At 39.9% G+C, this 144,179-nt stretch overlaps 4 protein-coding genes across 6 annotated transcripts; 3 read left to right on the plus strand and 1 right to left on the minus strand.

The window, feature by feature from the left end:
- The first annotated feature begins 24,347 nt into the window (after positions 1-24,347).
- LOC115576739 (glycoprotein Xg-like) lies at positions 24,348-48,218 on the plus strand. Its single transcript, XM_030409297.1, has 9 exons — positions 24,348-24,501; positions 26,154-26,186; positions 27,123-27,179; positions 28,714-28,746; positions 47,017-47,073; positions 47,436-47,474; positions 47,641-47,679; positions 47,812-47,954; positions 48,109-48,218. Exons 1-8 carry the CDS (start codon positions 24,444-24,446, stop codon positions 47,928-47,930), a joined length of 435 nt encoding a protein of 144 aa, XP_030265157.1. The 5' UTR covers positions 24,348-24,443; the 3' UTR covers positions 47,931-47,954; positions 48,109-48,218.
- Positions 48,219-51,540: 3,322 nt separating this feature from the next.
- cd99 (CD99 molecule) lies at positions 51,541-84,389 on the plus strand. Of its 2 annotated transcripts, XM_030409922.1 has the most exons (13): positions 51,544-51,772; positions 55,831-55,863; positions 60,017-60,073; positions 60,726-60,764; positions 61,128-61,184; positions 61,297-61,329; positions 64,712-64,765; positions 65,051-65,146; positions 65,967-65,996; positions 68,327-68,347; positions 74,849-74,965; positions 75,097-75,150; positions 81,686-84,389. In XM_030409922.1, exons 1-13 carry the CDS (start codon positions 51,712-51,714, stop codon positions 81,712-81,714), a joined length of 681 nt encoding a protein of 226 aa, XP_030265782.1. In that variant the 5' UTR covers positions 51,544-51,711; the 3' UTR covers positions 81,715-84,389. The 2 variants fall into 2 exon arrangements, with proteins under 2 accessions (XP_030265783.1, XP_030265782.1); XM_030409923.1 differs by lacking the exons at positions 74,849-74,965; positions 75,097-75,150; positions 81,686-84,389 and adding an exon at positions 68,787-70,490 and having other exon boundaries at positions 51,541-51,772.
- A 1,188-nt stretch (positions 84,390-85,577) lies between these two features.
- On the plus strand, positions 85,578-103,524 carry gyg2 (glycogenin 2). The gene is made up of 9 exons (XM_030410400.1): positions 85,578-85,817; positions 86,960-87,098; positions 87,190-87,364; positions 91,302-91,464; positions 93,010-93,136; positions 94,744-94,921; positions 96,517-96,627; positions 101,006-101,128; positions 103,243-103,524. Exons 1-9 carry the CDS (start codon positions 85,811-85,813, stop codon positions 103,366-103,368), a joined length of 1,149 nt encoding a protein of 382 aa, XP_030266260.1. The 5' UTR covers positions 85,578-85,810; the 3' UTR covers positions 103,369-103,524.
- A 9,979-nt stretch (positions 103,525-113,503) lies between these two features.
- mxra5a (matrix-remodelling associated 5a) lies at positions 113,504-131,183 on the minus strand. Of its 2 annotated transcripts, none has more exons than XM_030410399.1 (8): positions 130,804-131,183; positions 129,303-129,525; positions 128,971-129,100; positions 127,212-127,602; positions 122,992-127,041; positions 119,182-120,100; positions 118,764-119,090; positions 113,504-117,563 (listed from the first exon to the last, which is right to left on the minus strand). In XM_030410399.1, exons 2-8 carry the CDS (start codon positions 129,485-129,487, stop codon positions 115,973-115,975), a joined length of 7,593 nt encoding a protein of 2,530 aa, XP_030266259.1. In that variant the 5' UTR covers positions 129,488-129,525; positions 130,804-131,183; the 3' UTR covers positions 113,504-115,972. The 2 variants fall into 2 exon arrangements, with proteins under 2 accessions (XP_030266259.1, XP_030266258.1); XM_030410398.1 differs by having other exon boundaries at positions 129,303-129,540; positions 130,804-131,150.
- Positions 131,184-144,179: the final 12,996 nt, after the last annotated feature.

Genomic DNA, 144,179 nt, shown 5'->3' on the forward strand with positions numbered 1-144,179 from the left:
GCCAGGCAGGACCCCAGATGCAGACTGAGCAAAGACGCCGCTGAGATGATCCAGCACCTAACAGCGGGTGTTGAAAACTGGGAGAGCGGCTCCAGCAGATTCCTGGAACAATCTCTGTCCAGAGGGGTGCAGTCCTAGGAACAGCTAAGATACTGCCCAGAACACAACTGTTGTGCAACACACACAGGTGGTACATGACAAGTGATGGCAGGCTGATACGAGTCAGTCACACCACTAATCCGAGGCCTCTGGTAGGACCCGAGCTTGGATAAGGGAGGAAGAACACAAGAAAGCAGAGGATATATACATGAAAATGCAATAACCAAATTTACATTTTCATTTTCATATTCTTGTGTGGGCCGTTCTGTGGCATCTGAAAATGGAAAAACTGTCATTATCGAAGACTTAACCTGCTCTAAAGTGGACAATGTTCCAATGAAATAAGTTAAACAGCCCAAACCTTTCCCACCCCGACACTTGCCCCCAATTAGAATGAAAATGTAATTTTCCCCAAAAAAATTTCAAACTAAAAATACATTTTATCCTCAAAGGCTTCGTTGTAAACACAATTTAGACAAGTGCTCAATAACAGCAAGGTTTATTAGTATATTTTCATTCTCTAATTGTAATAAAAAAAACAACAACTTTCATCTATGCTGTGTTCCAACTTCATTTACTCTGACCCAGTGACACATATACTTATACTTACACATCTGAACAAATCTTTCAAGTGTACCCATTATGATGACACCTTGATTTTTCAAATAGACCTTGTAATTGCAGACATTACACTCATTATCAAGCAGAGGCACAAAATAGTGGCTAGTTCTTAACAGGTTTAAGAAATAAATATGAATGTTAAAATAAAGCAGTGAAGTAAAATACAGTAAAATACTGAAAAGAAGATAATAATTAATGCAAACATAAACTGCACAGTTGTTATTATTGCAACACACACAGGTGGTACATGACAAGTGATGGCAGACTGATACGAGTCAGTCATGCCACTAATCCCTCTGTGGTCTTCTCTGTGTTTACTGTTCATTCTCAACTAATCTGTTCTTGTCACGTTCGTTAAAAACATTTTTCGCAATACACCTTTTGTAATGTGGCTTTCTCAGATTGCCACACCCAGTGTGGTCTTTAAATGGTAGGAGTCAGGACTGCAGATTCACGGGACAGCTGCTTCTTAAGTTCCTGCAACACAACACGAGCTGGTCCTACAACGAGGAGAGTCAACATGAAGTTTGATTTGACTGTCGCTTTGCTTCTTCTTGTCACTGGAACAGTGACAGTAAAAGGTAAGATGACTGGTGGACAACAGGCTTTATCATCAAATGCTAACTGTTATCATTGCTGTTATCATTACATGGTTAATGTATCAACGTACCTTTTGTAAGGTGATGTCTAGCAGACTTAGAGGCTTTACACAATTAATGAACAACAGTATTATATCTGTTTTTGTTAGTTGATGTAGAAAAAGTGTTGCTCTGACACGGGGACTGATTTCTCACATCAGAACAGCTGACTCGACAACATGGGGTCAAAAATTTCAAGTTTTAAAGAATGTAAATCTTCCCTTAAAAGTCAAGTCAAGTTTAGTAGTGATTCTGAAGCAGTTGAGCGACTGTCCACAAGAAGAGCTGCCCAGTTGTCAGTGAATGGTAGGCAAGTAAATGCCATGCACTCTCAGAGCTTCTTGTGCTTATAAGTACAAAAGTTTAATCTCAAGGTGATCTATTTAGCCATTGTTGATGACGTTTTAATCATTCTACATGAGAACAAGATTAGATAGGAACAAGAGGAGATGAGATCCAATCAGATAGGAGGTATTCTTCATGCATATGTTCTGCTCAGTTTATTATGAAAAGAATTCCAAGAATGAGGCTTGAGGTTCTGTTAATTCTTGTATTTCTTTATGTTTATAAATAATAGGTCAGACTATCCATCAATACTTTTTAAAATTTGTATTTTTTTTTATCTCTGGCTCTCAGCTACAAGCCTGTTAGTTCTTTCTTAATAGGCCAACCTATAAAAACAGCTCAAACAGCACAGAACACAATTTATATAATTTATTTTTTCAACTGTTGCAGCTAATGACAACCAGATGTTTAATGGTATTCCTTGTCTTCCTTTTGCAGGATCTGATGCCCTAGGTGACCATGGTGAGTGACACTAATATTGCTGTTCAAAGCCTTAGACAGAAGCCGCAGCAACATGTCCTGCTTGATAAACGGGCTATTTTGTGAAACTGACATCTGACCACACCAGGTGTCTGCATTAATGCCCCAGCATTGCACCGTTCCTGCTGCCACCCAGCATGTAAACCTGTGATGTGAATAATCAAAACAGCACCTTTCAATAGTGACCCACACACCCAACATTTGATTTGTAGATACCAGTAATGTCTAGCTTCATGTTCAAAGAGAAACACAGTTTGAGATGGGACACTGCTGTTTTTTGACATTTATTTATATCCAAACTACGGTAAACATCTTTATAGACCCTTTGCTTGGGCTGTGATTACTTGAGTCATTATTTAAGGCAGAAGTGTTTAATTTTTATTTTAACTTTAAATGTTGGGACATTGGGGGTAAAATTAGTTCTGGGCCCCGAAAAAACACTCGACAATGAGAATGAAATGGCTCTTAGTACCACACTGGATCCAGCACCAGCTTTTCTGTATGTCAGACAGTTTGTGTTCATATGATAAAGTATACATTTCTCAAAGGTCTCTTAGTTTAGAGGATTGAAACTGCCAAAATCAAAAATAAATAAATGACTCAATTAAAAAAAAATAGAATGCTATTAAATGCACCAAGAATTAAGTAAATAAGTCAAGGCGACATGTATCGAGTTATGATTTAAATTTTTTTATGTTTATGTGTTTTTTATTCATTATACATGTTTTATTTTTTTAATTTATAATTCAGTTGATTTATTTATGCATTTATTCCTGTCTTCTTTTCCTTTTGCAAAGTAATTCATAAAAAATAAAATGATAATAAATAGAATGGAACAATAATAATGGAATCAATAAACAGGTATTATTTTCAGTGTATTTAATGGCTAAATTACCAATTATTGAGCCTTTTTTATTCATTTTGTCAGTTTCAGTCCTTCTTATTTGCAGAAATGGCGTACTAGCCTTTTCATTTCTGATTAACTGATGACACACCCGTTAACATTGAAATGGCATCTTTGGCTCCGCAGCCTTCTTGTCTGTAACGCTGAAGCCAAAGTTGTTTCAGGCTTTTTTCTTTCTGTTATTCCAACCGTTCTTGGTGATGTTTCTGTAATCACAGATCCAATTAAAGAAGAAGCTGTTGATCGACTTAAGCGTGGTGAGTGTGAAGGTTTATTGGATGCATCTTCTGAATTGTAACAAAAGAGAGTTTCACAGCGAATGTTGAGGCAATTTCTTGTCCCATAAGGCAAACACACAAAAAGCATTCAGACACATTGAGGCTTCTTACTAGTAGGATAAATAATGTCTTTGACTATTGGCTGCAAAACATTTTATAATGGCTGTGTTTGTGAAATAGTCTAATGTGTTTGAATTGGATACACACCATGATTTTCCAACAGCAGCAACAGAGCCCTCTGTTGCCCCCGGCTTAGTGGTTAAAACTCAACTTTTGAGTTTCACAACATCATGGAACTTAATGCTGTGTGTTGTAACTGAAGAAGGGAGTGGTTCTTAAGATGGGTGTTAACATTGTTTTGAAATATTTGTATATTTCTCAAACAGGCTTTTTGGATACTTTTCGCAGCAAAGGTAAGTAGCTTCAGGAGACATTGACATTTAGAAGAATTTTCATGACTGTTTATCCTGGATAACTTTAAGATTGGGTCAGGGTTGACTTTGCCCCAGTTACACTAAGATAGGTTAAAATAATTAGTCACTATTGTTCTTGTGGAAAAAATCTATGGCCCAGAACTCTCTGGACCCACAGGATAAGATTTTGTATGTACCCTTATCGGGCCTAACCGGGTATACGGTTAGGCCCGATAAGGTGTGGATGAGGGCATAGTGCCGTCTGATCTATGACTTTATACCTCTCATGGTCTTTGCAAACTTAACATTTCGAAGCTGCTGTAGATATATTTACAAAATGGATCTCTGACAAACCAAGGTTGTTATTTATGTAAACTTATAGGATTCATAGGATCTGTTGTAGCAGACTGTCTCCCAAGTTCCTGAGATTAGAGTTCATAACCTGAAACTAGAGATGGTTCGGGAAGAATGACTTGACAATGTACTGTGCACACAAATGTGCTGTTATTTTGCTCCTCCATGGCCTACTTCAACTTTAGACATCAGTGCCTCTGAGTCTTCTTCATCTCTCTTGAATGGTCAAGCGAGCTGAGATTCCACAAAGGTTGTCACTGTTACAAAGTTCAGTTTAAGATAATATAAAACCTCAGCTAGGTGAATAACAATACATGTACTTAGCAAGATTTTTAATATAAAATATCATTATAAAAAGGGATGTAATATTGAAAAAGCTATTAATGTGATGTTTTGTAAAGGCTTTCTATTTATTCTATCTATTTATTTATATTTCATTCTTCTTTTGTATTCTGTGTTTTTAGATGGCTCTAAGGGGTTCAATCTGGAAGATGCACTTGCAGGTAAATCTCATTCATTGATGCTGTTTGGAATGACTCTGAAAGTAAAGGCTTAACTGATCTGGACTTTATACAGCTAATCTTAATAATCCATGCCAGTGTTGATTAAAATCAAAGCTATATTAACCTATTTTGATATTTTGCCCCTAGCGTGCAGCAGAAAACACTGTAAACATAACAATGACATATATATCACGTGACCAGTTTTTGTTCATTTTTGATTTGAATCTGAATAATCCAGATGTTTTTAGTACCATTTTGTCTACAAAATAGTTTTCTCTTTATTCATTTTAGGAGAAATATGCAACTGTAACTGCAATCAACAATACTATAAAGTTTCTGAGGTGCACAATACATCAATGATTCTCCCATTTCCCCCCTAAAGATATATGAAACATATCTGCATTAAAATGTCTCAAAACAGCAGGACCACTGTTATATATTTTGTTTAGTTGTTCACTTACATAACAAAGTGCATACAATTTGCTCAATGTAACGGTATGCTTAGCTCAGACAGGCCTGAGTGATACTACTGTGCTCTAACTTCTTAGTGAGAGTCAGAGAATGAGGAAGGATTTCGACCAGTGAGACTAAATGTAACATGAATAAAACTTTAACATACCATGTCCATGAAAATTTGTGCCTGAGTCCCATCAGAGAGATCTTTATTATTGAATTGTCACAAACCGCCAAATTACTTACTTAACTGTACATTAGCTGAAGGCCAGCGAGCAGTTGCATGCACCGATGGGGTGTGTGTGTGTGTGTGTATGAATTCAGATCAACCACTCACGTAACTTGTTTTTATATCCGTAAAGTCTGATGTGACTCTGGGTGTTTATTCATTCAGAGGGTCTGGCTCTGCATCCAATCCTCTCCTCCAGACCTGGCTGGCTATTTTTTATAATTTCAACATTTGCATACAAGAACACATATCACCTATTGGGTCCTGCATAACCTCCTGATATCACCGGGTCCTGGTATTACAGAAACACGCTGTTTGAATGGTGTAATAATAATTACTCCATTAGGACAATCATCTGTCAATCACTGTGTGTATCTGGATGCAGATTGAAATTCTTTTCTGATAAAACCATAAATCCAGATGATAATATATTCTTGGCAGAGGTATGTGCTTTTTAAGTGACCCCTATGTCAATATTGAACATGTTGTGTTCGATGTTGTTCCCACAGAAAAACCCACTGATAGCCCCACTGGAGGAGGCGGTGAGTCCACAAACCTCACCTCAAACATGTTTATTGTTTCTGATTTGAAATGACGCTACTTCAGTTTTACTTGGGGCAGTATTGAAGATGAAGAAGAAGAAGAAGAAGAAGAAGAATCTTTATTTCGTCAATTATATTTTACATGCAACATGCAAACACACTTGAAATTAGTCCTCTGCATTTAACCCATCACTAGCTGCACATTGTCCTCTCTTCTATGTCTGAATGAATGTCATTTTCTTTAACTCTCCCTCAGCTTGCTCAAAAGATCTGGACCAAAAGCTGAACAGAGTCATTGAGAATCAAGAGAAGCTGCTGAAGCTGCTGGAGCAGCAGCGCCCTCGCAGCTCATCTCGCTTTTGGCCCACACGCTGAGTGTGGACATACAGGAAGACATCTGTGAGTAGAAAATAATTTTCCACATGTTTTTGTCTCATCTTGAACAAATAAATAATAATAATGATTTTAGCAGATCACTCCATCATAGAAGCAGATTTCCTTTCATCTGTACTCTCTGCTCACTTTTACTGACTGAACCTTGCTTTTGTTTTAGACCTGCAGAGGACGAGTCCGATGATGACACCTTCCTTAATATGCCTGGATGTCTTATTCCTTTTTTTCCTGTTCAATAAACGTTTATAAAAATTACATTTATATACTCATCATAAATTCGTTTTGGTTACCCTAATGTGCTGTAATTGAAATGCAGGAATTGTGATACATAAGGAGACACACATGGAATTCTCTCAGAAACAGGGTGATGATGACTGGTGGGGGATTCTCTTTTTGAAGATTCTTTATTAAACTTCAATAAATCAAAATATAACCATTAACTGTAAACATTTGTGTACATTCATGTGCATAGAAATGAATAGGAAACCATATTATTTGGTTTGGACAAAAGCGGTTACAAACCGAGGGAATGAGCCCCCCTGGTAGGGTGCAGAGTGATTGCAGGTGGGAACATGCATACCGAGACAACATGTGAACCTAAAGCTGAAAGGAACATTTAACCTGACAAGCACAGATAACATTGTTATTGCACGGAATCACAGTTATAGCTCAGTGGAGCCATTGTTAATGCTGTTAGTTCCACTGGTGCTTTTCCTGCTGAGACATCTGATGCATTTATGAATATCAAAGAAACAAAAGTGGTCTGCCCTGCTGAAAAAAAACAGCATAGATCAGCACGATTTCCATGCTGGTCTATGCTGGCATATGCTGGTTAGCACTGGTTTGTTGCTGGTTTAGCTGGTGGACCAGCATGATGAAGCTGGTCCACCAGCAAGGTCCCATTAATTATGATGGCCTACTAGCATGGTCTTGCTGGTGATTTTGCTGATGAATGGGTGACTAGCATGTTGGTGACCAGCATCCCATGCTGGTAATTGGATGCTGGACACCAACATCCAATTACCAGCATCCCATGCTGGTGCTGGTATGCTGGTCACCAGCTTCCCATGCACCAGCATGTGCCTGAGTCCTGTTCAATCAGCATCTTGATTTGCCACACCTGTCAGCTGGATGGCTTATCTAAGCTGGGGAACAATGGACTGTTTGGGGGGGGGGGGGGGGGGAGAAGAAGGATAGAAGGGGGAGAAGGGGGAAGAAGAAAAAGAAGGAAAAAAGGAAAAATTGAGAGATGTGAAATAAACTGATAGTGATTAGTGTCTCTGCTGCCCACCACAAGTTATTGTACACTGTTTTCTCTCCATTATTTTGAGAAATATGACCAAAAATGACACTTAACTGGAGTATGGCAGGAAGTTGTGCACCCATAGGTCGCCGGTTCGATTCCCGACTGGAACATGTTGTTACCCAAAATTGCCAAGTGTTATAAATCTATCAAATATCATTTAATAGGTGATACAAATTGGATAGAGGCTTCTTGTGAATGTCAACCAGCTAAATAGCGGTTGACTGTGTTGTTTAGTGCTCAAATGTTATTACCAGTGAAATAATAATAAACTTTATATAGCAATGTAAGAAACATCTGTGAAAATCACCACAGAAAAAAGGGAAAGATAATTCTGTAGAAATATAGCAATTTTATTACAAATTTCACACCTTAATTCTCTCTCTCATATACACAAACATGCACCTTAAACTATAACACATACTAATAAACTATTAGAACAAGACTAAAATATAACACAACATTTATTTTCTTATAAAACTATTACATTATGTACAATGAGACAAAGAATGTCCCAAATCTATTTTTTTTCTGCCCTTTTTCTCCGCATCTCCTCCATCCATTGCTCCACTGGCAGGGTGTTTTTTTGGGGACAGTATACGTGCCCATAATACGGTCGGTGACCAGTGTCTGTGTTGCGGGGCTGCTGGCACGACTGCATTTATTTTGAACCACTGCCCGGGTGTAAGTCCTGCGGACAGGTGGTGGGGAAGACAGTGGGCCAGAAGGAGCGATCTGTTGGACTCCAGGTGTTTGTGCTGTGGTGCTAGGTGTAGGTGCCGGCTGAGGGAACAACTGCCTCTGAGTTGCAGACTTCCTCCTGACCACTGCCTGTCCTGCTGTACTTTGGGGCAAGTGGTACTGATGCTGGGGTCCAGGGTGTGGGGGTGCAGCTGTGGGGCGCATCTGTACAGGTGGGAGAGGAGCAGGAGCAACTGGAATAGCGGCAGGCAAGTTGACCCCTTGAAGAACAATACTGCTGTCCTGCCTCTTCAGTCTCCTGTTGTGCTTGGATCATGGCAGGTGCCCCAGAGGGACCAGCGGTTTGAGTTGACAGAGTATTTGGAAGGACGGTGATGTAGGGAGGGGCAGCAGCCGTGCTGGGGGCAGTTGATGAGCCAGAGGATGTGGTTTTGTGCTGATACAATATCTGTTAAATGTAATAAAATAAACATCAAAATAATACGATGACAAGCAAAACAATAAGACCAATGACACTTTTACTTTGGTTGTGAGGGTGGTGGGGAGAGGAGGGACAGAGGATGAGCTGGTGGCTGATGACTTTTGGGTCAGCAAATTGAAAGCCTGAAACAATTAATACAGTTGAAATAACAATTCACACTACATCACAGGTAAAACAGATGATATGTCACATAAAAAAAAACACTTACCAGCTGCTGTTGAGGTGCCATGACGTTGGTGGGTGGCGACAGGAAAGGACCAGCAGTTGCAGCAGGTGCTGCAGGACCAGCAGAGGCCTTCAGAGAGGTGTGAGGAATGTGGGCTGAGCTGGTGGTGACAGATGAGGGGTCAGAGGACAGGTCCAGAACTTCAACTGTTGGGTCAAAGCCAGTGTCTTCAAAGCCCTCATCTTCCAGCTCTTCCTCAGTACCGACGTCCTCCAGCATCTGATCAGTTGCCTCTAAGTCAGGATGTACATCCTGTAAGGCCTTTCCTGTCTGACGGAATAGGTAATCTATACCTATTAGCTCCCCTGGGACAGACAAGACAATAACAGAAAGAAAAAATTGGCTTCCAGAAAATTCATAAAAAAAGATTATTCTATTTAATGACATAACAAATAGCTTCATCGTAATGGAAAGCTGCAACAAACCAGTGTAAACAGTGGGTGGCTGAAAAGAAGGGACCAGCTTTCTTCCAAGCACCTTGACACTGTGTGTGTTCACGCAGTGAACAAGGTCTCCTGAGTAGCTGAGCAGGGAGGGAGGCTTGACTGCCAAGGATGCAGCTTCACGGTCCTGGTTCCATCTGTTGAGTCCTTCCAGGACGTACAGCTGGAAATTCAAGCTGTTGGCACTCGTTCCTTAAGGTAGTACAAATGTGAGCACAACTGCATGTTAATTTGTTGTGTTTGGTCATTTGAAAACAATAATTGTGACACTGTTGTATCCAAGATATCATCTCCTCTATCCCACTCAAAAATGCAGCTTGACAGTTTGGCCATGAAAATGGGGTACAGAGGATGGGCATCCTTTGTACATCCAGCTGCCAGTCGCCGCATGAAGTGATTGATGTCAAGCTTGACAGTCAGGTCTGGCCACCCACCAAATCTCTTTTGCAGTTTTGTTGGTTCACTGCCCTCCCGACAACAGTCACAGTCTACATAGAGTAGCTGAGGAGGAGCCACACCAGCATCACTGTATCTACGGATGAGGTCAGTCGCCATGGTGTCCACAGCCCTGCCCTCCTGAGCAGTCAGGACACTCATGAGGATCTGACCCCTCTCGTTGCTCACGGATGTCAGCCACAAGGCGGTCCCCTTGGCAATGCCTGACAGCTTCTTGGTGATCTGTAATGAAAGTGCTAGTGAAATAGTACTATGTTTTATTTCTAAATTGAATGTACTGCTAATTCCTTTTAGACTTCTTTTGTTTATAATGTGGTAATTTATGGTGTTAACAATAAAAAAAATATTTACCTTCTTTGTAGAGTCCATTTAAAGGACACTGCCAAAAATGCATGTTATGCTGGCTTTGATGTGGTCCAGCCTGCTCAGAATGTCTCTTCCGTAAACCGCCAGCATCCACCTGTGTGAAGGGATGTCTACTGGCTCAGGTGGTTCCTGGAACTTGACAGGAAGCAGGCTTGGTCGGGCTGCAAAGTCAGAGCATGCCCCAAGGTAACGGCAGAGACGCTTAAGCCACTCTTTGCTGTGGTTTTCCCTCAGCTGTCTGACCAAGCGGGTGGGACTGTTACCGAGGGCCCTCTCCCTCAGGAAGCAAATCACCCGCACATCACACGCGTATCTGTATTAAACAAAGGGAAAGAGACAGAAAGAGACGGATATTAAAACCAGCTCATCTGTTCTGTGTTCAATGACAAACATCTGTGATCTATGCTAAATTATCTCAGTATGCTCACTTTCGAGTCAGGATCAGTCTGAACTCCAGCCTGTGAGCCAGATCCAGCTGGTCCAAGATCGTCTTGCTGGTGGAAAGGTAGGTTGTTTTGCAACCAACTGAACTGCACCAGAGAGTCTCAGTTATCATCAGGTAGTACCTGTCAACATCCAGAACGAGACGGGCTCTCTTGTGGGCTCCATAGCTTGTGAGCTGTTTACCACACACAGGGCAGGTCAGCCTGACCTTCCATAGGTGGTATGGCATCCATACGAGAAGGCGGTGTGTAAAAAAACGCTCTGGATTGGGGGCCTGATGATAAATGAGAGCTGGGTCTGGTGGATCATACCACAGCTTGAGGTCAGTGCGCAGCCGATGGTTCTTCCAGAGAGCTGCTGAGATCCACTTCTGATCTTGAGCCGGTATTGTCTTGATCAGCTTTGCAGGCAGCCAGCCAGGCTCTGACCCTGGAGCAGTCTGAGCTACAGGTACAGGCTGGGCTGAAGGACCAGCCACAGATGGAGCAGCAGAGGAGACACCAGCAGAGGCAGATACAGATGCAGATGCAGAGGTCACAGGGGCGAGAGGAGCAGAGGAGGTACCAGAGGGGATACAGGAGGAGGCGGCAGATGACACTTCCTAATTTATCATTTTAAAAAAAAGTATATATATAGACATGATTACAAGCCACTCATGAAGAATGTTTGTTTTGAGTGTAGTAAAATGTCAGTGTGAAGAAAAACAACTTAATTTAGTTTTCTTACAGCTCTGGCAGCGGCCAGTGGAATGGAGGAAGTTGAAGGCACAGGAGAGGGAGGAAGTGAAAGAGGAGAGACAGTCTGAATGAACATCCTGCGGGAAGGAGAAGGCGTCCTTCTTGCCATTGCACTTGTGACAGTGCTGGATGGCTGAGATGTTCCACTGAGGGGCTGAGAGAAAAAGAGCACAGTTTGCAACGCATGATAAAACAATCTATCAAACACGCACATACTACCTGCTGCCAGATGAAGGCTAAGGGATGGCTACTGAAGAAGTCTATACATTGGGACTGTGTTTTTCAGTCCTGTTCCTGGTCCCCCTGTCCTGCATGTTGCAGATGTTTCTCTGCTCCAACACACTGGATTCAGATGATCAGCTCATCATCAAGCTCTGCCGAAACCTGACAACGACCTCTTCATCTAAATCAGTTGGAGCAGATAAACACCTACAACATGCAGGGCAGAGGCACAGGAAGAGAGATAGAAATCCGGTGACCTCACATACAGCTGTGTTTCCCCTGACTTCAACATGAGCAGAGGTCAGATTAAATTAAAACACCTGTTGGGGGTGGAGGGCTTCTAGGTGTCCCAGTAAACCAGCATGCAAATACAACAGGAACACAGATGAAATGCAGTGATGAAGAGGCAATAAAAAAAGAAAGAGAAGGGGAGGTTTGAGGACGTGGTTTTATGAGCTCTGCCTAGAACGAACATTTATTTAATATTTTTCCTCTCCTTCTCGTCCTTTTCGGTGTGAATGTGTCTCTAAAGTACCAAATCCCTCATAGTAGTCATGTGTTGTTGTTGTTTTTTTTTTTTTTTACTCAAAGCTGCCCAAAATGCCTAGATCTCAAAAGCCCAGAAGCCTTAGACTCGCCTGATGTGTATCCGGCTGCGGAAGCGGGGTCAGGGTCAGATGCCGACGCAATCATGGCTGCCATAAAGCAAACAAAGCAGTGTGTGCTAACGAAGATCGACTCGTCTGTGGCGGCGGCTGCAGGTGAACTGCACAAGAAAATAGACAACCTGGCGAGTGATTTAAGGACAGAAATCCTGAGTGTATGCGCAGAGTTTACAAAAGTAATTGAAGAAGTGCACAAAGAAAACGCCACATTTGCAACATGCATTGGTGATCTCGAGGAGGAAGACAATAGCCACGCTAACATAGTTATAGGGATGTCCCGATCCGATCTGTAGGATCGGGATTGGGCTGATCTGGGCATTTTTCCGCTGACAGGAATCGGCAATTTTGAACGTGGACCCAAGCCCGATTTTTTAATGCTTTTTTTATACGTTAGTGCACAATTTGTGGCAGAACGCAGGCGAACGCGTAGCGTTACTCTGGCAAGCCTGTGGATAAAATGTCTGCGGTGTGGAAATAACTTAAATTAGAAAGCGAAAGCAGTCCAACGGCAACATGTAGCCTAACATCTGTAATACAACCGTTCCGCGGAGCTGCATTTAATACTACTCAGTTGATACAGCATATACAAAACAAACACTCAAAGGATAGGTGTTCAATCAAGAGTACAGGCGAGGACACCGAAGCAGCGGATACTTTAAAAAGTTAAGAGAAATATCGTCAGCGACATGTCCACAAATAATACAGAGAGGGTCATCAAATTAACTGCTCTGGATAACCAGCTCATCTCCGTGGTAGAGGATCAGGGTTTTCTTCGTCACCTGGAGTTTTTGAATCCCCGGTATGCCCTACCATCTCTGCATTACATTTGCAGACTGTATGCGCACTAGTTTGGTGGGTCTCATACAGCAGAGCATGTAAAACAGGCAATTGAGGAGATGCTGAACGCGTTTGAAATAGACAAGCAACGTGGCCACGTCATTTTATGTGAGAACATAAAGTACATGAAATAAGCAAAGGATGATATGGAGGTACCAAGCGTGAGCTGCGTCTCACACACACTTCAGCTGGCTGTACACGAGTGTCTGCTGTCACAGTGCAGCGTCAAACACTCACCTGCTAACACAAGGAAGGTGGAGGCCAATGTTGTAATAGCATATGCAGAATAAGAAAGAGCCATATGAAAGTATAGACTTTGTTTCAACAAAATAAAAAAACCTATTAAGGAACAACTTGGATGCAGGTACTTTTTTTCTTAATGCAGCTGTATTATCTAGGGAAAATATTAGTTAAGGCTAAGTATCGGATCGGGACCCGGTATTGACAGATACTAAATATTAAAGGACTCGGATCGGGATCAAGGTAAAAAAAACCTGATCAGGACATCCTTAGTTATAGCACTTGATGGAACTTAAAACAGTGTTTACAATTTTAACAGTTTTGATTGGGTAGTAAACTGCTGATACACTTTATTTCTGTCTTTACCTTCAGTTCAAAATCATTGCAAGAAATCAGTCATTGTATTACTGATGCAGACTCCCTGTCAGGGGGGGCCACAGGGGGGTCTGGACTTAGAGTTAGGGACTGGCCCCTGTGGCTCCCCCCCCCCCCAGAACCGCCCCTGGCTCCGAGGCCAATAATCGTCAAATTCCACTACTTTCAAGAGAAAGTGGATGTTCTTCGAAAGGCCATGGGTGCAGGTCCCATCACCCACAACCCAGAGAGCAGCCTTCACCGAGGTGAGAGGATTACTTCGCCGGTGCACAGCAGTGAAATACGGTCTCCTATATCCAGCCACACTGAAGATCACGGCCCCAGCTGGCAAGCAGGTATCTTTCTAAGACCTGAACAAGGTGAAGCACTACATCGAGACTAATATGCGCCCAAGGGAGATGGAGGGAGAGTGACAGTTAATACACAGGGCCAGAACAGGTACCATACGTGCTGAGTGTTCATTTTACAGTGGTTTGTGCTGACTTTCACTTTGACTGGTAAACGTTACCACATGGTAGTTGGATGCACTTTATGTTTGGACTATGGACATGGCTGAGTGACGCTCTAAGGCATCTAAGGAACATAATGTGGAAAAAAAAGGTGGGGTTTATATAGACACTTTAGCATTGCCTGGAGAATATCTTTCATAAAACTGTTAATACTTTTCTTTGTTTTCCTTTTTCTCTACCACATTAGTATACGTGTTTTAGTTAAATCTCAATGTGACACTATAACCCTGACAGTACTTTTTTATTATTATTTAGGCTAAAGTTTTTGGTTTAATCAGTCCCCTGATTATCATTATTACCAGTGTTGGGGAGTAACGAATTACATGTAACGACGTTACGTAATTTAATTACAAAATGTACGTAATTGTAATCCGTTACATTACTGGGAGAAAATATGTAATTAAATTACAGTTGCTTTTGGAAATTTCAATGATTACAACTGAAGTTACATTTGAAAAATCGCCGCAAAAGCTCGGATTTATCAAACAGTTTTTCGCCTGGATTCATGTTTGTTTTTAGTTTTTTTCATATCAACATACTCCTGCCAAAACTGACGCTTGTGATTGGCTCTGTCTGGTCATGTGCCATTCGACTCAACCGACAAATCGTATGGCGGCAGTCAGACTCAGCAGCAACAGTGTCGGCGGCGCAAAAGATGGCCCTGGGCTGGAAATACAAAAAACACTTCATACAGACAGAAGCCAGGCTTCCCTGTATTACAAAGGTGGCTCTCTTTTAGCCCGGCTAGATCACCATGGTAACTTATGCTTAGCTCATAACCTGGTCCCGACCAGGTTCTGTTCAGAGTTTAATCATAAAATCGGCTATAAAAGCGCCGCTGTTTCACTATTTAACTCATTTACAGCTGACGTCACCTTTGAAAGTCCAGTGGAGCTGGATCAGAACATTTGTACGGAGGGAGAGATCGCGCTGATCCGCTGCTGTTTACTTTCTCTCTGAGCGTCTCCGCCTACAGATGTTCAGCAGAGGGGATACGCTGCTCAGCTGTTGATCCGATTCGTGTCAGGAGGTCATTTATAGGCTATAGCCTATTTACTTTTATATACAGTCAGTCACCACTGAAATAAGTTGTGTGCTCGCAGCAGGACAGATAATTTAACTTAATGTGGCCATGAATACATTAATTGTTTCGCCGGTTATGTGTTGCCCAAACGCAAATCTTGAGTAGTCTACTCTGTTTTCTCACATTTAAAAACATGAGATTTGCTTGTAGCTACAGCACCTAAAAAACCCACTGTAACCTATTTTCATACGCACACCCAGCCTCGCTTTCAATAAAACACACACTGGCATTTTATAATTGCGATCAGTGAAATATATGAAAACAATATAAAACACAGTTTAAAACAACAGTTGTTGTTGTTGCTCTAAAGCTTCACATTTAAAAGCAGCTCAATCTAGAGCTGTCAGAAATTAAAATCAGCCTCCTCTTGTCATATTTGCAGCAACACTGTAGCTTCAGGCTGTGATCAGGCTTTTTTATATCGCTCATACTCTCTCCATTAAAACAACCTGCTCCTCTTGGCTGAAATCAGCCCGTTGTCGCTCCATTTAGTGAGGAAGTGAGCCTCCTTCACAGTACAGGCCTAAGGTCAGACTCATAATATATGGTTAAACCTTTGAACTGAAAGGTTTATCACACTATAGGTCTTAAAATGTGAAAATGGTTAGCAGTTGAGAGATTTCATTCAAAATTAAGAAAAGTAATCATAATGTAATCAAATGTAATTAGTTACATTACTTTGAGAAAGTAATTGAAATAGTTACACTACTATTACATTTTCAACAGGGTAACTTGTAATTGTAACCAACTACATTTCCAAAGTAATCTTCCCAACACTGATTATTACAGCTGATTTCATTTGATTGTACTCTTTTCTTGTGGTGATATCTTCCAACAGTAAGTGTTAAGAGATGTATCAGCCTGTGACCAAGTAAGTGCCAGCACACATGCAGCAATGATAGTATTGAGAGGAAAGCCCTATTACATTTTGTTCTGTCTTTGAAAAGTTCATGTAAGGGTTCAAGTGAGTGTCCGTCTGTTTGTTTTTGTCAGTTCTCTTTTGGGTTTATTTGTGGTTTATGGTTTGACTCAAACATGCACAGAAGTTCTCAGATATAGCCAGCATGCAGGACCAGTTTATTGCAAGTTGTTAGATTATGATTCCTGGTGATGTAAAAAATTAAGGAGCAATTTCGTTCATTAGCTGGAACGTCAAAGGGTTGAATAATTTGGTTAAACGGAGCAAAAATATTTAGTCACCCGAAATCATTCAAACCTGATGTAATATTGCTACAGGAGACACATTTAAATATTAATTCCCAAAAAAGACTAAGTTGTAAGTGGATTGAACAAATATATCATTCACGTTTTAACCATAAAGCCAGGGGAACAGCAATTCTAATTAGGAGGGGGATCCCATTTGAACACTCTGAAGTGATATCAGATACTATCGGCAGATATATTGTAGAAGTGGGCATGCTATTTAATACACCATTAATATTGGCTAACATTTATGGACCAAATTCGGACGATGCACAATTCTTTCTTAATTTTTTTTCAACTTTCCCAGACCTTAATTCCTACAAACTGATATTAGGCGGGGATTTTAACTGTGTCCTCCATGCCCAGCTAGACAGGTCAAAGCTAAGGTCAAACAACACACTCTCGTCAGCTGCAGTAGCTATTAACTCCCTTTTTCGCTCTTACGGCCTATCAGACCCCTGGTGGATAAAAAATCCAACTATAAAGCAATTCTCCCTTTTTTCCCCGTTCTTCATAGCTACTCCAGGATTGATTATTTTATTGTCGATAACCAGCTACTACCTTTAATTTCCAGCAGTAAATATATCACAGTATAGTGCTATCAGATCACAGTCCAGTGCAAATGGATCTTTTTTTTCCAGCCAATGTAGCGCCCCAACGACCTTGGCATCTAGACCCCCAATTACTTTTATGTGAACATTTTAGAACATTTCTCAATAATCAGATTGACTTCTTTTTAAAAATTAGTGACACTCAGGATGTGTCATGGGGAGTCTTGTGGGAGTCTATGAAAAACTACATTAGGGGGCAAGTTATCTCCTATGTGGCACATAGGAACAAGGAGCGTTCCAAACTACTTAAAGAGCTGGCTGGTAAAATTGCAGATATTGACAGACGCTATGCTCTTTCACCTACACCTGATCTTTATAAGGACAAACTACTGTTGCAAACTGAATTCAATACACTTATCACATGGAAAAAAATATTCTTAAATCCAGACGGGGATGTTATGAGCATGGAGATCAAGTGGGGAGGCTACTTGCGCCTCAACTTCAACAGCAGTCAGCTGAACAAATGATCCCAGGAATTGATACAGGTGCTGACTCTATATCACGCAGCCCCCGAGTCATTAACGACCAGTTTAAACAATATTATTCTACTCTATATCAATCAGAGGTAGATATTAATTCGTCGGAGATCTACTCATTTTTCGATTCTGTGGATATCCCAAGACTTTCTCCAGATGCTCAGTCATTGTCGCTTGAGAAAATAGTAAATGCCATCAAGTCGTCTCAAACAGGAAGGATGCCAGGCCTGGACGGATTCCCCATAGAGTTCTATACGGAATTCTCTGCAAAACTCGCACCTGTCCTAAAATGTTTGTGATGAATCATTGGCTAATGGAAAATTACCGCAAACACTTACCCAGGCCACAATTTCAGTTCTACTAAAAAAAGATAAGGATCCTGTACAGTGTAGCTCATACAGGCCAATAAGTCTTCTGTGCTGTGACTAAAATTCTAACGAAAGCCCTTGCACAGCAGTTAGACCCTATTATTCCCACCATTATTAATGAGGACCAAACGAGGACCCGGACGGCAATAATTTTTGAATGTGAGAAGGTTATTTAATGTGTTATTTTCCCCCCATTCAGCAGTACAACCTGAAGTCATTCTAGGCCTTGACGCTGAAAAGGCATTTGATAGAACTGAGTGGGCCTACCTTTTCGCAGCCTTAGAAAGGTTTGGAATGAGGCCCATTTTCTGTAGGTGGATCAAAGTTCTATATTCAACACCTATGGCGGCGGTCAGGACTAATGGCCTGATTTCAGAATACTTTCCGCTTCACAGAGCTACAAGACAGGGTTGCTGTCTGTTGCCATTTTTGTTCGACATTGCAATTGAACCACTCGCAATTGCTATTAGATCGGATGGCAGGATTAAGAGTATATTCAGGGGTGAAACAAACCATAAAACTCTGCTTTATGATGATGATCTGCTTTTGCAAATATCAGACCCAATTGAGAGCATGCCCTGCCTTCTCCACCTGCTGCAAAAAATCAGTAGTATATCTGGGTATAAAGTTAATTTATCCAAATCTTTATTATTTCCATTGAATGATCTGGCAAGACAGATCACTTATGAAAATTTGCCTTTTAAAATTGAAAATGACAAATTTACTTATCTGGGAATAGAAATTGCAGGTTCAATTAAGGCTATTTTTCAATACAATTACAGGTCTATTTTAGACCGTGTCAAAATGGATTTGGATGGATGGTCAAAACTTCCACTCTCTCTGGCAGGGCGGATAAATGCAGTGAAGATAACTGTAATGCCCAGGTTTCTTTATTTATTTCAAATGATTCCCATTTTTCTCCCAAAGTCTTATTTTGCCCAGCTGGATGGCTTTATCTCCTCGTTCATATGGAATAAAAAACCTGCACGTCCAAAGAAGGCAAGCCTGGAGAGAGTTAAATCTGATGGCGGTCTGGGTTTACCTTATTTCTTATTTTACTATTAGGCAGCTTATATTGTTAAATTGACATATTGGATCACCATCTTCGCGGCTAAGGAGGGTCCGGTCTGGGCTGATATGGAACTGAGAGCTTCACTCCTAGTTTCCCCGATTTCAATCTTGACTGCCTCTCTCCCGCTAAATATCAAAGCACCTGAACTGAACTCTAATTTGGTGGTCCAAAATTCGATTAAGATCTGGGGCCAGTTCAGAAAATATTTTAATTTGACAAATATATGTAGTTTCTTTCCAATAATGTGAAATCATCTCTTTGCACCATCTCTAATAGATCAGGCATTTGCAGTTTGACATAAAAGGGGCTTGGTCTACTTTCAAGATCTCTTCGCCAAAGATGGCTTTGCATCATTTAAATTTCTATGTGAAGATCATAACTTACCAAAGTCCCATTACTTCAGATATCTTCCGGTTCAGAGTTTTGCCTCTAAATACTTCCCAGGTTATTCATCTCTGCCGCCTAAAGTCTTACTGTATTCAGTTTTTAATGTAAATCCACTTAATAAAGGAGCAATTGTATGCATTCATTCTGAATAGCTGTCCTCATGCATGGGACAAAATCAAGGCGGCATGGGAGGGAGAAGCTGGAGAGGTTATACCAGAGGAGACTTGGAAAAATACCATACAGTGTATACACACATCGTCTCTCTGTATAAGACAAGGCTTGATTCAATTAAAGTTTGTTCACAGATTGCATTATTCCAATGACAGATTGTCTAAATGATACCCTAATATAGCACCAAACTGCCCTCGATGTCAATATTCTCCTGTTTCTTTGGGACACATGTTTTGGTCATGTCCATCTTTGTATGGTTTTTGGTCTTCCATTTTCCAATCACTCTCAGCGATACCTTGCAAAACATTGCAACCTGATCCTTTGATAGCTATCTTCGATGTAGTTAGGGATGAGCTATGCTTGTCCCGCCCGTTAAAGAGGTGATGTTGGGATTAGCTTTAGAAAAAATGAGGTATACAGTACGCGGCTTGGAGGATAAATATGACAAAAACATGGTCACAGTTCATAACTCATATTAGGAGCTTGTCTGTGATTGTTTCTTATGCCAGTGGTCCAGAGTGTGGTGTTGTGAACATAATGGTCAAGACAGATTGTTTTGGGTCTTTGTTGTTGGTCTGTGTCTGTGTCAGTTATTGTATTTGTGTGGGGATGCCACCTGGATGTGGGGTGGGGGTGCACAACTTTAATAAGAAATGTTTAACCAATGGTGTCAATGTTTTTGATATTGAAAAATGATAAATAAAGTTGTAAAAAAAGGAGAAGGATGGCACTCCCATTTGGCTTTATAATAGCACCACACATATGTTAAGGGCAAGATGCACTTCTTCAGCAAGTACAGAACCTTTCCACAGCAGACAGTTGACCTGTCAAACCAGCTGAAGAAGCAAGGGTGTGACTACTTATGTTGCTGAAGGCTCAAGCATCCCAGTAGTTTGAGTTACATCATACCACTGAACTTGGTGTACTCTTTATGGAGGTGGTCATCAAACCAGGTTTCCCCACATCCTCTCACTTTAAAATTCTCTCATAGAGCTTTAGTATGCGAGTCAAAAGGTTCCACAGAATCACAAAGACATCTGATCCTTAACAGCTGACTGCTGGTTGACTTCTGTGTCATGCTGGTGAATGATAACTGCTGAACTGAGGAAAGTATTTCTACCAGTGTCCTTTTTTTAATATACCTCAGTACGTAGACAGGTTACCTCTTTTTCTCTTTAAAAAATGCAATTCAATTCTTGCATTTACAAAAACATGGAATATCTACATCTGATAATGCAGCACGTTGATCTGTTATGATTACACCCTTATTACTGTGAGGACATCTGGTGGACTGATGGAGGCAGGATGACAGACAGGAAATTAGAAACAGGGCGAGGAAAACAAAGAATGTAAGGACACAAAGCCGAGAGGGAATACTGCTTTGATTTACTCTTATGATCCCGATGAAATGGACAATATATCTTTAAAATGAGTACAGTGGAGGACTGATCTGTTGATTGGTATTGTTGGCATGGTTATCTGCTTTGGTTTATTTACAGGGTTCACTGTACGGTTAGGGTTCACCATTGAACTCCGCACCCTTAAGACTACTGGTCGCCGCCTGGAGAGGCTCTATAAAAGATCTGGCCTCACTGTCCACCATGAAGCCTACAAAGACCACGTTAGGGCGTATAAAGACGCTCTCTCCAAGGCTAAAACAAACTAACTACTACACCACTCTCATTGGAGACCAGCAAAATAACCCTAGAATGTTATTCTCCACTATTAACCGGCTCCTTAGCCCTCTCGATGTCCCCCAGCTTTCTGGTGCCCCTGACCTCTGTTTCAAGTTCCTGGACTTCTTCCAGGAAAAGGTGGCTACCATTCACCAGCAATTCCTGGCATCTGCCACCACCCTACCACATACACTTCTGACACAGATAGCTGATCCTCCCACTGTACGCCTGCCCCAGTGCCAGTGGCAGTTCTAGACCAGTTTTAATAAGGGGGCCAGGTTGGGGCCGGCTTTTTTGTTAGGGGCCACATACAACCCGGAAAAAATGATAAATCCCTCATTCAGACAAAACAGTGTTTACAATTTCAGCAATTTTGATTGGGTAGTAAACTGCTGAGACACTTTATTTCTGATTTTCCCTTCAAAACAAAATCATTGCAAGAAATCTGTCATTGTATTATTGATGCAGACTCCCTGTCAGGGGGGCCACAGGGGGGTCCAGACTCAGAGTTACGGGGGCACTGGCCCCTGTTGGCCCCCCCTAGAACTGCCCCTGCCCAGTGCTCTTTCTCCTCCTTCTCTACTGTGGACTCTATTTCTGTAGCTAAATTGGTCTCCCAGGCATTGTGCAGCCTCCACCTGCACCTCCACCTCTCCCCATGCCAACAACTCTGGTGAAGTCTTCACTGCCTGCCCTATGCCCCTCATAATGGAAATTATCAACTAATCCCTAAAATCTGGCATTGTACCGTCCACCTTCAAAACAGCTTCAGTTACCCCCATCCTCAAGAAGCCAGGTCTGGACCCAGATGACTTACACAACTACCGGCCAATCTCCAACCTTCCTTTCCTTAGCAAAATCCTGGAAAGAGCAGTTGCCGCCCAACTCCAGCAGCACATATCCAACCATGAGCTCTATGAACCCCTTCAGTCTGGCTTCAGGGCACGCCATAGCACAGAAACTGCCCTCATCAAGATCACCAATGACCTCCTCATTTCTGCAGATTCTGGCCACATCAGTATTCTGATCCTCCAGGACTTCTCTGCAGCCTTCAACACAATCTCCCACACCATTCTCCTTACATGCCTATCTGACTACCTTGGTCTCACCGGTACAGCACTCTCCTGGTTCCAGTCCTATTTAACAAACAGGAAACAGTCTGTCACCATTGGAGACTCCAGTTCCACCCCAGCTCCAGTCAACCAGGGCGTGCCTCAAGGCTCTGTGCTCGGACCCCTCCTCTTCACTATCTACATGCTTCCCCTTGGTCAGATAATTCGCAAACATGGTCTCAACTTCCATTCTTATGCTGATGATACTCAATTATATCTCTGCACCAAACCATCCACCCAGCTACCCCCACAGTCACTCGTCAACTGCCTACATAATTTAAAACTCTGGATGACATCAAATCTACTCAAATATAACACCAATAAAACAGAGCTCATGGTTGTGGCCTCCAAGGCGCTGCTCCAGAAGGTTGGAGATCTTCTCCTGGACGTGGACGGCTGCACTATCTCCCCATCCATGGAAGTCCACAACCTGGGTGTCATCCTTGATTTCACACTATCTTTCCAATCACACATAAAATCCATTACAAAATCAGCTCAAAAACATCTCCAGACTCCGGCCCTCTCTCTCTGAACCTGTGGCTGAGACCCTCATCCATGCCTTCATCACCTCCTGCCTGGACTACTGCAATGGAGTCCTGTCTGGGCTCCCTTCCAAAACCCTGGATAGACTCCAGTATGTGCAGAACTCTGCTGCCAGGGTCCTCACCCGCACCAAGCCCTGGCAACACATCACCCCCACTATCATCCGCCTTCACTGGCTCCCAGTTCAATCACGCATCACCTACAAAATTCTCCTCCTGACCTATAAATCTCTCCATTCCCTCGCCCCCCGATATCTGTCTGACCTCCTCCAGCCCTACACCCAGTCCCGGACGCTGCGCTCATCAGGCACACACCAGCTCTCCATCCCTCACACCAAATTACAAACCTTTGGTGACAGAGCCTTCTGTGTGACAGCCCCCACTCTCTGAAACACTCTCCCAGCTGAAATCCGCAAACAGACTTCTCTGGAGACTTTCAAAAGAGACTTAAAAACCCATCTTTTTAATAAGGCCTATCAGCTCTAGATCCAGCCAAATCAATGAACTTTTCTATTTTTATCTTTTATGTATTTTTGTTTATCCATTTATTCTTTGTTTTGTTTGTTCCATTTTGTTATAAGTGTCCTTGGGTACCCTGAAAGGCGCTATAAAAATTAAATGTATTATTATTATTATTATTATTATTATTATTGTTAAATAGCATTTTCAGGCTGTTCAATATGAGTATTTATCACTGAAGACATATGACCTTCCAGAGGATCTTCATCAATTTTGGTCATTACATAGTTCTTCCTCTCCCTCTTACCTTGGGCCAAACTCCATTTAGTTTAGTGCTGTATCCTTTCACACGCAGTTAGTTAAATATCTTGAAATTCTAAAAAGATCAGCTCACTGTTTTCAGTTTAATTGTTTATTATGTGCATTAATATGTCATTAAATCATGTTATTATACCGTAAATATACCTCACACATACATTGAGTTGACATGTGATAATATCTTTTCTACAGAACATGCCTTTAGCGGCACTGCAGCACTTCATGTTTTTTTTTCTTCTCAAGGGAACCCACTACACTAAAACATTTAACTAGATCTCACTGTGAAACTTACGAAATTGCTCTGAAATTGAACTGTATCCAGAAGAGAAAGACCTGGTGGTGAATTCGGCTACAACAAGTATCACGTTATGTGAACAATATTGCAACTTCACTATCATTTTTCTCATATAAAGCCTATGGACAAAAAGAAAAACACATGAGAATGGGACTTAAAGTACATTTTAAGTGCAGGTCATGTATGTTTGCACATGGTAGAGTAAATAATACAAACCAGGTTGGGCTCAACATTCTTCTCCAGGCCTATCCCACCCCCTCTGACAGGCTGCCAGACCCAGTCTGCTGCTGATTGGCAATGTTGACTCACAGTAAACTGTAAGGGGACATCAGCTGGGGTTTGCTGTGCTGACTGCACCACAGAGCTGTGCCCGACAGCTACACAAGGTTTTCAACAAGTTAATAAGTCACTATGAAGTTCGGTTTGTGGATTATCTTTCTTATTCTTCTTACTGGAACATTAACACAAGGTAAGCTCCTTTCGGGAAACTAGCCACGACTGGTGGTGCTATTTTGTTGAGAATAAAACATTTTATTTGACCATATTCACAAATTCTGATTCTTAGTTTTTCAGCAAGATCTTTTTTCTCAGCATTTGGAACACCATCTGGAACACAGTAGGAATGCTGAAAACCACAAGAGAGAAGTATTTTTAGTCTGAGGAATGGAAAAAAGGAAGTACAACATCAGATTAAAATGAAATCACTTGGCCCAGACAGTCGATAGCCTATAGCCAGAAGATGAAACCTTAAAATTTAACTTCCAATCAGTGTTGATTGCTCTCTGTCCCCTCACCTCCCAACCAGCACGATCATCTCCCCGTCCTCCCTGGCTGTCTGAATCTCTGCAAACCAAATGATTGGTGCTACAAGCAGCAGAGAGAAAATAGAAAAAAATCACTTCACCTTGATGACCTTGTCCAGCACCACCACCTCGTCTCTGACTTAGCCTCAACTGTATCAGTAGCCAAATCTGCCTTCTACCATTTCCAATGTCTGGCAGACAAAAAAATCTGTTTTAAAATGGAAAAACAAAAACTCATACAATGTCTCTATACAGCTCATCCAGCACAATCCAAATCTCAAGAAGACCCCAGATCTGAAATTGATTAGAAAATATGTCACCAAGAAATGTTTTATGGACTATGAAACATCACCCGACTATCCAGTTTATTTTTGGGGGGGAAAGTTACCTTTAAAAATGCTCCTGTTATTTTGTACATCCATGTTGTTGGAAAATACATTATGAATTATTCTTGTGATGCTGTAAATGGGGATTTTCCCTTAGATTATAACAAAAATCTATAATCATAGCATCCCTAGTACACAGAAGACAGACAGAATTAGAATCTAGCTGCTGAAGGAAGTGGACATTGTAGCAGCTAAAGAGTCACACATTTCCCTTTAGGGGATGATGGAGACCAACAAAACAGCTAAAAGGTGAGTGAACATTGAGCTAACATTCATCAGGCTGCTACAACAACAGCTCCAAATTAACACTTATGTTGCTCAGAGTATGTTGGATGTGTTAACAAGCACCGTTTTGCCAACACGTCAGCTAGAACAACTTTATGAGGTGATATGTCAATGTTGTGATCACCATTTCACCATTTTCTGACATTCTGTTGTCCAAAAAACTATAAACTGGATAAATGGAGAAATCAGCAGTTCAATTGACAATGAAAATAATGGTTTGTTGCAGCTCAAGATGAAGCTCTTCTGCTGGGTCTATTTCACAATATCAGCCACTGTAACACTGCCTCCTGGGCAGAAAGTCACGTTCTTTTCTGTGGGGAAACAACACACTAGTTTCAGAGGTGACTCATGCCTCAAAGCTGCTCGGTGTATCAGTCAGCACTGTCATGGCAACCAGGAAATACTCTTTATGACTCCCCAAAACACCCAAAATCAGAACACATGGGCTTCTTCTATGGAGGAAAACAGAATACTACTGTAGTGACTAGTGACTGTAGAGTCATAGTTACTGAGCTATAGCTGTTCAAAATGATCTATAGCTGGTTTAATGTAGAAAACACCTGATATTCACAGTCATGTTGTCTCAAGTTAAACTGTTACAGACAGTGTTGATTTGTAATGGTGTTCATTTTGTCTTCCTCATACAGATTTTGACCTGTCTGATGCTTTGGATGACTTAGGTAAGTGACTGTCAGTGACGGAGGAGCATGATGATGGTTCATTAATTTATGGTAAATTGTACAAAAAATGCTAGTTGTTTTTAGAAATTTTGATGCAGAATTCTTACTTACTTTATTCAACGTCAGCTGAAATGTAATCATCAAAACCATCCAGCTTTCCCAACAATCAGCAACCCTAGCCCTGTGAGAAAATGTTGTAGGTGTTGTGGAGTCTTCTGAGAGAAGAGTGGGTGGAGCGCAGGTACCAAGAGGTTTAAAGGCTGGAGGAGGAGTTTACTTCTTAAACTGTCAGGGTTAAAAAGTAGAATTTTGGTTGTACACACTGTTTGTACCTCTCAGTCTGAACAAATTCTTTTCACCTGATAAACTTGGCCAGTCGCCCAACCCTATAGAGAATCCACTCAGCATAAGCATCGCACCATAAGGAAGTATTGGAACAAGCAGGTACAAGGTGTATCTGATTCAGCGACACATAGCTTTTTAAGCACTTGAAAGTGAGAAGTGTGGAAGTTCAGTCTTAACTTTGGAAACAGTCAATAAAAATCATCTAAATCCACTCACTAGCTTTGTTCCCGAGCCTTCATTCACATGTCACAGGCCTTTTCAGGGACTGTTTATTTTCTCAGAAGGAGATAGCTCTGTTGTATTTGAGTATGGACAGCCCATTCAATACAGTGCAAATAGATGGGTGGTTGAGGTGGTTTGGTAGGTCCTAACCATGACTTTCCCCCAGGAGTCTGGGGTTGGCGTCCTTGGTTTGACCAAGTTACAACACGGATTAGTTTTGCTAGATGCTGCTATTATTTGCTGAGAAAGAAGATTTTTTTTTCTTTTGGTCAAACTACTTCAGGTGAAATCTAAGACGGCATTGATGCTGGATATAAATGTTAACTTGCTGTCAGATAGTAATTGTGCTTCATTGTCTTTGTTCATTAGTCCCACCAATACCTGCAAAACCCAAAGAGCAGCCCAAGCCCCCAAAGCAGCCTGATGGTTTGTATCCTTTTACCTGTTACAGAATAACATATAATATTACAAAGACAGGTTTTCTAGGAAGCATTTAATCCTGATTTTTATAACAGTATACGTTCTGCAGTAACCTAAAATACAGCTGTGGTCTGTACATATGCAAGGATAAAAGTTGTATCAACATATCAGGCTGGGGTATCAAGGGTATAGTCATTTCACCTGTTTTCATCATGGTCTTGTTTCAAGGCCTCACATCTAAATGTAACTCAGATCTGGTAACTGCTGTCTGCCCATGCAACACTGTATAAAACCTTTACCAGTCATAAGCCCTATTCGTAAGGGACTAGTATTACCTGGAGACCTCCAGTAATTTGTAATAATTGCGGAGGTAGTCTGTGATTTTAATCCCGTGCAAATCTGCAATGTCCATAATTTGTAAATTAAAAATTCCACCGCAAATTACCTACCATATTTCGCCAAACACAGAGGTCAGGTGATAATATTAGTCCCATGCAAATCGCCATCTCTGTGATTTGGGGTTGTTTTTTGATTTTTCTTAAGGTTTTTTGTGTTTTAAGTGCCTTCTTTCTGCCTTTTCCCGGTCGAGAATTATGGAGGCTGCATTGGCAATTATAAATGAAAGTTTTGACAGCATTTTGGGTGCAAATTCAGGAGGCTCATCAGAAGAACGAAATCTTGAAAGATGATTAGATGGATTACATGCATGGCAGCATGTGGTAATGAACATTTTTCTATCTTTCAATAGGCTCACCAGTTATTATTATATTAAAAATATCCATATCTATCAGTTGTGCTGCTCCAACGAGGACTCAGGTGTGATCGATCCGGGGGATAATGTCAGTAAATTTGAGTTAAAACACAGACTTCGCTTATCCTGTGCGAATGTGCCACACAAAACACAGACGTGGTGGGGTAATTTCTAAATCACTTGAGGTCCTCAGGTAATACTAGTTCTGTGCGAATAGGGTTATACTGTTCATTGCAGTGCTGCTTAGAGCTAGATGCTAATGTCAGAATGTTTACATACTCGAGAATGATAATATGGATGACTATAAATGCCCAAATCAAAAATTAATAAAGGAATAAACAAATAATAATGAAAATAATGGTTTGTTGCAGCCCAAGAAGAAGCTCTTCTGGTGGCTGTATTTCACAATATCAGCCACTGTAACACTGCCTTCTGGGCAGAAAGTTACGTTCCTTTCTGTGGGGAAACGACACACTAGTTTCAGAGGTGACTCATGCCTCAAAGCTGCTCGGTGTATCAGTCAGCACTGTCATGGCAACCAGGAAATACTCTTTATGACTCCCCAAAACACCCAAACACAGAACACATGGGCTTCTTCCATGGAGGAAAACACAGAATACTACTGTAGTGACTAGTGATTGTAGAGTCATAGGTACTGAGCTATAGCTGTTCAAAATTATCTATAGCTGTTTAATGTAGAAACAAAATGATATTCAGTGTCATGTTGTCTCAAGTTAAACTGTTACAGTGTTGACTTGTAAGGGTGTTCATTTTGTCTTCCTCATACAGATTTTGACCTGTCTGATATTTTTGATGATTTAGGTAAGTGACTGTCATGGATAGAGCAGCATGATGATTCTTCATTAATGTATGGTCCACATATCTTTTTATTTCTCATTATACACTGTTGAGTGTTGGGAATCAGGGTTCGTTGATATGTTGGATTATTTCCTATTGGCCACTGTCTGCCAAACAACCAGTGACTGACAATATATCTGTGCCAGTGTGTGTGTCCACCAAAGTTAACTGGTTTTAGTCTAATATATAAACAATATAAACTCACATAATGTCAAGAGAGGAGAGATTATTATACAGGATTTCTGCATTAAAATTGGGTACTTGGATTTTCCCAAATATTTCCATGGTGGTCCAATGAGAGAAATCCACAAGTTCACTCAAGGTAAGCGAGCGTTTCATTAGGTGAGGAAGGAAATTGGTGAGTTAGACTAAACTAAACTAATGTGAATCAAACTTGAAAAGTTTGCCTTGTCTGCAGACATTTGTGACTGAATCACACCAGACAGTTTTTCATCAGCTATGGTGGCTGTCAAGTGTTGTGCTCACTACCAGTGAAGCAAACTAGTGTTACTGCTAGGCGAATCAAAACTGCTATTGTTTATTCACCCCAAAAAGCTAGATCACTACATTACTCATAAACTAGAGAGCAATGGCACGCACTTTGGCAGTTTTTGAATTCAGGTGAACCTCTGACTCAACTCATCACTCAGCAGAGACACTGCTTCTCTCTCTTCTTTTCCCTCTCTCCTCTCTGTAATGTTACATCCACAAAGTAAAGTACACCTTCCCTGCAGCTCCAATCAGCTGTCCACATTAATGGTAATTTAATTCAAATCCCCTTAAATTTGGTCTTGTTCACCGAATTTCCTTATCCTGGAGTGACAGATGACCAAATGTAGCACACCATTGATTGAGCTTGATCAAACATATGGATTTATCTTGTTTGAACACTATTGGGAACATTTGGGATAATGTAAGTAAGCAACTCAATAAATTGTGCAAAAATGCTAGTTGTTTTCGAAATTTTGAAGCAGAATTCTTCTTACTTTATTGAAAGTCAACAGAAATGAAATCATCAAAACCATCCAGCTGTCCCAAAAATCTGCAACTCTGGTTTAATTGAAGTAAACCTTTTTTTTTTATATTCTTTTTATCGCCAAGTGCACATTGGATAGAATACATGTCTCTCACAAAGCAATCATAGTTTTATATGTTTTTTCTGAAATTCAAAAAAGAAAAAATGTAAAATGCAAGAAAACCCAACCCCCTCCCCCCCCCAAAAAAACCAAACAATAATACAGCAGCATCATCAAACATAAATAGATTGGATTTGACAATATGGTGTCTGCCTGCATTTTTATATCTAAGTTTCTCCATACATAGGGTCTCACTGAGCTCCCTCATCCACATTTCAATTGAAGGTACATTATCTGACTTCCAGTGTCTTAGGATAAGTCTTTTAGCCAAAATGGCACCAAAACATAGAGACTGTTGTACAGACTTTGTATTGTTAGACTACTGAGTCGAGTCACCCGCTGATCCCAGAATGGCCACCAAGGGGCAGGGTTCACACAACCTTTTAAATGCCTTTGAGTAAAAATCTAATATTGAAGACCAGAATGAGTGAAGACTGGGACACGTCCAAAGTTGATGAGTAAGTGTTCCAACCTGATTCTTGCATTTGTTACACAATGCTGATACATTAGGATACATTTTGTTAACTTTTAGCTTTGAGTAATGTAATCTATGTATGATTTTGAACTGAATTAGTTTATGCCTAGCATTTATTGAGCAACGATGAATATTCCTGTTATATTCAGGGTACTCAGGGTGTTTGGGGGTCCAGTATATTAAATATAAATATTAAATAATTTCCCAGTCTGGGATCATTAAAGTAATTCTATTCAAAAGACACATTTCCCAGTATTCTACAGAAAGGGGGACTCCCAGCTCAGACTCCCACTCGGACCTTTGTTTTTCTGTACTCGTTTCTATCTGACTGAAGAGTGTCTGATATAGGCTTGATACTGCTCCTTTTTTCCCTGGCATAATTTTAAATATCCTTTCAAGTGCAGGGTGTTGTGGAATTTCTAACAGCATTGATACATGGTGCATTACAAAATTTCTGACCTGCAGATAACGGAAAAAATGCGAGACTGGCAGGTTATGCTTAGCTTTCAGTTGTTCAAATGACATCAGGTGCCCTCCCTGGTACAGATCGCTGAGGGACCCCACTCCCCCTCCCTCCAAGGAACAAACACTGGGTCTCCAGCAGAAGGCTTAAAAGCATGGTTGTTACAGATTGGCGTATCACTGTACATATTTGGGGCCAGGGGCGTCGCTAGGAGTGCAAAACATCCGGGGCTTTAGCCCTGCGCAGTGATGCCTCAGTTACCCTGAAAAAGTAATCTGATTACTGATTACTGATTACTCCTTAAAACTCACTTGAAGCTTGATAGTACTTTGTCGCCAGCACAGAGTGAACAACACACATTAATATTCTCATCTTTAGCTGAGAGGAACTCAAAATAATGACTATATTTCCAGCTAGAAAACGCGCATCTCTCTCCTCCCTCCATTGTTGTCGTGTTTGTGTTGCTGCGTGGTGTTACACGTGAGTTGAGCTCGTGCTGAAATGTGACTTGTTGCAAACGTGACATCACTCCCCGAGACAAGAAGAAAGCAAAAATATACATTTTTACTAAGGAAAAAACAATGATATGTAACTTTAATCTGGTTACTGGTTTGGAAATATTAACTTGTTAGATTACTCGTTTCTGAAAAAAGGTCAGATACCAGCATCACTGCCCGCAGATAGAGTCTTTTTTAAATTTCGAAAATTTGGAAAATCTAGCTGTTTAAAGATGCAATTTCAACATAGTTTAAGAGGGAAAGGAAGGGGTCCTCATCGTCATATTTTAATCACTAATAAAGCTAATTTTCCCTCACTAGGCCTACTGAGTAATGTTTACATTTAAGATATTATAGCCAAGACCTGCGCTGTGTGCATAAGCTATTAGAGCAGGTAGAACATTCCCTATTATAATTTCTTGGCTTCATTGTCTATCTGCATCAGGCCTACAGGAGGCTTTGTAGGGTATTAAGAGACAAACATCGTCATTTAACATCGTCAATAAACCCAAAAACGTACTTCAAATCTGCAGCATTTAAACCACAAATGTAGCCTAATACATTTTCCACAAGAGCCGCTGCCTACTACAAACGTAACAAACGATTTCCCACACATGTAATAACTGTTACATTTGCAGGAATTTCTTCGTGGGGACGTGAAAATCTTTATTGTAATAACTTCCCACAAATTTATTAATACAATGAATAATAGTCGGGGTGGTTGTTGTTTGTTTGTTTACCAATACACCTACTAATACTACTGACCGTGGGTGCAAAATCCAGCTGCTGACTCTCCGCTGTCACACAACGGATCCCCCGTGACCAAAGTGTCAGTTGGACTTCAGACGAGCCGGAATACAACACTACTAGAACTGCCGTAAGCGGTCATTTGGACCGCTAGATTTAAACTCTATAATCTGTCAGGTAAATACCCAACTGAGTGATGAATGCATTCATTGTGTCATGATATTTTTTTTTAAAACTAAATAACGAATTAACACCAAAGTGTACATTTTAATAAGTTTAATTATAATTAAACTTAGTTCTTTCGTTTTTTTAAATGTAGGCCTATATTTATCAATATTCATCGCACATAGTAAACCGTAATTATTGTAGGCCTATATTTACACACGATTTTAATAGAGAAAGCTCAGAACAAGAAAATTAGCCTAACTATTAAAAGTAACTTCTTTGATTATAAAACATTTTATTTTAACACTTAATAATATATAATATAATAATAATAATAATCGAAAAAGCTGAAAACGAGCTGATCTAAAACAAAGACAAACAAAGAGTCGTTGTGATCACTGGTCACAGTCTGCAGATTACCTCCGCTCTCCTCACAGTTCCACACGGGCTTGTGGCATTTCAAGTGTCCGTCGTTTGGCTCCGTTTGCAGTTCTTTTGGACCGGCACTGCCTCGGTGTCTGTGTCAGCGAAGATGGCCAGTGGCGGTCTTCTATAACATCCTCGACCTGACTGAGATCAATGCCCGCATCTTATTCAAGGAAAGGAGGAAAGTCCTGCAGCAGCTGGCAGAGGAGCTGAGGGCAGAATACATGGAGGGGAAAGAGGCCGCGGCAGGCGGCACAAGGTGGGCAGCAGCGAAGCATACGCAGCAACAGCAGACACGGAGACGGAGACAGTGCTGGTCCAAAAGAGCTGCAAACGGAACCAAACGTCGGACACGTGTGTGGTATCTGTGAGGAGATCGGAGGTAATCTGTGACCAGTGATCGCAACGGCTCTTTTTTTGTTTTACATCAGCTCGTTTTCAGCTTTTTCGATTATCATTATTTTATTATATATTATTAAGTGTTAAAATGTTTCATAATCAAATAAGTTACTTTTAATTGTTAATTTTCTTCTGAGTTTTCTCTATTAAAATCGTGTGTAAATATGCAATAATTACGGTTTACTATGTGCGATGACATGAATGTTGATAATTGTAGGCTATAATTAAACTTATTAAAATGTACACTTTGGTGTTATTTCGTTATGGTTTTTTTTTTTTTAATATCATGACACAATGAATGCATTCATCACTCAGTTGTGTATTTACATGAGAGAATAGGATTTAAATCCAGCGGTCCAAATGACCGCTTACGGCCGTATGTTGAATTCCGGCTCCTCTGAAGTCCAACTGGCACTTTGGTCCAATCAGAAACATTATTTGTCCGGATCTAACTCTAGGGTTGTGGAAAGCGCATCGTTATACCCTAACCAAGATATCGATCATTAAGATTAATTGGATCAGATCTGACTGGAATGAACCCGCCACAGTGGTAAACTGATTGAGTTCACCCGCCAGCACACAAACTCACCCGCATTTGGCTGGTGGCGGGTTTAATTTCCATGACTGTTATAAACGCTGCAGTGGTAAACTGTAGGCTAATAGACGGCTCTGGTAATATCAGTGACGCATAGAGGGGGAAAGAATAACACTGATGTTGAATTTGCAACAAATTATTCAGACTCTGGTGACAATGTCGCATTTGAGGCTGCTGGCCGTTCGATATGCAGCCACGTAAAAACCTTTCACCATTAGACAATTATATCAGATTTTTTTTTTTTTTCAAAGCACAGAGATCCGGGGCTATTCCCAAAACATCCGGGGCTATAGCCCCGAATGCCCAGGTCTAACGACGCGCCTGTTTGGGGCCTTCAAATGTGATGTAATTTGATTCCAAATTTTTATTGAGTTGTGTATCATAAAGTTACCTTTGTACAGTGTAGAGCTGTTTTCGACTAAGGATTTTCATAATCGAATCAGATTCGTCAGATTTTGCGGTAGTCGACTGATCGCCCTCCCGTTGTCGTGTGGAAGGCGAATCTGCATACTTTCCAAGACGATGACGCCATCGCCCCACCCCTCGACCTCTTGCCTCTGACCTCTGAACCCCGCGACGTCTCATAACAACAACAACAATGGCGGACTACATGCTCGTGTTCGTGCCGCAGAAGATATTGAGCTTTCTTGCATCTTAATTGCCTTGAGTTGAGTGTAAGTCGCAGCAGCAGTTCGCCCGTGTGGACGGGGCCTTAGTAGCCATTGTGAGCCAATAAATCCGTAAATGCTAACGGTCCTGGGGCCTGTTTCAGGAAGCAAGTTTAACAAACTCTGAGCCTAACCCTGAAATCTGAGTTGTCTTACCCTGTGAAGTGAAACTCTGAGTTTTCAGTTCCAGAACAGCTGATCTGAGTTAGGTAAGTCGACTCTGAGTGTTAACTCTGAGTTGAGCTTGTACCTGACAGCTAGTAAAAAGCCATCATCAATTGAGCTACGATACAGTGATTCACAGGAAGCAGACATTTTCTGGGAAAAAAAAAGTAACACAGCTGCGGCCGTAATACAAATCACTGACAGAGTTTTAGATGCGGTCGTCTTTTCATTTTGGATTTAACATCACTCTCTTTTATATTAGCCTTTGAGGAAGTGGTTGAATGTTGTTAAATGTTTTGTTTTATTTTATTTTAGGCTGTTTTATTTTATTTAAATCAGCTGAAAATGGCATATAGAAACAGTCTCACGATGGCTCCTCACTTTAGTTTTATTTCACATATCAAAGAAATGAGAAGTTTATTCAGTGGATATTTTAACTTGTAGTAGCTTTTACCACCAACAGATAATTTTTAACACACATCTGTGTCCTAACATCCTGCTGAGTAGATGAACATGAAGTGGTGCTCACCTCCACCTCCACCACGTGCGACAGAGACAGAGGAGCTGGTCCTGAGTCAGGTCGCTGGGTGACCAGAGGCTGAGGGCGTCACTCACCCCCAGGACCCAACATTAGAGGCAGACACACACTTACTGTCTACAGATTGAACTAGAAGTCATTTAATCTTATACTCAATACGGCAGCAAACTAGAAACACAGACTTTGAAATTACGTAGGCTATACTGATGGTTACTTTTGTAGTTATCTGTGGGAAATAAAGAAAGCTAAATTAAATGTGAGTTATTTCTCTTTTTCTGGCTGCTGGAAGGTGATTGATTAACCTGCGAAGTGATTTAAAAAAAAAGAAAAAAACGAAGAGGATTGTTCAAATCTGAGAGCACGTCAGCGATGACGTGTAGCCTGATATTCGCTGTGCAGCCGGAGAATATAAATGATGGACTGATGAGAAGCGGTCTGCTGTTCGGTTCAGTCCTCGTCAGGGAGTGACAGCTCATCTAAATGAATCTAAATTCTCATCCTGGTGTAAAATTATGTGAATTATTTCTGTTTCAACATGATCGGACTGAGAAGGAAAGGACAGCCGCTGTCAGACAGCTCCGTCAGACTCAGGGTTTCTTCAGGTGAACCTGCCAGTGAGCAGGTTATGTTCACAGAGTCAGTTACCGCAGTAACAGACCCAGAGTTTAACTTACCTCTCTATCTCGAACTGAAAACTCAGAGTTTCTCTCATCTCAGGGTTAACAAACTCAGAGTTTTCACAAAACCCGCTTTCTGAAATGGGCCCCTGGTTTTTCCAACCAAACCTCGAGTTTCTCTCTCTCTTTCAGCCACACACGGTATTTGATTTGATTTCCTCATTCATTCAGTCAGCAGGCGAGTTTTGGCGTAGTATGGTTCTGCCGTCTGTTATTTGAGAAAATCATTGCAAAAATCAGTCAGTAGGCCTACATTAGAAATTATATTAGGTGGCGACTATTTTCACTACCATGGCATGTCCTTTTGATAATGATCCCGTGGATGAAGGTGCAGCATTACTGCGCAGAGAATTAAATATTCGTCGGGAGATGATTATCAGACGCGCATAGATGTTCTTGCATTTCCAGACAATTCTCTTTTTGAGCGGTACCGTTTCACGTCACAGTCCATCATTTACATACACAACCTGATCCGTCCTTACATTTCCAACATTACCAACCGAAGTCATGCTCTCACATCCCAGCAGATATTGGCTGTGTCCAAATTCAGGGGCAGCATCCTTCAAGGACCCGTCCTTCGCCGCCAGCAAAGGTAGGGTCCCTCAGAGAAACCTGCAGGCCTCGTCAGCCTGCTGTGAAATTGGACGGTCTACCCTTCGCAGCATTTCCTGGTGGCGTCACCAGATGTTCCCGCCCCGACCCGCACCTCACTATTTCTGGTGAGGTAAGGTCCGCGAAAGTGACAAGAAGAGTAAAGTTTGACTGTCAGATCTGTTCGAGCTTCTGGGATTTCCTGATTTCCTTTTTAATCCTTCTGCTTGTGGAGGAAGAGGAGAAGCGGCTCTGGTTTATCTCCAGCAGAGAGGACCGTGGAGAGGTAAACCTGTTATTGAACCCACAGTAATGTTATCAATATAATCATCATTAGCTAACTAACAGTTTGGGGTCATTAACATACCGATACATTACGTTAATGCTGACATATAAACTGCTGATCGCCACATATGGTTTTATTATGATTTTAAAGGCATTATATTTAAAATGTTTGGTAGATAGTTTAGTTTGCTGTAATTTATTATGATTATTATTATTATAATTAGAGTATGAAATTATAATTCTTGCCTCTTTCTTAAAACATTCTTAATGACATGGCAGCCGTCGATGGAGTCAGAACTGCAGACCCAGTTGATGGACGATGTGGTGGACAGAGGAGACTGGACCCCCAAACACCCTGAGTACCGACCCAGATGATGTCCCACTGACACCATCCAGCCCAACAGCACTGCAGGGACTCCTGCTCAGCCTGTTACTGTCCATCATCTCTAACTGTTTTAGATAGATAGATAGATAGATAGATAGATAGATAGATAGATAGATAGATAGATAGATAGATAGAATTACTTTAATGATCCCAGACTGGGAAATTATTTTGTTACAGCAGTAGTCGGTCCGCAAATAAAACACTTAAAACACATAAATAGAATCCAATATATACATAGTGTATATATACAGTGCAAAGTGTGCTATAAACAATAAACAATAATAATAAATACAACAAAACAAAATATGCAAAATATACTATAACAATAATAATATATACAACAAAACAAAATATGCAAAATATACTATAACAATAATAATATATACAACAAAACAGTAGAGAGACCAGAGTTCTCTGTCAGGCAGAGGTGAGAGAGTTATTGTATAAAGTGATGGCTTGTGGCAGGAAAGATTTCCTGTATCTATTGCTACGACAGCGAAGCTGAAGCAGCCTTCCGGAGAAGGTGCTCCGCTGTCTGACCAGTGTGAGTTGGAGAGGGTGGAGAGGATTATCCATGATGGATAACAGTTTTTTCAGTGTCCTCCTCTCCACCACAGCCTCCAGAGTGTCCTGTTTGCAGCCAATCACAGAGCCAGCCTTCCTGATCAGTTTGTTGAGTCTGTTGGTGTCGCTGGCTCCGATGCTGCTTCCCCAACAAACCACAGCAAAGAAAAGTACACTGGCCACCACAGACTGATAAAAGATCTCCAACATCTTGCTGCACACGTTGAAGGATCTCAGCTTCCTCAGGAAGTTGTTGTTTATTAGTTATTGTTTTAAATAATAATTGTTTTTGTTAATAGTTAATAATAATCTGTAAATAGTTATTTATGCTGTAATTTTGCAAATAGTTGTACATGTTAAGACCTTAATAATAAAAGAAAACATTTAATCCCTTGTTGTCCCTGAAAAGTAGCACTTGATGCTGTTTGCCGTTATAAATTGCACTTAAGCTGTAAATACTGAATGGAATAGACAACGTGTAACAATAGAACAATATTTTATTTCATAAATTATATAAAATGAACAATTATGAACAAATAGTTTAAAAATTACTCATAAATTAACTAAATAACAGAAATAATGTCAGGATTGTTGTCTGGAGCAGAGAAGAGCCTCTCCATCCTCTCTGCAGCCTCCTGTCCTCCTTCATCCTTGAAGCAAGAGAAAAGGTAAACATCAGATCGCATTAACACTAGGGGTGGTTAATCGGCCCAATTTCCCGATTCGATTCGATTCCGATTATTGAAGTCTCGATTCGATTACAAATCGATTTTCGATTATTAACGATTATCGATTCGATTTTCAATTATTAACGATTATTGATCTTCCATTTAACATCAGTCAGCTGCTGAATTATTTTACTTATCTTTTGAGTAACACCTCACAGCACCTTCAATATTGTATAGTGTAACTGTAATATCAAAATTATTATTTTTTAATTTGTGTTAAATGTAGTCTTTCACTGTTAAAAGAAAGCTGCCAAGCTCAGCAGCCGGACTCATGTTAGAAGCATTGTCGGTGACGAGAACCAGGGTGTGTTTCTCTATTCCCCACTCGTCTGCCACTGCTTTGAGAAACTCACACATATTTGCGCTTGTGTGGCTATCATCCATAGCTTTCGCCTGAAGTACGTAGGACATTAGCTTCCATTAACTGCTGACATAATGAGCTGTAACGGTCACATATGAGACTGTAGCTCTGGATGTCCAGGCATCACACGTTATTGCTACCCTGTGAGCAGAGTTGAGGGACTCTTGCACGGAAAGGTTTGTCCCCTTGTAAAGATTTGGAATCGATTTAAGTGTGAAAAAGCTCCGGGATGGAATAACATATCTTGGCTCCAGACTGTGGACCATGTAGCGGAAGCCAGTAAGAGGAGTACTCCAGTTTGTATTACTATTTTAAATTTATTTATTTATTTATTTATTTATTTATTTTAAATCGATTTTTGGAAATTTAATAATCGAATCATAATCGTCCATATCATAATCGCGATTAATCAATAATCGACTTTTTTCACCACCCCTAATTAACACAGGGATGCAAAGATTTAAAAAAAGTGACATCAGGACTGACAAATCGTCTATTTATTATTTATTATTATATATTATTGCCTTACTCCCATCCAGTTGGCAGAATTTTTCGCCCTGTGACAAATGTTGTTCTGACCTCGGACAGCGATGAAGCTTCTCTGTTTGCTCCCTAAAACACGATGAAATGTAAAAGATGTTTTGTGTTATGTTAACAGACAAAAGAGATCTAATACAGCAAAAAATATATAATCATCATAAGGATAATCATAAACATAGCTCTTTATTCCAACGTCTAACTAGACTTTACAGGGATCACAGCCTGATCTTAATCTGTTCATCTTAGTCCATTTATTTACATAAAGTAAATCGAGTCTATAACATCTCCACAGTCACAATACGATATAAGATATAAGTCAACCTCTGAACGTCTAATGTTTGACAGTAAAGGGCATTAAGCTGAGCATCACCAACGTATTTTAACTGATATTTTGAGGTTTTAAGGTCCCTTGAAGTTTAACATATCTGGCGTTTGACGCTCAAATGACTAAAAACTGAGTATAGACCCAATACTTACATTTAAATGCGAGATCTGCGCGACTTGAGGTCGCCATTATTTATTCATTTATTTCTTCTCTTTAGGCGCGCAATGAATCTTGGACAATTTGTAGCCGCGAAGGATAGTAGCGGTGTGTCCTCCAGGAACAGGCAAAAGAAGGAGGCATTTGTGGGGAGCATTTGGAGCACACTTTGAATTTGGACAGGTTTCGTGCGGCTTAGTGACGTAATTACACTTCAAATACGCACTCCGAAGGATGGTGCCCCTGAATGTGGACACAGCCATTGTGTGTGGCGCTGCGTTTTTTTGCAAATGGGAGTTTTTTATACAACGTCGGAGATGCAGAGCACTTGAGCAAGGCAACTGTATGCAGAGCGGTCAGAAAAGTGTGCCTCGCCCTGAAACAGCTACTACCCATCTTTATCATTTTCAGCTCCTCTGCCTCCGTTAGAGGTGGCGGTGCTGGGCCACCACCCGTTTTACGGGCATCTGCTTTCTTTCTGTTGGCTGAGTAGAAGTCTGTGTTAGTTTAAAAAGGCTTAATTATTTAACAGAACATGATATAGATGAGAAGACATTTATGTGTGTGAAAACAGCATTATATTGGGGATAAAACAACTGTACTGTCAAACAGCCACTTAATATTTACTTTACAATGTAAAACATGATCAAAATGAGGTACCCCCATGAGATTATGCCGAGGTAGATAGATAGATAGATAGATAGATAGATAGATAGATAGATACTTTATTTATCCCGAGGGAAATTCAAGTGTCCGGTAGCATACGAAATACAAAACATACATTAGACATACATTAAGTATACATTAAACTAAAATTAAAAACCCTAACCTTAAGAATAGAATTAAAAATAGAATAAAAGATAAAATATAAAGTATTATATACATATATAATATGTAAAGTGAATATAAAAAGCTGCAGCCAAGTGCGCTTCTCCCCCGCGGGATTGCACCTAAATTAAATAAATTAATAGGCTACCACTCAAGTTTCCCCCTGTAATATTATTGTGATTGCAAAGGACTACATTTAAACTTACGCATTGACCCGAGCAACAATGTTCTCCCACGCCGTCTCCCTCTCTTTTGCTGCTGCAGCGGTGTTACACTTCCTTCTAAAAACGTGCTCAAACTCACCGTATGAGCGCATTAATATTTCCAATTTCAGTGGGGTGAAAAACGTAGCCCTCCTCTTCCCCGTTGCCATGGTGACTCGTCGAATCGGGGCTCCATTGATGCTGTCTTTTTATACTTGTGGTGCACGCGCTTAACTCCAGGTGAAACTACTCCGAGTTAGGGCTGGGCGATATGGCCTAAAAATGTAATCTCCGATTTTTTCACACTAAACTCGATTTACGATTTTAATCTATTTTTTTTTTCTTTTCTCAAGAACAAACTTCAAATTACAAAGAAATTATTAAAAGCATTGCTTTTATTTTAATGCTATGATTTACAACAAATTTGCCCTGCCATTGTAAACAGTGCAGCTTGTAACTCACATGCATCCATTTGAAAAGACTGTGTCCCTTTTTGATAAAATGCTTTTGTAAACATAAATTTAACATGTCAGATTGCTTGCTATTATAAAAACAGGTAAGTTTCCATATTGGTATTGATAAAGTGTTAATATAACTTTAATGAAATCCTTTATTTTGCAAAAGGTGCCTTTGTTTACAAAAAAGTATTTCATATCCTTGAAGATATGTAATCTAAATTAAACATCTGCATGCATTGCATAGGAAACATGACATGTTGGTAGATTTTACTAATTTTTGGCCAGTAAGACGAGCCTGTCTGCTTCCTCTGGCTTAAGACATCATGCCCCGTTGTGGCTTCGTAACACCAGTCTGGGGTCGAACATTTTCAGCATGTGGATGAACCTCTGGCGTTTCCACTGTAAATACAGCAGCATGTCTTTAGCGATATGCAACGTGACTGAATCTGTAACAGCTGTCCACCGGGCCGCTTTCTTCTCATACGGGACACAATGATTAAATGATTCCGCTAATGTTGGCTGCTTTATAGCAGCTACATGTGGGCTGCAGCAATCTGTACATCTTGTAGTGAACAACAAGTGTCACACTGTGATCCAGGCGTCTATTTGAGATGCTGAAATAAATGGTTCAGTCCGCTGCCTTTAGTTGCAACAGCTTTGTACAAACTTTGCAGCGGACGGTGGTTTGTTCGAGGTCTGACGCCACAAAACCAAGCTACTAACGAGACAGTGCCTTGTTAGGAACGAACTCTTTGCTGGCTGCATGTTGTGTTTGTTTATCTGTGGAAAGTCGATGCGGGAAGGAGGGCGGAGCCGACTATGAACTACGGGAGCCCACAAGGAGCAGCGGTGGAGCAAGTTAAATAAAAAAATCTATTTTCATTTTTAAAAATCGTCCTAAACCAAAAACTCGAATTAATCGGTTTTGCCGATTTTTCGCCCAGCCCTACTCAGAGTTGATCAAACTAACTCAAATCAGCTGTTCTGGAACCGAAAACTCAGAGTTTCCTATCTCAGAGTAGATCAACTCAGAGTTCAGGGTTAGACTCAGAGTTTGCTGAACCTGCTTTGTGAAACGGACCCCTGGTCCCGACCAGGTTAGGTTCATAGAGTATGTTACCATGGTAACTGACTGAGAGCTTAAGTTACCTCTCTCTGTGAAACAGGCTAGAGTTACCCCTCTTTCTCTAGTTTGAGTTACCTCCCTTTGTGAAATGGAAAACTCAGAGTTTCCCTCATTTCAGGGTTAACAGACTCAGAGTTTTCACTAAACCTGCTTTGTGAAACGGACCCCAGAAAGCCAGAATATTAAGATGTGCTGCCCAATAAAAACATTTGAAGTCTGGTAAGCCGAAGCCTCCCTCTTGTTTTAATTTACAGAGGTGTTTTTTGTTTATACGTGCCACTTTATTTTGCCAAAGAAAAGGGATCACTACTGAGTCCAATTTCCTGAAGTATGCTCGTGGAATTCAGGATGGTATTGATTGGAAAATATATAAAAAGCGTGGGAGAACTACCATTTTAATGGCATTTATTCTCCCGACAAGTGATAGCGGAAGGGTCTTCCAGAATTCAATATTCTTCTTCAGTTGGTTCATTTTTAAATTCCAATTTTCCTCAAGTAGCAGGCCAGGTTTCCTGGTGACATACACCCCTAGATACATGAACTTGTCCTTGGCGATTTTAAAGGGAACAGAATTCAGCATGGTACTGTTATGATTTAAATGTACTGGCATTAATTCGCTTTTATCCCAATTTATTTGAAAGCCTGAAAGGGAGCCAAAGTGGTTGAATACCTCCATGATTGATGGAATGGACTCTTTTGGGTTAGACACATACAATAATATGTCATCCGCGTAGAGCAACAGATGGTGTTCTTGCCCTTTAATAGAGACAGGTGATATCTTGGGGTGCTGGCGTATTTTTGTAGCTAGCGTTTCTACAACCAAATTGAAAAGGTAGGGGGAGCTAGGATCTCCTTGTCTAGTTCCACGAAGTAGTGGGAATTCAGAGGAGACATCTTGGTTTGTAATAACACTTGCAGTTGGATAAGCATACAAAATCCGTATCCAATCTATAAATACCTTTCCAAAACCAAATGCGTTTAAGGTCTCATACATGTACGGCCACTCGACCTGGTCAAAGGCCTTTGAGCATCAACTGATATTACAACTGTTTCTGTATTATGTTTAGTATAAAGTATGTTGAATAAACGTCTTAACTTAAAATAAATATGCCTATTAGGAATAAAACCTGTTTGGTCAGGATGCACGATTGTATGAATATGTGATTTTAAGCGGTTCGCCAGAATTTTGCTGATCAGTTTTGTTTCGTTTGGAATCAGTGACACTGGTCTATACGATGAGGCTTCCAGTTCGTCCCTGCCCTTCTTCAAAATGAATGATATGTTTGCTCTATAAAGTGTTTGAGGTAATCTACCCTTTGCCGCAGCGTACTGAAACATACACAGTAGGAGCGGGGCTAATTCCTTGTAGAAACACTTATAAAATTCTATGGTGAACCTGTCTGGCCCAGGTGTTTTGTTATTTGGAGATTCTTTAATTGCTTGTATAATCTCTTCAATAGAGATCTTCTTATCAAGCAGAGCTACTGCTTCAGGGCTAAGTTGAGGCAGGTTTAGTTGGGAAAGAAATGATTTAATTCTGTCAGTATCATGATTACCATTTGACTTTTATAATTTTGAGTAGAATTCCATAAAATGCGTGTTTATTTCTTTAGGGTCTGTGAGAATAGTTCCTGAACCTGATCTTATTCTGTGTATAGCCTGCGAGGCTCGAATGTGCCTCAATTGGCGTGCAAGTAATTTCTGCGGTTTGTCACCTATCTCGAATTGCATCTGTCTGATTTTACTTAACTGCTTATTGACCTGAGAGGATAAGATTGTATTATATTCTTGCCTCAGGGAAATTATTGAATTCAGTGTGTTGGGGTCTGATGAGACGCGGTATGAATTTTCTAAATCAGTAATGGACTCGTTCAGTTCTACTAATCTTTTTTCTGACTGTTTTTTCCTATTTGCCATATAAGAGATTATGCTGCCTCTGAGCACTGCTTTAATGGCCTCCCATAGTGTCGAGTCATCGACATCTCCTGTGTCATTTGGAGCTATAATTTCTGGCAACCTTTCTGACATAAATTTCAAGAAGCTTTTATCTTTTAAGATGGTGTTATCAAATCTCCAGGTGTGAGCGCTTCTACGATGTTTAAATCTGATATCAAGGGATACTGGAGCATGGTCACTTATCAAAATATTATGGTAATGCGAGGTAACAACATTGGGGATCAGTTTTGAGTCTAACAACATTAAGTCAATCCTTGAGTACGAATTATGTACTGGAGAAAAAAAAAGAGTAGGCTCTAGTAGCGGGGTTGTGCAGTCTCCAAATATCCACAAGATTTAGGCTGTGCATTATGTTTTTTAGCACCTCACTAGATTTACTACTTACTGGTGCCTTCTGTGACTGTTTGTCTGAGAGGCATCAATTACACAGTTGAAGTCGCCCTCCATTATAATGTTTGTATCACCCACATCTGGAATCCTACTCAAAACTGTTTGAAAAAATGATGGGTCATCAAAGTTTGGACCGTAAATATTTATCAAGGTAACTGGAATACCATTGAGTGTTCCTGATACAATTGAAAATCTACCATTGGGATCTTCGATTGTGTAACTGTGTTCAAATGATATGTTTTTCTTAATAATAATGGCTACTCCTCTGGCTCTAGCCCCAAAGTTTGATTGAAATACCTCTGATCCCAAACCCATGCGTAGTTTTTGTTTGGCTGTATTTTTAATGGTTGTCTCCTGTAGATAAATGACATCTGCTTTTAGGCTTTTCAAATGTGCCAGTATTTTCCCTCTCTTGACTGGATGATTCAAGCCTCTGACGTTCCAGCTGACAATTCTTGCAACATCACCATTATTTGAAGACATATTGATAATACCTATTTATATGATAAGCATCGATTACACCCAAGTGTGCTGTGAAAGTTCCGCCATTGTAGTACCAGAACATCTGAGATGCTGCATTAAAACATGAACAAAGATAGAACCAAACTTTACCGAACAATGTAGTGTCCTCCGGGGCCCTCTGTCTCTTCTTCCCTCCCCTCTGAGAACGAACATCTCCTACATCTAACCTGCTAGGCTCATAACCGTCCATAATAACCTGTGCACGTAACCGCCCCCTCCTTACCGCGAGAATGTAAACAAACTGTCCATGTGCGTCGGGACACCGTAGTTGGAGACAGACGTGGTCTTGTAGGGATTCAGCTGTTCCCTGTGCCTTTAGCTGGGGCGTCTGTCTGCCGCGGAATTTTGTTGTCGTCTAGGAACCTCTCAGCATCCTTCGGATTGGTGAATAAGCGTCTGTCTGAGCCGACTGACACCACAAGCGTCGCGGGGTATCTGAAGCCGCATCTCAGCTCCGCCGCTCTGCATCTGGCTCTGATGCTGTCGAATCGCTGCCGTTGCAGCATTACCGCTGGACCCAGGTCCGGAAAAAATGTATAGGCGTGCGCCCTCATATTGTAGGGGAAACTTCTGTGAAGAGAGTTTCAGGATGTGCTCCTTGACTGGATCATGGTGCTTCCGTGCGTTGATTTGGCGAGGAGGGCCATCGGCTGCAGCTGCCCTGCCGCGGATCCTGTGCGCGCGGTCAACTTTGACTGTTTGTTGCCAAAGTTTTCTTCTCCTAGTAGCTTCGGGATGAGTTTAGCAACAAAGTCTGTGGGGTTACCTTTTTCGGTTCCCTCTTTGACTCCAATAATGCGAATGTTTTGCCTCCTGGAGCGTGAGACCAAGTCATCCAGTCTCTCACTGAGTGATTGGGCTGTGTATTTCCATCTTGCACATCGGTCTTCCAAGGCTTTGATTCGGGTCTCGTGCTCGTTCAGTCCGCTTTCATTAGAAGTCACTCTCTCCTCGATATCTGCCATTGTTTAAAAAATTAGATTTTTGGATGTACACACTGTTTGTACCTCTCAGTCTGAACATGTTCTTTTCACTTGATAAACTTGGCCAGTCGCCCAATCCCCTCAGCATAAGCATCGCACTGTAAGGAAGTATTGGAACAAACAGATACGAGGTGATTAAGTGACACATAGCTTTGAAGCACCTGCAGTGGCGGTTCTAGACCAGTTTTAATAGAGGGGCCAGGTTTTGGCCGGCTTTTTCTTAGGGGCCACATACAACCCAGAAAAAAAGATAAATCCCTCATTCAGACAAAACAGTGTTTACAATTTCAGCAATTTTGATTGGGTAGTAAACTGCTGAGACACTTTATTTCTGCTTTTCCCTTCAAAACAAAGTCATTGCAAGAAATCTGTCATTGTATTATTGATGCAGACTCGGGGGGGGGGGGGGCACATTTGGGTCCAGACTCGGAGTTACGGGGGCAATGGCATACAAAATCCGTATCAATCCGTATCCCCCCCCCAGAGGCGCCCCTGAGCACCTGAAAGGGAGAAGTGTGGAAGTTCAGTCTTAACTTTGGAAACAGTCAATAAATCATCTAAATCCACTCACTAGCAATGTTCCTGAGCCTTCATTCACGTCACAGGCCTTTTCAGGGACTGTTTTTTAGCTCTGTTGTATTTGAGTATGGACAGCCTGTTCAATACAGTGCAAATAAGGGGGTGGTTGAGGAGTCTGGGGTTGGCGTACTTGGTGTGACCAAGTCCACAACACTGATTAGTTTTGCTAGTTACTGCTATTATTTGCTGAGAAAGAGGATTTTTTTCTTTTGGTCAAACTACTTCAGGTGAAATCTAAGACGTACTGCTGAATATAAACCTGCTGTCAGATAGTAATTGTACTTTATTGTCTTTGTTCATTAGTCCCACCAACACCTGCAAAACCTAAAGAGCAGCCCAAGCCCCCAAAGCAGCCTGATGGTTTGTATCCTTTTACCTGTTACAGAAAAACATCTATTATTGCAAAGACAGGTTTTATGGAAGCATTTGATCCTGATTTTTATAACAGTATACATTCTGCAGTAACCTATAAGATAGCTGTGGTCTGTACATATGCAAGGATAAAAGTTGTACCAACATATCAGGATCTGGTATCAAGGGTATAGTCATTCACCTGCTTTCACCATTGTCTGGTGTCAAGGTCTCACATCTAAATGTAACTCAGATCTGGTAACTGCTGTCTGCCCATGCAACATTGTATACAAACTTTACCAGTCATACTGTTCACTGCAGTGCCCTTAGGGGTATCAGTTGGATACCGTTTGTGTATGTGTCTCTTGCAGGTGGCTTTGGACTGGACTTGGAGGATTTCTTCGGCCCAGGTAAAGCTGTTGCAGTGTGAAGTTTTGTTGATGCTTTCATGTTTTTAATTCTAGTCTTACAATTTAATCATAAATGTGCAAATATCATTTATGCTTTCTATTTTAATAAAAAATAAATGGAGAGCATAATGCTATGATATGCTATGACACGTTGTGTTCAATATAGTTCCCACAGAAAAACCCCCTGATAGCCCCACTGGAGGAGGTGAGTCCACACACCTCAACTCAAACATGTTTCTGTTTCTGATTTGAAATTATGCTACTTCAGTTTTACTATGACAGTGTTGTCATCTCTTCTATGAAGAAATTAATGTAATTTTCTTTAAATCTACCTCAGCTTGCCCGAAAGATCTGGACCAAAAGCTGAACAGAATCATTGAGAATCAAGAGAAGCTGCTGAAGCTGCTGGAGCAGCAGCGCCCTCGCAGCTCATCTCGCTTTTGGCCCACACGCTGAGTGTGGACATACAGGAAGACATCTGTGAGTAGAAAATAATTTTGCACATGCTTTTGTCTCATTTTGAACAAATAAATAATAATAATGATTTTAGCAGATCACTCCATCATAGAAGCAGATTTCCTTTCATCTGTACTCTCTGCTCACTTTTACTGACTGAACCTTGCTTTTGTTTTAGACCTGCAGAGGACGAGTCACCAGGGTGATGATGACTGGTGGGGGATTCTCAGTTTGAAGATTCTTCATTAAACTTCAATAAATCAATAAAATATAATCATTAACTGTGAACATTTGTGTACATTCATGTGCGTTGAAATTAATAGGAAACCATATTATTTGGTTTAAACTAAAGCGGTTACAAACCGAGAGAATGAGCCCACTGGTAGGGTGCAGAGTGATTGCAGGAGCGAACACGCTTACTGAGACAATATGTGAACCTAAAGCTGAACGGAACATTTAACCTGCCAAGCACAGATAACATTGTAAATGCACAGAATCAAAGTCATAGCTCAGTGGAGCCATTGTTAATGCTGTTAGCTTCACTGGTGCTTTTCCTGCTGAGACATCTGATGCATTTATGAATATTAAAGAAACAAAAGTGGTCTGATGTTTGCAAAAATAATCAACATTCAACAAATGTTGTTTTTACAAAGCAAATTAACATCTAATGGACAGAGCTGACTTAGAAGAAAATCTGGTGATGCTCATCAAGTCCCAAATATGAAGAAACATCTTGTTTGGCATCAGTATGGAAGGAGAGCATTGTGTCTTTTGTGGCAAATTTCCCTCTGGTCGCCCTATCAGCTCTGTACCTATTAAGATGGAACAAACTGAGTCTGTCCCAACAGCTCCCAACAGCGTCGATATCTGCATTATATCAAGTACGTAGCACCAAAAAAGATCAAATAAGTAAACATAGGCATTAATTGATATATAAAATGTGACATAAAGTGAATAAGTGAATAAATTAATTTATTTAAAAAATGAATAAATAAATATAAAAAATTGTAAAACAAATTAAATAAACAGAGGGATAAATATGGGTTAGGGTTAAATACGGGAGCAAATTAAATGGAAAAATAAATTAATGTCTAATTTTATAAATGTATTACTGCCTAATACCAGTTTGACAGCAGCACATACAGCAGTGTTTCACCCGACTTCAACATGAGCAGAGGTCAGATCAAACTAAAACACCTATTGGGCTTGGAGGGCAATTAAAAAAGAAGCAGAAGGATGGCACTCCCATTTGGCTTTATGATAGCACCACACAGATGTTAAGGGCAAGATGCACTTCTTCAGCGAGTACAGAACCTTTCCACAGCAGACAATCGACCCGTCAAACCAGCAGAAGAAGCAAGGGTGTGACTACTAATGTTACTGAAGGCTCAAGTGTCCCAGTAGTTTGAGTTAAATCATCCCACTTTCCCCACATCCTCTCACTTTAAAATTATCTCATAGAGCTTTAGTATGCGAGTCAAAAGATTCATCAGAATCACAAAGACATCTGATCCTTAACAGCTGACTGCTGGTTGACTTCTGTGTCATGCTGGTGAATGATAACTGCTGAACTGAGGAAAGTATTTCTACCAGTGTCCTTTTTTTAATATACCTCAGTACGTAGACAGGTTACCTCTTTTTCTCTTTAAAAAATGCAATTCAATTCTTACATTTACAAAAACATGGAATATCTACATCTGATAATGCAGCACGTTGATCTGTTATGATTACACCCTTATTACTGTGAGGACATCTGGTGGACTGATGGAGGCAGGATGACAGACAGGAAATTAGAAACAGGGCGAGGAAAACAAAGAATGTAAGGACACAAAGCCGAGAGGGAATACTGCTTTGATTTACTCTTATGATCCCGATGAAATGGACAATATATCTTTAAAATGAGTACAGTGGAGGACTGATCTGTTGATTGGTATTGTTGGCATGGTTGTCTGCTTTGGTTTATTTACAGGGTTCACTGTAGATAGCATTTTCAGGCTGTTCAATATGAATATTTATCACTGAAGACATATGACCTTCCATACTCTCCAGAGGATCTTCATCAACTTTGGTCATTACATAGTTCTTCCTCTCCCTCTTACCTTGGGCCAAACTCCATTTAGTTTAGTGCTGTATCCTTTCACACGCAGTTACAGTTAAATATCTTGAATTCTAAAAATATCAGTAGTGTTTTCAGTTCAGTTGTTTATTACGTGCATTAATATGTCATTAAATCATGTTATTGTACAGTAAATATATCTCACACATACACTGAGTTCACATGTGATAATGTCTTTTCAACAGAACATGCCTTTAGTGGCACTGCAGCACTACACTAAAAATTAAACTAGATTTCACTATGAAACTTCCAATGTTTTACACTAAGTTTTCTGAAATTGAATTTTAATGCGCAAAGTAGGACTATACAATGAAATTACGTTGCATACATTTTTGGAACAGAAATGTGAATATTGATAAAGTCAGGGTCAAAAGGTATTTATAGAGACAATTTTGGATGCCTCGTTTTGGTGAACAAACTCCACTGTAAAAACCTTCAGAAATAGATAGGAATACCACTGGAAGGTTTGGTGTAAGTAAGTGCTGCTGAAGTGGAGCTATCTACATCAGAGTCTGAGGAAACTGCATTTAAATATGTATTGTAACATTCCATACTTCTTTACATAGAAGATAGTGTGAAAATTAAATAAAACATATCACCATTAAACTTGGTTACTTACATCAGGTCATTTTCTAAGGTATTTCATATTTGTATATTCAAATGAGCTATCTAATTTAGAATGCACTGCTGTGCATGTCCAGAACAGAAATCTAAACTGAAACAGACATACTTGTGTATTCTGGACAGTGACTTTCCAGTAGTCTGAAAGAAGATATGTTGTGGAAACAAAATAGGTCCAAATCAGCTATAAAGAACATTGATATGAGCCCATATTAAAAACAATAATTCAGGATGAAATGGAAGACCTACATACACTAGCACACAAGTTTCAGTAGATTCTTGGCTCATGCTGCCACCATGTGTCGCCTTTAAATCCAGCAACTCCTCCTGTTGACTTTCACATGACAAACCCAGTCTGTGGTTGAGGCTATGGCTTTTTGTGATGGCCTAATAAGTTGCTTTATGCATACAACTACTGATGCTGTTAATTCTTCCTAATGCAACTTTAAATTGTAGAAAGTATGATAAATGTATGAACCTTCAGCCAAATGTCATTCAAAACTGAGTCTACTTAAGGATTTCTTACCTCTCAACATGGACCAGTGCTATTGTAGGCTATCAACTGTATCTGTACCAGTAGAGAAAGACCTTGTGGTGAATTTGGCTACAACAAGTAGCATTTTATGGGAATAATATTGCAACTTTAGTATCATTTTTCTAATATAAAGCCTATGGACATTTAAAAAACAAACAAACATGAGAATGGGACACAAAAGTACATTTTAAGTGCAGGTCAGACTTTTCTCTATTTTTTTAAAAGAAAAAGCTGATATATTTTTGCACATGTGTGGTAGAAGAAATAATACAAACCAGGTTGGGCTCAACATTCTTCTCCAGGCACTGTCCCACCCCCTCTGACAGGCTGCCACACCCAGTCTGTTGCTCATTGGCAAAGTTGACTCACAGCAAACTGTAAGGAGACACCAGCTGGGGTTTGCTGTGCTGACTGCACCACAGAGCTGTGCCCGACAGCTACACACACAGACACAGAGAAAGTGGAGCAACAACTCCTAAAAACTTCACTCGGCAAGTTAAAAAGTCGCCATGAAGTTCTGTTTGTGGATCGTTTTATTTCTTTTTCTCCTTACTGGAACATTAACACAAGGTAAGCTCCTTTCGGTAATTCTAGGTTGTGTAGTGATTTCATTACGGTTATGGTATGTATTTACTAGGCCTGCCTTTTAAGGGGATGCAGGAAAGACTAATTTAAGGCTTGAAGTGTCAGCCAGAATAGTTATATAACCAAGGACATTTTGTATCAGCCTGAGAAAAGCTGCAAGTTTCTCTCTAGTAGCTGCAAATCAGTTGTTTTGAAGTCATTTTCCATCTGCCATCATGAGTTTGCTTCAGGTCTCTTTGGCTCTGTTCTTCACAGCCTGAAGACTCCATCAGAGGGCAGCAACTGTGGGAAAGGAAATATGTGTTGGGTTAATGACATATCTGTGACTGAAAAGTGTTTGCCTTACATATGATTAGATCGACCCTGCCCAGAGGGCCAAGCCTTGATTAAGGGCTGCTGTTATATCTAACAGATGCAGGCTGTGTGCTTCAATGTGTTGGGTGACCGGGGTCATATAAGGTTAACGATCATTTAAGATTCTGCTGTTGTTCTTTTGGAAATACTTAAAGGTAGAATATGGAATATGAGCTGAATACCGCCATCTAGTTTCTCAAGCTCGTAGTCGCGACAACAAAAAGGTAATTCCAGCGGTCGGGTTGCCAGGTTTGGACAGGGCAGGAGGATTGAGCCGCCTCCATTTCCTCCGTTTACTGGGTGTGGAGGTCGATGGGTCACGATCAGTATTCTCATATCTAAGATCAACGTGATATAATGAAAATAAGTATAGCAGAGGAGTTTGACCGACAGGTAACGTTAGCTAAGTTAGCAAGCGAGATAGTTTACCGTTCCAGGAGAAAGTTCGCCATTTCCGCGTGTGTTTTGATGCCGTGGAAATCCTTTACCTGAGTCCATCGAGCGTATGCTTCACCGATATTTACTCTGGTTTTTGCTCTTCTCCGGTCACTCAGCTGCTGGGACAGATAACGCACCGTTCGCTGGGGCTCTGAAGAGCTTGCAGACTCCGCCATTTTACCCAGTGTCAGCCTAGCTGTGCCGAGCTTTGCAGAGCATTGCAGAGGTTGCGAAATTGGCAACCCGCAATGCCGGCCGCTATTTGGCTGGTACGATGTAAACAGGAAGTCATTGTCGAACCCGTCAAAATTTCTTAAATTATTTATTTCAGACTAAATATAATTTTTCAAGGAAACGCATTACTTTTAATCTGCGCCCCTCTAAACGCCCCGTGGATGTATTATTTTTGAAAAAATATAGCTTTTAATAAACATATTACATATTCAGCCTTTAAATACACGGCTCAGTCTCTCAGTATTGATTAACTGAGAATAAGACTCAACATGTACTTTCTTTCTTCAGAATAACTCACCACATCTCTTAAAGAAATCCTGATGCTACAGGATACGAAGATATAGACCATGGTGTCTCTGATATGACCGTGTTGGTGCTGAAACATCATATCATATATAATCAATTTAGGTCCAGATGTGTCATTTCCACTTATGGAACAGTAAAGACGTCTGCTTGGGTTAGGGTTAGGGTTAAGGTTTTTTTGGTTAGGTTTCCAAAAAAAGATATGCTGTGTTAAAATAGACCCTTTCACAATGTTAACCACGTGCTAGAAAGGATCACTTCTTCCATGTGCGTTTTTTTCATCTCAAAGCTGTGACATTGGAAAAACCTGATTGGTCAGTTGCAATGATGTTCCTGACGGAATATTAATTCTGAGGGACAACATCAAACTCTTCCACATCAGGCATAGACAACAGCGTTCTTCCTATTTTGTGGCAAAAGCTTGAGGAAGGCCTTTGCAAATTGACAAAGTCTGTCCATCAAGAACTGGTTTCCCCATTTTGCTGTAGATGAACTCGGCTGATCTAAACCTCATCCACCATGTTTGAGATGACCTGAAACAAACATTAGGCAAGGCCAGCTTATTTATACTGCACCTTATGATTCAGTACACACAGGTTATTCAAAGTGTTTATAGACAAAGTTTTAGTTTTAAAAATGGCTACAGTCGGGACAAATCTTAGTTCCAAGGGTAACTGGTTCCAGTTGTGGGCAACATAATCGCTAAAAGCTTTATCACCATGATTGTTTTTTAAACCAGCTGCTGCAGATCTTAGAGACCTGCCCGGCTTGTGCTCCATTAACATATCTACATTACATATTTTGGGCCCAGAACACTGAGGGACTTGTCGATTAAAAGCACGGCCTTGAAATGAATTTTGGGTTTAACTGGAAGTTAAATTAGTTAGTGCAAAGATCAGAGAATTGGAGAAATGTGTTTTCTCTTCTTGCTGTTTGTTAATAATCCAGCAGCAGCATGCTTTGAGACTAAAATTCTAATTTTCAACATGTTTTTAAGATTGGCAGAAATAGGACAGGATGAACAACAGGATGAAATACACAGCTGTCCACATAACATTTGGCCAATGTGTGTAATTAAAAAAGAGAGAGGAGATTTAAAGACTGAAACAGCAGCAAACAAAAAAAAAATGTGCAGTCTAAAAATAAAAATGCACAATTCACATGAGACAATATACAAGCAGCAAATACTCAATGAAAACTCATCATCAAGTTTATTTTAAATAATTAATCTACAGAGAAATTTCATATTGTAGCATATACATTCTTCATTGTACACTCTGACCTACTTCCTGTGTAGGAGGATAAGAGCTGGCGGATGAAGCCACAGGCACGCAAATGAGAAGTAGATGGCATGCAAGTCTGGTTAGTTCGACTGGTGGTTTGTAGCTTAGCTAGGGCTGGTGGTGCTATTATGCTGAGATTCAAACATATTATTTGACCATATTCATAAATTCTGATTCTTAGTTTTTCAGTGAGAGCTTTTTTCTCAGCATTTGGAACACCACCTGGAACACAGTAGGCATGGTGAAAACCACAAGAGAGAAATATTTTTAGTCTGAGGAATGGAAAAAAGGAAGTATAACATTAGATAAAAATGACATCACTTGGCCCAGACAGTCGATAACCTATTGCCTGAAGATGGAACCTGAAGATTAAACCTCCTTTATCCAATCAGACAAAAACCTCAGTTCTGAAATGGAAAAACAACCAAAAACACATAAAATGGCTCCATACAGCTCATCCAGCACAATCCAAATCTCCAAATATTTTACCAAGAAATGTTTTATGGACTATGAAACATCGCCCGACTCTCCAGTTTCTTTTTTGGGGGGGAAGGTTACCTTTAAAAATGCTCCTGTTATTTTGTACATCCACGTTGCTGGGAAATACATGATTAATTATTCTTGTTAAACTGTAAATGGGGATTTTTCTATAATCATAGCATCCCTAGTACACAGAAGACAGACAGAATTAGAATCTAGCTGCTGAAGGAAGTGGACATTGTAGCAGCTAAAGACTCATACATTTCCCTTTAGGGGATGATGGAGACCAACAAAACAGCTAAAAGGTGAGTGAACGTTGAGCTAAAATTCATCAGGCTGCTACAACAACAGCTCAAAATTCACGCCAATGTTGCACAGAGTATGTTGGATGTGTGAATAAGCAATAAGTTATATGTCAATGTTGTGATCAACATTTTTCACCTTTGTCTTACATTTTTTTGTCTAAAAAACTGGATAAATTGAGAGATAGGCAGTTTAATTGACAATGAAAATAATGGTTTGTTGCAGCTCAAGATGAAGCTCTTCTGCTGGGTCTATTTCACAATATCAGCCACTGTAACACTGCCTCCTGGGCAGAAAGTCACGTTCTTTTCTGTGGGGAAACAACACACTAGTTTCAGAGGTGACTCATGCCTCAAAGCTGCTCGGTGTATCAGTCAGCACTGTCATGGCAACCAGGAAATACTCTTTATGACTCCCCAAAACACCCAAACACAGAACAGTTGGGCTTCCTTTATGGAGGAAAACACAGAATACTACTGTAGTGACTAGTGACTGTAGAGTCATAGGTACTGAGCTGTAGCTGTTCAAAATTATCTATAGCTGGTTTAATGTAGAAACAAAATGATATTCACAGTCATGTTGTCTCAAGTTAAACTGTTACAGACAGTGTTGATTTGTAATGATGTTCATTTTGTCTTCCTCATACAGATTTTGACCTGTCTGATGCTTTGGGTGATTTAGGTAAGTGACTGTCAGTGACGGAGCAGCATGATGATTCTTCATTAATGTATGGTCCACATATTTTTTTATTTCTCATTATACACTGTTGAGTGTTGGGAAACAGGGTTGGGTGATATGTTGGAATATTTCCTATTGGCCACTGTCTGCCAAACAACCAGTGACTGACAATATATCTGTGCCAGTGTGTGTGTCCACCAAAGTTAATTGGTTTTAGTCTAATATATAAACAATATAAACTCATAATATCAAGAGAGGAGAGATTATTATACAGGATTTCTGCATCAAAATTGGGTACTTAGATTTTCCCAAATATTTCCATGGTGGTCCAATGAGAGAAATTCACAAGTTCACTCAAGGTAAGCGAGCGTTTCATTAGGTGAGGAAGGAAATTGGTGAGTTAGACTAAACTAAACTAATGTGAATCAAACTTGAAAAGTTTGCCTTGTCTGCAGACATTTGTGACTGAATCACGCCAGACAGTTTTTCATCAGCTATGGTGGCTGTCAAGTGTTGTGCTCACTACCAGTGAAGCAAACTAGTGTTACTGCTAGGCGAATCAAAACTGCTATTGTTTATTCACCCCAAAAAGCTAGATCACTACATTACTCATAAACTAGAGAGTAATGGCACGTACTTAGGCAGTTTTTGAATTCAGGTGAACCTCTGACTCAACTCATCACTCAGCAGAGACACTGCTTCTCTCTCTTCTTTTCCCTCTCTCCTCTCTGTAATGTTACATCCACAAAGTAAAGTACACCTTCCCTGCAGCTCCAGTCAGCTGTCCACATTAATGGCAATTTTATTTAAATCCCCTTAAATGTGGTCTAGTTCACTGACTTCCTTATCCTGAAGTGACAGATGACCAAATGTAGCACACCATTGATTGAGCTTGATTGAACATATGGATTCCTCTTATTTGAACACTATTGGAAACATTTGGGATAATGTAAGTAAGCAACTCAATAAATTATACAAAGAATGCTAGTTGTTTTTAGAAATATTGATGCAAAATTCTTCTTACTTTATTTAAAGTTGACAGAAATGAAATCATCAAAACCATCCAGCTGTCCCAACAATCAGCAACTCTGGTTTAATTGAAGTAAACCTTTTATCCACTGAGTTAAATCTGAACATATTTTGTGGGTGTTGGAGTGTTTTGAGAAAAGACTGGGTGGAGCACAGGTTACAAGATGTTTAAAGGCTGGAGAAGGACTTTATTTCTTAAACTTTTAGGGTTAAAAAGTAGATTTTTGGCTGTACACACTGTGTGTGTGTGTGTGTGAGAGAGAGAGAGAGAGAGAGAGAGAGAGAGAGAGAGAGAGAGAGAGAGAGAAGCCGCTGCCTCATCAGAACTCCACCACGCACGTAGATGAGACGTGACAGTGGAGGGACTTGAACTTTTGTGAGTTATAAATCCATTAATAACTTCCTCGTGGGGGCTAACAAGTCGCCTTCCACTTATTCAACGTGCTTTGAGTCATATTTCAGAAGAGTGCCCATTTGTGCTTGTTAAGCTAACTGCTTGTTAATGAGAGTTAATAATCTGATCTGACAGCTGTCTGTGTCAGCTGTTTATCTTGCCACAAATCTTAAACTTCTTCCAGATATTGAGTTTACTGTGACTTTGCTGTTGTAAACATGCTGTTTCTTCTAACATCCACAGTAGTCACTTCTTGGTTTTGTCACATTTTGTATTTCTAGTTTGCACTTGCCCTCTGATAAATAGCCTAATAATAAGCCAGGGTTGTATTGCTTTTTAAGAATTGCAGCTGAATTGCATGTCTTCTAAACCTCAGTATTAGGCCTAAAAAAAAAAAAAAAAAAAAAAAGTTTGGGTCCTGTTGGTTGTCAGTTGAGGTCATGGGTAGGTAGGGAATTTATTTTATTTCATTTTTTTCTTTTATTTTTCCAGTGGCAGCGGGTGATAAAAAGCTGCTAGCTGCTATGCAAGCAACCATTGCTATGTTGTTACATAGTCATAAATATGGACGTGACATCTACACATGGAGATAATATCAACATTACGTCTGCACTGCTCGATCGTTGCTTTTTGTAAACAAAACAAAGCAACAAGAAAAAAGTGTTCGCTTCTGTGGCTATAGTGGGCTCTCAGCCGCTCCACCTTAGCCTAAAGGATTTTCCAGAAATAAACAGAGGTGAGTGGCTGCCTGCGGAAATATAAACTTTATACGGCTTTCCCACACTATTTGAGTTAAACGCGCACTGTGGTGTCTTGTTTATGAACCAACTCGCGTTTAATAGGTCTTGGAATGATTCTCAAAAAGTGGTTAAAACGATTGTCCCCATAGGTTAGCGTTGTAGCAAATCCGAAGCGCTCAGAGCCAGGGTAGATCTACGGCAGGGGTGTAGCAAGCTTTTTAAAAGTAGCCTACGGGGGATGGATGTGGTGGTGGTGTTTTTTAAAGAAAAAAAAAATGGGGGGGGGGGGGGGGGGGGGGGGTATGTAGCTGTTACTGTGATGATATATAACACTTAAATATTGAATCTGTGTCTATAATAACCACACCCTAACATGTAAATGTGACATCTGTCAGAAACAGAAATACTTTATTGATCATCAATGAGAAATTGCAGCGTTACAGCTGCTCCCATTCAAAGTCAAGAATATTCAGAAGAATAGTAATAATAATGATAATAATAATAATAATAATAATAATAATAATGATGATGATGATAATAAATTATATATATGGTGCATATTTATGATAGAAGCCTACTGCAACTTTACTTTTATTTTACCATTAAATGTTATTGTATACATTATTATATTTTATAATGTTCTGTCATGGAGTTTATCACTTCACTGCTAACAGAATAGAGAGCTGCTCACTGCCATAAGCAGCTTCTTATCTTGATCTGCAGACTTTGTAAATGTTTTGTCATGATTGTTATTATTAGTAGCCTACTTAAATTATCAAAAATCACAGTTACATGTCAGGATTTAGCTATACACAGATTCAATATTTAACTGTCATGTATCATCACAGTAACAGTGTTACATACATTGGCAGCTGTATTAAACACATAACAACATAATAACCGGTTTGGTGCCGAGTCCGACCTGTATACTGAACATATGAGGAGTAGTTAACGTTTATAATCTTCAGAGAACGTTACAGACGTTGTTTTTGTTTCCTATCTGTTTCCTGAATATATCCGTACGAGACGAGTGTGAATGTGTAAATGAGACATTAACTTATAGTACTTTGTAGTAGGAGCTTTATAAAGTTCACTCCATTGACTCTTATCAGTTCAAGGGCAGAGCTGCCTGCGACGTATCGCAGCCGCGGGCCAACCCGCTTAGTGAGGCGTCTTTGTCTATGTGGATCTGACTGTGCCGGTGTCTATGAACCTAGCTAGTTTCCGCCTCATCAACACGAGCTGAACAATAAATCTAACACAGAAAGAGAGGCGGGACTTAAGGCAGAACAGCCAATCATCAGCCGGTCAGACCCAAAGCGGTGTCATGTTTGAAGCAGCAGCAGGAGAGGGGAGGGGGAGAGGCAGCTGCAGCGAGAGCAGACACAGAGCGGTCCAGAGACACTGCGCGACTGTAGTGAGCAGAAAAACTGCAGAAAAAGTGTAGTTGTTGAACCGTCTCATAACCGTCTCAAGCTCATAAAATAATTTGGGTCGCACATAAATTGACAGGGTCGGTCGGAAACCGGAGCCAAACAAAATTTATTTTAGGCCTTATGATAATGTGAATAAAATCATGTTGACAATAATTTATTGACACAAAAGAAATTGCAATTGTCACTCACAGCTACACAGGATACACAGCTAATTAGTTCACTTTCTATAAGTACTTTGTTTATTAATTTTACATGAATTAATCTAGGCTACATATTATGTTATTAAGGCCTGAAAAGAAATTTGGGCACATACTGCCCTTTCTGACTTTGAGCCCCTGCCCCTCTATAATCATGTGCACGTCCCTGGTGTCCTTGGTGTGACCAAGTCACAGCACGGATGAGTTTTGCTAGTTACTGCTATTATTTGCTTAGAAAGAGGATTTTTTTTTTCTTTTGGTCAAACTACTTCAGGTGAAATTTAAGATGGCATTGATGCTGGATATAAATGTTACCTTGCTGTCAGATAGTCATTGTGCTTCATTGTCTTTCTTCTTTAGACAAACCAACACCTGCAAAACCCGAAGAGCAGCCCAAGCCCCCAAAGCAACCTGATGGTTTGTATCCTTTTGCCTGTTACAGAATAACATCTATTATTACAGACAGGCTTTCTTGGAAGCATTTAATCTTGATTTTAAGAACAGTATACTTTCTGCAATAACCTAAAATACAGCTGTGGTCTGTACATATGCAAGGATAAAAGTTGTATCAACATATCAGGATCTGGTATCAAGGGTATAGTCATTCACCTGCTTTCACCATTGGTTTGTTTCAAGGTCTCACATCTAAATATAACTAAGATCTGGTAACTGCTGTCTGCCCATGCAACATTGTATACAAACTTTACCAGTCATACTGTTCACTGAAGTGCTCTTAGAGCTAGATGCTTATGTCAAAATGCTTGCATACTCGAGAATGACAATATGGAGAACCATAAATGCCCAAATCAAAAATGAATTAAGGAATAGATAAATGACACGATAGATATCTAAATTAGATTTTGGCAGCATGCTAACATTCTCATGTAAACACATTTTATGCAATCCATGTTTAACATCTTAGTTCGCTACTCTATTCATGGAACATAAAGTAAAGCTAGGGGCTAAAGGAAATGTCATTGGTTTTGCAGGTATTTGTTCATTAACAAATTACTAGTAAAATAACGTAGGGGTATCAGTTGGATACAGTTTGTGTATGTGTCTCTTACAGGTGGTTTTGGACTGGACTTGGAGGATGCGTTCGGCCCAGGTAAAGCTGTTGCAGTGTGAAATTTTAATTGCTGATGCTTTCATGTTTTTAATGCTAGTGTTACAATTCATATATAAAAGTGCATACATCATTTATGCTTTCTATTTAAAAAAAACAAAATAAAAAAAATATGTAGCCATTTTAAGACCATTTTACAGAATGTATAATAACAACTGGAGACAGTTTTTTAACGAGCCCATGGAGCTGTTGTTAAATAAATGATAAATCTGCCAGAAAAGAAGAAATGAACCCGACAAAATTCTTGCTTCATGTGGACATTCTCTGGTGCCACACACCATATTGCATTGGCTGTCTTTTTGTATTTACCTAATCATGAATGCTGACCCTAACCTGTACCCACAGACCCCACGCCCAAACCCGACAAGCCTGCTGTGAAGCCTCCAAAGAGTAGAGGAGGAGGTTAGTCAGCTCTTTTAATGTTTTTCTTTTTTTTTTTTTTTTTCCATTACATATGCAGAGCCAAACCAACAATTAATATATCCCACTGATTCAACATATCTGTGTTTTCTAGGTGGCTTTGATTTGGAGGATGCGTTTGGCCCAGGTAAAACTGCTGGATAGTCTCTGACTGATGCTTTCAATTTTTTCATATTTAAAAGCTTGCTTATATTTACATAATGTTTGCCTATATCTCTCTCTATATAACATTTTGTCAGTTTTCATGCAAAAAGATTGTCTAAAAGTAGTGTATAGGTTATTTCAGTCAAAGAGCTATTTAAAAAAGACTAATGACATTAAAACCCTGGTCAAGATAGTTACTGTTACAACCAGGGCCTAGGGGAAACCCTGGCACAACATGAAAATGAGACTCCCCTCTTCCCACCCTCAAAGCACCACCAGCAGCAAATTGTTTTCAATGGTTTTATTCAAAAACATAGCTTGTACACAATCACACATGCTGGCAGTCTAGAACAACAGAGGAGAGCCTGCAGGAACTGGGAGGAGCCGGCCCTTAAACTCCTGGCTTCAAGGCAGCAACCAATCAGCTCCCTGGGACAACCTGCAATCACTCAGACACACCTGCAACCAATCTCTCTCTCACTCACACACACACACACACACACACACACACACACACGCTCTCTCTCAGGTAAAAGAGTTATTCAAGGAGAGACAGGTAATAGAAACATTTGACCTTTAGGGTCATAACACCTCCCTCCCTTAAACTGAACATTTCTCCTCCAAAGAAATGTTCAAGTAAGTAAGAGATGCAATAGGGTATTTGGCTACTGAAAGTCAATCACCCTCTTTCATGTTGAACCACACCCAGAGGAAAATTTTACTGCTCAAAGCTTGCTCCTTTATGGCTATGGAGCCATAAAGGAGCTCAATGAGAGCTCTCATTTCAGTCTCGCTGTAGTCTTTTTTGGTCTCAAACATTTCTCATTTGTTTCTCCTAAAATTCCTTAGGTGGAGCAATAGGTGAGACTTGAGACTTTACTGCTTAAACCTTGCTCCTTTCCAGCACTGAGGAGACATTCTGAAACTTCATTGAGAGCTTGATGAGATCTCATTTGAAACTTACAGGGAGCCCAAGTTGAGATTTTCTGCACCTGTTTCTCAGGAGAAACAATTGAGAAACAGGAGAAATCAGCCACAGCCTCACTTTGGTCTCACATAGATCTCATAGTTGTCTAGGAGAAATGAATGAGACACTACTGAGATCTCTTTTCCAATTTTCGTTTCCTCTGGGCATAGTCTACATAAAACAACACTCCTGCAGAGGACCAAAATAAAATCAGTGGGTGCTACTCCCAATAACAAAATGGCTACCCCCATGAAGAGAGAACACAAAACCAAATACACCAACTGTGGTAACACATACACCAAAAACAGCAACAGGTGACCAACACAGCCATGGAGTGCAACAGCCACCACACAAAAGGCGTCACCGTGTAGTCACCACTACACACATGTTGCCAGCTTACACCTAAGCTGCAACAAAAGTGAACTGCCACAACACCAAAATGGACACCTTGTGGTCTCCAACCACACGCTGCTGTAATGGAGAGTGTAAACAAAAAGAGTAAAAGCGACAAATAGATAACTTTGGCCAATATGCTATTGTAACATTTAACTTCCTAGGCTGTGCGTGCACACACACACACACACACACACACACACACACACACACACACACACACACACACACACACACTTTCACAGAAATGACAGCTAATCTTTTTAACTTACAGCTAAGACAAAGGAAACATGAGGCAAACTGTGTTGACGGTATGGGAAGCCTTACTGACCACGCAAGATCCACTGATCTGTACAGTGACTCCCTCTCAAGCACACACATGTAATTAATACACTAAAGCAGTAACACCTACATGACCACACCAAAAGTGGACTGCAACAACCACACACAAAAGGCGTCCCTCTGTAGTCACCACCACACGAGTACCGTTACCTCAACCAAAATCACAAAAAGTTACTGCACACAAGTATTAAAGTGAAACTTTCGCCAAAAAGCAACAGAGGCTTTATTTGTGATTGAATATCAGTCAAACCTTTGTGTAAAAACATAATTACGATGAAAGAGGCACTTTTAAGATTTACCGTAGTTTCGTTTTTTCGGGCAAGCTTATTTTCAATGGAGTGCTACGGGCACTTTTACGCTAGCATCAAAATACTATTTTTAAAACACTAAGAAGGCTCGAAACAACATGAAACTTGCTTGTAGGATCATCAGGATCTTAACCCATGAACATGAGCATTGAGAACATTGTTTGTGTACACAGAGTTTACTAAAAAGAAGGCTTTTGGACAACTCACGTTAGCATTAGCATCTCTGGTGTGCCACAGTCATTGCAGACAAAAAAGGTTGATCCCTGAGTGCGACCTAAGAAGAAGGCTTGAGCGGTCCACCATTACTCTCCTGCCTTGATGCTAGCGTAAAAGTGCCTGTAGCACCTCATTGAAAATTAGCTTGCCAAAACTATGGTAAATCTTAAAAGTGCCTCTTTCGTCGTAATTCTGCTTTTACACGAAGGTTTGACTCATATTCAATCACAAATAAAGCCTTGGTTGCTTTTTGGCCAGAGTTTCACTTTAATTAGAGCCACCCATCACAACATGACCAAAACAAAAAGCAGCCATCTCACACAAAACCACGTTGCTGTGTAAAGTATAAAAAATGAAGGGAAACCAAAACTGCAGAGACACCCGAACTTTACCTGCCTCTCAAAATAGCTAACTGACCAAGCTAGTCTTCAGTGGCTTACTGAGCTTGAGGCATCTTTAAACGCTGAACTCAATGCATCGCTAGAGACCAGGAACCTTGTCAATTGCAAAACACTGAGCCGTACCCTCACTCAGGATAACCACCAAAAATAAGAAAGGCAAAATAATAAAGTGGCAAATTATTGAAAATGCCCAGCTGCTATCTAGCCTGGGTGCTCAGTCAGAAACACAACATGCAGCAGCAATAAATTAAGAAAAGAGACCACTACACTTAACTAAAGGCCACTTACACAACACAAACTTAACCTTGTCTACCTCACCTCATGGACATTCAGATCCCGGATGAGCCCCCAATTGTTACATACAGTATTAATAGATAAATTTGTCATATTGTTGTATTATATTTGATAATTTCTTTCAAACCCTAAATATTGCAATCCAGTTCTGAATTAAGATACATTTTATTATTCCCATCACATCAGAGGTAAATGAGACTAACAGCTATATCCTATTATGAATAAAAGCTTACATTTAGTCCAGTGTGTTGTTGAACTGGTATCTCTGTCATGTTGGTGTGGCCTATCCAGCTTTTCTTTGAGTTCCCTATCACTCGAAAATGATACATTAACCTTCATGATTTGACTACATGCCAAAACTCTCTGGTGCCACACACCAGATAAGCATCTGCTTATTTTATGTGTTTATGCATTCATAAATGCTGACGCAATCTGTGCCCACAGACCCCACCCCCAAACCTGACCAGCCTGCTGTGAAGCCTCCAAGTAGTGGAGGAGGTGAGTCTACAAATGTTTCAGATTCAGTGTTTTAAAATAAATATGATTACCATGGATGAGGCTCGTGGTATTCTGTATTTTTCTTCCTGTCAACAAATCTTGCATGTAGAGCCAAACCAACAATGAATATAGTCTAATAATAAGTATTGTGTGTGTTAACACCTGATATATCTAATTTCTCAGTGAAATAGAGCTCCATTGTTTGTATCTGACACCGAGCACCAAACATAAACCAAATGTAATATACCGTTTGTCAACGGTTGTTTTTGGTTTAATTTCTTTAAGGTGGCGGAAGTTTTGATGACTCAGACTTGTTTGATATTGGCGGTGGTGGTGAATACAAGCCTGATCCAGGCCGTCCAGGTGGCAACCCATCAGGAGGTAAGATATCAGTACCATCCAAAACATTTCTCCATTTTGATTTGAGTTCTTCTGCCACAGCTCTTTTTAACTGCAGGCCCTCATGGTAAAATATACATTGTTGATTTACTACAGCGCCCCCACATCCCAAAATTACATGTCAGTGTACTGTTGATGCTTTGCAGTCCAACACAGTTCACACTTGAGTGCAATGGAAGAAGGAGAATTTTGATTACATGGTGATGATTTTATGATATAATGAATACATACAGACAAGTTAAATGATTATGTTTACATTGGATTTCATGGCTTTTCATAAAAAAAGGAGGCCTATTGTTCAGTTTTTCAAATTTCGACAATGTTGAAGATTTAAAAGCGTCTGTTTCCATTGTACGTTCCAACCCAAAGACACTGCCTGTTGTTTTGGACAGTCCTTATTTGTGTCTGTTGTTTAGTCAGAGCATGGAAGTAATTATTTGTTCTTCTACCAAAGAAAGAAAAATGAATGAAAACCCACTGACTTTCCAGCATAATTAAAGCCAAATGTTTGCTTTTCAGATCTGATTCTGCATGATCGTATGCATGAAGCAGCTACTACAGGAACCTGTTATTAACTGCAGCTTACTGCACACAGTCTCTGAGCTTGGATTTTTTTCTGGTGAATAAAACTTGTAGAAGAGGAAGCAAAGTTACTGCATTTTGTTGAGAGAGCCAATGCAACAGTTATATCCATAGTTTCACTCAATCACGCCCTCAGGAGTCTGCTGTAGGAAGTATGAACAGAAGTACAACGAAGTTTCTAACTTGAGCATTCTCATTTTATTTTTTTTTTTAAATCCAGGTGGAGGTGACCCTGGCTACGATCATAATGGTACATTTATTGTCATATATTCATTTCAACTGTATCATAAAAATGGTTGTCGATTTTAGTTAATGGTCATGAGGAGAACCACCAAACACTAATATAATGTATTCTGTGACTTAAAACAGTCAGTCTCCGCTGACTTTTTATCTAAATCATCAAATCAGAATATTGATTCATCCAGTAGTCTACCATCCTAACCTCATAACATTCCCCTCAACCCCAACCTTAGATGCATAACATGGTAAACATCATGAGCATGCTAGCATTAGCATTCAGACCAAAACTAGAAAGCTTTATGGACTATGAAGCAGTTACATGGCCAATGCCTTCAAACTCTTGAACAACAGGATGAGTCTATGAAAAACATCTCATTGTTCGGAAATGTAGGATCTGCTGCTTTTCGAGTTTGACTCAAACCAGGGTCTAAAGGACTGTCCACACTAAGAACAATCACTACTGATGAATGTTATTGTTTTGTAAACAGTGGTGTCGAGCACTCACTCCAGTTGTGTCAGCAGCTTAGGAAAATGGATATTGATGACATGTTGTACATTGCACGGAGAAACAGAACCGGGCAGAAACATAACTTTCTTGGAGGAGTTATAAAAACAAAGAATTGGTGAAAAGATGAGAGGAGTCAAGATAATCCAACACTTGTCACAAAAGTTGTCATCTTTAAAAGACTAATTAAAGTAATACTTTATTAGGGCTGTCAATATAACGCATTCAGTTGAATGAATGATGAATTAAAAACAAAAAAAATAACAATGCCCTTTGACACCCTTTGACCAGCAGCCTTGTAAACAAGATAGAGGTAGATGACTAAACACTGCTGAGCCATAGATTTATATAGAAGGACTGATAAACTGCTGAGCAAATTCTCTGCGTAGCTGCTTGCCCTCATGTGCACCTCCCTCAGAAATGCGACAGCATGTCACAGCGACCTGTGCTTAGTGACAGCACTAATAACTGGCATTGTGACCTGTAGTTTCCCCAACAAACACACTACACTCTTCAACTGTTGCAGTCCCTCCTGACTGGATGGCTCCTCTTGGATTATACTCCTCCTCTGGAGCCTCTTCTCACTGCAAGAGAGTCTCCATGCAGACACTCTGCCTGTCTGCCATCTCCAGCCCAGATACACAACTATGAGCTGTTTTAAGGGGAGAAAGTATGGCTGGCAATCCGCTCACCACTGCCAGCAACACAAACACACCAGTGCACATGTATAAATGCTCCTTTCGACATAGGTCACTTGCGTAGGTAACAGCGCCATGTCTGTGTAGAGCCTGCGTGCAACCACAAATTGGCCTTCATTATAACACCAAAAGCCAAGCTTGGTGGATAAAAGTCCCAGATTCCATTTTAGTCACATCTTAATTTTTTAAACATGAGATAAAATTATTTCCCAAAAATGATAAAACATTGTCAGAAAAGATCATAAAAATACCAAAACACACTGAAGTGGGGATTTAAAAAACACCCAGATTAAACTTTTTTTTTATCAAAGAATTTTTGTGCCATTTTTTGTTTTGGATAACTAGAAAAAAATACTAGCTCCTCTCAAAGAAGGTCTATTTATTCATTGATTCACTTATCTACCAAAATATATTTGTGTTGAAATATTTAAAATGTTTATGGCAGATATTGGTATGTGCAATTCATTTTGATTAATTAATCACAAAGCTTGTAATCCTTTAGATTTTATAACTATAACATATATAGACGACAGGAACTTAAAAAACGTTTTCAATACCCAATCAGGTAAAATGTTGTTTCTATTTTAATGATATGTTATATTAAGCATGTAATGAGTTGCAAAAATAACCAAGGCTGAGTTAGTTAAAAAAAAAAATATTATCACTTCTGAAACATTAATTTGTGAAAAATGTCCTCAAAGTCTTGCTAATTAATGACCCTGTAAATTCAAATGGATTCTGATTGGCTGTCAGCGTTTCTCTTATCCATCAGGTCTATCTTAAAGTGATCCCAAAGATATCGTTCACCACTGTCGTCGTTGTCATAGTTGTGGTGTGATCTTCGCCACCCAATGCAGTCAGAAGGGTTTTTGAAAAAGATCCATTTCAAGTCATTGTTGTTGTGTTTGTTTTAAATGTGTGGATGGATCTTGAAAGTCAGAATATCCAGGTATTTTTTAATCTGTCTCTTGTGAACCCTTCAACTTTATGGATGCGCAATAGACAATAGCTGGAGGGACCCTTCTAACATGTGTACGTGCAGGTATCTTCAGATTCGACCATTGACACACAGTTGAGTGTGTAAAGTATAAATCTCTTCCTGAACCGAGATTGATTTGTGTTCTGTGTTCCTGACAGGTGGAGCTGATCAGCCTCAAGGTAAATGCTTTCCCGATCTTGGTGTACTTCCTGTCTTTGTGTCTTTGCTCTGTCGGTATCAGTGTGGGTCTCATTATGTCTTCCTGCACAACTCTAAATTCCTTCCGATCTTGTTGGGTCTTTCCTGTTTTCCATCTTAGAGGAAGTTGTGTTCACTGCTTGTGTTTTGACATACCGCCTTGGCATATTGATTCATCGTTTTGTTTGTGGCTTTGAAAGCAGCGTATTACCTTGGTGTCAGACTCGATTGATATCTTCTTGGGGAAAAAAAAAAAAAAAACGTCAGTAAAACATCAGTTGCATTTAGTTTGGTTTCATTAGGCAAAATGTCGGATTGATTGACAGCCGGCGTCATTTTCATACTGGTACATTCTTCATGTTGGTCCCACTGGTCTGGATTCTTTGGCTTAAACCCTGCTACGATTGTGTGTCGTTGCAGATCCAGACCTTCTGTGGGGCCAAATCCTGAAGATGCTAAATGCTAACATGCCAGAGGAATTGTATATGTGGATTTCCAACTCAAAGCAAACAATAGAACAGTTGTTACAGAGGGTCTTGGATCTGCTGCATGCTATGCCATGAATCATCACTCCATAAGCTTTGATGACCTCTCAGGTCTGATGTTGTGTAGGTTTACAGATGTTTGGCTCAATGTCTGAGTGTGAGTCATGTTTTCCTGGATATGCCCAGATTCATATTCATTTGGATACTTTTTTTTATTGTTTCTTGCAGTTTTTTAAATTTACATTGAGGGTTATTTTTATTTTTATTTTTCAGTTTTGCAGTGCAGGTCTAAACTCTGTTAGTAACATACAGGATTCAGTTTGCTGGATGCATTTCTTGTGCACACCTGTGAACTCTGACTTATGAGCACTCACAGCTGCAGTTCTACTGCCATCATAATATGTTATGCAAACGTTTCTGCAAAACACCAGTACATCCACATTTGTACTTGTACCATATTGACATTTCTACAAAAACGCATCATCAAGTTCACATTACATGTTTCTGCCAAGCCAGTGACCGCAATTCAGACTGTGTGCCAACATTTTCTAGTGTGACACCAGTGGATAATTTTGAGAAACCTCAGGATATTTCCCAAGATGGGACCGCAAATACAGAGATAAATAAAAGAAAAAAATTCATCACATGAAAGGAATTAAAAGGAATTAAAAAGGAGATCTTCTCCTGACCCTAACCCTGAGTTATTTCTTAAGCTTCAACCTAACCAGACTGTAAGCACAGCATTGTCACAGCATAAAATAAAAAATACTGGTAATGCTTGCATCACTGAACCACCCAGACGGTTAAAACTAGCAGTGCTGCAAGAAATCTTATAGTGTAGCTTTAACTGTGTGATTCCAGACTAGGATTGGGTGTGTACATACATTCCTTTTTCTTTTACCCTCCACCCAGCTCTAACGCTCATCAAGTGCCATGAGTCATCATATACTTCTAGTTTACAGCATTAATATCGCAGTGGTTTGTGAACTCATGTTACCTTTCATTTCAACATGTGGAACAGGATGCACCACACACACAGATTCATGTTGTTTTTTTGATGCGTTGCACTGTTTTTTTATTTAGCATAAATGAAGCTCATATGACAGAAAATTAAGTGTGTGATCTGGTCAATAGAGCATGTGCTTGCATCTTTACAAAGCAAAGTCATGGTTTGTGAGTGTTTTTAAGTTGTCAGCACACCAAGCCAGGGTGTTCCATGGTTTCTGCCTGTGGCCTCAGAGTCACTTAACACCTTTTATCCTTGAGAGCCAGCAGCAGTCTGTACACATTTTTAACATACCTAACAATCACATAACTGTGCGGAGATATCCAACATATTGGTAGGCCGGTGCCTGGCAAAGATGTTTTCTGCACATTTACAATCCTTTCATTTTAGATGTGATCATTTGATCAGGTGAGGGTTTTCCTTTTGGCACTTTTAAGTTTCAGAGTGGTTCTTTGTGCACTTATTGGTAACTTGGTAATAGCAGGATATTTATTTTCAGTGGGCTGTTTGTTGTTAAATCTTTCTTTTCTTTGCTTCAAGTCTGTATGGAGTTTGTTACATTGCTGAATGCTTTGTAAGAAAGACATGAGATGTGTGATACATTCTGAATAAATGGAACCAGTGGAACGGTCAGCCCTCAGTTCATAATGCGATTGATTTATGATCCATGCAATGAGGATGGAGACCCAGCTGACCAAAGCAGGCATAATGGGAAACCGGCAAAGGTCCCCGTACCCTCATATTTATTTGAACGGATCTGACATTATGCACTGCAAACCCACCACAAACCCAAATTAATTAGTCTTAAACTTAACTTAAATGTTCACCCTGTCTTGTTAAATCTTTAAATCTTTAATCATATTAAATATTAAGTCACAGTCAAACTGAACACAAATAATAGTTATGGAATCAGTGTATCTCACTTTTTCCACTGAAAGCACATAAACATTCTTCAACCTGCTTAGAAATCCTGAAAAAAGACCATGGTCCTGATAACTTCAACTGATAGTGATCATTTTCATCCACATCTTCAGTAATTCAAGTTAGTGTTGCTGGCTTCCATGCCCAGCTGACTTGCGTTTGGTTCATGTGTTGACAGAATTACCAGAAAAAACAGATTTCTGAATAGGAAAATTCACATGAATGCCGTCTGAAGTCAGAACAACTGGGAAAGTCAGAGAAAATGTTGGTACATCGCTGACACGTTTTCAGCAGCACAGAGACAGACTGAGATCAGAAACATTTCATTTGTTCAATTTAAAACATTGAATGAGAGATTGAAGATACTGAAGAGGTTACGTTAGATATAGGCATTAACATGAACAAATATTATATATATATATATATATATATATATATGTATATATATGTATATACTCAGTGTTGGGAAGATTACTTTGGAAATGTAGTTGGTTACAATTACAAGTTACCCTGTTGAAAATGTAATAGTAGTGTAACTATTTCAATTACTTTCTCAAAGTAATGTAACTAATTACATTTGATTACATTAAGATTACTTTTCTTAATTTTGAATGAAATCTCTCAACTGCTAACCATTTTCACATTTTAAGACCTATAGTGTGATAAACCTTTCAGTTCAAAGGTTTAACCATATATTATGAGTCTGACATTAGCCTTTACTGCGAAGGAGGCTCACTTCCTCACTAAATGGAGCTACAACGGGCTGATTTCAGCCAATAGGAGCAGGTTGTTTTAATGGAGAGAGTATGAGCGATACAAAAAAGCCTGATCACAGCCTGAAGCAACAGTGTTGCTGCAAATATGACAAGAGGAGGCTGATTTTAATTTCTGACAGCTCTAGATTGAGCTGCTTTTAAATGTGAAGCTTTAGAGCAACAACAACAACTGTTGTTTTGAACTGTGTTTTATATTGTTTTCATATATTTCACTGATCGCAATTATAAAATGCCAGTGTGTGTTTTATTGAAAGCGAGGCTGGTGTGCGTATAAAAATAGGTTACAGTGGGTTTTTTAGGTGCTGTAGCTACAAGCAAATCTCATGTTTTTAAATGTGAGAAAACAGAGTAGACTACTCAAGATTTGCGTTTGGGCAACACATAACCGGCGAAACAATTAATGTATTCATGGCCACATTAAGTTAAATTATCTGTCCTGCTGCGAGCACACAACTTATTTCAGTGGTGACTGACTGTATATAAAAGTAAATTACAATTACGTACATTTTGTAATTAAATTACGTAACGTCGTTACATGTAATTCGTTACTCCCCAACACTGTATATACTGTATAGTGTGTGTAATAAATAAAACAACAACATTAACAATAACATTATATGGAGTATATATGATAATATGGAATATATACCATGATATAGACTATAATTTAACAGCATATAAGCACAATAATAACAACAGTAGCAATGAATGACAGTGTTGTTATAATAAATGTCAAATAAAATATTGTAATGGTTGTGTTACTTAAGCAATATCACTTCAGTGATATTTACGGACTTCAAAGCTCACCCTCTCCTGTAATACTGTGACCATACAGCTGTATTCATGTTATAGGGCAATCAGCTCTCAAAGAAAAAAATCCTTTTTCCTAGTGTGAACTCTCTTCCCCTGGAAGGACTGTCCGACCAATAACAATCAGTCCCATCAGTAGTTATGAAACTTAGTCCAGCAAACAGAGCGACCCTTAGTAACAACCTAGTAAACAGAGATGTTATCCAGTCCCTGTAGTCAATGCTGAGTCAGCCTTGAGCTGACGTTAATTCTCTCTAGAAGTTGTGGGATTTCCCAAACTGAGTAAACACCACACTTATAAACACAAAACTGCTTCACGAGCTCAATCTTGTTGTACCTAAGATACCTGCGGAAACAGGACAGATTTAGCTAGATTTCGCTCACATGTTATTTACTGTCATATGTTATGTCATAGAACAAAACCTGAAAATCTCTTATAAAAAACACAGACCTTACCGTAGTTAAGGCAACTGACCGAAAACCCTTTCAAAAAACACACTGAGGAGTTTCTGGCTTTAGGACTGGTAAATTTTTGTTGCAGTGTGTAACAATAAGCCAAGTACTTGTCTGGAGTTACTGTTGTGCACATAACATGATTCTTATATCCAGAGGACAATGACACACTCGTTTCTACACTCATATGCAGAAATTGTATAGAAAACCCCAACAGTTTCAAGGTGCATGAAACCTAAAAAAGAGTGAAAACAGCTGAGTGTTGAAAGGGTTAATATACGTGTGTGTATTTGTGTGTGTGTATATGTGTTTGTGTATCTGATCACAATGTCACAAACTACAGGCAGGATACGATTCAGCCCCTGGGGTTAATGTGGCACGGTTAAGGTGTCCTGTTTGCGTGTGGGTATAAGCTGCATCCACACGCTCAGCATTCCCCACAGTAAATCACGCTGTAGACTGGTATCCTTCTTCACTTTTCAGCTTGTTTTAATGCCCAGCCAGCGCCCTATTTTAGTACAGAGCACCATCACAAGACACACCTCCCCCTCATGACTCACTGTGGTTTAGGAGTCATGCCAGTTAGTTCATTATTCATGCTGCCTTGTGTCTTTTACAATGGGATCTCTTTGTGTGTGTGATGCCTCTGTGCCCCACCCTGCCCTGGAGCTTGGGTGTGTTCGGTTTTCAGCCCTAATCCATTTTCAAGGCTTTATTCTCTCTTTTATTCAAAACACGTGTTGTGTTGTGTTGTGTTGTGTTGTGTTGTGTTGTGTACGTTCTGTTTTTTACTTTATCACATTTGAACTGCAGCATTCCCTGAGAGTGGAAACTTTGTGTAAATACTTTCTAGCTGTCTTCAAAAGCTATTGACCGCCACCTTGTGGAAAACTGAGGCTATGGCAGCTCACATTAGGAAACAAGGTGTATGTTTATGAAACTTGCACAATTACACATAAAAATGCAATTAAGTTCACATTTAAGAGAGGAAAAGTCTTTCCTAAAAGTGAAATAAGAGAAGAACTTATAACATGATTAATCATAATTAATGTTTACCCTCACAGGAAATCAAACCAACCTGACTTCTGCCACCTTATTCTTTAAAATAATTTCTTACATTTGTCTGAACATTTTTTTTCTTGTGATAATCCCAAAACTAACATGAACAAAGCCCTCCAATATATTCACATGAAGAGGAATTGAATTTTGGAAGAATTGTTAAAATGTAAAAGAAACTAAAAGAAAAGCGGATAGGACATTCAGCTGATGGTAGAAGAGAAGAAGAGACAACATGACAATGAAGATGAATTCAAAGTGCACAGAAAATTCTCATTTTGTTGTTTGCACTTAGCTGCAATGATTAATCGATTAGTTGTCAACTAATTTGTTACACGATTTATCAGTTTGTGTGATTTCTCAAGGGAAAAAAGTAACTTCTGATTGTTCAGAACACAAACAGTATCACTGAAATGTCTGTCTTGAAGATGATACAGTATGTGTCGGCCTGTAGATGAGAGGAATGTACACTAAGTAGCCCTTTTCACTAAGACACACTGCATTATTGCCGCAGGGGCGGTTCGCCCAATTCGCCACCATTGTTTGTTCACACAGAGTGGAGCAACTCCGACGTAAAGCTGAACTGCTGTGTAATTCACACAGAAACAGTGATAATAACCGAGGGCTCAAAGGGTTAATAAAATCTTCATGTTGTTGTTTGTGGTAAGCTGCAAAGATTAATTGATTAGTTGTCAACCATTTTGAGAATTGATTGATTGGTTGGGTGAATTTTAAGAAAAATTAATTAAACTGTCTTTGGGTTGTGGACAAAAAACGACAACTGAGGACGTCATCATTAGCTGCAGCCTTAGTTTGCTTCATGTCTTGTCTGTGTTCTGTAGTTAAAAACTCAGCTGCAAATAGTTTGCAAAAACTACATTAATACTACATTTCGAATGCATCAGATAACTGTAAACTGAGATTATAAAAGCCCATTGTGCTGTAACAGTGTGTTCGGTCCTGTTTGTCCTACAGAAGCTGGATCAGGACAGATTGCAGGAATTGCCAGCGCCATAGGAGTGGCTCTGTTGGGTGCAGCGTCCAGTTACTTTGCTTATCAGAAGAAAAAGCTCTGCTTCAAGCTGCAGGGAGGTCAGTATGTTTATATAGTTCCATATTTTATTGACAATACCATTATAGACAATGAAATAGTGACACATAAAAGTAAGCATAATACTGTTATCAGAGCAGGTTTTGTCACTGATGAAATGTTCTTTATTTAGGCCAAGATCCAGAGATGGGTAAAAGAAATCATGGTAATCAGTCTGATCCTCAAGGTACGTTCCTTTGTTTATTCCAATGACCCAACACCCATTTAAGCATTTTATACTTAGAATGCAATCGCTTAACTAGTGTACAAGATGGTTGACAAATAACCATTCAAATAAAAGTCAAGCATGCAGTGTTAGGAAGGTTTTACTCCACCAGAAGCCACCACAGCAGCTTCAGTGCTCCTAATCAGAGATTCTAACGCCGTGGTTTTACATCTCGATTGATGTTCAGCATTGTTGAGATCTGGTCAGACCCATTTACTTTAATATGATTTACAAACAAAAACAAAACAAACAACAAAAACAGACAACAAAAGGCCAGTGATCTATATCTGAGAGTATTTACATCTCTTTATAAACTGAATTATGCACAAATAACTGGCGTGACTTCCGCTGCTTCCTATCACTTAACTGGAACAAAGTGATTGGTACAGCATTATTCGTTTCTGAACATCTTTTTTCATTTCATCTTTTAGCGACTTTTTCTCCATATCGTTTGAATACTACTACTATTATTGTCAGCCCACTTAGCTTCTAAACGTTTCTTACACCTTGCCAGCTGGAAGAATTGTTATATGTTATGTATGTAAAATCTTACTGGTGAGTGTTGTGAGTCACCTCGCTGTCAGATAAATGTAGTAATAGTCTTTACATATCCCAGAGATTAGCTTCATGTTATCATTTCACTGTATCTATGAGAAGACTTTGTTAAAAGATACTCTAGCAAAGTATCCACACCCAAATATGTGTGTAGCCTGATACCAAGTGGTCACATGCAGGTAGTGAACAGACTCTGGTCTTGGGTTCAGTTACTCTGGTTAATTTAGTTACAGACTCTTTGTATTAGTCAGCTGCAAATATGGTTTGACCCTGAAAAAATTCTAACAAAAGGTTTCTCAGTGGTTTACAGTAGTATCAGTTGTACTTAAAAACATACTAAAAGTTTACCAAAGTTTGACTCCAAGAAAGGCCCCATTTTCAAAATGGCGGCCGTCAGGTCCTTAAAATGAGCATTACTCCTTTGTATTCCTCCTAGACCAGGAACACTGGTGCCTGATACATGTTTTGGCCATGTAATAATCTAATTAGCATATTTGCATGATAGATAAGTGATTATAAGTACAATAATATATTAAAGCAATTGGTTACAAGCATATTGATGTGAAAAATAAGTAAAATTTCGAGAATAGATTTTTTCTTCATTCCAGTTAATTTTATCTCAAAAGTTACAAACTGCTTTTACCATGCAAGGATTCTTTCAGATCATTCTGCATTGAGTTTCGAAATAGAATTAGTAAAACTATGTCAAATCCCAAAACCTGGAGATCCTCAAAAGAGGATTTTACAACTTATATTAAGGCTCATTTAGAAACTATTTCTGAGGTGCACCAAAACAGTGCAACATTCCCATTAATAATATGGGACACACTGAAGGCTTATGAGTTAGAGGATGTGTTATTGCCTTTTCCTCATCTTTAAATAAGAAAACAACAAATGAGTTGAAATGCATTGAACAAGATATAGTTAATTTGGAGAGGCAACACTATTTAACCAAGGACCCTAATTTGCTAATGCAGATAGATTATCTTAAATTGAAATATTACTCCATTAATACATACGCTAGCGAAATGGCATTGAAGAAATCAAAGTTATCTTATTTAGAACAAGGGGAAATGGCAGGCAAATTACTAGCTAGATAGATAAAAAAGGAATCAGAAGATAGAACAATTGTTAAAATAAAAAAAAATGAGATGGGTCCATTACAGTGGACCATCTTCAAATTAATGGTGTCTTCAAATCATATTATACTGAACTGTATACCTCTACATCACAGTCTGAACCGGATGAGTGTAAATCCTTTTTGGATAATATTTTGCTACCTGTTTTAACACAAGTTGATAGACAAGGTTTAGATAAAGATATATCTTCAGAAGAACTCCTGTCTGCTATGGCAGTACTTCAAAAAAGCAAATCACCAGGTTTAGATGGCCTGCCAATTGAGTTCTATAGTCAATTTTCAAATGATGTATTGCCTCTTTTCTTGCTATGATCAATGCCTGTTTTAGGAGAGGCTGTCTCCCTCAGTCTTTATGTTTGGCATCTATAACCCTTCTCTTAAAGAAAAATAAAGATCCTCATTGTGCCTCTTATAGGCCAATTTCAGTTAATAATGTAGATCACAAAATCATTGCCAAGGTTCTAGCACTACGGCTTGAAAGGGTTTTACCTAGTATTATTCATCTACATCAAACTGGGTTTGTTCATGGTCGAACCTCTACTGACAATTTACGCAGGTATTTTGATATTCTTTGCCATACAAATGAATTAAATTCTCAAAATGTCATTCTCTCTGTCGATGCTGAAAAACCATTTGACAGAGTTGAATGGAAATATCTTATGTCTGTCCTTAGAAGGTTTAATTTTGGTCCTAAGTTTCGGCACTGGACATGAACTCTTTATAGTTCTCCTATAGCTGTTGTAAAGCCTAAAAGCCGTTTCACACCAAGTGCGAATTTCCGTGCGGATTTTTCACACCGAAATTTATAAATAATGATTTCATGGGTTATAATGGGAGCTTGCACACCGGGGAAGAACTTTCGTGCGGCAAAAAAAAATCCGGAACCACTTTGTCGTCTGCGGAATTCCGTCTGCGAAACTACACGCTTGACCAATGAAATCACTTGCTTTGTAGACGGGAAGTGACATCATACAACGCAAACGATTTATCTGATAAAATGAGTGAAAGTTTAATCATTCTGGTGTCCCAGCTAAAGCTTAGATCGGGCCCAAAAAATCAAGCCCGACCCGAGCCTGTGCACGTTGTGTCCGAGCCCGGCCGGGCCCATTAACTGTAATTATGAGCCCGAGCCCGATTTATTTTTTAATACGTGGGCTGTTATAAATGACGTTCTCAACTACAATTCCATGTTGTTTGAACCACAGAAATATGTTTAGAATTATCTTAATGAATAATGCAACAAGTGCCACACTTGATGCACTCGACACAGCCGACACATGTTGTCACTGCCCATGATTTGTTTAAAATGGTTCCACACCTCCGACTTACCTCCAAACTTGCTCAAAGTTAATTCTCCTGTTTTTATTTTTTTCTTTACATCTTCAAGCTCCATGTGCACTTAGTACACAATCAGTGATGCCGGTAACGCGTTACTCTAATCTTACCACTTTTTGCAGAAACGAATAATCTAACGCATTAATATTTCCAAACCAGTAATCAGATTAAAGTTACTTATTCAAGTCCCTGTGCGTTACTATCATTTTTGTCAGTTTCCTTAGTAAAAATATATATTTTCGCTTTCTTCTTGCGTCTCGGGGAGTGATGTCCCGTGTGCGACAAGTCACGTTTTCAGCATTAGGATAACTCACGTGTAACACCACGCGGCGACACAAACACACACAACAATGGAGGGAGGAGAGAGATGCACGTTTTCTAGCTTGAAATACAGTCTCATTATTTTGAGTTATTAAAAAAACAACAACACACAAATGCTTGATCAAGGACCCAGCCAATTACTATTGTTATTAGCCGGCTCTGTAGGTGCTGAAGAGCTTGAGCACTCCTGTCAGATAATGAACCGCAACTTTTTTTCGTTTGGTGCGAAATTAGAGCACAAGAACGCGAACATTTCGCACCGGACTCAATGTGCATGCTTTACATGCGGAACATTGCTGCACGGATATTCCGCAAATCCGTGCCGCATTTTCGTATCGCACCGGTGTGCGTAGTTGGTGTCCTTAACACCAACTATTCTAAACCATTTCTGGTCTCAAGGGGCACCAGACAAGGTTGTCCAATGTCCCCTGCATTGTTTGCCATTGCTCTTAAGCCATTGGCTGCAATGTTCAGATCTCATGATCATATTAAAGGTATTACAATTGGGAGGGAGGAACATCGCATATCTCAGTATGCTGATGATATTTTGTTCTATGCCATTTATGTTATATCTATTTGAAAAATTTGGGAAGTTATCAGGCCACAAGGTTTATTGGGATAAAACAGAGAAAATGCCAAGAAGACACCTTTAATTTGAATTATCTTCCATTAGTTAATGAAATATCAGATGAATTAAAGAGAATCTGTCATCTCCAATTCCTGTGATTGGTAGAGTTAAGAGTTAAAATGTCTGTGTTGCCTAAGTTTTTATATTTATTACAGAATCTTCCGACTACTCCACCACAATCCTTTTTTTTTAAAAGTACAGAATTTAGTATCTTCCTTTATATGGAACAATAAAACCCCACAATTTCGTATGTCAGTGTTACATTTGCCATATGAAACTGGTGGCCTGAAGTTTCCCAACTTTTATTATCATTTTCTGTCATCTCAGCTTACCCAGTTTAAATAATGGTTTATAAATATTTCATGTTCACTGAAAACAATAGAATCCTTTGATATGTATCCATACAGTTTGGAACATTTACCATACATTGAGTTCAAAGCAGTGGATAAAATTACCAAGAATCCTGTTATTTTAAACAGCCTCAGCATTTGGAAATTGTATCATAAACTGGCTATAAGATTTCTCTTTTCTCCTTTTTCTCCAATTTGGAAGAACCCAAGTATTACATGCTGTATGGATGACACTTTTGAATTTTGGTAAGATAAAGGTATCCCAGAATTTTGTCATCTGTTTGATTATGGGACATTTCTTTCATTTGCTGCGCTGCAACAGAGATATGGATTACCTCTTTTCCGATTTATTTAGATTTTTTCAAATAAAACATGCAATAAATATTGAAAATGGTTCTCTTCAAGAACCCACACCATCAGAAATTGATGCTATATTAAACAATAAGAAGCAGGACAAGCAGAAAGTTATTTCTAAATTATATCATGTCTTTATTGATTGTTCTGTAGTAAATACTGATAATGTAAGACAAAAGTGGGAACACGATCTTCATGTGGAAATTCAGAAAGAGGATTGGTCTTACGTTCGTAGGCAAGTTGCTCTTACAATTTAAGGCATAAACTTGCTTTATTTAAGATGATACATAGGATTTATTACACTCCACAGAAACTACGTAAAATGAACAGTGAGATGTCATTTCTCTGCTGGCTTTGTAAGAAACAAAAAGGAGCATTTTTCCACATGTTTTGATCATGTGACTCACTCTCCTTTTTTGTAATTCTGTTATCCAGTTGATATCTCAATGTTAACATGTATCCATTCCATTGTCACCTCGTTTATGTCTTTTGGGAACTAGTATGTCTGACAAGTGGAATAAACATCAAAGTAGGTATATAGATCTTGCTATGTTGGCAGCCAGGAATTGTATAACTTTAAAATGGAAAGAATCCGAACCCCTAGTAATAGTGCACTGGTGGAATGAACTTTCAAGCTACCTCACACTGGACAGTATATATTATAGGAGTAAAGGCAGATCCTCAGACTTTTTAAAAATCTGGCAATCTCATATAGAATTTGCCTTTACAAGTGTTCTGGGTCAATATAAGGCATAGCAGCAAAAAATGGTATGATCCAAATGTAACAATTTATGTTGTTGTTTTATTGTGGTAGTTTTTTGTTTATTGTGAGTGGGTCATTTTTTTTGGTTTGTTTTATTTGATATTATTTTTGTTGTCAGTGTCTATTGTGTTTTGAGGATATATGTTTGGGTATTATTTTGGTTCTTTGATTGTTGTATATAAAATCTACAAAAAAAAAAAAAAAAAAAGAAAAGAAAAAATCTGTCTAATGTTCTAACTCTGACACCCCCATAAAATGACACTAAGCATTTGTCTGAGAATAAGACATTTGTGCTGTAATTTCAATGAGGCAAGCAATATCAAATGTCAGTATTCTCCTCCACCATCTTCTGAATTGCTGAAAATTGTGAATTTAGTTTTGTTGGCTTTAATATAATGCCACCTTTAGACTCAAAAACATCTGTAGAGGATGCATTACATATGTATTACCTTATTCAAATTGAAATGAGTGACCGTTTTAGAGGGTTCACACACAGGCCTCTGTTCGGGTAAATTCACAGTTGTTTATGATCAAAGTTATACAACTCCAATTTAAGTTACTTTTGGGTGCAATAACTTTTACATTGAATGTCAAGTCTGTGAAGAGCAAAAAAAAAAAGTGTATGTGTCAAAAAAATACTGAGTAGGCGTTACATGACATAGGCTAAATCGTTTACATCTCTGGTTTACCCCAAACAAAGATAAAACCTTACAGTAATCTCGCAAAGTCATGTATTCCTTAAGTATGTCAATGCAATTTAGACAAGTCCATTGGATTTATAGACCTAGAAAACATGGGGTTAGACACCAAGATTACATGGCTAGGTCAAATAATGAAGGAGTTAGGATATTTTAAGGGCTTCCTGCCTATTTTGGACGCCATCTTGAAAATTACACCTTTCTTGTGGTCAAACTTTGGTGAACTTTTATAAGGACACCCAATACTACAAAAAACAGCTGAGAAACCTTGTGTTAGAATTTTTTCAGGGTTAGGTGTTTTTTTTTCATATATGCAGCCGACTATATTCACTGTTCTGTGTTTTTAATTTTCAGTGTTCAGCAACCTGCTCAGGACGTCCTAAACACCCTGTCTGCAAGTCAGTGGCCTTCTCTACAAAACTCCACTTTGTTCAACTTTCAATCATATTGTTGCCTTTGCTCTGAAAATTTAGACCTTTTCTAGGTCTATAAAATTAATTTTGTTAATTTTCTCACTCAACAAACTCAAATCCTCATCAGTGGAGCTGCTTCGATTACTTCAGTAAGGATGGTTTTGCACAAAACTTTGTGTTCATGTGCTTTGTCTGTGTGTGACTACTGTACACATTAAGATGTCCTCCAACTAACTCTGTCTCTGCAAAAAAGTGTGTTTAGTTTATAGTGCTATATGTGTTGGTTTTACTGCATCGTACAAGCTGCACCTGGCATCTAAGAAGGGTTGAACAAAGCTCAGTTTTTTCATTTAATCAGCTCAGAATGTATGTAGAGTATCTTTTTTAGGACCTTAAATCCTTAGAGCGAAAAAAACCGAAAACAAAAAAAACTGTGTTTTCATTCTTATCTGTCTCTGCGATGTCTGCCTTTATTATTATTATTATTTGTGAACCAGCCCTTTAATGAACACATCAGTCTGCCTAAAGCATGTACTGTAACTTCTAAATTAAAAGCAGGAATTCAAGTACAGGCAGCACAAACAAACAAAGGCTGGTCACTAATTAAGGCAAATTATGTAAAAAACTTCAAGCAAAGATGGAATCACTTGAACCATGGCCCAAAACACACACATTTCACCAGTAGCTGCTCTCCACTCTGCTGCACTCAGTTTTTACTTTCATTCACTAGTCACAGCAGTGACTTCTATTTTGCTGTTTTTATTAACCATTGTTAATTAAAGGCACCATGTGGAATGGTCTTGTAAATATACAATTAGTTTTATGTTGAGTTTTTCTCATGAAGAAAATCAAACAAATGTGTTAAAAAACCTGGATTGGTGGAAACTTGGAAGACTGTGAGAGATACAAACAAAACAGTGACCTTTTCATGAAGACATGCCCCTGAAGACTCCACAGGGAACCTTTAAGCAACTGCTAAAGGAAGTCAAGACTTACTGCTGATGTTTACAACAAAAAGCCTCACAGGAACAGGAGGGCTTTTGCTTTTGGAATGCTTTGAATGTGGCAGGAAGTGTTGACAGTACCTTAACAGCAAATTACGACTGCAAAATGTAAGTAATTGGAAATACCTAAAAAAGTAAAAGCTTGAATTTTACTAGAGAAGAGAAATTCAGAGCAGCGGAGCGGTGAGTTTGACTCTGTTGTACTGAATCAATTACTGTTATACAGTGGAGTGAATTTATCAAGAGAACCTATGAACACAGAGGAAATGTTATGTTTGCATAACAGAAAACAGCAGGGGGTGAATTCTTAAATGGTAAAATATATAGATAAAATAGGTGAAATAAAGGTTGAAAAAAGTTAGTTTGAGAATTTACAGTGATGCTTTTTTCAGCACTAAACAACGTTTCAAGTTTTATTGATGTAATCATCATGTAACCGGATCTGAATCCAGCAGAAGGAAATTTTTAATGTACCATGCTGATTGTGATGTGAGCATGTGGGGTCAATGAAACACAAAGCAGAAACATGCTACATGTATACAATTGTACACAGTTAAGAAGAGTGTCATTGTAAGTGAGATGCTTAGGATCTTTTGTATCACATATGAAATTGTATTATACACTATACGTTAGCATCAGCTTTCTGTTTGTTGTCATATTGGAGATTGATCCAAAGTCTGTGCACTGCACTTGTCTTTTTAACAAGCCTTAAATGCTATTGTCTTATAGCTACTCAAATCAATGCACCAGATCTTATTCTCAGGGGTTGGCGGACAGCTGAACCAGATGAGAAGAAAATAAGTACTGTAGAACTTACAGTCATCCGGTGGACACAAACATGATTCCAATGATCTTCTATTGTTGCTCTGCTGGATGTGTAAACAGGCAGCTGTTTGCCAACGTGACAGCTTTATAATATTAAATGTGTTTTCATACTGCGCGGAAGAGGTCAACGAGGTGTGAATGCAGCTTTAAGTGCAACATGATACAACCAACAAGTTCTTGCAAAAGTTGATTTTTGTTAGAAACACGATGATATATTTTCTTCACACTAGACATATTGTTTGGCTTGATTTAAGAAAATAAGGTTTTTAGGATCTAAACAGACAGAAATGACCTGGTGATATGGGGATTTTTTTGTGATATCTGTGTATTTTACCAGCTTCATTACTTAGCTTTGATGCTCCTTTTTGCTTGCTAATGCACTTGTGCAATTATGATCAACAAGTCCTCTGATTTATGTTCCTCATGGTGGTTACCCAACACTCACTTGGTTTATTTGAATCACAACTGAACACTTAGAGTATCAAAATGAGTGTTAAATCAGAATTGTTGCATCGGGGGTTTCTGCTTGGAGAACTGTTGTTATTGCTGAAATATTCAAATGGTTTCACCCTTGTGAGCTGTAAATACTTGAGTATTATGTGTATAGATGCCTTTTGACTTTTGCTTTAGGCTAGATGCTGCAGTGTGCTTTGAGCACCATGATCTCAATTTGAAGTGTATTTTTGTATTCAAACTCTTTTCAGTTTTACAAGCATAGACTATATCCAGGTTTATTCCTTTTTATGATTGGATCAATGTTACTTTTGTGAGTGGAGGTGTTTGTACATGTTTTCAATAAAGTGGTGTTGTACAGTTTATCTGTGTTTGTCATTTTGTCATCGCCTGCTTTTTACTCATTTCATTTGAGCATGGAATGTCATCCTCCACCTTGAGATCAGTGAATATGATAAAATAATCTGAAGTCAGGGTCCACTCACTCACTTTTTCCCTGTTTTAACAAGTGGTTGTGCAAAAATAGGTGATAGTTATATAACTGCTGATACCATATCCATTAGATTTGGATTTAATTACTTTGAACAACTTTGGCAACTGTGAGGCATCCATATTTGTCTAGTTAGACTAGACAAACCAGCGAGAGCAAACTAAATTTTGAAAGTGTCCGATCGAGAAAACTCCGACCCCCTCCCTTCAGTAATCCCTCCAAAGACACTCCTCCAAAACCCTTGAATGCACACTGCCTGACCACACCAACACCAACTGCCCCATTACTCTCACTGGCCACCTGGGAGATGTGTGTGAGACGCTAGTTCGTTATGTTCAATGAGCTCTCTTAGCTTTTTTTCTAATAAATGCAGACCAGAAATACAATAAATAACTCCAACAAGTCCAAAGAAGCTTTCTGGACATGATAGTTACCGCTCACTTCTGTGGGTGTTTGCTTGTGTTACTGGGTAATATCCTGAAGGACAATCTCAGGGACTGTGTGCTTTGTGCTACTGGGTTAGTTTAGTTAGTTAGTTTAGGTCAGTTTTTTTTATTTGATTTTCAATTCAAATGCATTTTTATAATTATTTTTTAATTTCATCCGTTAGACTTAAGGTCCAGTGTGTAGCATGTACTCTTCCACAGAGTTCCCCATTTGGCACATTCATGTTTCTACAGTAGCCCATGGTTGCAATCTGCTGCCATACCACGTAATGCCACTAAATTCCACACACTGGAACGAAAGTGTGTAACAAGAGCCTGCCAAGTGACTGCAAATGAAAATCTTTACGTCATTTAGACATTTACATCTAATTGATGTTGACTGGTTTGTGTGGGTCTCAAGATGATTGTCTGAGGGGGACACTGGATTTCAAGGAGTTCGAGTAGAGTTCAGAGTTGTGTATCATGGAGAACGATGCACCAACATGTGGAAAGTGAAAGTTAAAACATTGCATCAGCAGATTGCAGGTTGTGAAGGTTGAGCCTGTTGCACAACACTTGGAAAAGCTCTCTTTCTACTAGTTGAATGACCAGTTGACCAAACAGAGGGGAATACACAGTGGGCAGCTCTTTACTCTGTGACTCTGCTCCAGTCATAAACAGAATGGGATATGACTTCATCGCACGCCGTTGAGTAGTAATTCATCTCCTCAGTATTTAAGGTTCCAGTATCATCTGGTGCAAAGGTGCAATCTGTATGAGAGACCATCTCCATCGAAGTTCAACAAACTTCTGCCTGCCTTGTGGGATAAATAAAGTCTTGGATTTGCAGAAGGCACCACACATCAACAATGTCAGGTAGGTGGTTTTATTTAATCTGTGTATGAAATGTAATTGTAGTCCTCTATTGTTGAATTCTAGTGAGGAATAAATGGTGTCCCATTTGCTCGTTCACCTTCAGGTTAAGTAAGCTTCATAAATAAAAGACTTGTGTCCCAGAATTACCCGCAGTTTCAGCTGTGAACCTTGGGAACAGAATAGTAATTCTCTCCGGTTGTTAAATTATACAGAACACACTGTAGTGACCCATGTTTACTAGAAATATGGAAAGACCCCTCTACACTCTGCTCAAACTGCGTGCCAATTGAAATGTAACACCACACGTATCCCAGAGATGGCTGCAGACAAAAGGTTACATGCCTCTGCCTGTGACTGCAGGCCAGGAAAATGAAAATCTGAAGCACCTGTCATCACTTCACACTTAATACTGCACGTAAGACTGTTTTACCCTCACGCTGAAAGCATAATGGAAAGAAAATGAGTCATCAGTGGCCTTTTGTGAGAAAATGCTGTTATAGATAGTCTTGCAGTGGAAGTCATCTGTCACAGAACAAAATAGGTTAGTGTCTGTAGTTCCAGACACTGTGGTTCATAATCAGACATGAAGGTTTGGACAAATGCAGGCCTTAAAGCGTCTTTCATTATTTAGAGTTTTCATGCGGGATCAGGAGTAGAAATCAAATTCTCCTATTGCCTTCAAAAATGAAAAGAGGAAAAGATTATTTGACTCTTTCCTGGAAGTTACAGCCACAACTACATGAAACGTACTGTTACCTTCAGGAAAATTACAGATTTGATTGTTCCAGGAGGCAGTTCGACTTGTGTACCACAGGTGTAAATGATGAAAATTGATTATGCCCTACAAGAAATGCTGGAATAGTGCCATCATTGAGTTTATTAGTTCCACCTGTGCATTTCCTTCTGGTGTCCTTTTAAGCAAAACATTGCTGTAGATATTATGGAGCTCGTTGAAAGAATGAGCTCACACCAACAAAAGGGAAAGGTGAAATTTAGGAACCTCTGTAAAAACCAACCTTTTTTCAGTGATCAAATCTAGAAATCTTGCCATTATTTAGGCGCATTATTTGTAACATTGGTGCTGTAAAATAGGTATGAAAACTAATCCCATATCTTCCTAATGTCATCTGACCATTCTTTAGCTGGAGAGGCCTTTGTCACTCTGGTCACCTCAGACTCATACTGCATGGGGGCCATAGTGGTGGCTAAAAGTCTTAAGCGTCACGGGACGACTCGCAGCATTGTCGTCATGGTCACCCCAAACGTCTCAGAACAGAAAAGGTGGGTGATGGTTCTGGCAATGGGGGACATCTGTGAGCTCCAAATTTCAGCTGACATGGCCCCTAACCCTTCAGACTTTATGTCTCATTAGGCTCTCCTTTAGCAACCTGTTTGACGAGGTCGTCATGGTGGACGTGATGGACAGTGAGGACCAGCCCAACCTGTTCATGCTGGGACGTCCTGAACTCGGCATTACTTTCACCAAGATCCACTGCTGGACTCTGACCCAGTACAGTAAATGTGTCTTCCTGGATGCAGACACACTCGTGAGTTCGCTAAGCATACAGTTACCTGCTGAGTGCACTATGTGAATACCTGTATGACTGTTTCAGATTGTTATGAAGTGCTGATCTTGGTGAAAATGAGTTGAGTTTATATTTCAAGTCAAGTCAATTTTATTTATCTAGCCCCAAATCATAACAGAGATAACCTCTGTCATAACGATACTGTTCATACAGAGCAGGTTTAGACTGCACAAAAGCTGCCTCTTAACAAGCAGAATGGCCATTGGTTGGGTATATCTGCCTGTAGCTGATCCCCCCCTGGGGGGGCTGTAAGGGCTGAAAGTGATTAGTCAGTCACCTTACTTGATGATAAAAACATAGACTATAAATAGTTGACAGAGCCGTGGTAACATCACCCCCTGCGTTTTTCAACAGCCATTGTGAGGCTCCATGTGGGTGGTAACGGCCATCTCTTGGGAGTGCTTTTTTCTCCACGTACCCACCAAAAATCTAATAATGAGGTGTAGCATGGGTTGAGCTGTGTGTACTGATAAGGGTAATTTGGATACTGCATTTCATGCAGGGCTCTGATCAATCCATTGAAAGCTGCTTAGTGAAAAAAAAGTTTGACTTGGATATGAAATTACCTGCATATTCTGCCTTGCATAGCCAGATGAGCTTGCAGACCAGATATTAAGAGATTTAAGAGCAGAGCAGCTAAATTCCAGTTTAGCTCATCACTAGAAATAAAATGATTTAATGGTGCAGCACTTCCAAATTTGTATCTTTAACTTCCCAAAAGTTATTTAACTAATGGATCAAATGCAAATTAAATTAATCATTTTGTGGGTTTGGTGGTTCTGATTCTGAAAAAAATGTATCCACCATTTTACAGCCACTTCTTTCACGATACAAGCTGAAGGGAAACGTGTTTTTTGAGCTAATGTTAAATTGTTGTGACATAATTTTGCCACTATGCAGAATTGGCTTCAAGCCTGGTGCTGATCCTAGGGGCTTACTCGTTACTGAAACACACCCACCTAATATAATGCTATCAAACTAGCTAAGGTTAAATATGTTCACCTCATGTTACTCACATGAGTTTGATCTCGTGTTAAGTTGCCCCAAACAGCCATAATAACTTATTGTTCTTTAGCCATAAGCTATGGAAGTGAGAAGATAAATTCAGTTTTTAATCTTAAACTTGTCATCCTTAGTGCCTTATTAGAAAGGAGGACAGGACTGTTTATGGCACAAAGTATTATAGTATTAGTATCACACAGTGGGAGAATAACAGTGTCTATAAGCTTTCTAACAACCCAGAACAAACCAAGAGCCATAATAATACACATAAGCTGTTTACCCTGAAGAGACATTATTCCTTATTTATTCTTTTTATTATGTTTCACATATTTTAAACCAGAGCTTTGATCATTCTTCAAAGGAATAGTTCCTAGAAACCAACACACAGAGCTCTGTTGAATAAAGTGATCCTTCAGCAAGGCCAGATCATCCTGTTCACTCTGTACATCACCATCTGGTAACATCTGTAGCTATCTATAAATCAACATGCTGTTGGGCCATACATGCTCTGAACTGTTGGCCAATGCCTCAGCATCGGTCATTGAAGCCAAATCAATGCCCACACAGGACATGTTAAGACCATGAGTATCGTTATGTTCAGTTCTTTCTCTGTTTGGTCAGTGCAAACATGTTCTCATGTTAGCGGGAGCAGGCGTGTTTGAAGACTGCGCTCAGTAAACACAGATGCACATATAATCTCAAGGTTATACCTGCACTGACGCACATACATCCACAGAGTTGATGGTGGCGAAGTCCACATCATGGACTGTACATTCTCTATCCTACAATGACTTGTGCTCATGCCAAATGGGGTTGTGGCTTGTCTTCTACAACGAATACTCTGGATTTAAAGAAATAAAGTTTTTGTCTTGTTTTATGATTTCATTTTGATAAAACATTTGAGTTAATATGACTTTAATATGTTTATCACCGTTAATGTTATTGATGAGGTTGGGCACAGTGTCACCGAGGTTTTGAAGAACAGATTCACATTGTTTTCTGTCAGTCTGTCTGAATATCTGTAATACCAATTGAAAACGTTATTTCCAAGTTCTGCTACTTCATACTTCAACTTCACTGCATTTTGGAGACAAATATTGTAACATATATCTGATAAATATAGTTACTTTGCAGAATACATGCTGCATAACCAAAGTATAACCAAAGACCAAAGTAGCACCTTATTATCATCCACTGTGGCGCTGCTTAAAAAGCTTCGGGAAGTGGCTCTGCACCACATGACTGGAATTTCAAAGGAGTCTTTATCTTTTTAAAGAAAGAGATTGATGCTTGCGCCACAGCACAAGGAAGTTGGTCATTTCATTAAACACAGACAGAAGAAGTAGAGCCAGTTCACTACATATCTTAAAGAATTCTATTTTTTGAATAATTCACTTGGATCTCATGGGACTTTTTTACTCTGCAATGATTTATAAAATGTTTCATTTTTAAAAAAAATGAAATTCAGATTTATGATGGAGGCAAAATGGAAAGCCATTTGAGCATTTTTTTTTTTTACATATCGAGATTATAAGACACCAGTCTCCTCCGCTCCTCAAATCATTATGTTAACTAAGGGTGTTACAATTTTGTGATATCATGATAATCATGATATAAACATTTTTAATTCTAATATTGTGGGAATTATCTAGCAAGATGTTTGGCCTTGTGCATCTTTTGTTTATGATTTCATCTGTAACTTCTGAATTAATAGTAACTGAGTGTAACTGTTCTTCCTGTACACTTTTTTGAAAGATTTGGTTACAGAGTCTCTCCACCCCCCGACACCCTTATTTACGGCCATATCTCACCTTACTAGTTAACAGAGATTGGAAGTAACAAATATTTAATTACTGTACTTCATTACATGTTTCAGATATCTGTACTTTACTTTAGTATTTCTTTGGCTTTCCCTCTTGACATCTTAACAGAAAAATCTGAACTTTCTCCTCCTCACAGCTTCAAAACAGGTTTGTTTTTATAGTTTCAATGCATTTAAGGGGAAATTTTTGCTGGGCGTAATCGCCACCTTGCCAACATCACAAGACTGATTTCAACCTATCAGTGCACATTACGCACGGCAGACATAGCAAGATGAAATGGCGTGTTAGTGTCTCATATCTGCAGAGATTTTCTTACTTCCTCACTTTGTTGCTGCTTGAGGTGCTTAACCAACTCAAAATGTGCTTATTTGACATCCTGGGAATGACACTCAACAATCAACTATCATTGTGGTGCGTTCAGGAACAGCAGGGACAAATCATACTGATTCTATCTTTAAGTTTAATGGTCTTTGAATTATATTAATATGACGTGAGCTTCAATGTAATATCCTTCAGAAGGATACTTTTGACTTTAATACTCTGAGTACATTTCAGAGCCTGTACTTTATTACTTTTACTGGAGTAAACACTTGTTTTTACACAAGTTCTGTACTTCTTCTTCAGTATTGCCCTGGTTCCCTTAACAAAAAGCCTGTGGAATATTTTTCTTGAAATGTTGATTATTGTTGATAATGTCTGCCGGCTCTGTGGCAAACACATGCTTGATAACCTCCAGGTCTGATGTGAAGCTGTTGAAATGATCATATATTATCAATATGTTAATAGTCTTTGGCATGTAGGTGCCATACCAGTCCATCTGCTTGTGTGGATGAAAGGTCAAATTGTTATTGCAGCACCACTTCTTTAAACAGAGAAAGTCTCAAAGATAATCCTGTTAGAATGTTGTATTTGGGCTTATTGTGTGAACTGACCCTTTAAAATAGTCAGTCAGTCTTGTCTCTTGGCAGATGTAACCTTAATATGTGTGTTTTAGCCACAGGTATGCTCCCGCCCACATACCCAGCGGCCCGCCGTTCAGATTTAACCACTCAATCAGTAGTGTTTCCCCTCAGGTTCTGTGTAATGTGGACGAACTGTTCGAAAGAGAGGAGCTGTCAGCTGCTCCTGACCCCGGCTGGCCCGACTGCTTCAACTCTGGTGTGTTTGTCTTCAGACCTTCGCTCCACACCCACACCAGCCTACTGAGTCACGCCCGGCAGCACGGAAGCTTTGATGGTAATACATGGCTACGTCTGGCTTCAGAGCAGAAAACGCTGTGTGCTCTGGACGCTGACAACTCAACAGAATACATTCATAGCAAAGTAACATAAGAGGCCAAAGATGTGTTTGTTCATTGTTTATTACTTTGTATAAAATTAAGTGCTCCATTGTTCAGCGCATACATATACAATGGTGATATTAAACACCTAAAATTATATGAATATTACTGAATAATTAATGTTTTTCAGTAGACTGTTAAGAGTAGGCTGTTAAGAGATAAATTGTGATATAGTGCCCTCTCCACAATAAATATGTTCCGACTTTCTCCGCTCTGGTGCCCCACTGCATACAGCCTGTTATTTTTTGCATCCCTACTCTTTAAACAACTTGAATCCGCCACTTAAGGGCTGATTGAGCCACTCTTTTAAAGTTTAGTTGATGCAAAGAGAGGATCACACAGAGGCTTAGCTCTATGCAAATGTGATTAATTTTTATTCTTTTTTTTTACTCAGTGTTACCTAAAAAGGGACAGTTCACCCTAAAATCCAAAATCCATATTTTCCCTTCTCACCTGTGGTGCTGTTATCCATCTCGATAGTTTTGGTGTGAGTTGCTGAGATTCTGATATATAAGACTTATGAACCCTAAAGCCCAATAACAAGCTGCAGGAAAATGTTCGAAAATGTTCCCCGCCAATCTGTGTGTATGTTGTCCGATGTGTCACAAATATTTTTTTTAATTGAAAATTATGCTGAAAAATATACCTGGGATTATTAATAATTATTTTAATTAATCAAATTGTCAATCTGCTGATTTGGTGCACTGCTGTAATTTTAGATACTGAAGCTCCTTGTTAAACCGAAAATGACCTGCCTCCGTTAAATATCTTTGTCAATCACATTTGAGGGATCATTGCAAAAAAGTGTGTTTATGTATATTCTGTGTATATAACAATATTGTCTGATATGTCGACCTCTGAAAATGTTTTTCTCTGCAATATTGGAATATGTAGAACTTTTAATTTTGTTGGATTTGGCGCCCCCCACAGTTTCTGAGTGGTCAATACATATCACAGGTGTGTAACAATTTGTCAGTTGAAATGTAGGTGCTAACTACAAACAGAACTCATGACATCAGAATATCACAATATGATGTAAACATGTATGTAACACTGTGATCCTACCCTCTTACTAAAGTTACATAGAGCAAAATGTTGATGAATCTTTTATCTATAGATGGATTGATTATATAGTTGACCCATAAAGGGACAGTTTTAATTCAAAATACACATTTATCCTCTTACCTGTGGCACTATTTTACCATCTAGTTTGTTTTGGTGTGAGTAATACATAGCACTTAAAAAAAAACATGCGTATTTGTAATCGAGGTGTACTTTCCTTTCAAAGGTGACATCCGCTCTTAACCGACATTGAAATATATCTCCTGATAGAATGATTTATGATCAAACATATAGACAGCTCATTTAGTAATACAGTGGCAGTTACTTATAAATGTTTTAAAGGTGGTTGTTCTCATATATTGTATATTTGTTGCTGTCAGGAGGGGACCAGGGCCTGTTGAACAGCTTCTTCAGCAGCTGGCCAGTGGAAGACATCAGTAAACACCTGCCATTTATCTACAACCTCAGTGGCAGCTCTGTCTATAGCTACCTCCCTGCTCTCCAACAGTGAGTGTGCCTGCGCTGCCCTGGGGAAGTGTCCCATTATAGTGTCTCTATACTGGGCTCACACAGTTTCGTATTTGTGGATTAGAGTTAACCTCATGTCAGGCTGACATTGACTTTCTATTGCATGATTAACAGTTGTTAGTCTGTTTTTTTCATCATTAAATTAAGAAATAATTTTGGTTTATTAGAACTAGGGACGGACTTCTGTTGGCATAATTTCAGCCAGAAATAATAAAACTGGACTCACCAGTTTTCACAAATCTATGTCACATATGTATACAAGACATGCAGAAGATGTTATAGTGAGACATAGAATGTCATTTTAGCTGGAGTTACATACTACAAGTATAGTACTTCAAGCACAATGTACAACCATTTACGTTAAATTTTAAGTTACAAGCGAAAGTTCAGCATTCAAATTTTGATGGAATTTTTTTGTAAAACATCTTTGTACATCTCAGCTGATGTATGCTAGTGGGTGAGAGCACTTGACCGTATCAAGGTATAAGGGTTTTATTTATTAATGAATGTTGAATTTGAATCTGTTTTAAAATAAGTTCCCAGCTACTTCAGCAGTTTAGGGGAATGCTGCAACGCTGTTTGGCTGTGAAGCTCCAGAAATGTTTTGTGGACCATGAAACTTCACCTCACTTTCCATCAACATGAACGGAGGAGATAATGACTGAACACACATTTTTGGATGAGCTGTTCCTTTAAGATTACAGTGGTGGAAGGAGTAACAGAACAGATATTCAGAAGTGGTATTCAGGTGCACAATATGTCATGAGATTCACAGGGAACCTCAGGTTCAGTGTTTTTCCTTCTTTATTCTATATATTTATGAAAATTCATAAAGCCTCAGGATGAGCGGTAATTGATCAGTCAAGTTTAAAAAATGTTAAATTGACCAGCATGACCGGGTTTTCACCTTAATTTATATTGCCTAGAGAACATTTAAGTTTACTAGCATCCAGTTGCATCTATTTATTGACTATGCATGCAATTGTGTTGTAAAAAAATGTGCTTCTGTCTAAACAGACTTCAGGACTGATCCTCATTGATTTATTTACTGGTCCCTTTTTATATCTGCAGAGAGAGTCGGTCCTCTTCCACAGTCTGCCATATTTCTACAATAACCCAGAATGGAAAAACAAAACACTAACTCTAGAGGGCCGTTCATCCTTTCTTTTTTTTTTTTTACCTTTTTGTTTTTGTCTTCTAGTACTTCTATTAGTGGAAGCTGACATGAGGTTTTTTTTTTTTTGATGCAATCTGCAACCTCACTGCATCTAAATCCTACAAACTGGTCCTTAAAAAGTGCTTAGATGTCATGGACAAAGCTCTGTTGTTATCTCTTTGGTCACATGATAACATATTTTTAATAAATAATTTCAATGAGTGCAGGGAAAGAAACAATACAAAATTCACAACACCTTTATAGAAATGTTTAGACATAAAAACATGGTTAGGGTCCTGTAAAATATCAATCTTGTCCTAAAACAGTGTGCATCATTGACCGCACATTGCACCTTTCAATCTCACCTTTGTTTGTACCATCTGATTTATGTTTTTTGACCTCAATAAATGCTGGAGGTTTGTTTCTGCAGGTTTGGACACAGTGCGAAAATTGTCCACTTCACAGGAGCAGTGAAACCCTGGAGTTCCGGCAGCCGGAGGGACAAAGGCCCCTCAGACTCTATGGGCCGCTTTGTATCTCTGTGGTGGAAGGAATACCTTCACCATGATTCAAAATCATCAGGGAAACAGACCAGTGAAGTATTGGAGGTTTGAACAAATATGTGATGTGAAATATCTCCTCTTTCTGATTGATTGCTTTGCCAGGGGAGCAATATCTTGCCCAAAAGTAGTGAGTCAGACGCTCTTTAACACAGCCACAGTGTAAACCTAAATTACAATGACCTAAATTACAATGATGAGTGCCTGATGCCAAAATTTTTGCCATGCTGCCTTTCTGAAGCTTGAGTAATGTGATAGTAATGTTATTTCTCTAAACTAATTCAACCACTTCAGAGCGTACTGAACACAAACTAATGTTATTACTGCCCGGTCACTTCAAAGACACTCCCCTTGGCACTGATTGGTTGTGTTGATTTGGGAGCTGTATATACTTGCAAACCAAATTAGGGCCACTGGGTGGACCCACAGACAGTGGATTTGTTCGCAGGTTATCTGTATCTTATTCTACTGTCAGATCATAACGATAATTTTAGCAAATATGACAAAAAAATTGTTACAGACTACAACTTTAAATGGAATATATGATTCATGTCATTGTAGCTTGTATTTTTCCTACTTTCAAAGGTTAAAATATCTGCTGTGAAAAGAGTCTGTTTGTCTTAACGTATCTCAGTTGTCATGGAGAAAGGTCAGTTGTCATCACATGGTTGAGGCATGGAACTTTGGTCACGTGATGGGAAGATGGTAACCCTGGGCGTGAGACTGAATGAACACAAGAAGCAGAAAACCTGTCTCATGTTACACTCCAGACAACAAAGGACTCAAACATTTTCCCAACCTGCTATGGACAAAAAGTACAATGAAACGCCACTCAACTTTCCTGGAAATTACACCTAGGAAAATTTCAACATCTGTTTTTTACTAGAATGCAGAAATTGCATCTCCTGGGAAGAGGTCAGAGGTCATGGACCAGCTGTCAAGTGATTACTGTTCCATACTGAGGTCCTGTGATGACAACTGAACCATCTTCTAAAAAACTGGAAAACACTTAAAAGCTGTAGACCAGATTAATTTATTATTTGAAGCCTTTTTCTCCACATGTGTGAAATTGTGTGTGGATTTGAACAACACTCAGCCTACCTGCTATGCTCTGACTAAAATATTCCATGTTAAACCATAACTGAAAAAGCATTAGTTGAAGTTGATGTGAGCCAAATCTCCATTATCCCTATAGTTAGTGCCCCATTAAATCCTAATCTCAGAACCTTTCTTTGAACATACTGTAAACTGTAGAGAAATATGTGACCTGTTAAAAAAGTGTAATTTTATGGTAATACACAGTTAAAATGTTTATTGGTAGTTGTTTGACTGATGAACCCTATATAATGCTTCTGATTTTATATGAGCTGTTCAGTAGTACCACTCAGTGTTGTTGTGCAGGAAGTCAACCATGTGCCATATTGAGTGAATGCTCTGCAGATTTTCACTCCAAAGCACTCAAGCAGCACATTTCACTGATGACTTCCCCCTCTTTAGCTGAAGCTTTGTTAACCAGTCACATAAGCTGCTGCAGAATTTGGCTGGAACATAAATATGCAGACTGGCAGCCAAACGCGACACATGACTGCCCAGCCTTGGTATTGGTTTCTTCCCAACACTCAACATCCTCCCTTGTTTTGTAGGTCCAAGAAGCCAAGATGCCATTTAGAGAAACCCTGGATGGCTCCACTTCACTGCTCGCACATTTTTCACCCCACCCTGAGAGACTTCAATCACCGTCTCAACCAAAGACGGTAAGATGAGGCGCCAAACTATTGATCTGTTTACTTTATCATAGCTATTATTTTGTGTTGCTGTAAAATAGTGACGCTTTGGGATTGTACGTCCGGTCGGCTGCCAACCAAAAGTATCAGTTTTTAATGAGTTGGGAATAAAACTTGAAAATCAACTATTTTACATTTGAGTTGGTTAGATAGTCAGTAGCTCTACAGTGAGAGTGTTAAGAATGTGTCAGCTTATGATCTTTTCATGCTTGTGTCTTGCTGAAGAAGCTGTGTGCAAAAACACAAAATTCCTACGGAACCTCGGTGATCTCTGATGATTGCTAAAACTCCTACTGTTTTTTTTGTACATTTGAATAAAGTATGTTAAAAATAATATAACTTTTAAGAATTCAGACAGTCACTATGAGCTGCAATAATACAGCTCTATTCATAAATTTTCACATAATTTATAATACTGGCTAACCAACCTAATTCATTTGAGTGCCTAAAAAAAAGTTAGCATTTTGCAATGCTGGTTCACTTGTCTTGAAGTCAGTGGCTATTTTGAACAGGTTTTTACCACCTGCCTTTCTCTATGGAGCCAGAACAGTCTCATAATGGATAAATGCACACATAAAGGAATAAATGCACGAAAAAGGACTCACAAATATATTTGGGGAGTTGTATATATATATGACTCGACACACAAATGCATTTTCAATGCACACACAAATATGCTTCAATCCATATATAACTAAATAAAAAATTCACATATAAAAATAAGATTTGTAAGCATATTTGTGATGCGCACACAAATATTTCTTGTTTTAAATGTGCATTAAAAATTTTCTTCAAATACTTATTTGGAAGTTGTTGCATTGATATATTAATTGTCAAACGCACATTTGTCTCAGTGCTTTTAATTTGTAAACCTCCCTGCATTTGTGCGTGGATTTTTGAGACTCATCTTGTGCGACTCCAATTCACAAATGCGTTTTGTCTACAACGGGGGTCGTCTGCACCCAATCAGATGTCTCACTCCTTTACAGCCAATCACATGAGTGCCTCCCCACGAGAGGTTTTTAACTGACGTCATTACAGCGTGCAACGGATCTTGGAGTTTACCCATGGTTCATAGCGGTAGTCGGCTTTGCTCTTCCGGTTGAACTCTGTGTTTACGCTAGCGTAGCTGTCATGCTCGCTCTAAAAACCAGCTTTTAACACAAAGAAAGCGACAAAATGGACAAAAATCGGAGGTGGATACACAGTACAGATGTTTTAAAAAGTCGTGAGGACAGTGCCTCACCCGTCAGTTCTCACGGAGTGGGCAGATGACATGAAGCAATGGCCCGACGTTAGCTACATCGACATAGTTAATTATGTTATATTTTCTGAAGGTGTTGACGGTGGAGAATTACGTAGTTACAAAAGCACAGAAGCATACAACTACCTGCACAGTAACAAAATAGGGAAAGTACTGTTGAAGAAACACAGCAAGTTTATATTTCTGAAGGCAGCAGTAGAGCCCAACCAGAGTGTCAATCAAGCTAAACATACAGCGTGGATAATGCTGAAGGAAAGTGAAGTTGTGAAGACAGACGGCTGCTCGTGCATTGCCGGGTTAGGGAAGTCATGCAGTCATGCAGCAGCTATTCTGTGGAAGATATTCATAAACCCAAATATTTATTTTGGAGTCAAAGCCGCAAGCCACGCTTGTCTCTGTTCCTCCTTCCTCAGCATGGCGTGTAGGGTGCAGGGCACGGACATGTTTGTCGAAGTTGTTGATGTTCTACAGAAGACGTTTCTGAAAAAACCTTCAGTTTTCATGAATTGTTGTGGCAACCAACAACTGCACATGTTGTACCTGAGCTCATTTTAAAAACAATTTTAGCGTTTATGACATAATGCTAGTTGTTTAGGGCTAGCTTAGCGGCAGCAGTCAGTCATGCAGTTGCAAAGCAACCGGACACAGACCACCTCCAGCAGAAGTAGTTATCTGTCATGGCAGCACCCATAGGCTAGATCCGTTGCGCGGTGTAATGACGTCAGTTAAAAACCACTCGTGGGGAGGCACTCATGTGATTAGCTGTAAAGGAGTAAGACATCTGATTGGGATTTGGGAATCGGAGTCGCGCTAGATGAGTCTCAAAAATCCGCACACAAATGCAGGGAGGTTTACAAATTAAAAGCACTGAGACAAATGCGCGTTTGACAATTCATATATCAAACAACTTCCAAATATGTTTTTGGTGAAAATTGCAAATAACTGACGATTTGTACATTTGTGAATTTTTATTGCACATATTCAAAACAAGAAATATTTGTGTGCGCATCACAAATATGTTTACAAATCTTATTTTTATATGTGATTGTTTTTTTAACTTATATATGGATTGAAGCATATTTGTGTGTGCATTGAAAATGCATTTGTGTATCGAGTCATATATATATACAACTCCCCAAATACATTTGTGAGTTCTTTTTCGTGCATTTATTCCTTTATGTGTGCATTTATCCATTATGAGACTGTTCTGGCTCCATATTTCACTGGTTATTTTAAGAGATTTAAATTTATATTTTTCTACAACATAAAAAAAGCGTAATTAAATACCCAGGGTTTGAATTGTGTGTCCTAAAAATGGCAGTTGCTAACAAGTGTCTAAATGAGACTACAGAGATCATCACAACAAATATGGAGACTCATCTACTCATAAGCCCTAGTATAACCTGGGGACCTCCAGTAATTTGTAATAATTGCGGAGGTTGTCTGTGATCTTAATCCCGTGCGAATCTGCCATGCCCGTAATTTGTAAAGTAAAAATTCCACCGCAAATTACCTACCATACTTCGCCAAACACAGAGGTCATGTGATAATATTAGTCCCGTGCGACTTGGCATCCCTGTGATTTAGGGTAGTTTTTTGATTTTTCTCAAGGTTTTTTGTGATTTCCGTGCCTTCTTTCTGCCTTTTTCCCAGTCGAGAATTATGGAGGCTGCGTTGGCAATTATAAATGAAAGTTTTGACAGCATTTTGGGTGCAAATTCAGGAGGCTCATCAGAAGAGCGAAATCTCGAAAGATGATTAGACGGATTACATGCATGGCAGCATGCGGAAATGAACTTTTTTCACTCTTTCAACAGGCTCACCAGTTATTATTATATTAAAAATATCCATATCTATCAGTTGTGCTGCTCCAACGAGGGCTCCGGTGCGATCGACCCGGGGGATAATGTCAGTAAATTCGAGTTAAAACACAGACTTCGCTTATCCTGTGTGAATGCGCCGCATGAAACACAGACGTGGTGGGGTAATTTCTAAATCACTTGAGGTCCCCAGGTAATACTAGTCCTGTGCGAATAGGGCTTTAGACCTGCTTTAACTACTCTAACTATGACTTTACAATGTATAGATTGATCAACTGTAGTGTGTAAAGCAGTGACTCCCAAAATGTGGGCCATGAAGGCACTGCAGGTGGGCTGCAAGAGGTCATTTACAATAAACATCACTCCATCTTCATCTCATGTGTGGATCAGAAAAAAAAGTCAATTTCCAATTTCAAGTTGGGCTGCGTCATACTTAAGTTTGGGCATAGCTGGTATACAATATCATGTCTCTCACACACAAAAAACATTAAATCTGTAACACGATACTATTCACTGCAACAGTCAGTTTTAGAACAAACAGCATTATAATGTTATAGTAGCTCAGCACAGAAGTTTGCTTGTTTGCTATCAAATTCACACTCTGACCCCATATTGAGAAGGGTCTAGGATGTGTTAGCTTAGCTTAGCACAAAGACTGGAAGCAGAGGAAAACTGTAAGAACAAATGGCCCATAAAAGAATTTCAGACACAGTTCATTTGAAGTCACACATGTTCTCTGAAGCCAAGTCAGTAGAAATATTTGCTTATCAATCAGTTCATTAGCCTAATGACTGACCTTATTAGCATAGCCTCTTGTGTTTACAATATATCATGGTGATTATTATGGTGGGTTATTAGGCAGCTCAAGTGCCTCTTGTTAGTTCCAGTAGATGAGAGTGTTAATTTATGAGTATTTCTGCTTGACTGCATTTGACTCCAGCAGAAGAAAAGAACACAGGGACACAGAGCCTATTATCTGCCACAGGCCTGTGAGCTTCTCATTGCATTTCTGTCATTTGTTTAATTCATTTCAACTTGATGCATTGTGTTTATACAAGCTTGTAAGATTAGCCCGAACAGACACACGCCCTCCAGTATGACAACAGCCATGTACATAGATCAACAGTGTTATCAAGTACTCAGCAGAGAAAATGGAGCAGAACCGAGTCTTGTTTAAACCTCTGCTACTATGTGATTTGACTCCTTGTAGCGTACAGCCATTACTGTGGTGCATTCATGACTGACATGACGATGGTGTGTGTAGTCTTCTCATGCAGATGACACATCACTGAAGAACGGGTCAGCAACATCTGATTACAGACAGAGAGCAGAGATCCAGGAACCAGAGGAGTTGGAGGTCAATGATGGGGCCTTGGACACAAATCCTGTATGTAAACTTGTCAGTATGAACCTCCCAAACCCAGAACCTCACATTTTGTTACAATCACCTCTTACAATGCACCATACTCACAACAGTCTGCAGCTCAAATTGATTCAGGTTTGTGCGACACTTTGGAATAAATACAGCAACTACGGTGTCATGTTTTGGTTCCAACTTCAATCACTGATAGATTTGCTACTATTCTAATTCAACAGTGCATAGCAACAGTGGTTAAGGCCAGTGGTGGAAGAATTATGGAGATCTTTTATTTCAGTGTATAAGGAGGTGGACTGTTAAGGATGAGTTCAGGAGTCTCACAGCCTGAGGAGAGAAGCTGTTGTGTAATCCGGTGATACTTCTGCATCTTTTGCCAGATGCATGAGCAAACAGCCACATCAGTGAGAAGATTGGCTCCTTGTATGTGGTTACTATATTTGTTCTAAATGGCTCTTATTGGGTTGGATTTTGACTAAAAGTCAAGCAGTTTGGAAAATCTGCATGCAAACTTTCCCTATGAAGTACACTTTAGGATTAGATTTGGTCATTGGCATTTTGTGAATGAGCTCAGTAAGTCCCCCCCTGGACCCCATCTTGCCAACAGCCCCTGTCCATGACCAACATATAATGTAATCAAGTGAATAACAGCTACATTACCATCATTATATCCCAGCTGCTGGTTTACCTCAAGACATATATTTTCCTTGGCAGTTGAGGTAGTCGTTGTGCTGTTTGTCATACATTGTTGGATGTTATGAGACCAAACTGATGATGAGATTTTCTCTCATTTTGACCTAGACATCATCTAAAACAAAGGTTTTCAATAGTCAAACGTTTATTTCCGTAGGCAGAAGTCTGCTGATGTGGAGATCTTTGCATATATCTTTTCTCCAGCTTTCTCCAGCATAAATGTTCTGCAGTGGTGTGAATACCTTCATAAGAAACAAAATCAGTGCTTGGTGTGAAAAGGCTTTCATCAGGTCGGATAATTCATCAAATTAAAACGTGCTTAGGATGAACTGAGGAGCCTAACAGCAGCTCTGTTGTCTGGTGCCAGCCAGATTGACATCCTGAGACATGACGTGGTGGGGCTCATAACACTTTTTTTCCACAGGGGCAGCCAGGATTAACCAAAAAATTAAACTTCCTTGTAGCAGCCTTTAGAAAAAGAAACAATCCCACATTGTAAGAGTATTTATTATGCAAAATGTCTATGTTAAGAATAATTCATTAACATTGAAGCAGCATTTTAATGTCAATGCTAATGTTGAGAACTTGATGTGCTGGATATATTGGGCAGTTTAATCAACACTCAGCAATGTATATTTGATATGTTTTACGTATGGAATACTGAATATTAACTAGTAACTAAAGCAGTCAAGAAACACAACAGTGTTCTTTTAGCTTGAGGTGTGTTTTCAGATGTGTGTCTTGCTGTATTTGCATGATGCTATTTTTATACACATAAACAGGCATCACATGAGTTCCTCGAATGACAGCAGGGATGATGTGACTGTTCATGTTGACTCTTCTAAATGTTGCTCCTTCTCCACAGCTCCACTTTAGTTTGGTTTCAAAAGCTCAGTGCCAGATTCGGAGCATATTTGGGGATATGGGGGCGCATAAAAGCCATTATCATACCAAGATTTTGATGGAACAGTCACATTTTTGCTTTTTCTCATATAAAATGTGAATCTTTCAATAAAGGATATTACTGTTGTGTTTAATGATACACCCCTTAATCCTAATTAAGTGTCAGTTATCCCCCCAAATCCATAACTGTCCTCCAGCCACACTTTACTTTTTTTTTTTTTTTTTTTTTTTTACAACAATTGATCATGTCTGTTGTTATAAATATAGTCTTTCTTATTAGGACACTATTACTTATCTATGAGGCATTAGTTAATGGTTTATTGCCATTAACAAAGATTTAATTAGCAAAGAAATTAGCAAAGAAATAAAGAATAATTTCAATCCACCGATTCTGAGATTTGAAATGCTCAGCTGCACATTCTGAGAGCCTGAAACTAGAATCTGAAGTTTAGCCTGAATTCAGTCTGATGTTTCTTGTGATAAATTCCCTTTAAAGACTGATTTGTTATTCTCCCACTTCATCATGGCAGAAGGCTGCAGAAACGGAGACAGAGCGGTTGGAGCATCGCAGGCAGTGGGAGGCCGGGCAGGTTGACTATCTGGGCAGACATGCCTTTGAAAACATCCAGAAGATGCTCGACCGCTTCCTTGATTAAAAAAAATCACACACTCAAACACCTCTAACCCAAACTGACCTGAGTCCTCTGGTTAATTTTAATTTGCTCCGAGGTCGAGTTCAGTCTGAGCGGAGTGGTGATAGCCTGACTGAATATCTGGGCTGGGATGTCAAGATTTGACATGATGTGATGTTTCAGGCAGACAAAAATACAGCTTTTCCTACCACATTCCAGTGTGATGTATACCACTTTGAGACTGACAGGGGACTGAAGCCAACACAACCTGAAGCAGTTCTCACTGAGACTGAAAAAGATGATATAACCACATACATTGTAAACTTTGGGGCTCCAACACTGATTCATGTCACTGTCAATAAATTCTATACACCAATATTGAGCCATGCACCAGACTCATTGTATGGTACCTGCTGAAAAAGTATTGGTAGATGGCTGTAAAACAGATTTTTACAGAGCTGAGGTTTGCTTTTTGTTTAGTGTTATTTCAATTGTGCATTAAAAGTTAACACATATAAAAGGATCTTCTGGTTTTATTCTTAAATTTGGTCAACAAATCCCATGAAGAGACCGACACCAATGATCATCACTGGGGACTACTTTCAGCAGGCGATAAATCCATATTTGGTGCTCTAGTGAATATTTGGGGCAGCAGGATGGTGTATGTGGGACTGAGTTTAAAATGAACTACAGTGTTTGTGTTTATGGTGAAGGAAAATATCACGCAGCTCAACAGGGTGGCCCATTGATTTGTTTTTAGTAGTTTTTGGACAGCAATGAGCTCTAAGGCACAAAGATATGAGATATATAAGGCTCTGGATACACATACACATTGATTATTGGTTTGACTAAGTGGTAACAATATAATAACCATCATTAATAAATGGCAGATTTATAGTAATTAAACTTTAGTTATTAGTTATTTCACTGTTAACAAACAATAAACTTTATAAAGGGAACATTACTTTAAATTCAGCAATTCCCTGTCAGGTTTTCCATTCATCAAGATTTGAACAGTTCTTAAAGGAAAATTTCACCCAAAAATGTTATTTCAATCATTCATCCCCACTGCAAAAGCCCTAGTCGGTCATGGGTCAAACATATTTTTTCCTCAATTTCCCCGTGATAACAAGTAACTGCGGTAGGTAGGAACTTGAAATGTAAGATCCCAAGCTGACCTGGAATGACCTAAGCTAAGTGTTAGCATGAATCCTGTTTGAAGTGGGTGCATGAGCTGGACCGCACATAGAGGGTGTAAATAACATCTTTGTTATCTTTATGTAGTTGTTCTGTGGCCAACCAAACTTCACCTGGCAGAGGAGACAATGACAATGACATAAAGTTCTAAGTGTAGGCAATGACACAGTCTTAATGACTCTGTAAGGGTGTAAAGCCTGCAACTCCTCTCCAGTTAGTCAGAACTGAAGAAGCCTCTTGGATGGAAGGTAAAATGTCTTCAAGAAACTGAAACAAATCAAGTTGCCTATGATACAGCACATAGAATGACCTCTATGACTGAGAACCTTCATCATCATTTCAGGTAAAATGTCCCTTAAAAGGAGTTTCTTTTGAAAATAACTGACAACTAACTGAGAAATTCAAACAACTATCTCAGAAGTATAGTCTCAAGTGTTATTTCTAACAAATCTTAAGGAACATTAATGTATGATTAATAAAAGTAGTATCCTCTTTGATGTACTACTTTACACAAGTCAAATAATTACTTGAATTTAGTGATTCAACGGCTCTAAATTGTGAATGTTCCACTCATGCAAGCATGTGATATACTTAATTTGCTAGCACACGCAGGCACACCCAGGAATTCACGTGCACACACACACACACACGCACACACACACACACGGTTTTTTTTCCTGCTTGAGACTGTGCCTTAATTCTTCCACCAGGGGGCACTGTGCCTCTTCTATCAGAACTGCCTTCATCATGGCAGCAAATCAGAGGCGTAGGAACACAGATTAATAGATGTCTGGCTGCAGTCAACAGTATGCTGTGTGATCCTTTTCCACTGGGCACATGGCGCATGTAATTTTCATAGGTATTCCTTCCATAAATGTTGTGATGTAGCATTGGAAGATAGTGTGCTGCATATAAAGCAAAAGGCAGGAGGTGAGCTGGGGGCAGGCTGGTCCTTCAGTGAAAAGGCCTACTGATGACTACTTTGAGAGGCGACCTAGCACATCACTGCTCTTGGCTGAGCAGCTCCCGCTTGACTCTGATTCATCAAGATTAAAGTGTGAGCACAGATCTGGGATAAGTTACTGGTTTCCCTTGACCGCCTCATTCATTAAGCCACGAAAAGGAAAAATGAATCAGAGTTTAGTCCATGCAGACACAGACATCCTGGTGGTGTTCGAAACAGGTTGACTAACAGCAGGAACACAGATATCTTTATTTGGGACTCTATTGTGTGCCATTGATGCCCAAGAGGCGGTTTTATTCCTGCTAATAGACGACAGCTGAGCTGAGGTTGTATAAATCTGTGACATCAGTTTGTGTAATGATTATCTGGCAGACTGGAGTCTAATCCCGCCTTTGTGTTGTGTGTGAGTTAGCATAAATATGACCTGTCAGCAGGGAGAAGTCGTTCATGTCAGCCTCCTAGTGGTAATTACAAGTAGGGATTGACAACGTGTGTCGAGACATGCTGCAAACAATGATATTACTAAAGCAAGGTGGCAGTCCAGGACAATCAAAGGCAAAATGTCAAGTGCATTAATAGTTAGGAAAGTTAAGTAATTCATTTATGGTTCAGCAAATAAAAAGGGTCACTCCCTCACCAACATGTCCATGTGAGTCCCATAAAGTGGTCTAAATGGTTACACAGCATGCCATACCACACACAGGGCATTTTTCTGTCATGTACAGCTAATTTATGTGTGTCTAACCGTGCTATATGTGCAACATGTTCTCACTCCTACCACATCAAATACAGCAGCTTGATCAGCTCTACCAGTCTAGAAGAAACGTTACAAGTTCAGCACGGAACTCCATCCCTTTACTTGCCAAGTGCCTTCTCTAAAGGTGGCAAGTAACGCAAATTATAACTTTTTTTCCTTCTATTTCCAACACACCCTCAGGCCAGCACTTCTTCTTTATCCTCTTAGATTGGACTGACGGCAGACTGGATGATCCAGTAACTAACTATCATGTATTGTTATGCTTGAGTGGTGCCATGAGACAGGACTAGTTAGCATGTTATCTTGTCAACACAATACATAGCTATCTTTGATAGTAGGACAAAAATAACTATTATTTCTTCACATTTTGTTGTATATATTATTTTTTGACGTTTTAAACTAACATTCTTACAGATAGCTCATTAAATGTTGAGGCTGGCACAAAAAAAGAAATTGAGATATGAATCCAGCAAGGACCTGCTGGGTCTGGTGATGTCTGATCCAATACAACATGAATGTAAATTTTTCACTGGCTTTAGTGAAAGAGCTGCTTTGAAAGCACAAATAATCGTATTAGTCAAAATTTCTTTAGGAGATGCCAAATAATCATAGAAGAAAACAGCTGTGTCCAAGTAGCCTAAGACTGATGGTGCATGAAAAAGTTACTGCAGCGTTTTGGATTCCACCTCCATACAGTCGTGGGACTGAGACATCCTGCAGTGCTCCAAGATACTACATTTTTCATTTTTCATAATTCAACTAAACAACTTCTATCTTCAGCTGTTCCTGCCTTGTAAACACCCAGTTACTTCCCACACCACCATTTTTTAATATAAAGCTGAGATAGCCCTATCACATCACACATCTCCTCAACTTGTATGATATATGGTGCTAACAATTACCAAATGCTGAGGAGAAGTAAAGAAGGGCGTGATTATTTATTTGTATAGTGAATCACAAGCAAAGGAAAATTATATTTTAAAGCCTAAAAAAAAGGCCTCTAGATATGTCTAATGGCTGACTTCCAATAGAGCAGATGTTTGAATACACGGTAGATGAATAACTGTTGATACAAGGACAGTTAATAGCATGTGTCTGGTTTATAAGCTTATAAAACTAAGACATTTAAGATTAAGAGAGGCTTGTGGAACAGCAGAAGAAGGGAAGCTCGCTAACAATGGCCATCAAGAAAAGCTGTTAGCCAGCATGCTACATTAACTGACCTTTAACATATTGAATGCTGCATTCATGCACAGCTGAACAAGATTTATAGTAGTGCTATTACATGCTAGGAGCTCCTAAAGGCTGTATTTAGTTGCACTGTGGCTAAATGTTAACGTCATTATGCTAACGTTTAGCAGGTATAATGTGCACCCTGTTTGCATCCTAGTTAAAGGTGCAATATGTAAGAATTGGCCACCTGTCAAATGTATGCTTAAAACAAACAGGGGGTAGCATATTCTCAAGAGGGGATCATCCCTATGTTCCCCGGGTCCTATGTTCCCCGCTGTTCACCCAAAGGGTCCTTTGTTCCCCACTTTGTTTGTGACCGGGGAACATAGGACAATTTTTTAGAAAAAGGGTCCTATGTTCCCCGCTGTTCACCCAAAGGGTTAGGGTTAGGTGAAGTAAAAAAGTACTCAAAGTTTCTCTCTAAGTTGCCCAACGAAAACAAAGTTTGTGTGGTGAGACAAAGGCAAGGCGCTGGCCGACGCAAGTTAGTCCCGCATTAACCAAACTTTATGCACAGTGGCACGACAAATCCAAAAGCACACTAGAGAGTCCAGCGGCTGAAAAAATATTTTCATAAATATACCACAAAATCCAGGCTCAGGCGTGTCCAGCGTCAGACCCAAAAAGGAAAGAGAGGTTGGGGTTAGGCATGAAGAAGGGGAGAGGGTGACGTTAGTATAACCCTCTGGTGTGGGCATATTTGAAACCCAGAGGGCCAGGAAAACGCCGAAAGAGAATATTGAAAGTCCAAAGGTAAAGAAAGTATTGGAGATATCATGAGATTGCTGAATAAAAGTAATATATAATTGGAGAGTGTTGTTTGCCTAGTGAGTTGGGACAGTGCCGGAGGTGTCATCCTGTCAGCATACGGCACAAGTGGAATACTCTGAACAATGCTGAGGACCACTGCCTGTCATCCCGAAGGGAGCAGGAATGGCCCCAAGACATCATGACAGACATTTCCACCTGTTGTCTGAATTTAAGGGAACGTGGGCCAATATGTTGGCCCGTGATGCTCCAAATGCGAAAAACCAGTTGGGAATTTCGAGTGATGACGTGCACAGTCTGTGCTCACTGGGAAAGTATTGGAGATATTAGGAGTTTGTTGAATAAGAGTAATGCATAATTAGAAATTTTTGCTTGCTAAGTGAGTTGGGACAGTGCCAGAGGTGTCATCCTCTCAGCATACGGTACAAGTGGAATACTCTGAATAGTGCTGAGGACCATTGCAAGTCATCCGCAACAAGCTCTCATGAGTCCTCCAGGCACACCTGTTACACCTGAATCCCTCCTGCCGGCTAAGACAACAGGGGTACACGCAGCCATTACGGGGGATCTGGATGCGTGCGTCTGGTGTGCAGAGCCCCAGGAGAGAATGTGGTGGGTGCAAGGAAGAGCTCGATGAAAGTTGAAGGGAGCAGGAATAGCCCCATGACAGACATTTCCACCTGTTCTCTGAAAGGGTTAGGGTTAACCTGATCGGGGAACATAGGACCCGGGGAACATAGGTACGCTCCATCATAAGAGTAGCTAATTGCTGAGAATGGTAGCTGTTGTTAGCTAATTAGCAAAGTTAGCTGTGCAGCAGCTAACAGTCCAGACTGGGAGCACAGGAAGCACTGCAACACAATAGACATCATAACATCCAAACTGTTATTTCTTCACATTCTGTTGATCCATTTGGTAACATTTTTAACTAAATTCATACATTGTGCCCCTTTAAGCGTGTTACAGTAGCAAACAAACATTTGCTTATTAGCATTAAACACGGGTACTGCTGAGGTTCATGAAAATGTCATTAGAAATGCAGCCATAAACCAAAGTTTTGAACAAATTTACAATTTTGACCTGACTGCAGAACATCCTCTGGGGAACTTGGATGTCTGAATCAAATTCCATGATAATCCATCCAAATGTTGTTGAGATATGTCACTAAACACCACACACGTCAACCTCACAGAGGCACTAGGTGAAAGGTCAAGTCAAAGACCGGCAAAGTCAGTGCCAGGTCTGAGATCTGCTGCTCTGGAGACCATGAATGCACTTACACAATAAACAATAGCTATTGAGATGTTTTGGTGTGCACCAAAGCTGTGATCATCCATCGGTTAGACTGAAAATGTGATCACCAAATCCACAGGCCTAGTGGTGCTAAAAATGTTCAGTACAAAAATACTTCCTATTTTCTGACAGACTCTCCTCACTGAAGTAGACAATTTTGACCTCCCCAGCAACTTGAATGCAAAGAAGCATTAAACAACATAACAACTATCTACTGTTTGTTTGAAAAAAATCTTCAAATATATAACTCACTGAGAGCTTTCAGTCCCTCTTACGTAACCAGCCCTGACAACACACTGACCACACAAAAAATTTCGCCATACTGACCCAGTCTATTTGTTTTGACAGTGTGGGACTGACACCCATATGTGCTTCCAAGAAATTTCAGCTTTTTCTGGCACTTAAACACAAATCTCCCAGAGGATGACACTGAATGCCACACTTGGTCAAATAACCAGGAGCTACGAGTGCAATTTGGTCTAGACTGGTGAAGCACCTGGGATCTATTTCCTCTGTCTCACTCTTCACTTGTTTATTCTTTATTTTCAACAAAAGCATGCTCTTTTAGTGTGTTTAGATGGGGAAATAGTCCCGCTAATGTCCCCATCTGGAACTCCTCTGTGGCTTGATGAGTACACTGGCTCACTGTGTGATGGAGTGCTTGTGATTGGGGAATGATGGTGGATTAGGCTGTGTGTGAGAGCTAGATCAATGGTAAAAGAAGGAGGGAATTTGTGTGTGTGCAGGTGTAACTTACATGTCCATGCTAGCCGATTGTGTTCATAAACACCCAACGTCCACGAGACGGGACTGTGATAACTGTCAGAGTCTCCTCCATATGTTTTCGGTTCAAAAGCTTTGAACCAATTCCCCTGCTCATCATGTGTGGTAGCTGTCGTATGATTCATACTCAAAGACTAATTAGATCAGCCATTCAACTTGCAGCCTCAGATTCTAATGACCCACAATTTCTGCAATTACGCTTATTGGGGATTGTAACAGTAATCCCAGACAGCTGTGGAGGGGACTCTGGTCTGTGCTGACTCCATCTGAAACTGGGCTACAAACCAAACCAGATTCTCTCAATTGGACTATATGCACTCATATAGTCATCAAGCTCATAAAAGAGGATTTCAGAGTGTTTCTGCTACTGGGTTCCAGAAAATCAATTCTGTGTATTCTCACTAAAGGCCCCCAACACACCGCCCAGACTCAAACCAACAGCCAACTGCCTTTATCCGACCACTCTGTTGCCTCTCGTCTGACCCGTTCAGCAGAAAAGTTGCATTGAACACTCCGCTTCGACTTGCTGCCAGCTCCACAGTAGCATGTACATTCTGCACTTGCACAAGATGCAATAAGCGGGTGGCTCTACATAAAAACAGGAAATGACGGAACGGAGTGCATTGAAAAACAAATCGCACACAGTATTCCACCTCTCCCAAACACGCTGATGCGCTGATTTGCTAGTGCACCGCCAATCAGAATGGCCATACAGCTAGCACACAACCAATCAGAGAATCCAATGGCTCAGACGACCGACAGCCAACCTTCTCAGACTTCGCATGTTGAATCGGAGCAGACAACGCTCCGAAAGCTTCCAACGCAGCTGAACACACCGAACATATTTGTTCCTGACCTCGTCTGAGTCTCCCCAAACGCTTCAGACGTCCAACAGTTGGGCCAGTGTGTGCCTGCCTTAACCCAGGCAGAATATATTAAACAAAATTCAGCAGCATGTTGGCCTACAGACACGGTAACATCTGCCCATTGAGTTTGACACCGAGAGTGGGCGATGATCCAAAGGTCCAAAATTTACAGCACAGCTGCTGGAACCTGAGAGATTCATTGGGAAAGTCATGGATCTGTCATACTTTTGAAACAAAGTGGGTGAAATACTGTGACATTCAAAAAACAACATTTTTGAGATTGGGATTCTGAGGCTCTGAGTGACGAGGAAAGGCTCTTCTTGGTCAGATATTGACTTACCTCTAAGCAGAGGTTTTTCAAACTGAGGGTTGAGCACTCTCTGTAGTATTATTGTCCTTTTATCAGTTTTTCTTAAATAGCTAGCTTAAATTTCATTGTTTTTGCTGATTTGTGCATGACAGCATGATGTCACATGACTTCCAAAATGTAACTAAAGTCTAGCAATGAAGTTTTTGCTCTTGGTACAGTTCCTCTAACATCAGTGCAGACTGGGAGGGTAGGAGCATGGGTTTGCTAATGTTAACCTATGAAGCACCTCAAGTGTCCAGGTAATGAAGCAGTGTTCTTTTTTATTTGATGTCTTGCTTCTTAAAGTTAAGTTGTGAGCGAATCTTCATCAGATAAATCACCACAGCTAAAGATGTCATGCCGAAAATGTCTGGTCACCATCAACAACTGCTGATGATGAATGAAAGTCTTGAAGAATCATCTCATTTCAAGATTTCAACCAATCACTCTGTTCTGAGGGGCAAGAGAGCACTTTTAAATCCTCGTTGCTAAATATAAATCTTACTCGCAAAAGTAGTAGAGGTTTGATCCCCAGTCCTTGAAAGACAAGAAGGAGAATACTGTGGTTGGCCGAGAATGTTCCTTGGAAATCAGAAACTCTAACATGGTTGGTATAATGTCAGTAGATTGAACTCTACACAGTCTGGCTGATTTACTGGGCCACAAAATACCATCATACCACAAAATTTCAACTCACCTCTTTTCAATTTAGCATCTTATTTACTGAGTCATTTGATTTGTGAAGACAAACGTTCATGAAGACAGCTAGGCACCCATAAAGACACAACAAGCGATATATCACACTTGGATGCTCGCACTCAAATCTGAGCCTGATGGAAATGTTGTCAACATCACAGCTGCCATGGAAAAAATGAAAAGGGGTTCACTCAGCGCTACTTTCATTACCAATCTCCACATCTACTCTGTGTTCTCCTGCACTGAAGAGAGAAACCAAATGTCTTCTGATCGAGGAGTCCTTTCAACTTTTCCTCAAATTGAGTTTCTCCGCTGCTCAGACTGCGCCTTGATGTTGAGATGTATTGACTGTGGCGCTCTAGGACACAGATTCTCCACAGCCAAAACTCCCTTGTACCATCTTTGATTCATCAATCAGCTACAACTCTCCAGTCATTGATAGATCATAGTAGGTTCCTCACTGAAGATTCTCTTCATTTTGTTGCATCTGGGCTGAAGTGGATATTGATTAACACCAATCCTCTATAGGGGTGACTTCTTTTTCAGTTTCCTATGTTGCCTATTTCCTTAGAAAACCATCTGTAATCAGAGCACATGAGCACAGGAAAGTGACTGTTCATATGATCATTGGAAAAATCTGAACAGTGTGGCATCACTTATTGCTGATGACTGTTTCTTTCAGTAAGGAGAGAAAACAGGTGGGCGTAAGATGTGAGCTGTTCCGAGCTGTATTCAAGCCAGTTCTGGGTCACAAACAGACAGCTTCATAGCACAAACAGGTCATGACAAAGAGAAGGGCCATGAGCAATCTGGTTCAGCTGTCAGGCTTGTTTAGCTACAGTGGGAAAACATGCATCACTGCAGACTAATCAGTTGTCAGGGTGGAAAATGTTGATTTCATCTGCAAGAAGAAAGATGTTAGCTAGATGAGGCAGGTTTAACAAAGAGGGTCACAGACATTGGAATTTCTCAAAGTGTGACTCTTTCAGGCCGAATCTGCTGAACTAATTTGGGATTTCCTCATGGCTCCAGATGTTTCTTCTTTCTGGAAGACTGCGGCTGTATTCCCAAAGCGATGATTGCAAGTTTCTAGGTTTCATGAGTAATGGTGACCTACTTCCTTCATCCAAAATGCTAAATTGAACATTTTTCTCAGATTTTTATCTGTGCTCGTCTCTGAGGCCAGCTTAACAAAACCTACATTCAAATTTGAACATTTTCATTATGAAAAGATTGGAAAACACTTCTATTTCTGAGTTATAGTTAAAACATTTAATGGATGCAGTGGCAAACATTCCTGAGTCATCATTTCTCCATTCTTATGATTTCCAATAATTAAAAAAGGTTTTGTTTTTGACTTTGAGCTTCTTAAAAACAGGTGAAAATCTTTTATTAAAGTATGGGTAAATTACTATGCATCACAGCTTGTCAAAGACAAATAATTAACACATGAGGACATTGAACCTGCTGCATTAGCATTTTTCAGAAGCAGAGTCAAGATGGCACACACTCCAGTTATGGGATTATCTGACTCCACTTACGGAAATACACACAAAATATTTCAGATGGGCTTTTATGAAAGGCACTGAAGTAAAAAAATAAAATTGCCACTGCCATAAAGAAGATCTTGGCAGTTTTTGTTTCAGTTGATTCTATAATAACAGTTAAATAATATTTTCCAGTTAGAGAATACTAAATTATGAAATTCTTTACAACTTGACATAATCTGTCATTGTCAGAAAGGACTGTACTTCAGCAAGTCATCAAAACAAAGCTTCATATACATCTGAGGATGCAACAGAGAGTCTCTGCTCACTGCTCAAGACATGATCAGACAAATCACTTGTTTAAATGGGAAACACCTGGGGGCAGAGTATGATGTAATTGTGTAGGCTGTTCCTTAATAATCACTTGCTGTGTAGGAGAGGGAAATAAAATACTGAGAAGTTGGATGTCAAATTTGCTTTAGATAGAGTGAATAGTTGATGTAGATGTATTACGGTGTATTATTGCCACCAGGCAGATTTAGCGTTTTTTTCTGAATAGCCCATATTTGCCGACAAATATTTTCTTTAGCCATTTGTTGCAGTTTATAACTCTTCTAAATTAATAAAAATCTAAATCTAAAAACAATTTCTAAACTGAAGTTGACAAATTACAATTTGATGACTGCCAAAAAATATCTTCTTGCTTTACTTTAATTTTAAATGGCCTACTGTTTTTCTCATAGTGTAACTGGTTGACAAGGCGTGGCCTATGTGACAAACTGCCATGATTCTTTAAAACTGATGATGCATTGGTGTATGAAGTTACTTCAGGGGGTGGTCAAATTACTTTTGATAATATTTAGAAAGTCAAAAATGTAAACCTGACTAAAAAATAGAGATTATCTATCTATCTTATCTAAACATATTGTTTTGCAAAGAAAACATAACTTTTTTGTTTACACTGATCGATGTCAACCTACACATAATTCTTTCTGCAATCATGTGAGCAAGCTAACCTGACCACGTGATAAATCACTGCGCAACACCTCTTCATAACGGCAAACCAGTCAGCTAACTATGGTTTATGAAATGTATTGTCCAGTTATGTGTATCATTATCCCAAGTGTCTGCTGTATCTTATAAGCCACAGTAAATTGTTTTGTTATAGAGCAAGAGACTCTGATGTACCCTCCAGCTCAAAAACTGCTGGAGAAATTGCAGAAGGTGAGGCTAATGTGCCTAACATGAGCTATGCTCCAGCTGCTGCCAACATGTTCATACGTGGCAATATGGGCATCCCTACACTTTATTCTAGGCCCAATTTAATATGCAACAGATTATCATACAATACATGTAGCAGGGGGTCCCTGCCTCGTCTCTCTGCTACGGGGTCCTTGGCTTTAAAAACTTTAAACCCCCGACTTTGTGGTGATTATCATATTATACGGAAGAATTTAAGGTCTCGTCCTGCCTTAGTGAAGGTAAGGATTCTTTGTACACTTTCAATCAAAATAATTTTTGGCAATACACTCCATAGAGTAGTAACAGGATCCCACAAGATAGTAGCTATTATTTATTTTTAGTAAGGTAGGACTGCAGAGACCTGTGTGGCCCACCTCCCTAAGTGATTTGAAATATTCAGTTTAGAAATGTGCCCCTATATTTTATTTTATTTTTTCCTTTTGGCCTGCTCATCAGGCAAATCAAGTATTCATCAGTGCTATTTACTTGTGGGATGAGGGATAATTTTCAGACGCCAATGGTAATTAATACTAGTACTATATAAATGATATGATATGCTAATGAGCAGCATGCTGTACTGTCCAGAGAGACAATAACGGTCATTAGCCCAAAGACAAACTAAAATGAAATACAACAACTGAAAGGTGACTCAAAATAGTCAACAGCATAGGCAAACCAATGCATTAATGTAGTCTGTTTTCCTAAAGTATTTTGTGGCAAACTTTGCTATTATGCTCAAAATTGGAAGCCCATTCATATTTCCCAGTGTTGTGGATTACCCATAAGACTGTAAAAAACTGTGGTGCACAAAATACTGCAAAATTTGGCCTCTATACAGGACACACTCAAAGCAAGTTTGAATCACGTCATTATTACATCATTGTGACAGCAGTTTTTACAACATTTTGATCATCAAAAACAATAGCTGTTTTTAACTAGGCAGTTGCTTGGGCATACAGTATTGAAATGGAACATAATGGACAGTGAAATTCTTCAGAACACATTGAGAAATGTAGCTTTAGAGTCTATGCCAATGGTATTTCTGGCTGTGCATCGGTAGACGCCAGTGTCTCTTTGTGTCGGGTTCTGGATGATGAGGGAACCTTGTGGATGGAGGTACTTGTTTCCAAAAAGGCGTGGCTGTGCACTGACAGCCAAGCGTGTTTTATCAGGGGTTTCCCATGCTATGTCTACCTTAGGGATCCCTGTTGCTACACAGTTCAACTGAACAGCAACTCCATGTTTAGCATAAGTCACAGAAGGGGGACCATTTGTTATTCGTGGTGGGTATGCAATCACAATTACTGATACAGAAAGCAGAGAGCTGCCATACTCATTTGCAGTCTGGCAAACATAAGACCCCCGATCATAGACTGATACTTGTTGGATGGCAAGTGTCCCATTGGGTAGTACAGCATACCTTCCAGCTCTCTGTGGCCTGTTGAGGACAACTCCGCTGGGTAGTGTCCATGATAGTCTGAGGGGTTCACCACTAGTGAGACAATGAAGCAAAAGTCTTTCCCCATTCATGATGCTGACAGGAGTGTTATATCTCTTGACGATCTCAGGCTTTCTCCCTGAGGACAATGTGATTGTACGCTCCACAAGCCCTCGACCATTGTGTCCCAGACAGCGATACATACCAGCTTCAGCTACAGAGGGGTTGCTAATGATTAAGGAGCCATCTGGCCGGTGGAAAAACTTAAAGGATCGAGTTCCACTCTGCAAAGGTGTACCGTTAGGTAAGAGCCAAGTGACATGAGGTATAGATAATCCCTCAAAAGAGCAATTCAAAATCATGGCATTTCCCACAGTCAGTGACAGGCTCTCTGTTTTGGGACCTATAATTGGTGGCCTTTCAACAACCTCCTTGACATCCAAATTAACCACCAGCCTGACCTCCCCTCCTTCATTACGAGCAATACAAGCCAGCTGCCCTGAGTCTGTCCTTTTGGGTGACCGAATTTCCAATGTACCATTTTGGTGAACTGTCACTCGGTTGCTATAGTATGGTGCAGGAAGGATCACATTTCCTGGTAGAACCCACATGACACGAGGGGTGGGGGTCCCCTTTGCCACACAGTCCACAAACTTTGGTTGATTCGGAACTGCAGTCACCTTGATGATGTTGGCAGTTCCACTTAAATTGTTGATTACTGGAGTTGCTACCAGGACCTCCAGCCTGATGACTTTATGGTCTTGTCCTGCATTGTTCCTGGCCATGCAGGTGTAGTTTCCTCCATCAAAACGTTGGACCTTTTGAACCACCAATGTCCCATCATCCAGGATCTGGTATTTGTCGAAAGTAGGGTGGATCACTCTATTTGTAGGAGATATCCATGTGATCACGGGTACTGATTCCCCTTTGGCATTACATCTCAGTGTAACGCTCTCACCGTAAAAAACCCTGACAGTCTTTTGGTCTTTATCCTGGATTTGTGGGGGCAAAGTTGTAACCTTGACCGTAACTCTAACCTTCATCTCATCTTTGCCGAGTTGGTTCTCAGCATAGCAGGTGTAGTCACCTTCTTCTGGCATTCCGACATCGTTTAAGTACAGCGTCCCATTGTCAAACACCACATATCTATTCACAGTTCAGAAAAAAGGAAGGAGAAGAATACTGATTATGACACTGAGTTATGTGCATTAATCAAATTACATTTGCCGTAATAATATATGCAATTAGTTAGTTATTAAGATTTGGACATCACACACTTATTTTGGTCATATGTAGCTCTTTTGTTACTGAAGAAAAGAGCACTTGGCAAACAAATAAAATAATACATATGAATAAAAATGCTCCCTTATATGAGAATTGTATATGCTCAAATGGAAGCTTCTAGTGAAGATGAATACCAGAAATGTAGGTTCTGTATTTTTCTTCAATGCTATTTTGAGACAGATGACTACACAGGTACTGCTGTTTTCTGCTCTGTGAGCCTTTTCTACTGTGGTCTGCTAGCTATTATGTGTCAGAAAGAAACATGTATAGTCGAACAACCTTAACAGACTGAAGTAGTATTTACAGTGTGCTCTATAGGTCATAGCAGGAAACAATAAATACAGCTAAAATACTGAAAAAAGGAGTTTTTGTTTTGTAGCAGGACATGCCAAAATTGGTTCTTGTAGTAATTTTCTGTGGAAGTGAGGAGTCATTAATCTTAGGGTGGAGAGCTGCCAGTGAAGCACGGAGTCAGGGAATAGTCGCCGATAAATGGACATCTAAAATTAATGTCTTAAATGTCTTAATTGATTGAAAGCAGAATTATTGTTAAATAAGATAATGACGGCGCAAAGGATCTGAGTTTTCTGGAAAGTGACTGAATTATATTTTTAAAACAAAAGGTCAAACTGCGGTTCCAACAAAATCTACACTGCAAAAACAAATATTTAAAAAAACACCAAACAAGTTGTGTTTATAGCATTTTGACACATTTTACAATTTTAGCACACAATGTGTAATTAAAAAAGAATGCTTCTTTTGACTGATACACTACATGTCACCACAGTGACAGTCCTTGGGAAGAACAGTTTGTGTTTATAAAAAAATGCATATATTTCATAAAGCAGCACATAAAAATCTCTAAAATGAATAAATATTATTCATAAAATACCTGTATGCATCTGAGTATATTTTTCAAATCAAAACTAATGGCTTATTTATTTATTTTTTCAGCCAATCTTAACATGTTATTTGTCTTTAAACTGCTGCAACCACTCTTTTCACATTTCCCTGACAAAAGAGATTATGCTGTCAGAATCTCTTTTACTGGGCAGCTCATACCTGCGACTGCGCCCCCCATTGACACTATGTCTTTGTTTGACTGGGTTGACCATAGTGCCATCTGGTAGTGCCCAGCTGATCTCTGGGTTGGGGAGACCAGAGGCCACACAGTCCACCTTCAGGTCTCCACCATAGACCACCTCTTGACTAGATTGCTGCTGCTTCTGCTTGATCTTGGCCGGCCTGGTTAGCACATTGACCCGCAGCAGAACGTAGTCATCACCCATCTTGTTACGTGCCACACACAGGTAGTCACCGCTGTCCTCATCAGTCACAGATTGAACAGTTATACTTCCATTGGTGAACACCTTGATCCTGGTGTCAAAACTGTAAAGGTAATAGCAGTTTCATGTAGGCTTTTATTTATATACGTAATAGAGAATGCAGAAAATTATTAATAAGCTTGTGCATTACTTACCTGTACTGAGCATCCACCAGTTTCTTAGAAGGTGTCCTCCAGATGACCCGGGGCTCTGGCTCTCCTCTGGCCACACAGTTCAGCCGCAACCTCCCGCCATAGATCACATCTGTTCTGTGAGGAGATGACGACGTGATTCTGGCCTTGGCAGAGGACGGATTCCTCATAATGTTCAAGATCACTGTTCTCCTGCTAGACGACACCACGTTACTGGCTGAGCACTCATATCTCCCAGCATTCCCCGGCCCTAATGTCCTTATGTAGAGGGTCCCATTGGGAAAGACAATGACGTTGTGTCCGGTAACAAACTGAGAAGCAGTTAGCTGTACACCATCAGGTGTGATCCAGCGGACGACAGGCTGAGGGGAACCTGCGGCAGTGCAGTGGATGTAGGCAGTGCTGCCCTCTGGGAGGGTGGTGTTCTCATGTTGGGTCTGCTGAATCACAGGTGGCAATGCTGAGATGTAAAGCCTAACTGAGACTGTGTCTGCCCCGGCTGCACTGCTGCCAATGCACTTATAAATCCCTCTGTCTGTGTAAGAGGCCTGACTGATCCGGAGGGTTCCGTTACTCAGAACAGTCACACGTTGTTGAGGTATGACACTAATTGGTGTGGCAGCCATGTGGATATGGTTAGGGAGCACCCATGTGACTTGAGGCACAGGGTGCCCCTCCACTATACACTCCAAATCCACTTTGCCACCTACATGCACAGTTATGTCCCTGTGCATAGGCTGGAGGACCTGAGGGTGCGTAGACATTACAACAAGGTTGATTACCATCTTGTCTGTGCCATACTGGTTTTGGACTGTGCACAGGTACTGGCCTCCATCCATAGGCTGGGTGTTCCTGATGATTAATGTTCCATTTGGATGAATCTCAAACCTCTGGACCCTGATGTTCTGAGCAATACTTGCCCCTGCATGAATGGAAAGAGAGCGATTTTAAATATGACAGCTATTTCTTACACATAGTATATAATCTAAGGTGTAAGTAATATCTTACATTTAAAGGTGGGGTGAGCAATTCTGTAAAAAGAGTTGGTTAGTTGGTTGTTCACTTTCAGTCCCAGGTAGTTAAATACCAACGCTTTGTGTATATTGTTGATTCTCGCTCCAAGTTTGTCAGTATTTAACAACCTGTGTATGGGACTTCAATGGCATTCAACTGTCTCCAGAATCGTTCACCGCACTTGGGTAGAGTATGGTAGTACTGAGTTGGAGGTTAATGGGTGCACAAAAATACAATATCTTTTTTATGGGTGCCATACGTAACAAAGGAAAGTGTAAAATTGTTCTTGGAACAGCATTCATATCTGACATATTGGATTTCTTAGGTGGGACAGTAAGAGAGTGGGGTTGATGTGAGTTGGTGTTTTACAACCATATCAGGGTTTCCCCTACATGTAATTGACTGTGGCGCACCGCCACGGCAAAATAAAAGCCGCCACACTTTCAAAATTCAGGCATAAATAAATCCAGTGTTAGAGAAAGGAAATATTTTACCGTCGTCTTCCACCGCAGTCTTTGACGTTAACTAGCATGTTGGATATTTCGCTTGATAATTAGCTAGAGGATTAAATGGTCACTTAGCGGAGTCCTGCACGGGTCACTGCATCCGACCAGTTTTCCGACACAACTTACATTCTGCACCCGAGCCGACCCACTATAAATTCATACCGACGCCCGAAGGAAAATTGGACGGACGCAATTTTTAAAAGTGAAAGTAAGACAGCGTAGAGGGAATGAGTTCTGGGAGGGCGCAAGCACGCATGAATGAGCTCATATGAAATATAAATGCTTATCATTTGTGTCGCTAATAATGACTGATGATAAGTGAAGCCTTGAAAATGGCAATCACAAAACCCGACCCACCTCTCCAGGCGTCCGCATGTCCTGCATCTGTGTCCGACACAGTACATTATTTTTCACCCGTGCAGGACTCTGACTTAGATAACTCCTCTCTTGAACAAATAATAAAAATAGCATTTCTTTACAATATTAGAGTTCATGATGGCTGTGTGAGAGCATTATAACCAGAGAAAAAAAAAGAAGTAGCCTATGACATAAGTATAAATATTACAGTATGATGAGCCAAACTGCCCCCCCCCCCTCCGCGCGCGCACAACAGTCTCACAAAATACTGGGGGAAACGCTGCATATCTTTACCTATTTGGGTTTTCAGTATTAAAACAATATCATTCAATATTCTTCCTGGCAGAAGCTTCTGGCTTGATTTTACCAAGTTATGATGTTATAAGAGAAGACGAAAAAATAACTCAGAAGCAAATTATATTTTTACCTTAAACTGTTAACAGTGTGAAGTACAATTTTGCAATGGGAGCCTGGCTTTCTCCAATTAATAAGAAAGTAAACAACAACAAAAACAAAAATGTATTGTGGTATCACATTTTACCATTCTCAACCTTATTAATTCTAAAAGTAATCTGTGAACATTATGTTGGACAGTACATATTTAATATCATGAATATAATGCAACAGCTCTTTACTAATTATAAATGTCTAATCATATTGAACAGTAATGAACCCTAACCCAATTTATGTACTAACCGTATATAAACTGGGTTAGGGTTCATTACAAGTTAACTCAAACTGTCAGATGTTACAGAATCAGTCACTGTGATTCCCACTAATAATGCCTGGTACTTCAACAACCAGCTCTAAATGACTTAAAACCGTGAAAGAAAAAAACGCTCTTGCCCAGTGCCTACAAGATCTCCTGAACCTGAGTGGTCAACCCATCTTCGACCAAACTGGTAAAACTTGTAACACCAAGCTTGAAAAACTTAACAGGAAAAAATAATAACGGTCAAACTATTTGATTAATTGATATTAATATATACATATATATATATATATACATATATATATATATATAGATATATATATATATATATATATATATAGATATATATAGGGCCGGAACTCGATAAAAAAAATTAATCGAATTAATCAGAGGCTTTGTAATTAATTAATCGAAATTAATCGCATTTTAATCGCATATAAATATTTGACCTGAGAACAGTGAGAAGCAATTTTTTTCACATGGATTTTAGTATACCATTGAATAATGACTGAATACAGAAGCTTAAGCAACAAAATATTGTTTTTGTTTTTTCAAGACCAACGCAATTTTTAAATATTTTTTTGGCCTTTTATGGCTTTATTGACAGAACAGCTGAAGATATGACAGGAAACAGGGAGAGAGAGAGGGGGAGTGACACGCAGCAAACGGACCCAGGCCGGGAGTCGAACCTGGGTCCGCTGCAGAGCCTCGGTACATGGGATGCGCGCTCTTCCCACTGAGCTAAACGCTGCCCCTATCAGTGCAATTTTTGCCATAAAGTGCAGCAATAGCATGCTCTAATCTACACTGCCATCCGTCCGCTTTTGAAAACAAAATTTCCCATCCACGGTGCCAACCAAAGCAGTCTCATCTGCTTCTTCGTTCATTGTTGTTGTCTGAAGTCATGAACGTTAGTTGGTGCTCCAGTATAATCGGTACCCCTGAAACTCTTCCAGTGAGAAACGTTCCGCGGTGCAAAAATAAGTGCGATTAAAATGCGTTAATTTTTTTAACGCGTGAATTTTTGTGTAATTAATTAATCGTAATTAACGCATTAAAGTCCCGGCCCTAATATATATATATATATATATATATATATATATATATATATATATATATATATATAGAGAGAGAGAGAGAGAGAGAGAGATGAATTTATTTTTTTTTCTTCCAAAGCATTTGTTGAAAATTAAAAGTTGAGTTATGAGGTTGAGTCATACATACCACTTGAAACTTTCGTCCATGACAGGAAGGGCATTGGCTCACCCTCAGCCTCACAGGGAAGCTGAGCATCTGTTTCAGCTTTCACAGTTAAAGTCTGGAAATTACTCTTAGTTATTCTTGGCTTCCCTCTTGGAATCGATCCCTGTCCAGGTAGCTGGTGCTTTCTGGACATATTCTGAGATCTTGTTAACAGTCCCTCTTTGAATATATCAGTTTGGTTTGCAGAAATTGTTGGGACAGGAGTGGCCATTTCCTTAATTGTCTGTCCACTGGTCAATTTTAGGGCTGGGGAAGTTGGATTTGCACTAATAAATGGAGTAAGTTTGTGGTCAGCTTTTGTTTCAAGATGAAAGTCCTTTGTTCTCTGGGGCTCTGATGTGTTGATGGAGTGGATATGTTGGCTTTGTCTGCGGTTGTCTGATATGTTATGGATCTTGTGAGCCTCCTTAATGGTTTCCATCAGTGAAGGGTCCATTTTGGCTCCAGTAGGAGACTTTTTCGCTAGTGTAACATATTGCGCTACTCTGGATGGAATCAGAACATCGGGTCTTGAAATTACAGAGGGATTTATTGTTACGATACTTGTAATAAGAACATCAGCATTTATTCCTATATTTGCAGTTACTTCAAGATGTGTATCTCCCGCTGATTCATTGCTTGGGGTTTTATTTTGACTAAAAGTATGATAAGATGTTTCAAGTAATGTAGGATCCTTTGTGGTGACCTGTTCTGTGTCCAAATCACCCTCGAAAAGCAAGCTTGGTGTTGTAATTAAGCCTCTAGAAGTGTATGCAGAGGTTGTCTTGATTTCATGCTCAATGAAGGAAGCAGTTGAGGCGGATGGGGATGGCAGCAGGGAAAACTGCATGCCAGTCTCCTTGATAAGCATATTTTCATCATTTTCATGGGGTATGTATTGATGGCCTGATTGAGTCAGCCCGACATCTGTTTGCACTTGTGTTACACTGTGAAAACCCCCAGAGGAATTGTTTGTGCGTGGCACAGGTCCAAGGTCTCCCGTAATGCTTACCCTTTGTGTCTCTTCTAAGGGTTTAATAGGTGGAAGGAGGCTGCCTGTAAACCTCTGCTGAGTAGCTGATGTGAACATTTCCAAACGTTCTGCAGGAAATACACTATCTGGTATTCCCAAGGCTGTTGGAGAACTCGTCTTTCCATGACCCACTCCTGGAGAGGACATTGGAAATGATGGTGCCACTGATGTGCTTTTGAACAGTGGTTTGGCCAGGGCCAGAATGCTGTCATTTGTTACAGGGGGAGAAGCTGGTAGTGAAGAGAGATTGGTGGCTGCTTTGGAATCATGCCCTTGGTCTTTGCTTTCCTCATGACTCAGTCTGCCTGATGACGCTGCTTGGCTGCCCCTGAATGGAACAGTGGTATTGAAACTGACTAATGTAGCTTCTAATGCTTCTATTTTTAGCTGTGAGGAGGCTGTGGTCTTGTCTGTTGCTAGGGGAGCAATTGTAGGTGTGGTGGCAATTAACTGTGTGGGTTTATTCAGCTTTTGTTTCCTTCTGTTTGGCCTTCTCCGACGACTGTCATTCTTTCTCTTAGAGTTAGGGAGTCGCAGGCGTGAGGATGATTGTCCTTCAGACCCCCTCCTTCTTGTAGTGGTGGGTACTTGTGTAGTTGTTAGAGGTGCTGTTGTGAGCATTGCTTGAGATTGCAAATCATCAAGTGTTGTGTCCTTTGGCTGAGTATGCAACTCGATTCTTGTTGCAGTCTCATGAAGATATTTTCCGTTTTGGTTGTCTGAAGGGATAATTTGACTTCCACTCAAAGAGAGTTCTCGGTCATTATTGGAGCTGGCAACAACATTTGGTATATCCACATTCTTGGTCCTCTCCGACGCCTTGGACCACTGAGCTGTTTTGACTCTATCAACATCTGTATTTGTGTTTGGGTTTTCTTGTAGAGAAAATGTACTGCTGCTGCTTGCAATGTTTGTGTTCGCCTGCCAGAAAGTGACAGCGCGTAGGGGAACAGATGTGGTCTGTGGGAGGAAAAACATACTGTTTGAAGTTGTCTGTAGGTCCAAGTTCATATCAGGGCTTGTGTCTTGTACATTGTATGTAGTCTGTGTTGTGTGTGGCTCCGCTGTAGAATGTATGTTATGACTGTTTGATGTCATATCCTGTGTATCATGTGCAGTATCGCTACTAGATATCACACGTGTGTCTTGGCCTTGTGTACTATGTTTATTAGTTGTGTGTAGAACTGGAATGTGTGGTGTTGTGAGGTAATCCTTCCCCTCATTTTCCTGCACAGTCATGCCATCAGATGATCCCTCAACGGTTTCTTGTGACTTTGTAGTTTGCTCTGTCAGTGTTATCTGTGTTGTATGCAGAACTAGGAGTGGTGTCACAGTATTATGAGCATTTCTGTCCCTGATCTTCGCCAAAATATCGGCCCATTTCTCTGGATCGATTTTACTCTTTGACATATTAATCTTCCTCCTGCTGTCAACTATATTCTTCCCGTCTTCAACACGTGATCTTGTTGGTTTTCGAAGCAGTTGCGGCCTCCGCCACATATTCCTTGATGGATGGACGCCCCTCCTGCCTGTGGCCACACCTCCTGGAACTCTCCTCCTCAAGGGATCCAAGCTGCTTAATGGAGGCCCCATCTGAGTACCCTCATTATCCCCTGATGCCTCCTCTGTATCCATTGTGGGGACTTTAATCTGAGTGTTGACACCTGAGGCTGACTGAGGTCTTGCTGGAAACTTCCTCAAAGGCCTTATCAGCCCTTTGCGTCTGATGACAATTATTTTTGTAGCCAGGGTATCCACACCATGTTGATTTATGGCAATACATTTATAATGACCACTGTCCAATAACTGAGTCAGTGGGATATGTAGTGTGCCGTTGGAAAAGACCAAAACTCTCGATGAGTTGGCTTGGAAACTAACTATGTTGCTGCTTGGCAGAATCCAGTTAATTTCAGCATCGGGGGAACCAGATGCAATGCAAGGCAGGGAAATGGGGTTCCCGACAAATCCTTCAATAGGTGTAATTGAGGCATCCTCTCCTGGGAGAGGGCTAGAGGATTCCTGTACTGTGAGATGGAATGGCAGGACAGCAAGATCTCCATGAACCTTGGCAATGCAGTAGTAAATTCCTGTATCTGTGTGGCTGACAGCTTTAATGACCAGCTGTCCTTCGCCTGACACAGACACCCTGTTGTCTGGACTGCTGTGTGGTGCCTCCATCTTGGAGCCGTCTGGCAGCATCCATTGGATGACTGGTTGGTCAGAACTTTGCACGTTACAGTCCATTTGACTTGGGCTTCCCAGGATAGCACTCAACGCTTTGCGAGTTGTATTTGTTGACTCGATCATGACCCATGTCCTTCTCTGTCTCCGCACCAGCTCTGCTTCTACTGTCTCAAAAAAGTCTGTGCTTAAGATCAATTTTACCATCTTGGCTGACGATTGAAGTCGGTTTAGCTGAAGGTCTGCAGATGTCTGCATCAGCCATTCTGGCTGAGCCATGATATTAACTTTGACACCTGTGTAGTACAATGCATCCTTCTCAGCGTCCTGTCTATACACATAGGTTGGATGAGGCTCTTTTCTGAGCATAATTCCCCTTTGCAAATGGGCAGGTACATTGCTGTAGTATGCAATAAGCCTCCACAGTCGCTCATACTTTTCGCGATCAACAGGACATTCTATATCCACTGACAAAGTTATGTTAGAGGCCAGCTGGAGCTGGTTGACCTGCTCCCAGCTGATCTTGGTAACCTCTCTTGGCTCAGTAATGCTACACTCCAAATCCACCTCATTCCCATGTTCATCTGACAGGCCCAGAGAGATGTTTCCAAGTGGTTCACTGAAATCCTCTGTGGTCATGACCTCACTTTCCATGTTATCAGGTGGGGAAGTCCTCTGAGGAGAGCTGATGACAGGGCTGCTGCAGACTAGGCTCTCTACCGCCTGGAGCTCTCTCCTCTTGAGGTGCCTGGGAGATGAACACATAGGACACAGCTGCCCACCGGGAAGTGCCCTGTCCTTTTTACATTTCAAGACATCTGGAGAAAAACAAACAATGCTGTCAAGTAAGATCTTGGAGCAGTCTTGAATTATCATCTGTGAATATTCCAAAATATGAATTATTAGGTATCACCAACGTTTGAACGCAAGAATAAAGAGCGATCTAAATAAAACTGCTAAATTACAATGCATAAATTTAAAGTCAAACCTGGTGAGGTTTTATTCCAGTCATGGAGCCACCTCATGTTGCAGTCGCAGGTCCATGGGTTTCCATGGAGGTACAGGTTCTCCAGCTGAGGCATGGTGGCCACTAGGTGGGAAGGCAGAGACTTCAGCCCATTGTGTGACAGATAGAGGTGCCTCAGGGTGGAGACGTGGAAATAATCCATCAGAGTGAAGGTGGTGAAGGTGGCTGGGTGCAGCTGCTGAAGTCGGTTGCCTTCCAGCTGCAGCAGCCGCAGGGAGGTGAGGCCATGAAAGGCATCTGGGTGGATGAACTCCAATCGGTTGTGGTCCAGGTGTAACCTGGCCAGGGCCCAGAGTCCCTGAAGGGTGTGTCTGTTGATCTCTGTCAGCTTGTTGTAGCTCATCTTCAACATCTAAACCAATAAGCAGCAAGGAGACAAAGTAATCATGACATTATGAACCTCTTTGCGGGGATCCTGCGCCAATTCTTCCTCTGTGTCAAAGTCTCCAGAGGTAGTATCAGAGGCACAGCACTGGCAAACCGAAACCAGTGTAAATGGATAAGATGGCGGCATGGAACGGGGTTGTGTCAATCTAATGGTGTCATGGTGTTATTACAGAGTGATAACTAAACAGATCCTTCATCAAAATAAAGAGAAACGTCCCACAAAGCAATGTTACAGGACCAAACAAAAGTAACATACCAACTGTAACTTTCTTTGGCCAGGAGAAAATACTGCAGTTATAGATGGAGAAGTGTCTGTCCTCTCGCCTGTCCGACTGACTCTTCATCACATTTCTGCCCGAAAAACAGCGTCTGTCACCCCCAAAAACTTAAACTCACAAAGTATTTGTGTTGGAAAAAAAATCACAGCGACGATCAGCCCTCCAAACCGAGGCTTCATTGAACTTTCCCCAAGAAAACAGCATTCCTCCTCGTGAGTGACAGTCATAGAGCGTTGTTTTTACTGAGGGCGATTATGTAATTATGTAATTTAGGCCAAAAAATTTAACTTTGTCACTTTCCATGATGTTTTGTGGATCAGGATCTCAATTACAACACATTATAATAGCATCCATATGATTATAATTAGTCCACGGATACATGTTTAGATTGTAAGGAGGACACTGGGGAGAACACCTTGACAAAAAGGAGGTCATCATCATCACGTCATGATGATGACCTCATTTTTGTCAAGGTGTTCTCCCCAGTGTCAAAATCAAACCTAATCAAACCTAAAATGTGTGTTGTACATGAAACATTTGTCATTTTTATAGTTGAGTTGTTGTTGTTTGGTAAAGAATAAAAGCACAACGTGATTTGAAGATGGTTGCCTAGGAGATAGGTAAGGGAGAGACGAAATAAACTGGTTGCTATTTCTGAACCATTTCAACATTTCTGATATATTCATGAGTGTGGTCTCCTCTGAAGAGGTAACGCTTTGGAGAAGAAAATATGGTAAACATGTTTCTTTCTGACTAATTTTCTTTGCAATGTTTTGTGTGACTGAATTTTCATTTTTGGGTAAACTGTTCCTTTAACTTTAACATTCTGCAGTGTCTTTTCTAAGGTTGTTCCTAGTCAGATGTAAGGAGCACTTAGTAATGATAACGGTTATCTAAGCTGTAAAATACCACAATCTGAAAAAAGTCAACAGAATGTGCAAATGTCTGTACACAAAATATGGGCATAAGGCATTTCAAAATACGCAAACAAAGTAACTAATGTAGATTTACCTTGGGATTCAGTGTAACATTTTTATGGTGTTCAGCTGGTGTACCTGTAGTGAGGTCAGGTCCCTGAACACTCCATCAGGCAGACTGTGGACATCGTTTCCATGGACCATCAGAAGCTCAAGCTTCCTCAGACCAGCCAGCGATTTGTCTGTGATCTCATTAATGCTATTGAACCTGAAACAACAGCAACAGAGTGGGCAGTATGAAAAACACTAAACCCAAATTAATGAGAAACAATACATGAGCCTGGTTATTGACAAGCCATAAAATTAAATCCTTCTCTGATCATGCATTTATGAGTGTAATCCAATCTCTCACAGCATAGCAAAATAACAGGCATGCCAAGTCATTGCTGAGGAATGGCAAAAGGACTGACCCCAGGTTCATGCGCTCCACGTCTTTGGACACAGCAGCTGGGATGGTGAGGAGGGAGCGGAAGGTGCAGTGGAGCTCAGTTGGCTGGGGGCAGGAGCAAGGCCAGGGACACGGGGCAGAGGAAACAGGGGGCAAGGTGATCATCAGCAGCAAAGTGTGGAGGAGACACATGGAGGCAGGGTCCATCTTCAGTTGGGGGGGTGCTGGGGCAGCAGTCACAGCAACTGTCCGTGCAATAACTACAATATCATTATCATCATTAATATTATTATAATCATATTGATAATATTGATTGATTATTTAATATTGATAAGATGCTGCTTTTAAAAGAAAAAAAAGGTGATGAAGAATGAATCGATGTTCCTGTGAAAATAAATCTGGAGCTTGAATAAAAAGCCTAAGGTGACACAATAGTCATACTAACCCAGCAGTCTGGTTATAAGTGAATTTGCTGGAGCACTGATGCGAGTTTGTCTGAAGCCTCACTAGCCCCCCCTGCCGTTTGCATACGGGGATCCTGCGTCAATTCTCCGCACCCGCCTCTGTGTGAAAGTTACAGAGGCGGAGAGGGGGGAAATTTCGCTCCGGCGCTGATCCGCCTCTGGAGGTAGTATCAGGGCCGCATTATTGGTGAGCCGTCCCAGTGTGAACAGATAATCCGGAGGCGCGGAGCGAGGGCGTGTCGGTCTGACAGTCTGATAACTGCACAGGTCCTTCACTCAACTAAATACAGAGAAATGTCCCACAAAGCAACGTTACAAGACCGAACAAAAGTAACGTAGTAACTGTAACTGTCTTTGGCAACTTATATGAGGAAAACAAATACTACAGCTGTACGTGGAGAAGCATCTGTCCTCCTGTCTGTCCTACCGACTCTTCGTCACATTTCTGCCGAAAAACAGCGTCTGTCACCGGCAAAAACTTTAACTCACCGAGTGCTTGTGATGAAAATTAATCACCGCGACCGTCAGCTCTCCTGACCGAGACTTCACCGAACTTTCCACCAGAAAACAGCCTCCGTCCCCGCGAGTGACAGAGTCAGACAGCGTCCTGTTTACTGATGGTGATTATGTAGCCTATAATTATGTTATTTAGCGCGAAAAACTTAACTCCGTCACTTTCCAGGTGGGTCAGGATCTCAATCACGACACATTATAACAGAATCTATATGATTATAAACTGTAAGCGAGTTTAGATTAACAAGGGAACACCTGGGGAAACACCGACGTCATCAACATGACGTGTACCGTCACGCCTCTTTAGGAGCCGCAGCGCCGGCTTTCTGTGTGAATTACACACCTGAAGGCGGAGATGCTTCGCTCTGTGTGAATCACCATCGGCGGAGAATTGGCGAACCACCGCTCCGGAGATAATGACGCTGTGTAAAAAGGGCTGTGAGACCCTCTGCCTCTATCTCCGCAGCGGAGGTTTCAGGCAAAGTGTTACTTGAATACTTTTTAACCTCAGTTCAAATCTTTGCAATGATAAATAGATGCGCTTACCTCAAAACCTTGATAGCCTCTCTCTGGAGAACTCCTCATATTCCATTTCAACATCGAGAAATCTAAATTAAAATTGAACAAAAACGGAAACCTGAGAGATGGACTCAAGTTGGTGTTACAAACTGAGAAAATCCAAACCGAGGAGAAATTGAGTGAAAAGTGAATTGAGTGAAAAGTCCTTAAAGGAACACGTTTTTGTCCCCGAAATGTCCCCGTGCGCTCCGTGGGTCTCCAGCCTGCAGTGAGTGAAGGAGTCTCTCCAGCTGCCAGCAGCGCGCAAGGCGGAGACGCAACAGGAGGAGCCACAAGTTTTCCTTAATGACAGAAGAAGTGGAGGAGCGTTTCGGAGTGTGATACCGTGGTACAGCAGAACATACTGCGAAGCTGCTCAGTGTAAGAGTGCTTGGTTAGCGTTGCTGGGATATATTCAATGAGTCACACTGGAACTATGAGAAATCAGACGAACCTCAGAGGCTGACAGCTTTAAGAGCAGCTGGATGGGAGAGGAGAGGGAAAACACACCATCCAACAATCGCTGAGCGTCATTATTTGACGAGTTAGAAACGAAACTCAAAAATCTACTTTTCTTACAAATAATGTAAAATTCTGGTATGTTACAAATACGCCTTTAATTAAAACTGAGCTAAGTCAAACACTGTGTGTGCCAACTTGTTCTGTAATCTACACTACATAGAATAGAATAGAATAGAATAGAATATCTTTATTGTCATTGTACAGGTATCACATCCATCTGTTATGTTGAGTGTTGAATGTTTAAAGGAAAGGATTAACTCAAAGATTATGACAGAATAACTACTGGACTGTGTGTTGCATTTAGTTCTGACATGGACTGAATTCTGACATTAACTGTCAGGTCAGGCTGAATGGTGTGAAACTGCTGATCTTCCCTTCTCTCCATCTCTGACTGGCAAAGAGAGGGTTCTGGCAGATGAAGGTAAACTTCAAAGCCCTTTCATTAACACTGACTCACATACACAGCATGCAGTCTAGACACAAACCCACTGAACAATGGGCCACACATAAAACCTAGAGGTTGACAGCACAGCCTGAGGGAAAGTTGAAAAAATCTATTACTGTGCCATTTTCTGAAACTGGGACCTGAATATCAGTCTGATGACTCCAGAGCTGATTTAATATCCTGCTATGATATCATGTGCTGTGCTGGAATTTTGGGCTCATTTATGTTGATGTTGAATTTCCGCTTATCCTGCTTGAAACACTACCTTTGGTGTTAGCTTTGGCCCCTAAGCTTCCCTCCTCTACTGTGGATGTCTCCATCACCTACATGCTGCAGTCCAGAGGCCCTGCAGCGGCTGAGGCCCGGCTTTGTGAAAGTGTTTAAGTTGGAGGAAACTTTAGGTCAAAGGTGACTGAAGGAGAGTTAGTGGAGGGCCTCCTGTCCTCACTGCTGGACAGAGAGCCTCCATCCATCACAGTGTCACTGTGGGCTTATATAGCACACCTGCATCAAAAGCACATTGAAGGAATGCCACTCAAGCTATGTGGCCTGAGGTACCACCTAAGGGGTGCTTCTGTGAATTATCGGATAATCTTATTTAGAGAATTAATATTTCATCAAACCCCTGAAACAATATGCACATAGATCTTAAGCTTACACTTTTTTTACACACTGCCATTTAAAAATTTAAAAAGGTGATTTCTTTGTGGGCGTAAAAGGTAAAAAGGTGCAGTACCAGCAGGAGGCAATAATGACGGGAGCAAAAGATGAATGAGTAGAAAAGAGCTGGTTCACTAATAGAGCTTTTACCCAAGTGCCCACAGTTTGAGTCTTATGTCAAGCCAAGCAGGTAGAGTGATTGTTTTGATCTAAACCTTTGCTGCTTTTATTTTGAAAGTCTAACTGGACATTGGATGTTTGTTATTGCTACATAGAGAGGCAAAGTTCTGTCTTTTCCAGTGTGGCCCAATAGAGTGGTGTAGTCTGTTATCCTAAAACTCAGAAATCAGTCAGCGTTTTTGGACTCTGTTCCCTCGTCTCGAAGTCTGTGATTTCTTTGAATGTGTTTTCAGTTAAATGTCTGAAATAAGGTGTGTAGTTATCACAGGTTCAAGATATTTACACTTTTTGTTCGACAACATAAAATACATTATTAAATGTCCACAATTTAATTATAAAGCTCTTCCATGTGTTAAAAATGCAATTTTTAAAAAAGACTACAGAGGTTGTTGGGGACTATAAGCATCATCACAATGAACACTGAGACTAATCTACTCAGTAGTCCGTCTTCACAGCCCCACTTTAGTTACACAATATTCTAACTCTAACTTTACAAGTTGTACATTGATCAGTTTATAGAAAACCTGTATAGTAATTGTGTTGTTAGACGCCTAGTGGTGGTGACGTTTAAGTCATTTGATCATGATGTAGTTTGTTTATAGCCTAAATTTAGCTTTTTTTTTACTGCTAGAGATCTAATTTCAGGCTTCAAAAATCACAAAGTTATTCCATGGAGATTATCTTGGTGAACAAAATTTGTGAATATCATAAATTTGTGTTTGTCACAGAGACTGTTTTCTGTAATAATCCAAAATCCAATAAAAAAATTCAACAGGCTTTTTGTTGAGGGAACCAGGGTGATGCTAATTAGGGTAAGCCTACAAAAATACACCATCACTACGCCACTCTATACATATTAACATGGTGCCCATTTCCTCTAACATCACGCTCAGGGTAGGAAGCTCAACTTTGTCACTGCTGTGTTCCCTTTCATAAGTTCTATAAATATTAGGAATTGGACACATTTTTCATTTCACTTTTTGATCAGCAATTTAAAAGACAATGGCTGATGAAAATCTGGAGTGATAGTGGGCATCAGCAATTTAAAAGACAATGGCCGATGAAAATCTGGAGTGATAGTGGGCATATTTCAAGGGAAAAACAACAAATTTGATAGCTTCTAGACAACAACAATGTTGGCATTCAACCACTTCCTAGTTAACATTACCACTTTATTTACTATTACATTATATAATATGAAAGGCATAAATGAATTCTAAAATATCAAAACACATTTTGAAAACTTGGATTTAAGCCTGGGTTTACCACGAATATTGTCTAGGCAAGAGATCAGATACGGTGACCCAAGGGCTGATCGCTGGCCTGAAATATACTTGTGTTCCCAACAGCTGTGCTCCGCCATTGCACATTTCATCAGCGTCCCAGTGCCTTCCAAAGTGGTTGTAACAACCAGCAGAACAAACTTGTACAAACTTTTCAAGCACAACTTTAAAATCAGAGCCAGGAGAGCAGCTTGTGAGCACTAGCGCTAGTTCAGCTTGCCCTGGTGGGCACCCTGAAATATCATGTACTTTCAACTTGTCAGGGGATATTTTACAAAAAGGAAAAGCTGCACTAATTGATTATTTTATAGGCACAATGAATTAAACTATAAACTCTGCAGGTCCCAGCAGCTCTACAGAGCTTCTTAGCCTCAGCCCTGTTTAGCCATTGGTAAGATTTTACAGCCTATAGATTTATTGTTTTCATTCACTCTCTCTTCATCAACCTTCCAGCAGCAGCAGGTAGCTGTAGTGAAAAGCTCTTTTAAACCCACTGTACACTACCTGCTCGTCACTAAACAGCAGACGGATCCCAGTTAGCTGCTGATCTTTATGAGGTATTGAGCTGATCAACAGCCAGATACTTTTCTCAGAAGTTTGTAGAGACCAAACCAGAGCTAAAAGTTAATAGGTGGGTTAATATTGAAATTGAATTTAATAGATGGACAAAAACTAAATTCCAAATGTTGATTATGTTACTCTATGTGTGCAGATAGGCAGCTCAATATGGCCAGTCAGATCACATGAGTACACAAAACTACAGTGAGGAGAATCAGTCTAAGTTAATGAAAGAAATTGGGCTTTTATTAATGTTTACAACAGACCCTTTGGGTTGTAATTTTACCAATATCTTTTTTTCCCCTTACCATTTAATGCTAGGATCTGTAATGTTGTTCAGACACACACACACAGAGAGAGAGAGAGAGAGAGAGAGAGAGAGAGAGAAACAAACACTGAATTCGGCCCAAAATGATCTCCTCAACAAACTACGAACTCTAGAATCAGTCGTTAAAGACAGTCAAAACCCTTCAGACTACCAAATTACTGAAGAGGAGCTGCAGGCTAAAATCCAGGCCCTACAACCAGGAAAGGCCAGTGGTCCTGATGGCATTTCAAATGAAATGTTGAAATTTAGTGACCATAAATTCAACATCGCCATATTAAAATTATTCAATCTGGTTCTAAACATTGGAAATTTCCCTGACATCTGGAGCAAAGGAATCATCACACCAATCTTTAAAAATGGAAATAAATTTGATCCAAACAGTTACAGAGGCATATGTGTCAGCAGCAACCTGTGGAAGTTATTCTGCAGCATCTTAAACAGCCGTCTGCAAAACTTCCTGTCATGTCCTGAGCAAGAGTCAGATTGGTTTTACGCCACAACATTGAACTACAGACCACATCTACACCCTCCACACCCTCATTAATGAACACGTCCACAAAAACAACAACAGAATTCACTCTTGTTTTGTACATTTCAGAAAAGCATTTGACTCCATTTGGCATAACGGTCTGTTCCTGAAATTGATTGAGAAAGGTGTCGGGGGGGAAAACCTATGATATCATTAAAACAATGTACACAAATAATAAATGTGCTGTGAAAATTGGCAACATGGAAACAGACTTTTTCCCCCAAAGTAGATGAGTGAAGCAGGGCTGCAGTCTGAGCCCCACCCTGTTTAACATTTATATTGATGAACTGGCCAAATCCCTGGAAGAGTCAGAGATCCCTGGTGTCACCCTGTCTGACACAGAAATTAAATGTCTACTTTTTGCAGATGATGTGATACTGCTCGCTCCATCTAAAGAGGCATTACAACAACAACTGGATCATCTGCAAACCTTCTGTCAGACCTGGGCACTGACAGTCAATCTGGAAAAGACTCGAATTATGGTCTTCCAGAAACGACCCAGGTGTCAGGGAAACCCACACAGGTTCTTACTGGGCTCCACTGACATAGAACACACACACAGCTACACATATTTAGGACTAAAAATTACTTCAACAGGGAATTTCAATCTGGCCGTTAATGATCTCAGAGACAAAGGAAGAAGGGCTTTTTACACTATAAAGAAGTCTTCAAAAATCGATATACCTGTTAGAATCTGGCTGAAAATATTCAAATCTATAATTGAACCAATCCTACTTTATGGCAGTGAAGTGTGGGGTCCTCTTGTAAACCAAGACTTTGAAAAATGGGACAAAAACCCAATGGAAACCCTGCACACTGAGATCTGTAAGAGCATCCTCAGAGTTCACAGGAACACCCCCAACAATGGATGCAGAGCTGAACTCGGCCAATTTCCCCTTTTAATTAGGATACAAAAAAGAGCAATCAAATTCTACAAACACCTAAAAGCTAGTGACCCAAACTCCTATCATTACAAAGCTCTCCATCTCCAAGAGGAGCAGATAGAGAGGAGTCCCCTCAGCCTGCTGGTCCTGAGGCTCACCTCCTCTAACAGCACCAGGCCTCAGGACCGCCCCCAAGAAATCTGGACCAACCAGATTATAGCTAAAGAGAAAGAAAATTACATTAACTATTGGACATCCACCACAAAAACTCAAAGCAAACTTCAATGTTATTCAGATCTAAACAGACAGTACACGCTGGCAGAGTACCTGACCACCGTGACTGATGGGAAACTGAGAAAGACTTTAACCATGTACAGACTCAGTGACCACAGCCTGGCCATAGAGACGGGCCGACACCGGCAGACCTGGCTGCCCAGAGAGGCCCGGCTGTGTTGGCTCTGTCCACACAGACAGCTGGAGACTGAGACACATTTCCTGCTACAGTGTAGCGCATACAAAGACATTAGAACAAAGTTCTTTAAACAAATTGAATGCAAACTCCAAGACTTTGACTTTCACTGTCTGACCAGATAAAAATGCAACATGTACTTGGAGAAAACAGTGTCAGCGCCATAGAAGAAGCCAGATATGTGAGAGCCTGTCACAGCCTGAGAGACAAACAGCACAACAACACATGACAGCAGCCTGTCTCCTCACTCACCAATCACCTCCTCTACTCCATGTGGGCTTTTTGTTTGTTTGTTTGGGGTTTTTGTTCTTGATCTGTTTCTTTGTTGTTTTTATTTGTATTTTTTTTTATTTATTTTTTATTTTATTTTTATTTATTTTTTTTATCATTATTTTTTTTACATTTGACTCGCACCTTATTGAATTAATATATTCTTGTTAATTGTTTCTTTCCTTATTGATTCTGAACAAATGTTAATTACTTCTATGCCATTTTGCCATTCTGCCATTTCTTTTTTCTTTTTATTTATCTATCTATGTTATTCTATTTAATGAATTGTATCATCCTTGAAGCTTTGGCAATATTGTTCACCAAACATTCATGCCAATAAAGCACATTGAAATTGAGAGAGAGAGAGAGAGAGAGAGAGAGAGAGAGAGAGAGAGAGAGAGAGAGAGAGAGAGAGAGAGAGAGAGAGCGCACCCGGATGTAGTTTGTTATTTTGGCACTTGACTTCCTGTCTGCTCCGTGCTAAATTCAGCTGAATTGCTGCGTCTTGCTCCCGCATGTCTGCCTGCTCTTTTGGGAACAATCTTTAATTATCTTACTGTGTTGTCAAATTTCAGTTGTGACTTTGGTTTTGAAATGATCATCCCATGTTTGTGTTTGTGCATCAAGAGACAATCTGAGTCTGTATTGCACTCATACTGAATATGATGTCAATGCTTTGCGTAACACCAACAGAAGCATAGTGTCTGTTCTTAAGCAGCCACATATTAATATGATTCAGAACTGATTTACTTTACTTACTTACCACTTTCTGCACAAGTCTGTGTACAAGCACAAATACACATTCACAGTTGTACTGACAAAAAATAAACACAACCTCAAATGAGCGACATGGACTTGATAGGTTATATATTAAGTAAGTGAAATATGTGATATGATAGGTAAAACAGGCATAAGATCACAGACGACGTCCACGATTATTACAAATTACTAGAGCCCCTAAGAAACACTATAGTCCAATGCAAGTAGGGCTTTTGATGTCATTATTAGTGATATAGCCAATGGCCTTCAAAAATAAAAAATCAAACCAAGGTTTTAAGGGTAATTAGATATATAACATCACTTTGTTGAAAGGCTGCCTCAGTCCATTTCTTGCCATACGAGGCATATCATGAGGGTAAATTAATTGATGAGTCTACTTCAGCAGTGTACAGTTGAGTTTCAGCAGGTCGATCCTCACGGCTGGCTAAGTGGTTGGAGAAAAAACAGAGGTGTCAAAGCACATTGCAGAAAGTGTGAAATCCTAAATGGATTCTGTGTTGTGCTGCTCAATGCAAAAATGGCCAATTTCCAAAGCAGGATCCAGTGAACTAACAGTGAAAGCGTTCACAGCCATCGCTTCCAATACAAACAACATAATTCTCCATTTTCCAGCAGTTTTGTTCCTGGAACTCCTCGTCGCTCCTCAGAGTTATTACCTGAGAAGAAGAAGCAGGTCGTTAATCAGAAAATGAATGCCAACTAAGCATCTTGACAGATATCTCTCAGGATTGATGAGGCTTGTCTGCTTCCAGGATATTTGATTGACTTTTACCATGAGTGGCTTCCAATGAGCAGTGGGAGGTAATGTGAAATTAACAGCAGACAGCAGACAGCAGACTCTCTTCTGGAAGCACCAAATAAAACGTAGGCCTGCTGTTACCTTGAGTAAATGTGTGGCTTACTCTGTTTGTGAAACATTGTGGGAAATATTTGGGATAATCTAAGTACAGAATTAAACAAAATACAGAGCAAAGGTCCAGTCATTTTTAATGTAGGACTCAAATTTATTATATATTTAAAGGTGCAATATGTAAGAATTGGCCATCTGGATGAATTCCTACTCCCAACAAATTCACCTATAACAATAGGGGAATGTTTTAAACATACAAACTTACATACTGCCCCTCTCATAACCTGCACCATCATAATGACAAGTTAAACTCACTAAGGAAATATCAAGCTAATTTAAAGCTGCATCACTCAGTAGTTGCACTAGCTGTAAGCAAGTTAATGCCATATGTAATTTTTCTCCAAACTTTGGTTCACATATCTTAATTTACATTTCACAATCACGACCTGGATTAACCCAGTCAGAAATGAAAGAACAAAACAGGCAGCAAAGCCCCAGGTAGGACAGCAGTATCTTTATTCGTTGAAAAAGCTTCAAAGAACTGAGAGTGGAATGACAAGTGTACTACAGTCCCCAATAGAGAGCAGCAAATGGATAGGTAATTTCATAACAACATGGTGATGATTATCCTACCAACTCCCTCTGGCTGACGTGTTGTCAATCACAAAGCAGACCCTGCCGAGCTGATTGATGAATTGAGTGTGAATCTAACACTTCTACATTCCCACAGTGAAGGGAGTGTTATGACATTTGTACTGAATGTCAGGGTAAATTACAGCTGTGCAGCAATCTATTAGACTTCTGTCTGTAAATAAAAAGATGGATGATTTCTGGAGTTTCCATGTATTTCCACAGTGCAGTGAGTTAAGGACAAAATACATTGACAAGAGCTGCAACACCGCTTGGTTAGACTTAATAGCTTTAGTTTGGGAGTCATTACATGATTTTATTGGAGCTTTTTAATCAAATCACGATTAGTTTTGCTGAGTTCTGTGTTTCCTCTTTATAATGAGGGATTCCTTCCATGAGGTTTGGTCACTGATGAGAGGGATAAGGACCACAGGAATGTGCTTCAATTGCTAAAAGTACATACACACTGAGACCCAATCGGTAAAAAGACATAAAAACAATGCAGTTGGAAAATTCTGTCAACAGTAATTTTTTTCAGTAGAAGAAGAGAGGTTGCTTTAATCTGGGGAAATTAACCAGAACAGAGGGTTTCTAAAATCCTGTAATCATGTGGGTCCTTTGATTTCATTGACTGGACCAAATTCTAGAGCAATTACTCAGTATTCAGTTCAATTGTGTTAAGCTATGCCAAATTGTTTTTAATAAATTATCCCATTACTCTCACATTAGAATATACAATAATTCAGCCACCCAAATGTCCTCCGCCAACAGAATTGGCTGCTTCTGTTGTAAAACTTGACTGTAAAAGGTGAAATTAGGAATTAAGTGGTACTGCTGGACTGTTTAATTTAAGCATGGACTATAATTTTAACAGAAAGTCTCTTCTTCATCTTAAGTCCAAGAATGTTAAACAGTCCAGAAATTATATGTGAACACACTGGCACACGCAGTCATATCTTAATAAAATATACTGTGATGAGAGGAATTACTGGTATCAGCTGCTCCTGTCAGGGTCACTCATTATCCAGAGCCACTCTTCACTGCGAGTTTCTCTGGGCTTGTTTTGTAGAGTGGACAGGCCAATTGTCTGCTGCCGTCAGCTGCCCCGCTTTGCCACCCAGCCTGTCCACTCTATCTAACAATCTCAGAGACACAGCAGTTGCAACAGCCAACGTGGTTGACGTGTGTACCAATAGAGCAACCACTGCTCACAATCTGCTGCATCAGCTCCACCGCTGGCTGATGTTTTTACAAATCAACTGCAAGAAAACCACAAGCATAACTGAATCATTTACTGTCTTTGCCTCTCTCTCTTTCTGTTACTTTCCCTCTCTCTTCCAACCCAACCGGTCGAGGCAGATGCCTTATTTGAAGGCACTGTGGTTTATTTATATATTGCCTTGGAAAATCATAGATACAGAGCTCCATTAATGATAGCACTTAAAATTACCATGACCTGGATGACCGAAAACCTTTATCAACATTGATGATAGCTTTTCTTGTATTCATTAATGAGGTAAACCCGGAGTGAACATACTCCAAGTCGAGTGAGTAAAGTTGAAAAGTATAGTTTTCCATCTCAGGGTTCATCCTAAGAAACCTTCCAAAGACTTTCTTAGGATGAAAATTGTTCTTAATGGAGCCCTCAGTCTTAAAAAAGAACCCTTGAAGAAACATTTTTTTTAATAGTTGAAAAAAAAAAAGCAAATTATGGCCAACCCGTTCTGCAATCGCAAAGCATCAGATTTTGACAAGTTGGGAAACCCAGGGAATGAGACATTTCTTGTCTTGTTATCTTTTAATTTATGATGTGTGGTAATGTAGTCACTTTTTTCTACATTGAGGACTGAAACTAACCTCAAAACTCAGGGCAATTTTAACTGAAAAAAACTAAAATCCTGTCAGATAAATTGAATAACAAGAAAATAATGTTACATAATCTGTAGCCCTATTTCACACAGCCTAACAGTACATGTACATATACATATGCATATACATGTGTATACACAGTTATATTTATAGAGTTACTTTCTGGGTTAAATTGGGATTCTTACTCTACTCTCTTTTCTTGAGCAACATGGTGTAGGAGTTAAAAAGTCCTGTTTCTGTTTTAAGTAGCCACATTAACTACACAGTAACTTCAGTGGCCATGTGAGGCAGATAGGTAAAATGTTTATATTGTGTTTATTATGTTGAAGTACATTGCAATCCAGATGGCATATTGATAATGGAAATAGTGATATATGAACACACAATGTTGAATTTGAGGTAGGGCAGATCATATAGTTGATCATACAGTTCTGTATATGGACCTTCAAACCATCAGCAGATGGCCTGTGGATGAGTAGACCCTCTGTACCCAACCAGCTACTGTGACACGGCTCAATAAACTGAGTTTAATAGAAAGCCGAGGTATTTTTCTGAATGTGTGCCTGTGTGAGAGAGAAACAGACTGATTGAGAACACCAATAAAATAAATATTTCACAGTCAGACATATGGCTTTCATATGTACTCAGGGTGACTTTTTGCGATCTAACGATGACTTGGTTGGACAAAAGCCCACAGATCTCGGGCCAGAGTGCTTGGATACAGTTTGGACATTACGTAAACACCAAGGGAAGCCTAATGCCTGGAAATTTAGATGGTGAAACCCTCAACATCTGCAGATGCATCCCGGGCGGCAGTGTTTGAGGCGGACGAGTCAGCAGAAGGTAAAAGGATTAGCTCTTCATCCTTCTTCCCTCCAGACTGTTTTCAGTTAGAGAGGCAGCACAAGGTGAAGCAGGATCCCTCAAGATTTATTAACACGCCCAACTCCATTTCAGTCTCCGAGAGCTGAGGCACAAATTTGGAACTAGGTACAGATTTAAGAGCCTCATTGAATTTTTAGTCATTACAGACAAAAGGCAGCTTTACAGTCTGAATGGAGAGGAGAGGAAAAAGTAACTCATTGCCAGGTGGAAAATCCTCCATGACCTCGTCACCCCTGGACATGTTTCCGAACAATAACATGTGTCAGGCCTGTGCAACCTCAACTCATTTTCTGCCTCCCATGTCCTTCTTGCTGAATGGGTCTGACCTCATGTAAGAGCCTGACCTAGCAGATGACAGCGGTGGAGAATGATGCATGTCACTCAAACTCAAGGTGTGATATTTTTTTTTACCACAGGACAGGACTCATGAATGAGTGGTATTTAGTTCCAGCAGTACAATTCACAGCTCGATTAAATTACCTTTGAATGTTTTTGACATTTTTCTTATCTATCTTTTATTAATCAACCGAGAGGATGTAGAGGTTGATATGAAGACTGTTATAGCTTTGCATAAAACTAAAAATGATTTATTATTTTGCGTCAACTGAAGTTAGACAATCTAGGGGAAGTGGGGAGGGATGGTTAGTATAAACAAGTTATTTGTTTAAATTGCGATTTACACATGTGATCCAAATGACAACAGTATGTACTCATTTCAGTCAAGGATCCTTTACCTTTACCTGATATGCCACATGGTTTGTGTCACTAATCCCTCTAGGAAGGAGCCACTAGTAAAATTCTTCATGCTAACCTCTTCAGGGTGCCAGTATTGTTTACAAGCTAGCAGACACTTCTTGCTGTAGTCACATCTAAACCATGTCATCGCTGCTGACTCTGTTTCCTCAAAGGTTGCTGACTGGTCTAATATTTTTTTGACTGGCCACAAGTGCTCAGAGCTTGAAGGCCAGGCAAGATTACAGACCTGTGATATTGCGAATACAGCTGCCCTGAAAAGCTAACCATTACCCTGTGAAGCAGCTACAATTACGAATTCATAAGAGCCCGAGGGAAATAGGATCTTTGAGACCGATTTAAGATGGGAAAATTCCGTCAATTTTGCAACTTCAATCAGAGTTTGATTTACCAACTGGCTCCACTGGCGGTAGCACTCTCCTACTGTTGATATGATCCATTGAAGTTAGCCCATGATAGAAGATGATGTACAGATGGTTCATCCAATCTTCTATTCATCAATTTTTGATGAATAGTACCTGCCCTTTTCAGAAAGAAGTCAGATGGCACGGATGAAAAAAACACAAATTTGTGAAACAACCCATCTGGTGTGTCAGGACAAAATAAACCTATATATAACATTTCCATACTGGATGATTCTGCATCTCATAAGGAATGTCCAGTGCCAATCTTCAGTGCTAATTTTCCCTTTATGTAGCTGGGCGAATCATGAAATTGTAGGATCGGCATGTTAATGTAGCAACACTGATGCAACAACCCAATGTAAATAGATGAGAGGCAAACCTTCACCAAGAGTTTTAGCTGCCTAACTGTAATCATAGTCTCACCATAGTATGTGCGCCAAAACCATGATCTTTCCCAACTTTAAGCATAGTGTAGTGGCCCTGTGCAGAAGTCAAGAATGCTACCAGGATACTTGGAAAAGGTATGCAATAAGGTACCAGGTTTCTATGAAAGACCATGACTTTCCCATTTGTGATCTGGCTACTTTGAATTTCCTGGGGAGGGTACTGGTGAAACTAGTAGCAGGCTACAGCAGAACTACCGCAAGGAACAAACTGTCATGCTAACTGACGCACTGGCAGCACTGTCAAGGCTATAGAGCGTTAGCTAAGTGGGCTAGGCTGGGCTATAATACTGTATTCACTCACTAAAGTCACTAACCTAGATCTTAATGAATGGATGATACTCTGACCAGTCACTCTAAAAAAGAGGATGTGTCCTGCTTCCAGGAGCACCTTGTTGTGGTTAAGGATGCATCAGAAGTCGTACCCATAATTCGTGATTTGGTATCATGACATGTTATAATCAGTTGTTTAGCGCATGTGGCACTGAGATGGACATTTTGATTTATTTTGAATCTTTTTTCCTTTATTTGCCATTAGTCTGTGGTGCCATTAGAATTATATTTGGATTGGTTGCATATCTACTGTCAGGAAGTGTTTTAAGTTTGAAATATTACACCAAGA

Source organism: Sparus aurata, chromosome 24, assembly GCF_900880675.1.
Source record: "Sparus aurata chromosome 24, fSpaAur1.1, whole genome shotgun sequence".
Classification (NCBI taxonomy): Eukaryota; Metazoa; Chordata; class Actinopteri; order Spariformes; family Sparidae; genus Sparus; species Sparus aurata.

Bases quoted from the DNA above. Each gene is read 5' to 3' on its own strand.
- mxra5a (XM_030410399.1), bottom strand. From the start codon at position 129,487: ATGGACCCTGCCTCCATGTGTCTCCTCCACACTTTGCTGCTGATGATC. The intron at 129,101-129,302 runs GTCAGTCCTTTT...CTGTTGTTTCAG, and splicing joins GTGGAGCGCATGAACCTGGG to GTTCAATAGCATTAATGAGA. The intron at 127,042-127,211 runs GTTTGACTTTAA...GTTTTTCTCCAG, and splicing joins CTGGAATAAAACCTCACCAG to ATGTCTTGAAATGTAAAAAG.
- gyg2 (XM_030410400.1), top strand. The intron at 87,365-91,301 runs GTGAGTTCGCTA...GTTTCCCCTCAG, and splicing joins TCCTGGATGCAGACACACTC to GTTCTGTGTAATGTGGACGA. The intron at 94,922-96,516 runs GTTTGAACAAAT...CTTGTTTTGTAG, and splicing joins AGACCAGTGAAGTATTGGAG to GTCCAAGAAGCCAAGATGCC.
- cd99 (XM_030409922.1), top strand. From the start codon at position 51,712: ATGAAGTTCTGTTTGTGGATCGTTTTATTTCTTTTTCTCCTTACTGGA. The intron at 60,074-60,725 runs GTTTGTATCCTT...TGTCTCTTACAG, and splicing joins GCCCCCAAAGCAACCTGATG to GTGGTTTTGGACTGGACTTG. The intron at 74,966-75,096 runs GTCAGTATGTTT...TTCTTTATTTAG, and splicing joins CTGCTTCAAGCTGCAGGGAG to GCCAAGATCCAGAGATGGGT.
- LOC115576739 (XM_030409297.1), top strand. From the start codon at position 24,444: ATGAAGTTCGGTTTGTGGATTATCTTTCTTATTCTTCTTACTGGAACA. The intron at 26,187-27,122 runs GTAAGTGACTGT...TTTGTTCATTAG, and splicing joins TGATGCTTTGGATGACTTAG to TCCCACCAATACCTGCAAAA. The intron at 47,475-47,640 runs GTAAAGCTGTTG...TGTTCAATATAG, and splicing joins GGAGGATTTCTTCGGCCCAG to TTCCCACAGAAAAACCCCCT.